The sequence below is a fragment of the Hemibagrus wyckioides genome, linkage group LG07 (genome assembly GCF_019097595.1).
Source record: "Hemibagrus wyckioides isolate EC202008001 linkage group LG07, SWU_Hwy_1.0, whole genome shotgun sequence".
Lineage (NCBI taxonomy): Eukaryota > Metazoa > Chordata > Actinopteri > Siluriformes > Bagridae > Hemibagrus > Hemibagrus wyckioides.
Genome location: NC_080716.1, coordinates 33813045 through 33957223, shown reverse-complemented (window position 1 = coordinate 33957223; position 144179 = coordinate 33813045). Strand labels below are relative to the sequence as shown.

Below are 144179 nucleotides of genomic sequence, written 5' to 3'. Positions count from 1 at the left end.
GAGAGGTCTGAGTAGAATGGCCAGAGTGTTTCTGGCTTGTATATGAGAGTGTGTGTGTGTGTGTGTGTGTGTGTGGATGTGTGTGTGTTTGTGTGTATGTGTGTATGTGTGTTTGTGTGTGTGTGTGTATGTGTGTGTGTGTGTGTGTGTATGTGTGTTTGTGTGGATGTGTGTGTGTGTGTGGATGTGTGTGTGTTTGTGTGTATGTGTGTTTGTGTGTGTGTGTGTGTGTGTGTGTGTGTGTGTGTGTGTGTATCGACTTCTGTATTTCCTGATCTGTGATGCTACAGGAGACCCAGCAGACGGTGCTGTTCTTTTTCTTTTTAGAAGATGTGTGTGAATGTGGAGACAAATAGAGGCTAGCTCAGGTGCCTTTCTTAAATGTAATGCATCTTGTAGTCAGTGGATTAAGATTCACTTGATCAGTACAAATAAAACCAGCATTATTTTATTATTTTAGGGCCAATTAAAATTCTATTCATTAATTTTTTTATGTGCTAACTAAATTCGCATAATTGCCAAATAATTTTTTAGTATTTTTTTTTTTTAAATTATAAGTCTTAATTCATGTGCACTTAAATTTCATTTTTAATACGAAACTTCAGACAATCAGCCCTATTTATTTATTTATTTATTTATTTATTTATTTATTTATTTATTTATTATCATTTTCCATTTTCTTTGTTTTGCTCTGTTGTATTTTGGAATATTAGTCTGCTTGTTCAGATATATGAAAAAGTGTGTTTGAGTGTTTGATGCTGATTAATGATGAATCATAAAATTGCTGCTACAAAATTATTGACCACTGGGTCATACAGAGGATTAGTAACATATGTAGTTATGTTTTAAAGGTTTAGTGAAAATGTCATTTTTATCCATTGGCTTATTGCAGTTTTTGCACTGTAGGTGATATTTTGCGGCTGGTTATGGAAAGTCCATTATAATAACTAAAGTCAGTAACATCACAAAGAGAGAGAATTAAAAGAGTCCATTAGGACAGAGGGCCAATTTATAGGTTGTTTTAGGTTAAGAATCTTGTTTTAGGGATGGTCTGGAGGTATGTTGGACACCAGACAACATGAAGAGTAAACTGTGGACAACAGAACTTTGAGTTATGGACACTGAGGGAAGAATGGACTGAAGGAATCCTAATTCACCTAATTCATCTTAGAAACTTTACTTGAAAGTGAGGTTGGAGCTAATGACAGATGACATTTCTACCTGGATATCAGCACCAAATATACACCTGGGTAAAACAGTGAATGAGGACAGTGACCCAACTCATCACTGACCTTCTAGCTTATAATATCAGACCCCTTTTCCTTTCTCACTTACAGGTGAGTTCTGGATCACCAAAAGACTCCGTAGTGGGAGAAACTGACCAGTGGTTCCCCTCCATACAGAGACAGACAGTGTGGGGTTAGGCTTCAGTTTATGGTTAGGTTTAGGTTAGGTTTATGATACTCATTCATTAGAAGAGAAATATATGAAGTCTCTGGCGATAATAAACAGTCCATCAGGGTCAGCACTCTGCAGCTCATAGCCCCATATATTTCACACAGTGCCTCCTTATCTTTGGCACTTATGGGAATGCACCACAAGCCTCCACTGGATTTCCATATGATCCTCCACATGGTCCTCGAGAGGGAAGAACCAGTAAACTGAATGGGTGAATAATAATTCATATGGTGTATTTTATCCTCAATGCCTATATATACAAGTTATGACTTTAAAGGATTGTCAGTTATGTCAGTGGTATTAAATTTATCCACATTATCAACAGTTAAAAAGTTAAAAGTTATTGATTGCTTTCACACGTCCATCTTCACACCTCCTCCACTTCTTCACAGCTGAATTTGTACCACTGCATTAAAATAGAAAATAAACCACATCCTCAAACTGCTCTCTGCTCTCAGGCCCCTAAGAGTGTCACTGCTCTGTCTGTGGACAGGACTAATGAGAAGTGTTTGTTTCTGCACAATTATTGCCCTTATTTTTAACATGGAGATAATAACTAGTCATGTTTAGTAAATCAGGATTTGTGATTATTTTTTTGAAAATGTGCTGTGCATTAGTTTGGTATTAAAGAGTTAGTGAGGCTGCATGGCGGGGCAGCAGAAGAGAGACAAACAGGCAGGGGCAAGAGCTCCTCTGCCTCCTGGAGATTCAGTGAGAGTATCATGGAGCAGGTGCAGGGCAGAAAGTTCACTCCACTACCCTTAGGCCAAAAGTGCACTGAATAAAAAAACATTGTTTTTGCACTCCACCCAGCCTCCTGCATGCAGCATATCTCAAACAGCCACTCTTTAAGCAGAATCTCAGAATGTACAAAACATGGAACTTTGAGTCAGATAGACCACAACAGCAGAAGATCACTCCTCAAGATTCAAGATTCAAGAAGCTTTATTGTTATTTCAAGCACATATAGCTGACGCAGTACATAGTGAAATGAAACAACATTTCTCCAGGACCTGGTGCTACATAAACATACAACAACAAAGAGTTCAACACAAAACAACAAACACCACAGAGCTAGGACAGAAGTTTGTCTTAGCCACGTAAAGTGCACAGTGTGCAGCTAGGTGCAAACAGAGCATAGACAAGACAGTGCAAAAGACAATAAATGACAAGAAAGACCACACAAAAGAACACAGGACACTTCGCGCCGAAAAAGAAAGAAAAGAACATGTGTAATGGAATGTAAGTGAAATAAAATAAGATAAAATGAAATGATGTAAAAAAAAATATTGTGCAAAAATACAACAGCAAATAGAAATAAACATAAATACAACTATAGCAGCAGATGACAGGTGGAGGTAGTGCAATAAGTAATGAACAATATAAATTATGTGTGTGTGTGTGTGTGTGTGTGTGTGTGTGTGTGTGTGTGTGTGTGTGTGAGAGTGTGTAGAACAGTTCAGTCCTGAGTGTGTGTGTGTGTGTGTGTGTGTGTGTGTGAGAGTGTGTAGAACAGTTCAGTCCTGAGTGTGTGTGTGTGTGTGTGCATCCACACAGTCAAGAAAGAGAGTGATGTGTGTGAGAGACAGAGAGTTGTATACAGTTCAGTCCTGAGTGTGTGTGTGTGTGTGTGTGTGAGAGAGTGTAGAACAGTTCAGTCCTGAGTGTGTGTGTGTGTGTGTGAGAGTATAGAACAGTTCAGTCCTGAGTGTGTGTGTGTGTGTGTGTGTGTGAGAGAGTGTAGAACAGTTCAGTCCTGGGTGTGTGTGTGTGAGAGAGTGTAGAACAGTTCAGTCCTAAGTGTGTGTGTGTGAGAGAGTGTAGAACAGTTCAGTCCTGAGTGTGTGTGTGTGTGTGTGTGAGAGAGTGTAGAACAGTTCAGTCCTGAGTGTGTGTGTGTGAGAGAGTGTAGAACAGTTCAGTCCTAAGTGTGTGTGTGTGAGAGAGTATAGAACAGTTCAGTCCTAAGTGTGTGTGAGAGAGAGAGTATAGAACAGTTCAGTCCTGAGTGTGTGTGTGTGTGTGTGTGTGTGTGTGTGTGTGAGAGAGTGTAGAACAGTTCAGTCCTGGGTGTGTGTGTGTGAGAGAGTGTAGAACAGTTCAGTCCTGAGTGTGTGTGTGTGTGTGTGTGTGTGAGAGAGTGTAGAACAGTTCAGTCCTGAGTGTGTGTGTGTGAGAGAGTGTAGAACAGTTCAGTCCTGAGTGTGTGTGTGTGTGAGAGAGTGTAGAACAGTTCTGTCCTGAGTGTGTGTGTGTGAGAGAGTGTAGAACAGTTCAGTCCTGAGTGTGTGTGTGTGAGAGAGTGTAGAACAGTTCAGTCCTGGGTGTGTGTGTGTGAGAGTGTAGAACAGTTCAGTCCTGGGTTTGTGTGTGTGAGAGTGTAGAACAGTTCAGTCCTGAGTGTGTGTGTGTGTGAGAGTGTAGAACAGTTCAGTCCTGGGTGTTGAGGACCCTGATGGCTTGAGGAAAGAAACTGTTACACAGTCTGGTTGTGAGGGTCCGAATGCTCCGGTACCTCTTTCCAGATGGCAGGAGGGTGAAGAGTGTGTGTGAGGGGTGTGTAAGAGTGTGTGTGAGGGGTGTGTGGGGTGTGTAAGAGTGTGTGTGAGGGGTGTGTGGGGTGTGTAAGAGTGTGTGTGAGGGGTGTGTGGGGTGTGTAAGAGTGTGTGTGAGGGGTGTGTGGGGTGTGTAAGAGTGTGTGTGAGGGGTGTGTGGGGTCAGCCACAATGCTGTTAGCTTTGCAGATGCAGCGTGCAGTGTAAATGTCTGTGATAGAGGGAAGAGAAACTCTTATTATCTTTTCAGCTGTCCTCACTATCTGCTGAAGGGTCTTGCGATCCAAGACGATGCAGTTCCCAAACCAGGCAGTGATGCAGCTGCTCAGGACGCTCTCAAATTGGTGCTCTTGATGATCTCCACCAAGGATCCTGTCAGACAAGGAAAGGAATCCAAGCCCAGAGTGGACACAGACTCACCCAAACTGACAATTTGAAAACTCGACATCTGGTCTAATGCATCTGGATTTTTACTGCATGATGCAGGTGGTAGGCTCCGAATTTATCATAAAAATCTTGAATGCATGCAACATGCAAATATTTTCATCTTGAAAAGTCAGTTAGTGCTTTAACACATGCAGCTTCACACCTCCTCCCCTTCCTCACTGCTGAACAGAGAAAAAAGAAGCTAGACCACAACTGCCAACTTGTTTCTGTCCTCAGGCCTCTAAAACTGTCACTGCCCTGTGTGTGTCAGAGTATAAGGTTAATGAGAAGTGTTTATTTCTACATAATTCTTTGATAAATTTGCCTCAAATTAGTAAATAAAACTAGACAATAGTTTGGTATTAGTGTGAATTAGTGTGAATTAGTTAGTGAGGCTGCAGGACAGGGCGTAAGGAGAGAGCCAATCAGACAGTGGCAAGAGCTCCTCACCCTCCTTGAGCTTCCGGGTGAATATCATGGGGCTCAGCATGTTTGGGACTTCTGCACGTTTAGCATGTTTCACCACTGCATGCTAGCACCTCTGCGCCTCCATTAACCTTCCATCCCTCCACTGTCCTTTACCCTGCACTGAATAAAAGAAGACTTTTTTTCACTCCACCCAGCCTCCTGAATGCAGCATATCTCAAACAGCCAGTCTTTAAGCAGAATCTCAGATTGCTCAAAACTTGGAACTTTGAGGCAGATAGACCACAACAGCAGAAGATCACTCCTGTCAGACAAGAAAAGGAATACAAGCCTAAAGAAGACTTGCCCAAACTGTCCTTTTAAAACCTGGACATCTGGTCTAATGCATCTTGATTTTTACTGCATGATGCAGGTGATAGACTCAGAATTTGTCATCAACAATATTTATGCATGCAACAAGCAAATATTTTCAGCTTGAGAAGTCAGTTATTGCTTTAACACATCCAGCTTCACACCTCCTCCCTTCTTTACTGTTGAACAGATCAAAAAAGAAGCTAAACCACAACCGCCAATCTCTGGCCTCTAAAGCTGTCACTGCCCTGTGTGTGTCAGTATAAAAGGCTAATTAGAAGTGTTTATTCTGCAGAATTCTTTGATAAATTTGACCCAAATAAGTGAATAAAACTAAACAACAGTGTGTATTAGAATGACATTATCACACTGAGGTGCTTCACAGTACAGACCATAATAGTGACAAACATATTACTGTAGGTTATAAAGTATATTCTCCAGTATAAGCTCTAGAGTTCCTGCAACCATAACCAGCATTAAAAGTTTCCTGAAGTGGATCACAGAACAGTGCTATCTTCTCATGTGAGGAACATCACTAGTGTTCCAGAGCAAACCTGATCACCCCAATATATTCTTTTTACAATTTCTTTTTAACACAACCTCTAACACTATCACTGTGTGTACTGTGTGTACAGGACTAATGAGAAGTGCTTGTTTCTGCATAAAAATATTGTTCTTATTTTTCACATGGAAATAATAATTACTGATCATTTGTAATTCATGGCTTGTGATTCATTTTTTAAAAAAATGTTCTGTGCATTAGTTTAGTATTAAGGTGTATTATAGTGAACATCTCTGTACAGACCATAATAGTAACAAAAATGGAAATGTAGGTTATAAGACATTTTCTCTGAATTTTTAGTTAATGTTCACATGGTTTTGTTTAAACCTTTCTATATAGTGAAGGCCGTGCCCACACCGCTGCCCACAAGCAGCAGAAAAATGCTCCTCTCTACTGCATGAGTGCTGAAAGAACAGAACAATTTCAACAGCCTCACTGAGGAAAGCAGGAGTTAGCGAGGCTGCAGGACAGGGTGGCAGAAGAGAGCCAAACAGGCAGCCAGTCAGGCAGCAAGAGCTTCTTCTCCTGTTGGAGCTACAGTGAGAATATCATGGGGCTTATCATGCTCGGGCGGTCAAGTTCTATTTTTGCCTGCATGCTAGCACCTCTGCTCCTCAATGTGCCTTCTATCCCTCCGCTGCCCTTTACCCAAAAGTGCACTGAATAAAAGACCACTTTTTTTGCCTTCCACCCAGCCTCCTGAATGCAGCATATGTCATACAGCCTCTTTAAGAAGAATCTCAGAATGCACAAAACATGGAACTTTGAGGCGATTTGACTACAACAGCAGAAGATCACTCCTGTCAGACAGGAAAAGGAATCCAAGCCCAAAGTGGACACAGGCTCACCCAAACTGACCATTTGAATACTGGACATCTGGTCTAATGCATCTTGATTTTTACTGCATGATGCAGGTGGCAGCCTCAGAATTTGTCATAAACAACTGTGTAGAAGAGGCAATCTGAAAGAGATTAGTGACTGTAAAGTGGTAGTGGGAGAGAGTGTAGCCAGACAGCATAGGATGGTGGTGTGTAGGATGACTTTGATGGTCTGTAAGAAGAAGAGGTCAAAGATAGAGATAGAGAAGAAAACCTAGTGGTGGAAGCTGAAAAAGGAGGAATGTTGTGAGGAATTTAGACAGAAGTTGAGGCAGGCTCTGGGTGGTCAGGTAGTGCTGCCAGATGACTGGGAAACTACAGAAGTGATCAGGGAGACAGGAAGAAAGATGCTGGGTGTGTCATCTGGAAGGAGGAAAGAAGATAAGGAGACTTGGTGGTGGAATGAGGAAGTTCAGGATAGTATTCAGAGGAAGAGAATAGACAGGTATACAAGTTACAGCGCAGAGTGAAGAGGGAGGTGTCTAAGGCCAAGCAGAAGGCGTATGATGAGTTGTACATTAGGTTAGACACTAGAGAAGGAGAGAAGGACTTGTACAGGTTAGCTAGGCAGAAGGATCGAGATGTGAAGGATGTGCAGCAAGTTAGAGTTATTAAGGATAGAGATGGAAAGGTGCTCATAAGTGAGGAGAGTGTACAGAGGAGATGGAAGGAGTACTTTAAGAGCTGATGAATGAGTAAAATGAGATTGAAAAAAGAGTAGAAGGGGTGAACTCTGTGGAACAGAAAGTAGATAAGATTAGAAAGGATGAAGTCAGGAAGGCTTTGAAGAGGATAAAAAGTGGAAAGGCAGTTGGTCCTGACGACATCCAGGTGGAGGTCTGGAAGTGTCTAGGAGAGGCAGCAGTGGAATTGCTAGTGCCAAGCAGGAGGCAAAGAGGAATTCAAAGAGGAGGTATATGGATGTAATAAACGAGGATATAAAGCTAGTGGGTGCAAGTGTTGAGGATGCAGAAGATAGGGATAGGTGGAGAGAGATGATTCGCTGTGGCGACCCCTGAAGGGAAAAGCCGAAAGAAGAAGAACTGGACAAGATGTCATAAACATATTGAATGCATGCAACATGCAAATATTTTCATCTTGAAAAGTCAGTTATTGCTTTAACACATCCAGCTTCACACCTCCTCCCCTTCTTCACTGCTGAACAGAGAAAAAGAAGCTAAACCACAACTGTCACTGCCCTGTGTGTGTCAGTGTAAAAGGCTAATGAGAAGTGTTAATTTTTGAATAATTCTTTGATAAATTTGACCCAAATAAGTGAATAAGACTAGACAATAGTTTGACGTTAGTGTGTATTAGAATGAACTTATTACACTGAGATGCTTCACAGTACAGACCATAACAAAAATGTTACCTTAACCAGTATAAAATGTTTCCTGAAGTTGATCACAGCACAGCACCTTCTTCTCATGTGAGGAACATCACTAGTGGTCCAGAGCAAACCTGAGCACCACAATATATTCTTTTTACACTTTCTTTTTAGAGATAACACAACCTGCTGCACCAGCATTCCCAACTTAAATTCATTCTATAGGCGAGCACTGTAGCTTCTGACCAGGAAAAAGTTTCTGAGGATGATGAATAGCAAAAATGACGAAACCTGAATTTTTAAATAAGAATTATTATTCATATTGTGTATTCTTTTGTAATAGTATCATAGTATCCTTATTGCCCATATATAATATAACCAGTAATGATAATAGTATAGTGTTCCAGTAATAGGATAATAGATAATAATAACCCTAATAAAGTGGCCAGTGAGGGTATGATCAGAAATATTATCACACTAAATAACTGGTTTGTCTCCAGCTGACTCTGCTGTGTCTCTGACTGTAAATGGTGATTTTCAGTGTGTCTTTAAAGATTTCAGTGATGTCAGTGGAGTTAAATTTAAGCACATTATCAGAAGTTAAAAGTTAACGACTGCTTTCACACGTACATCTTCACACTTCACCTCCCTCACCCCCCAGACACCCTTCTTCACAGGTGAATTTGCACCAGTGACCTGCTCTCTGCCCTCTCAGGCCTCCAGTGGTGGGCCGTGCATTTCACACCTAGGCCTTCACTGGTGTCCTTCCTGAATTAATCCACCTCTATACCATCATTATGACGCTACGACAATAGATACTATTCAATCATTAAATAGCAAAGTAAAAAAGAAATTAGGCTACAGTATTTCACACCTCACAAGGAATAGTCCATTTTATTACAGTCTACCTTGAAAATGCATTTGTAAGGATGTCTGTGACCAAATCAATTTCTTCTCCTCTGTCAGCCATACAGATGTGAGTTAAAATATATATACTTTATTTAGTTTGTGCGGTTCACTGCCTCTGACTACTCCAGTTATCCAATCAAAGGACGGGAAATTGCTGATGTAATCGTATGCCTGCTAGATGGCCCCAGTGACGCCAACTCGAAATCTTATTGGTTAATGTAACAATTTCATTGCCACTTATTTTAAGCTCCGGGCGTCTGCACTATTGATTCTGAAGGCCTTAAGGCAGATTTCTTTCACCCTGGCAACACATGATGTCAGCCACTGGCTGAAATATGATCGGATAAATACTCTTATCATAAATATACACTACTGGGAGCAGCACAACGAGAGAAAAGCTATGAAATGTAGAGAATAGAATATCGGGAATAATTTAATACACATTCATGGAAAAATATATTAAATATATTAAAATGCAAGTCAGTGATTCAGATCACTGCTGTTTAGGCCAGTAGAGAAGGCCTTGCTGGCCCTGACGGCCCACCGCAGGCCTCTAACACTATCAATCAATCAGGTGGCAGCAAGCGCTCCTCACCCTCGTGGAGCTCAGGTTGAGTATCATGGGGCATGTTCAGGGCAGTAAGTTAAGTTCTGTCTTTGTCCTTCTGGAACCTTCCGCTTCACTACCACATGCTAGTACCTCTGCTCCTCAAAAGAGCACTGAATAAAAGAATCTCAGAATGCAGAAAATATGGAACTTTGGATAGACCACAACCGCAGAAGATCACTGCTGTCAGACAAGAAAAGGAAGCAAAGCCCAGACTGGACACAGCCTCACACAAATTGACAATTTGAAAACTGGACAATGGGTCTAATGCATCTTAATTTTTACTGCATGATGCAGGTTATAGGCTCAGAAATAAGCATCACATCAACAACTTAAATGCATGCAATGTGCAAATATTTTCATCTTAAAAGGTCACTGAGATGCTTCAAAGTTTCACATGTTAATGTCCCCAGGACAGACTTCAGATTCATTAACCATAAATAAAATGAAATGAACCCTGAAGATTGTTTAATGATTATATGAGTTGATCACAGCACAGCTCGCATGTTTTTAGGTTCTTCTCATTTTGGGGAGCATCACTAGTAGTCCTGAGCAAACCTGAGCACCGCAATATGTTCTTTTTACAATTTTTCTAAAGATAACTTATAAATTCATTATCATTAATTGTATAAACAATATTCCTGGCATAGACGACCACTGTAGCTTCCTATGTGAAAAATTGCTTCACATGATGATGAATAGCAAAAAGTATGAAATCTCCTAACCTTTTAAATAAGAATATTTATTTATATCCCAGTAACAGTGATAGTATAGCGTTCCTAATAAAATGGCCAGTGATGGCATCTTCTTACATCTTATCACTCTGAATAGTTGTTTTGTCTCCAACTGACTGCTTCTGACTTTAAAAGAGTTTGATGATGTCAGTGGAGTTAAATCTATCTGTTATCAACATTTAAAAGTTAGTTGTTGCTTTCACACGTAGGTAGGTTATAACGCATTTTCTCTAGTCTAGTTAAAGCTAACATGGTTTTGTTAAAACCTTTCTGTATACAGCAAACACCAGCAGAAGATGACCATCAGGTACAGATTCCAACAATACACAATACACCTGAGCAGTCATGCTGAAGTACACACAATGTCCTAATCACACAATAAGATCATCACTCAGGACATTCAGACTGCAGATGAACAACTTTATACCCCACCACTCACTCTAATGAAGACACAAAGAGAACATTTACTCACAGAGCATCACAGAGAGTGGACTGAGCTCCATCCTGTCCCTCTAATGACTGACTGACTGACAGAGCAGAAGTGTGAGTTAAAGCTTTAGCACTTTACCACTTCCTGTTTTCTAATAGAGAGAGAGAGAGAGAGAGAGACACACACACACCCACCACAATGTCTGACTATGTCCCCTCTTGAGTGTAGATAATTGGTTTGGTATTTGACTGTCTGGATAGGAGTTTTTTATTTGTTTTTATGTCTAGGGACGAGTACAACAGGTGCATGAATTAGAAATATGAACAATCAATTTATTTCAAATATTGTTATTGTCAGTTGTGGTGTGTGGTTGTCTGTCATAGCATAATGTTCATATTGCTGTTATAGTGTACTGTCCAAGTTGTTTGATTCTTTGACAATTGTTCTTGAATCTTTCAAAAACTAAATTAAAAAATAAAAACCTAGTCAATGCCATCCTCCTATGAAAATGTAATCATAACTATCGAGTTCGTGAAAGTAGAATTGCCGTATATAGCGGTCCCTCGCGCATGCGCAGTTCAGATCAGACGGCGGTTCCCCTCCATGCTCGAGTCTCCTGCTTGTAGTCCATGTGATGTTCTGCTCTTGTCAGGACCGTGTTACAGCAAGACAAAAGTCACAACTCATCCAGATAGTTGAAGACACTTAAGGTAAGATCAACTAAGTTCCGATTATAAATGTACTTAGTGTTAGCTTTATATTGTAGACTTCTGGAAGAAAGTATGTCCGGGGGCGGGGCTAGGGGGAAACAGATCCCCAAACAGAGTTGGACACAACACCGGCATTACTTTTGAAAACTGCCACAGCAGAAGAAAATCCTCACAACTGTAACGTTAGCAGAAGAGACTGAACAAGCTTTGTCTAAATAACTAAGCGCTAGGCAACTAACACGTCGAGCTAGCATTAGGGCTAATGTTAGCTAGCTACAAATGTTGGTGCTAGGTTAGCTAGCTAGCACGTTAGCCGTCCTACATGACGGTCATGTTAAATCAAGCAGAAACGAGCTAACGGCACCGTTACAGTTGGGAATATTTTCTTCTGCTATGGCAGTTTTCTAAAGTAATGCCCGGTTAGCTCCTAACGCTAACTCTGACTGAAACCAGCGTTTAGCTAACGGTAGCTAGTTACCATGATGGGACAAAGCTAGCTGTTGGATAGATGTTTTAATTTTGTCCTCTTTTGGTCAGAGCAGCGTGTCGCAGCAGGTTAGAGTACAGTTGTGTACAAGGGATTCAAACCTTGATATTTTATACTAATATGTGGACTTGGTGTATGAATACAGGTGTCTTTACACATAGAGACTATTTTAACGGTTATTATTGGGTTTACGGAAGTGACGTGTTTGGTGCTTGGAGGTTTCCGGTTAGTTGGTGCGGACTAGCGGTAATAAAAACGATTCTTTTTAAAGACTCGGGTCTCGTTGAGTCACTCACTGAAATGAATCGAATCAGTGATTCAGTGATTCTTTAATAGCCCTCGTTTCCTGTACAAACTCTAATACTGCTGGGAAATATATATAGTGATTGAATGGTGGGATTAATGCAGGTGATTATACACTATAATAATTTAATGAGCACAGAATCAAGACTTACCATACCAGTGCCACACACACACACACACACAAACTTTATCACAAATATAAAAATGAAAAATGTGCAAATCAGTTATATTAACCAAAAGTGAAATATGTTAAAAGTAAAAGTATCCAAATGGAATACAAATAAATATCTTAAATACTGAACAAAAATGCAAAATGTGCAAAAAGTATAACTATAACTTAATATTACCTATTAATCAGCATTTAAGAATCATGCACTTTGGAGGTGCTGAGACTAAACATAAGATTCTCAGCTGAATCAGTCTATAACCCGACTCCATGAGTCCACTAAGAATCAGCTGAATCAGTCTATAACCCGACTCCAGGAGTCCACTGAGAATCAGCTGAATCAGTCTATAACCCGACTCCACGAGTCCACTGAGAATCAGCTGAATCAGTCTATAACCCGACTCCACGAGTCCACTGAGAATCAGCTGAATCAGTGTATAACCCGACTCCAAGAGTCCACTGAGAATCAGCTGAATCAGTCTATAACCCGACTCCACGAGTCCACTGAGAATCAGCTGAATCAGTGTATAACCCGGCTCCATGGGTCCACTGAGAATCAGCTGAATCGGTCTATAACCCGGCTCCACGAGTCCACTGAGAATCAGCTGAATCGGTCTATAACCCGGCTCCACGAGTCCACTGAGAATCAGCTGAATCGGTCTATAACCCGGCTCCACGAGTCCACTGAGAATCAGCTGAACCAGTCGATGAACACGGTAGCAGCCGTCTTCTTAATACGTTAATTTCTTATACTGTTTTTCTCTCTCTCTCTCTCTCTCTCTCTCTCTCTCTTGTTCCCCTGGCAGCACATTTGTTTTTCTTTCTTTCTAACTTCTTTTTTCTCTGATATGTTTAATAACTGTGTTAATGTTAATGTATAATATATAATGTTCTGTATTGTTTCATTAAAAAAAATAAAATAAAATAAAATAAAAATAAAATAAAAAAAGAATCGTGTTAATTTAGACCTCGGACTCATGAATCATGAGTTAATATGCGGAATCGGATCATTTAACTCGGGTGAGTCAGTCAGGACCAGTACTAATTGATATTGATATCCTTTATTTATCATGTGATTAAAAATATCAACATTCAAATTAAGACTGTGTTCTTCAGTGTTTGGATTCTCTCTTAAACCTGGAACTAACTAAGTAAAGTCTTTAGATTTCCAAAAAAAACAAAACCCACAAGGTGACTCCTCAGCAGTGAAGTGAGAAGTCTGGAGATGAATTAGCAGTACATGAATGTATTTACACTGCAATACTACTATTGTTAAATATTGGAAAAAATGCTGTGATACTTTTGACATTAGTATGAAATTAAACCACGTGCCCCAGACAAGCGTTAATGTCCAGCCCTGATATACACGTGTGGATGTATCTGCACTGATCAGCCAAAACATTATGACCACTGCCGGTTTGCCTGTTTCCCATAGTGCATCCTGGTGCCATGTATTCCCCAGGTAAGAGACACACACGCACCTGCCCATCCATGTGATGTAAAAGAAAACGTAATTCATCAGACCAGGACACCTTCTTCCATTGCTCCATGGTCCAGTTCTGATGCTCATTGTTGGATGCTTTCGGTGGTGCACAGGGGTCAGCATAGGCACCTTGACTGGTCTGTGGCCATGCATCCCCATACACAACAAACTGTGATGCACTGTGTATTCTGACCCCTTTCTATCAGAACCAGCATTAACTTCTTCAGCAGTTTGAGCAACAGTAGCTCGTCTGTTGGATCGGATCACACGGGTCAGCCTTCTCTCCCCACGTGCATCAATGAGCCTTGACCGCCCATGACCCTGTCGCCGGTTCACCACTGTTCCTTCCTTGGACCACTTTTGATTTGGGCTGCAGATATCGATTATTTTAGTAATCGAGTATTCTACCGATTATTCCATCGATTAATCGAGTAATTGGATAAGGAGTACTTTTTCTTTATTAAAGAGGAATACTAAATATGTAAGAGAAAATAAGACAGGTCTCTTAAAATGAACAACTAAGTTGTTTCCTGTTTACAAAAATGAAAATAAAATCTAAACCTATTTAGTGCATCTAATTGTCATTCAAAATGCAAATACAAATATATAAATTTAAAAAAAACCCTAATTACTACAAAAGAAGGTAAATTAGTACAATCTAAAACAAAATAATAATAATAATAATAATAATAATAATAATAATAATAATAATAATAATACCTAAACATTGCATTTATGTTGTCCAACTTAATTTTGACGTTTCAGTCTAACTACAGCTCAAGCAGGACATAAGCCTTTACTGTCCTCCTGGAAGACTTTTTTTGTAAGAGGCAAAAATTACTGGACAGGAAGGAAACTTGGAACAAGAACAAGAGTCCATACACATCAAATTACTTAACACATTTTTCTGTAACATGAAATTAGTTATTTGGTGAATAAACCCTCTTAAATGTCTCTCTACATACTGGTGTGTGTTTGTGTGTGAGTTTCAATCCTCGGTGTCGCCTGATGCCGGTGGCCGGGAGAGAGGACGTCGCAAGCGTTGTTCGAGGAAGCGGAAGCGCGGTAAAAGAGCGGGTGTCCGTGCTAGGCTAACAACCAAACCCAACCCTTATTCAAACATTCCCGGCGCGTATCGTGCGGAGCCCCGCCCCCACCTCGGCTACTCAGACCACATCTCTGTTATGTTGATTCCAGCATACAGACCACTCGTCAGACGCTCTAAACCGGTTCTGAAACAGGTTAAGACCTGGCCAGCAGGAGCCATCTCTGCTCTTCAGGACTGTTTTGAGTGCACTGACTGGGACATGTTTAGGGAGGCTGCAACCAAAGGCGACTCTATTGACTTGGAGGAATACACGGCATCAGTGACCAGCTACATCGGGAAATGCATCGATGACGTGACTGTCTCCAAGACCATCACAACACGCTCCAACCAGAAGCCGTGGATGACTGCGAAAGTGCGTGCTCTCCTGATATCGAGAGACTCTGCCTTCAGATCAGGGGATAGGGCGGCCTTAAAAACAGCAAGGGCCAAACTGTCCCGAGCCATCAGAGAGGCGAAGTGTGCACACGCCCAGAGAATCCACGGCCACTTCCAGAACAGCAGAGACTCCCGGCGCATGTGGCAGGGCATTCAGGCGATCACCAACTACAGGACAACTTCACCTTCCTGTGACAGTGATGCCTCCCTTCCAGATGCGCTGAACGACTTCTACGCTCGGTTTGAGGCACAGAACAACACAACAGCGAGGAAGACCATCCCTCCTCTTAATGACCCAGTGCTTTGTCTCACCACGGCTGACTTGAAGAGAACTCTATACAGAGTTAACCCACGGAAGTCCGCTGGACCAGACAACATTCCTGGCAGAGTTCTCAGGGAGTGTGCGGAGCAGCTAGCAGATGTCTTCACTGACATCTTCAACATCTCGCTGAGCAGCTCCATCATCCCTACGTGCCTCAAGACAACGACCATCGTCCCTGTGCCAAAGAAGTCCACGGTTTCCTGCCTCAATGACTACCGTCCCGTTGCACTCACACCAATCGTGATGAAATGCTTCGAGAGGCTCGTCATGAGGCACATCAAGTCACAGCTACCACCCTTGCTGGACCCCTTGCAGTTTGCGTATCGTCCTAACCATTCCACGGAAGACGCCATCACCACAACCCTCCATCTGGCCCTCACACACCTGGACTGCAAAGACTCCTACGTTTGAATGCTGTTCATAGATTTCAGTTCAGCATTCAACACAATCATCCCTCAGCAGCTGATTGAGAAGCTGAGTCTCCTGGGCCTGAACACCTCTCTCTGCAACTGGATCCTGGATTTCCTGACTGGGAGACCTCAGTCAGTCCGGATCGGGAGCAGTATCTCCAGCACCACCACACTGAGTACTGGAGCACCTCAGGGCTGTGTGCTCAGTCCATTGCTGTTCACTCTGCTGACTCACGACTGTGCAGCAATGCACAGCTCCAACCACATCGTCAAGTTCGCTGATGACACGACCGTGGTGGGTCTCATCAGCAAGAACGACGAGTCAGCATACAGAGAGGAGGTGCAACATCTAACAGCCTGGTGCAGAGCCAACAACCTCTCCCTGAACGTCGACAAGACCAAAGAGATGGTTGTTGACTTCAGGAGAGCACAGTGTGACCATTCTCCGCTGTCCATCGATGGCTCCTCTGTGGAGATCGTCAAGAGCATCAAATTCCTTGGTGTCCATCTGGCGGAGAACTTCACCTGGTTACTCAACACCAGCTCCATCACCAAGAAAGCCCAGCAGCGCCTCTACTTCCTGAGGAGGCTGAGTAAAGCCCATCTCCCTCCCCCCATCCTGTCTGTGTTCTACAGAGGGACCATCGAGAGCGTCCTGAGCAGCTGCATCACTGCCTGGTTTGGGAACTGCACCGTCTCAGATCGCAAGACCCTTCAGCGGATAGTGAGGACAGCTGAGAAGATCATCGGAGTCTCTCTCCCCTCTATCACAGACATTTACACCGCACGCTGCATCCGCAAAGCCAACAGCATTGTGGCTGACCCCACACACCCCTCACACACACTCTTCACCCTCCTGCCATCTGGAAAGAGGTACCGGAGCATTCGGGCCCTCACAACCAGACTGTGTAACAGTTTCTTTCCTCAAGCCATCAGGCTCCTCAACACCCGGGACTGAACTGTTCTACACTCACACACACACTCTCACTCTGGACTGAACTGTTCTACACTCTCTCACACACACACACTCTCACTCAGGACTGAACTGTATACTAACTCTCTGTCTCTCACACACAGATACACACACTCTCTCTTGACTGTGTGGACACAAACACACACACACATAATTTATACTGTTCATTACTTACTGCACTACCTCTACCTGTCATCCGCTGCTATAGTTATATTTGTTTATTCTATTTGCACTACCTCAACTGCTGCTGTGTATTTTTGCACAATATTTTTGCACAATACTTTTTTTTCTACATCATTTCACTTTATCTATTTTATTTCACTTACATTCCAGTACACGTTCTTTTATTTCCTTTCAGCGCTAAGTGTCCTGTGTTCTTTTGTGTTGTCTTTATTGTATTTATTGTCTTTTTTGCACTGTCTTGTCTATGCTCTGTTTGCACCTAGCTGCACACTGTGCACTTTACGTGGCTAAGACAAACTTCTGTCCTAGCTCTGTGGTGTTGTTTGTTGTTTTGTATTGTACTAGTAGTTGTATGTTTATGTAGCACCAGGTCCTGGAGAAACGTTGTTTCATTTCACTATGTACTGCATCAGCTATATGTGGTTGAAATGACAATAAAAGCTTCTTGAATCTTGAATCTTGAATCTTGTGTGTGTGTGTGTGACGGAGAGAGTGAGGCTATCAAAATGAATGACGCTTAGGCTTTCACAAAATGTAGCTAAATTAGGGACATCATAACTAGCCACCATACTGATTTATGATCTTAAATAGTCACTACATGTAGCCACAATCCACATACATTTATACCGGCCTTAATTTCAACTAGCAATCATATTGTTAAGCTAAGTGTGAACGTTCATATTGATCTAAGTGAAGTGTGAAGCTTGTGTCTACTCCGTGGACTTAAAGCGGGGACTGTGTGTGAATGAGAGATTAACACGGTGAAGTTAGTTTGATATTCGGACATTAGACAGACATTTGGAAGCAGTATTTTAGGGACCGTCGACAAATTTCTGTACGACTGAAATGTGGTACTTGTTACTTACCTGGCTACGTGCCCCAGTTATTCTAATTTCTTCTTCAATATACATATGCCATGTGTCATTGCATGCTGCTTTTGTTAATTTATTAATAATAATTTAATTAATAGATAGTATTAATTATGCATCATGTGAATTAATTTGTAATTATTTATTTATTTTTTAATTTAAAAAAATCACTATTCCTTCAACTAGTACCAATATGTCTTCACTGATTTTTATTTGTCGACGGTCCCAAAATACGGCTTCCGAATGTCTAATGTCCGAATATCACACTAACTTCCCCGTGTTGAGATGTTGAAGTATGGACCTTGTAGTGCTGTGGTACACCAGTTCAGTCTTACAGTAATCACACTCTACAGAGTTTTCTGTCTGTTTTAGTATGAAATGATCCCAAACTTTGAAAACTTTCTGCCGTTTTCTTTGGCCTGAATCGTCTCTGTGTGTAGTTACAGTAAATGGACTAAACCAAGCTTAGAGGCAACTAATTTACCTCTATGATTTTCAGCCTTACTTTTGATAGATACTGACCACTGCAGACCAGGAACACCCCACAAGAGCTGTAGTTTTGGAGATGCTCTGATCCAGTGGTCTAGCCATCACAATTTGGCCCTTTTGGTCAAACTCGCTCAAATCCTTACTCTTCATTTTTCCTGCTTCTAACATCCACTTTGAGGACAAAATGTTCACTTACTACCTAATATATCCCCCCCACTAACAGGTGCCATGATGAGGAGATCATCAGTCTTATTCACTTCACCTCTCACTGCTCACAATGTTATACCTGATCAGTGTATATACGAGTTTGTGGCTATATCTCTGTGATCTGTACATGGAAAAAGGTTTTGAGAGATCTGTGATTTAAAAATGACGACACTGGAAATGCTTCAGGACCAGACATGTACAGTAGCATTGCAAAATGTTTATTGTTTACATTTATGAAATGGTCTATATATAATTGTTTCTTTTTCCTCTCTTGCAGCTGCAGTAATGAAATGGAGCAAAGACACAGCCGAGGAGACGATCAAACAACATGCTTCAGATCTCCTTAATCATGCAGCAGTGAGAGAGAGAGGGATTGGTGTTTATTTATTAATTGTTATCGACTGTAGTGTGAGTTAATTTTTAATGTTTTCATAATTTTTGGACAATTTTCACTATAACAATAAAACACAATGATCGGTTTTTTCTGTTAACTGTGTATTGTGTTTACATCCACAGCATTTTACTATTGCACTTTATTCATTACAAAACTGTGTAGTGGTCAGTGCTGCACTGTCCCTGGTCAGTTATTGTACTGTACTGTACTGTCTTGCACTGTTTACACACATGCACTTTATGTAGTACTGTGTAGGTCTGTGTAGTGACCTTAGTTCTGTGTTGTCTCCTGTAGTTGTGTGTTTTATGTAGCACCATGGTCCTGGAGGAACGTTGTTTCATGTTACTGTGTACTGTACCAGCTGTATGTGCTTCAAATGACAATAAAAGCTACTTGACTAAACACCAGTGACCTGGAGTCCCAGTTAATGACGTCCGCTCGTAACAACGAGTCTAAAGTCTTTACTTATGGTTTAGTAACTGGATACATGGAAATATTCTCAAAGAAATCCTTATTTTAACTCATTTCAGCACTTTTCAACACTCTACACAGTTCTGGAGCACATTATTCTCACACCAGTCTCTTCCCTACACAAATCTTTTCTGATTGGCTCATAACAGATCCATCATAACAGGAGAAACTTCCTATTGGACAATCAAATAAAAACTGTTACAGCAATTACATTTCACATAACTGAACACGTTCATACTCAATATTAAAATGTCTTTGACTCCCTCTAGTGGTAACTGCTGTATGGTTTTAATCCTGACTAGTAAGGGGTGGATTCTTCAATACATCCAACCAATGATTTGCTCCTTCACATCCTGCACGATAATGCAGTCTTTAAAAAGCAGGAACAATCTGCTGAAGCAGTCATGTGTTTTACACAGTCGAGACTTAAGAGAATAAAATAATGAGTCAGTACATGGAAGTGAAGGAGAATGATTGGATCATGGATGAAACATCACTACATGTGAGAGTTTCCTTAAATCCCTGTAATATACTCAATTTCAGAGTGAAACCCCAGAACTGCCGAACTTTTATTTTGAAAGATGTCCGGAAGTACTAGTTACAGGCTTGTTCCTGCTTGTACTGCTTGTGGTTTCTCTGTTTGGAAGGTGTATATTATTCTCTTTTTTATTATATATTAAGATATTGTGGTGCACTTTGAGACTATTTGTACATCACAGACACTGTAAATAAACATCCTTACTCTGATATTTTATTACAGCTGAGTCATCATTCTTGTACAGAGAGTCTTCACCAACATAACATATCTGTCACTCCTCTACAAAGGTGTAGCAAAGGGCTGTGTCAAAGTCTGGTCTTAAGTATACTGCTGGACAGGTTCAGGAAATCCAGGTTAATCATCCTGGAGAAGTCTGTAATTTGTTCTCCTGCTATCACTGTGTGCACCACTGCTGCCCTCTGCTGGCTGCTGTCGGTGTAGCATGGTCTCAGAGTAACAAACAGGATTTAATGTTAATTAATACAGTAAAATATACAAGAAACTATTTTCATGTTACAGTTTTTCATTAGAAGAAGTGTGTGATGTTCTTCACTGCAGACATCTAGCAACAATTCACCCCAATTCTGTAGACCGTGTTAGTGCTCATATACAACACTGATTTAGGTCTAAGCTTGATTTACAAACCTCTAACCCTGACTGTCTTACTCCCTCTGCCAGGACTGGGAAGAAATGCACTTATGATGATGTTGTCTAGCAGAGTTTTACACTGAAACCAGCTGGGGAAGAATAGTCTGTTTCGGGGGAGGAAGGAAAAAAGAGAAGAAATGAGAGGAAAGAGAAGAAAAGAAGGAAAGGAAGAAAGCAAAGGAGAAATGCTTGTTTCCAGACAAACAATTGCTCTTATTTTTAACACGGAATAATAAGCAGCCAAACGGTGCACATTTAACGTACAGGCAGTGCACATCAGTGCTGGATTTTACAAGATAAGACATGGACTAATACAAGACACGATAAGTAAAAGAGAACTAGATGACCAAGCAATTAACTTTGGAAATGAACTCATTTCATTAATCTTGGATGATTTTGCTAATATTCTGTTTCATTTAGATGTTCAGTCATAACAAGGTAAACTACTGGATTAGGGGTTTCTATTCCTTTTCCTTGTAAGATGCTGGACTTTACAACCTATAGTTAAATGCAGTGTATCTGAAACAGACACACTTTAAGCAGAAACACATTTCAGAATGCACAAAACATGGAACTTTGAAGCAGACAGACCACAACAGCAGAAGATCACTCCTGTCAAACAGGAATTCAAGCCCAGAGTGGACACAGGTTTACCCAAACTGACCATTTGCATCTTGATTTTTTCTGCATGATGCAGGTGGTAGGCTTAGAAATTGAATGAATCAACAAATTAAATGCATGCAACGTGCAAATATTTTCAGCTTCACACTTCCTCCCCTTCTTCACTGCTGAACACACAGCACTGAATTTAAAAAAAAAAAAAGCTAAACCACAACTGCCAACTTGTCTCCGTTCTCACGCCTCTAAAACTGTCTCTGTTCTCACGCCTCTAAAACTGTCACTGCCCTGTGTGTGTCAGTGTACAAGGCTAATGAGAAGTGTGTATTTCTGCATAATTCATGAGGAAGATTTGGCCCAAATAAATAAATAATACTAAACAGTAGTTTGGTGTTAGTGAGTATTAGAATGAACTTATTGCGCTGAGTTGCTTCAGAGTAGTCCGAGTTTTTAAAACCTTTCTGTATACAGGAAACACCACCAGAAGATGACGATCAAACGCAGATTCCACTAAAACAGACCTGTGTTTTAAACTCGCTCTACTTGTACTCTTACCTGTTGAACTATCATAGTTACTGAGAGTAGATACACATCAAACTAAACCCTTCTCATAACAGATATGGAGACACTGATCCACCTGAGCAGTCATGCTGAAGTACACACAATGTCCTAATCACACAATAAGATCATCACTCAGGACATTCAGACTGCAGATGAACAACTTTATACCCCACCACTCACTCTAATGAAGACACAAAGAGAACATTTACTCACAGAGCATCACAGAGAGTGGACTGAGCTCCATCCTGTCCCTCTAATGACTGACTGACTGACAGAGCAGAGGTGTGAGTTAAAGTCTTAATACTATTTTAGTACATGCTGACTCTGTATCTGTTCTTCCTTCCTCTTTCCAGGAAATCTAAATATGCAAACATACAAATGAGGAAACTGACAGTAGAGGAGATTCACTGATCTCATCATTAAGATAAAAAAAAATTCTCTTAGACATCTGCATTAGAGACAAAGAGCTGTGTGTTTTCTCCGCATGCTAAGCAGAAAAACATACAAAATTTAAAGGTAAAACCATGTGTTAGGAAACCCAAGTGAATTTGATGTGATCAGGAGAAAATCTGAGCTCAGGAATGAACCAGGGACACTGGAACTGTGAGACAGCACCGTGACACTCTTATAAAGTCAGTCTTAATCAGTCAGAGCTTTAGTGTTAATGTAATCCCATGGTCATGCTTTCCTGCTCTCTTACTGGTCACTACCATTATTGTGGTTATTATTCTGCTAAAAGCATTTAAGCACAAATGTACATTTAATGCAGACTTTTCTCAGGCAGCGATTTATTTGAACAATTTAGTACGATTTATCACAATAAAATATACATCTCCTAAGCCTAGTGACTAATGTTACTAGGTCAAATCTGTGGCTGCTTTATTAACGCTTAAATTATAATTACTCTCTATTGAGTTTTTTCTTCATTCTGAAAATGTTTGAGCTGTATGATCATTTATGATTCATTAGCAATTCTACAGAAAACCCAAGTGTAACTAATTTCAGTTAAAATATTGTCCTGATGCAGAGAGGACAAGACTGTGATGAATATGGATGAGTACACATGTACATTTGTGATCCTTATCTAATGATAAAAGGTGGAGAGGGTGTAAAGCTGTTCTAAACGAGCTGCTAGATTTATGTTATTGACTTTCAATTGTTCTTTATGCAGTAAATCACTAAACAGTAGATTAAAGCACCAATCAAGTGGTAAAGCATCAAACCAAAAAGTTGAGAGTTAACATTATTAATGTTGCCTTGTCCCACTAAAATCTATGCTTATGAGAACAATGGCCTTAGAGGAGCTCTGAAGAATTTCCCTGTAAACTGCAACAACAACCACAAGTTAAAAAGAAATGTGGGCGTGTCTTCAAACATATGTTGATAGAATTGTAACACCCTCAGTCACACCTCCCCCTCTTCACCATCAGAGGGAAGCCTCACCCAAATACTGACACTTCCAGGTCACTCAGTTCACTTCCTGGTTTTAAGTCATTTAAGCCATGCATATGCTAAGTGTGAAGTTCTCCTGTGTTATCAAGCCTTGTTTCATTGTTCTTGTTTGCTTTCCATGGTTATGACCTAGTTTTTCTGTTTCCTGGTTTTGTGCTTTTTGGATTTCTGTATTGGATTTCTGTCTGCTACGTTAATTGCTGTTTTCTGCTCATTTGAACCCTGCCTGTTTCTGCTTTCTGCCTCTGCCTCCCATATTGGATTATTTGCTAATGTTCTCCATTAAAATCTACACATGGAGTCTTCGATGCCTGTCTTAGTGTATTTGTTACAAGAATAATGTTCTTCCAGCTCATGTACATCGATTTACTTTCAGAGATTTTGTGAATGCATAATATCTCTATTCCACTTCCAATGCTTTATTAAAATAGGTATTGTGCATGCATGAAACTTTAATACAAACATTATTTAAGCTACAAACAAAGTCATATCAGGACATTTATGAACACAGTGAGATGAGTTACAAAGCATCAGGTCATATATATAAAATATAAATAGAGAAAATTTGCAAAAGCAACATGAAAATTTAAAAAGACAAAAAAAAAGGAAATAATTCTTCATCTCAGTTAACTTTACTTTCATCTTAATTCGTTCATCAGTGAAGTTTTGTACATCAACAAGATTAACTTACTTTCTGTTAGAAAACAGTGACGGCCTTACAGACTTCACTCACGTTTCCAAAAACCAACCAAAAGCACTGAAGTGTAAGTATATGAGAAAAATAAAAATAAACATTATTGTTAAAATATGTAAATGAGCCACAAACATAAAGTAATGTACTTTCAGTGGAATTAGTATATGAGTAACAGAAAGATCTGTATTTTAGACTCTCGTTTCTGACCTTATTTTTCTTGTACTTGTATAGCATGTATCCAGGTGAAAGTGCATTAATACAATTATATTTACTATGAATTATATATTTTTAAATGCTTTAAAATATGCCACATGTATATATACAGAATGAGTATAAAAAGAGTAAAAAATTGCATATAGGCTGTACTGCTGTGTACAGGAAGGGGATGAGTAGACTCTACTGCTGTGTACAGGAAGGGGATGAGTAGACTCTACTGCTGTGTACAGGAAGGGGATGAGTAGACTCTACTGCTGTGTACAGGAAGGGGATGAGTAGACTCTACTGCTGTGTACAGGAAGGGGATGAGTAGACTCTACTGCTGTGTACAGGAAGGGGATGAGTAGACTCTACTGCTGTGTACAGGAAGGGGATGAGTATAGTCTACTGCTGTGTACAGGAAGGGGATGAGTATATTCTACTGCTGTGTACAGGAAGGGGATGAGTAGACTCTACTGCTGTGTACAGGAAGGGGATGAGTAGACTCTACTGCTGTGTACAGGAAGGGGATGAGTAGACTCTACTGCTGTGTAGTGGAAGGGGATGCGTAGACTCTACTGCTGTGTACAGGAAGGGGATGAGTAGACTCTACTGCTGTGTACAGGAAGGGGATGAGTAGACTCTACTGCTGTGTACAGGAAGGGGATGAGTAGACTCTACTGCTGTGTACAGGAAGGGGATGAGTCGACTCTACTGCTGTGTATAGGAAGGGGATGAGTAGACTCTACTGCTGTGTACAGGAAGGGGATGAGTGGACTCTACTGCTGTGTACAGGAAGGGGATGAGTAGACTCTACTGCTGTGTACAGGAAGGGGATGAGTGGACTCTACTGCTGTGTACAGGAAGGGGATGAGTAGACTCTACTGCTGTGTACAGGAAGGGGATGAGTAGACTGTACTTTCTGAGGAAGATCAGATGCTTTAATGTTTGCAGTAAGATGTTGGAGATCTTCTACCAGTCTGATGTTGTGAGTGCTGTCTTCTTTGCAGCATTATGCTGGGGAGGCAGCATTAGAGCCGGAGAAGCAAGGAAGCTGAACACACTGATAAAGAAGACTGGCTCTGTACTGGGATGCTCCCTCAACTGTTTTGATGTGATCGTGGAAAAGAAGACACTAAACAAACTAGTGTCCATCCTGGACAATGCATCACATCCCCTCCATGACTTATTGGTCAAACAGCTGCAGCAAGGACCGGTACAGGAGAATAGTTCATCACTGTACCAGGATGTTATTGTGTCTGTTCCTTAAATAAGTGCATTGGGCTTCTGTTGGTGGGATTCTGTTTACTGCACTGCTGCTAATCACTATATAATTACACTGATGCAGATTATTGTGGATGATCATATCTACTTTGCTGTATATCTGTTGTTACTACTTGCGCTGGTGTATACAGTTATATTTATTTTAATTTATAATATTATATAATATTAGAGATTACATTTATTTTATTATTCTTGATTATTTCTTATATTATTAAACATATTCTTTTTCTGCACCTGTAATGTGTACATTTTCCTATCTATCTATCTATCTATCTATCTATCTATCTATCTATCTATCTATCTATCTATCTATCTATCTATCTATCTATCTATCTATCTATCTATTTGATAACTGTAGCTTCATCAGAACAGACACATGGTTCACTGCAGAGAGAAAGAAAGAGACAGTAAATACATTTATAAATATATTGCTGTCACTGATGTTACAAACTAGTTAAATCAGTGACTGAGGCAACAAATCAATTATTCATGTTATTTGCTGTGTCAGTGTTTTTGCATGTTCATAGTTAACTATGTCATAACCGTCTATGTAGACTGAGAGATGGAGAAAGTTATCTAGACAGCTTCCAAATGAACATGGATGAAATCTTACAGATTCTGTGATGCAGGGTTTTGTGTACTGTAACTGCTAGATGGCTTAATTCATGGTGTTTGGTTTGTACTTTAAGAAAGATGCTGTAAATGTCATGAGTCTTACCTCTCTGTTGTGCTTCAGCTCTGAGTAGACAGTATCATCATCTACACTGGCCTTTCCTAGTGGAAACCAGATATAAATTAATCTCCTAAAAATATTACAACTCATCTAAATTATTGAACAGAAAATGATCTAGATATTACATCATATACAATTAAAATACATTAGACCACAGCAGTGTTGAATCCTGAATTCTGATTGGTCAGAAATTGGTGATTAATTTTCTATTAAAGCAGCTCTGACAGAAGTGCAGATGTACATCACAGATTTATATTAAAGAACTAATTTTAATACATTACCATTTCTATAGGGGGATTTGTTGTTATTTATAAAAAAAAAAAAAAACATGCAATTGTTAAAATCGATTTTCCTGTAATTTTTTCCTGTAAATATTCTGACATGGGAAAATCTTCAAGACAGAGGACTTGGTGGTTGGTTACAGGACAGATAGTGGATTTGGTCGACTGTTTATATTTTATGTGCTGTATTATACAGTGTTAAGAGGAATTAACTTTTGCAGAAATCCCAGAAAAATAATGAAACTGCTGTGGTTAAACACTTTGTGATGTGCTGTAATGGGAAAATAATGACCTTCAGTGTAGTAACTCTGAAGCTGTAACTCTGCTTCATCACACCACAGTGTCAGTGATTATTTTCCTATAACAGCACAACAGAGTGTTTTATTCATTACATTAAACAAGAACAGTGTGCAGGTGATCTATGACATGAAATAAAAGATCATTTTGCTCTACCTTTTACTCTCTTTGCTTTTTTTGCTGGTTTTAGTTCAATCTCAGCATAAGTCACATCAGCATCAGCACCTGCAGTAGCAGAGAATAAAATCATTCAATGATCATTAGCTATTTTTATACATGAGTCAAAACTCATCAATATAAACATCAGTCATTAACAGTCTCCTGCCAAAACTACTGTTACAAAGTTGCCAGCCATTTCCCCAACATCCAGCAGAGGGACCCATCAACCGAATTCTGACACTTCTGGGTTCAACACTTTCGGGTGTACAGACATTTAAACATGGATGCCACTGCTTTAGGGCGAAGTATCATTTGTATGTTTTCACTGCGTTCCGAACCTTGTTTTGTCTAATATCTACCTTTTGATCTTGACCTGTTTCTGTCATTTGGATTTACACTGTTTTTTGGATTTCCACAATATATTTTGGTGGCCTTCCCTGGCTACCAATGCGAAGAACTACGTGGAAGCATGCACCACCTGCGCCCAAGTCTGTGTCCCTCGTCAGCTACCTGCAGGCCTCCTCGAACCTCTCCCCCACATGCCCATGGACACATGTGGTGGTAGACTTTGTCACTGATCTCCCCTCCTCACACTGTTTTACTGCCATCCTTATGGCAGAAGATTGCTTCTCAAAAGGATGCAAACTCATCCCCTTGTTCAAACACGTATTCCGTTACTACAGTATTCCAGAGGATATAGTCTATAGTCAAGGAGCTTAATTAACCTCCAAGATATGGAGAGGAATTGGGACATTACCTACGAACCTACTGTAGCAGAGAACAACAATGGTGGAGTGAGTTTCTCCCCTGGGCCAAATATGCACAGAACTCACTCATCCACTCCTCATCCGGCTCCATGCCTTTTCGATGTATACTAGGCTACCAACCCCCCATGTTCCCGAGGTCATGAGAGCCCTCTGGTACAGCTGTGGGCGACTGGTTTCACCGGAGCCAAGAGGTATGAGACAGCACACATGTATGCATCCAATGAGCGGTCTGCTGTCAGCGCATTTAGGCTAACTGAAGGAGATGCCCACATCCACTGCATCAACCAGGACAAATGGTTTGGCTATCAACCAAGAACCTACGTCTCAAACTCTCATATAGTAAGTTGAGTCCCCGCTAAATTGGTCCCTTTAAGATCCTCCAAAAAATCAACCTGATGACTTGCTGCCTCAAACTCCCACCCAGTTATTGAATCTCACCCTCTTTCCACACCTCTTTCCTCAAGCCAGCCATCACGACAATCCCACGCCTCTAAATCCACACTGCCACCCTAGAAATAGACGGAACCACAGTCTTTCTGTTCTGCTCCATCCTTGAGTCCAGGTGAAGGAGAGGCCACTTACAGTATTTGGTAGACTAGGAAGGTTACGGGCCAGAGGAACAGTCATAGGTCAAAGCCAATGGCATACTGGACCCTCCCTGATCGCTGACTTCCACCAGGCATGCCCCAATAGGTCTGTGCCCAGACCTTGAGGTCAACTGAGAAGAAGAAAACCGGGAGGTGTTCTTAGGAGGGGGGATTCTGTTAAAACATTGCCCACCGTGTCCCCCAAGATCTTTAGCACAAAGTATCGTTTGTATGTTTTCACCACGTACCAAGCTTTGTTTTGTCTATTACCTGCCTTTTGATCTTGACCTGTGCTGAAGACTTCGTGTTATTTGCTTATTTTGTTTTTAGATAAATCCATTAAATTTCTATTTAAAATACTCTACCATTGTTCCTGTTTGTCTTCTTTTTCTTCGTGACCTGTGCGTAAGTGGCTTCACTGATCTCAGCTGCAGCTTCACCTGAACACAATGCAGTGTGTTAGTCTCTACAAGACACTTCTGTAATTTACTGTATAGAGTTAATCTACAGTTAAATCTCCTAATGCAAGAGGAAATGTCTGAAATGAAATAAAGCTACCTGTTCCACTCGTATCTGCCTCATGCACAGTGGCATAAATATTAGCACTTCCTACAGAAAACAGAACAAAGTCTCAGAAAAATACTGAGATTCTGAAGAAATTTTTGAAGATCAAATGTAGAAATAAATATTGAGACAGTGTCTGACCAGCCTGAAGTGGTGTGTGTCCTGACTGAGAGCCTTCAGCTGCTGACCTGTTCTGATTCCGATCTGATGTCTGTTTGGTTTTCGGCTGCTTTTCTATAAAGAGAGACAGATTCTAAATCTGAACAGTGTGTTTTACTTTATACAGCCCTTATTACAGCATAAACAAAGTGTGTACAAAAGTTCAGCTGTACAGTAGAAATAGAAACAATTATTAATACATACAATACAATGATACAATAACTATATGTATAGTTTCATATATAGTACGGGTATTTAAATAGTATTCAAATATACTGCTGTCCTAATAGGTTATGCATTATAATATTATTTTCTTTTTTGTTTTCTTGTGATCATGCGTTAATTGTCTTGTGATCTCAATATAAGTTGCTATCTCCTGATCAAGACTCTCCTTTTATTTTGACACAACAAAGTTGTTTGCTCATTATCACAACTTGTTTCTTATGATGTTGACATAAACCAGCTTTCTCAGCACATACTTGTACCACAAGAAAATCTTAAGCCTTGCAAATGTTTGTGGTGTACATCATGATGTCAAATATACAGAAAAAATAAGTTGTGATCACAAATAAAATAAAAACCAAGAAAGAAACTAATTTAATCATGCATGGCCTTTTAAGATGTCTGTTCTTCTACCATAGAATTGTGCTCTAAATATGACTTATTAAATATGTATTATTTAATACAATTAATATTCCTATATTTAGTATGTGTAAATACCTTGTATTATTTGCCCTCAACATTGTAGTTAAAGTGTTTTTGCACTCTAATCAGGATTTCTCTCACCATAATAATGAGTTTCAGTGTCAAATATTCAAAATAAGATCTTTTCATGAAAACCTTTACTTATGCATTCATCAAGTAACATTCAGTTATTTTCCATTATTATGTGATACATCAAAATTTGCTTTATTCTTTTGCAATTCTGGTTGTATACTACATGGCATAGCTAAAGCAGTTAGCAGACCTTTTTTTCTTTTGTGGGACCACAGCAGGATCATTAAGATGAGAAAAGCGATGAACAAAAATCCCAAACCCACAACCAGTCCTAATGTTCCACCACTGGATCTAGGATCTGAGACTGATGAGAGGGAAAATAGCAGAATGTCAGCAATTAATCATAAAAACTCATATTTTTAAAAGGAAATCAAATAAAAATAAAATTTCAAATGATTGCTTAACTCTTTAAACCTGTGGAGTCTGCAAGTATTTAATTCAAGCCTCCAGAAAACTGCCTACACTCTCGCTCATGAGAAAATATTCAACTGAAGTATGGATTAATCAGTACAGATATATATGAATATTGATTCAATTCCATGCTCATTTACTGGAACTAGTAAAACTAGTATCTACTACTAGCATACATGTATTCATACTCAGAACATTTCTCTTTTCCTTTAACATTAAACACACTACATGAAGACTCACCATGCACTGTGATGTTGACAGGATTACTGTTTTCTCCAGATTCAGACTCACACCAGTAAACTCCAGTGTAGGATGTGGAGAGGAAGCTGATGTTACATGTAGATCCTGTAACTGATCCCCAGTGTGAACAATCTAACACTCTCTCACTGTGTGTGTATCGTCTCACTGTCCATCCAGTAGAGTTACTCTGGTCCTCACAGCTCAGTGAGAGAGAGTCATTAGTAAAGTGTTGAATTCTGCTGGGATTGATGATCAGAGAGACTGGAGGAGATTCACCTTAAACACAAAAATGAGCCATGAAAAATAAATCTAAAGAGGAAACATGCAATATTATGAAGCAGAATACAAGAAATTTGCTGTAAATATAATGTTTTCATTTTCCTGTGTGTGAGAAAGAAAAATTAACCAGTGATAAGGGGTGGAGACATCAAAAATACAGGAGAACACAACGAAATCATGACAATAATCCTCTACCAGCACTAAGGACTCTTTAGCTGCCTTATACATATGAATAAATAATAGCTGCATTAATCTGATCTTACATTCACACTTTTCTATTCTACACTTCAACACAACAGTTAATTTTCCTCACCAGTGATCCATAGTGGCTGTGGATTGCTGTACTGTGAGTGAAAGGCTGGTTCTCCTCTCTCTCCTCTGCACATATAAACTCCTGTGTGTTTAAGAGCAGCAGGACTGAGAGTGTAGTTGCCTCCAGATCCTCTGCTGCTGTCTGAGAGGAGCTCCACATACACGCTATAGCCACCATTATTATTTATTCCAGTTAAGCCGTCTCTGTAGGGAACAACTGTGTACCAGCTGAATGTCCAGTCTGTAGAGGAGTCTGTAACCTCACAGCTTAGAGTCACTGAGTCTCCTTCAGTCAGCCAGCTCTGTGGAGATACCCTCAGTACTGCCTGTGGTCTCTCTGTTACACAGGAAATACAAACAATTTTTTTTTTTAGTTTTACTTAAAACACAGTAAGAAGCTTTTCATGAATGTCATGTGTCTCCAGAAATCCTCACACACTCCATATCTAGTTAAACTCTACTGGACAGTGTAGGCTGTAATTCTTTTAGCACTAAGGAATATCATTGCACTTAAGGGTTAAGTAAAAAGAGGTGAGCATGAGGTGATGTTTTGTGTTATTTCCAGTATTATTTGTCAGCAATCATGGTTTCTTACAGAAATACATTTACCACACAGCCCTGTTTACAAAAGCTCAGCTATGAAGTGAGTAATAGTTACAAGCATGATCTATGGATAAAACACTTATAAAGTGTAGTTAGATGAGTGTGACTATAAGTCTAAATTGCATAGCCATATTTTTCCCACATAAAGCCAGTCTTCATTATTAAAAGAGTTTCAGTATGACACACACACAAATTTGTACAAAGTTCCAACAGTTAACTGAAAAGAAAAATTCTAATTAAGATTACAGCATGGGGCAAGATTTGTTCAAAATGATAAAAACTATATTATAAAACTATAAAAAGAGATTTTTTTTAGAAACAAAAACACAACAGAAACAGTTAAAAATATATGTGCTCAGTTGACCTCTAGTGGTCTTGTGGTGACGTGTCCCAAATTCCTGTGACACTTCTCACATTATAAGTTGTTTTCACTAAGCTACTCACACTGTAACAAATTGCTGTAGTTTCTACAGCAAAATTTTACAGAAACTTATTGTAATCACATTTTACAAGTTGTTACTGTAAGATGCAAAGCATTATGGGTCTAACAAAGAATTACAGTTGTTAACAGTATTTTTCAGTATGTCAACTGTAAATGAATATACAGGTTAATTTGTTGTCACTGTAGTTCATGCATTTTCACACTCTTTTAATAAATATATATTTTAAAAAATGCAGCTTTTATGTTACAGGAGAACTGCACAACATAAACTCCATTGTCCTGAAGAGGTTTACATGTCAGAAAACAGAAAGTTATATGGAATAAAATCACTGTCAAAAATAATCAAACATAATTCACACACATAATTGTGTGTAATTTTAATTTAGTCATGCCTAATTTAAAACTGTGGTATGTAATTCTGTGAGTTTCAGATTCCAAAATCTACAGCTACAATAGTTTACAGATAGGAGATTTTCTGTTTTTGTTAGAGTTACAACAGAAAATGTACGACTATGACAATTTACAGACACAACACTTGTTTTCACAACACCTTTGTTACAAACACCACATGAGAATTACGCCCACGAAGAACAGTGTGTGAAACAACTGTCAAAAATACATCATCAAGGTCACAGACATTACTATCGGAGGGAAGATGAAATTCCACGAAGTGCGCATGCGCCCCGCCACCGTTTTAAACCGTTGGCACCCTGAGAGCTAATCTGTTTTTTTTTCTTCAAATTTGGACTAGTTTAAGGGTTAGTTATCACTAATAACAAAGAAGAGTAATATTACAGAGATAACTATAGTATTTAAGATTAGCTCTCAGGGATCACAGTACTTTTTGTAGAAACTATAATATATATTCATTGTTATTACAAGCAATATAACAGGGTATTGAACTGTATTCCAAAGGCCTTTATACTGTTGGTCAGTAATACAGTGCCCAGTGTAACTGAAGCTCTTCATTTACCTTCTTTAATAATAAATGGGCAAGATTTTATTAGGTACAGCCTGCCAAATAAATTAATAAGGATTTTATTGACCCAAGATAAATTTTTAAATCAAGCTAGCCGAAATAATGTGACTTCAACTATTTACTTAAAACTCTAATTTTAAATTAAGAACCATGTCTCTCTCCTTTCCCATACCCCCCAAAGCCAAGGAAGTACCCTATAAAATTTTTAATAATATCTATCCATCCAATAATTGTACCTTTTTTGATGTTGATATTGAGTGACTGTACATTTATTCTTTGACTGTTTATTCAGTAAAGCCTTTTGGTCTGATACATTCGAGTGGCTTAAAGCTTCAATCAAGCTGTCTTCTTCTTCTTCTTCTTCTTCTTCTTTCAGCTTTTCCCTTCAGGGGTCGCCACAGCGAATCATCTCTCTCCACCTATCCCTATCTTCTGCATCCTCAACACTTGCACCCAGTAGCTTCATATCCTCATTTATTACATCCATATACCTCCTCTTTGGCCTTCCTCTTTTCCTCCTGTCTGGCAGCTCCATGTCCAACATTCTCCTACCAATATACTCACTCTCCCTCCTCTGGACATGTCCAAACCATCTTAACCTGGCCTCTCTAACCTTGTACCCCAAACATCCAACATGAGCTGTCCCTCTGATGTACTTGTTCTTAATCCTGTCCAACCGTGTCACTCCCAAAGAGAACCTCAACATCTTCAGCTCTCCTACCTCCAGCTCTGACTCCTGTCTCTTCCTCAGTGACACTGTCTCTAAACCATACAGCATGGATGGTCTCACCACTGTCCTGTACACCTTCCCCTTGATTCTCACTGAAATTTTTCTATCACACAGAACTCCCGACACCTTTTTACACCCATTCCAACCTGCCTGCACTCGCTTCTTTACCTCTTTCCCACACTCTCCATTACTCTGGACTGTTGACCCCAAGTACTTAAACTCCTGTACCTTCTTCACCTCTTCACCCTGTAATCTTACTGTTCCACTTCCCTCCCTGTCATTCACACACATGTACTCAGTCTTACTATGACTGACTTTCATTCCTCTTCTCTCCAGTGCAAACCTCCACCTCTCCAGGTTTTCCTCCACCTGCTCCCTGCTCTCACTACAGATCACAATGTCATCTGCAAACATCATTGTCCAAGAAGACTCCTGTCTGACCTCCTCTGACAACTGGTCCATCACCATAGCAAACAGGAAGGGGCTCAGAGCTGATCCCTGATGCAGTCCCACCTCCACTTTGAACTCCTCTGTCTGCCCTACAGCACAACTCACCACTGTCCTGCTCCTCTCATACATGTCCTGCACCACTCTGACATACTTCTCTGCTACTCCAGACTTCCTCATACCGTACCACAGTTCTTCTCTTGGCACCCTGTCATACGCTTTCTCCAAGTCTACAACACACAGTGCAAGTCTCTCTGACTATCCCTATACTTCTCCATCAACATTCTCAGAGCAAAAATTGCATCTGTTGTGCTCTTTCTGGGCATGAAGCCATACTGCTGCTCAGAAATTTCCACTACCTTCCTTAACCTAGCTTCCACTACTCTTTCCCATAACTACATTGTATGGTTCATCAAATTTAACCCCCTATAGTTACTGCAACTCTGCACATCACCCTTATTCTTAAAGATCGGCACTAATACACTTCTTCTCCATTCCTCAGGCATCTTCTCACTCTGTAAAACCCTGTTAAACAAACTAGTTAAAAATTCCACTGCTGCCTCTCCTAGACACTTCCAGACCTCCACCTGGATGTCATCAGGACCAACTGCCTTTCCACTTTTTATCCTCTTCAAAGCCTTCCTGACTTCATCCTTTCTAATCTTATCTACTTTCTGTTCCACAGAGTTCACCCCTTCTACTCTTTTTCCCTCTCATTTTCCTCATTCATCAGCTCTTCAAAGTACTCCTTCCATCTCCTCTGTACACTCTCCTCACTTGTGAGCACCTTTCCATCTCTATCCTTAATAACTCTAACTGGCTGCACATCCTTCCCATCTTGATCCCTCTGCCTAGCTAACCTGTACAAGTCCTTCTCTCCTTCTCTAGTGTCTAACCTAGTGTACAACTCATCATACGCCTTCTGCTTGGCCTTAGACACCTCCCTCTTCACTCTGCGCTGTAACTCCTTGTATTCCTGTCTATTCTCTTCAGTCCTGTCCATGTCCCACTTCTTCTTGGCTAACCTCTTCCTCTGAATACTATCCTGAACTTCCTCATTCCACCACTAACAACATTCAACATCACCCCTTCAACCTCTAACTTCAGACTCATCACCCTGTCTGACACTCTCATCACCTCCAGAACATTCCTCACAAACTCCTCCTTCAGGACCACACCTACCCCATTTCTCTTACTATCCACACCATAATAAAACAGCTTGAATCCTGCTCCTATACTATGAGCCTTGCTACCCTTCCACCGGGTCTCCTGTACACACAGTATATCCACCTTCCTTTTCTCCATCATATCAGCCAGCTCTCTACTTTTCCCTGTCATAGTACCAACATTCAGTGTTCCTATTCTCAGTCCTACACTCTTACATTTCCTCTTCTCTCTCTGTCTACTCACTCTCCTTCCTCCTCTACTTCTTCGACCAACAGTAGCCCAAATTTCACCAGCGCCCTGTAGGTCAACGGCGCCGATGGCGGTCGTTGTTAACCCGGGCCTCAACCGATCCGGTATGAAATTTAGAGTACTGATGATTCACATGGTTAAATTTGGCAATGTTTTACGCCGGATGCTCTTCCTGACGCAACCCTCTCTATTTATCCGGGCTTGGGACCGGCACAGAAGTCACTGGACTGTGACCCCATGGCTAGATTCAATCAAGCTGTCTTCTCAATTTTCTAAAAATGATATCATTTTTTTAATGGAAGATGTACATACTCAATCTGTATTGAATATTATTTTAATTTTGGGCAAATTTCATACTCATGAATGTAAGTGCCTTAAAACAAAGCCATTGTTTTCTGTTTTTCAAAAGGAATGTTGGATGTATTGTAAATCTGTAAGATTGTTCAAATGTAAAACTGGAAGAAGACTGTTCAGTTTATTACAGAAATTTTACATTTTTTTCTCTTTTTTAGTTTATTTTCATTTTGATTGGTGCTCTGTTCTTAAGGATCTTCTTATGATCTTGTATTGCCTTATTGTATTTGTGTTTTTTGTAATTAAAAAAAAAAAGATTAGCTCTCAGTGTGCCGGTGGTATAAAACAGTGGCGGGGCGCATGCGCACTTCGTGGAATTGATTCATCTTCCCTCCGATAGTAATGCCTGTGACCTTGATGATGTATTTCTGACAGTTGTTTCACACACTGCTCTTCGTGGGCGTAATTTTCATGTGGTGTTTGTAACAGAGCTGTAGTGAAAACAAGTGTTGTGTCTGTAAATTGTCATAGTCGTACATTTTGGAGTTATACTCTAACAAACACAAAAAATCTTGTATCTGTAAACCATCATAGTCGTATATTTTGGAATCCATTTCTGACAAATCACAGAATTACATACAATAGTTTTAAATTACACATGACTAAATTAAAATTACACAAACATTTTTGAATTTCGTATGATTATTTTTGACAGTGATTTTATTCCCTGAAGTTAAAGTTTTACCTCAGTTTTTTTTTTATTTGGTAATTAAAATGTTTTGCATTGGATCTCACCAGCAACAGATGAAAAATACTTTTAAACATATGTATTTCACAATTATTTTAAACATTGTGGAATAACAAGGAATTACAATAATTAAGCAATATTTTCTTTCACCCCTTCTAACGCATGTGATGAAAAGAGAAAAAAAATTATGACATACTGTACCTCTCACTGTAATCTTGACAGAATCACTGAACTGTGTGTAGTAGTTTCTTCTGAATCCCTTACACTTGTACTCTGTTTCTCCTGCATTATCGACTGTCACTTTAAGTGTGTTCTCTTGTTTACTGTTCAGATTCTGTAACAGCTGATTATTTTTGTACCACTGAAACCCCCATCCAGTCCCCTGCTGCAGCTCACAGCTCAGAGTGACGGTGTCTCCAGTGTAGACGGAGCTCTGAGGATTCACTCTCACAGTCGGTTTGGGTTTTGCTGTTGGTATGAAATGATGAAGGAGTCAGAGCTGCTTTTCACTTACAGTAGATTCACTGTGTCTAACAGATGCTTTGTGTCTAAAAAAAAACATTTAACATTTGATATAAGATGTTACAGTTGTATGTTTTCTTACACGGCTGGTATTCAGTATATTTTCTATGAAACAAAATTCATGATTGCATTGAAGTGTAGAAACACTGTATTTACTGATTTTAGATTGTTATTTCATGGATCCTGTACAAATCCTGCACCAACATCTGAACAGATCTGTGTCTTTATGAAAATGAGCAAAGACATGACTTTATAGAGTAAGGTCATTGCAGACAGGTGTTATATAATATTATAAACTACATGCTAATATATTATAAAGTATTCAAATGACCATAGATGTTAATAAGTAGAAATACGTATTCAACAGAACAGACATGAATCAGGGATTATTTCCCCAGCAGTGTTAGTGTGCAAACTTAATATAAAACCCAGATGCTACTGAAAAAGACATGATGATGAATCTTGGTGTCTACTAGAAACAGGGACTCAGTTACTGACAGCTTAATATCTAAACCCTAAAAATAATGTAAACATATTTAATAAGAAATAAAAACACCCACACACTCACCTGATACAGTCAGTGTAACAGCATCACTGGAGTGTGAGGAGCGTGAACCTCCTCTCTCTGCTCCTCTACAGGTGTATTTACCTGTGTGGGTCACTTCAACACCACTGATTCTGTACACCTGTCCACTACTGACAGGACTGTGTGAAGCATCTTTATACCAGCTGTACTGCCAGCTAGAGACACTTTCATCCTGTATTTCACATCTCAGAGTGACGGTCTCTCCACTCAACACCTGATTATCAGGATCTATGGATGCCACTGGTTTAGGTCTTGCTGTAGAAAAATAATAGAGCACATAAATTGCCATGATGAATTAATTCCCATGGTCTATAATGATAATAAAATAGTGTAATAAAGTAATAGTGCAATAGTTAATGCAACAGTTTGCTTTTATTAACACTATCAGCTAATTTACAAACGCATGGATTGGACAAAATAATGTGAACACCCATTGTTATAGGGATTAATATGATTTGTGTATGCTGCTATGAAAAAATAAATGTTGTGATTATCATTCATTTATTTTTAATTACTAGACATTGTCTAGTTTTTATATCAGTATAAAAACAGCTGTGCTCAGCAGTGGTTAATTTAAGACATTGTTGAAATGGTTAACTTTTCAGACTTCTAAAGTGAAAAGATGGTGGGAGCACATTTATCAGGAGCATCTGTAACCTTTACAGCCGAACTCTTTCAAGAGCAACAGTGTCCATGATTATGACTGTAATACAAAGCATGGCAGGACTTTATCAGAGAAGAAGAATAGTGGCTGGAATTTAAAAGTTACTGATAGTGACCGTTGAACACATTGTGTCCAAACAACACAGAACTACAGCAACAAAAGTGAGAGTAGAACTTAATATCCACCTTAAAGACCCTGTTTCCACAAAAACATTCTGCAGAGAAATTCACAAAGCCTTAATCACAGACACCAAGGCAAAAATGCAAAAAAAAGATGATGTCATGATCATAAAACCTGGACAGCTGAAGACAGGAAATGAGTGATATGATCTGATGAATCATCATTTATATTACTCCTAACAGCAGGTCGAGTTTATGTACGAAGAACCACCAAGGAAGCGAACAACTTGGACTGTCTGGTTCCAACTGTCAAACATAGGAGGTGGATCTGTGAAGATTTGGGCAGCCATAATCTTGTTATTCTGCTGGTGCCATCATTAGTCTACATGGTCATGTTACTGCCACCAAGTATTTGGAAATTCTAAGTGATCATCATGCTATGGTCCAAATGTTGTTTCCAACAATTATGCCATTTTTTAAGATGTTTATGTTCCCATACATTCAGCCAAAACAGTTAAGTCTGGGTTTGAGGAGTGCCATTATGAACTTTAACAAATGCCCTGGCCAGCTCAATCACATGACTTGAATATTATCAGAACAGTGTGATAAATTTTGGAGAGAAGCAGGTTCTCTGCTCCAACCTCTCTGCCATGGTTAAAGATCTGGCAGTAGCAGTGTTTGTACAGGAGACGTTGGCCACTCATGGGCTGTCTGGAAGTGCTGGTAATGCAAACAAAGCCACACACACACACACACATCCAGACACACACACACACACATTGGGTTTTCATATTTTATGGGCACATTCCATAGATTCATAGATGCTTGTTTCATCATTGGGACAAAAAAAAAAGTTTCCGAAAGGACAAATTTACAGGTATTACTATACTTGTGTGGACATAACATATAGGGAATACCAGGACCACACACACACCATATGTTAAAACATGGCTGAAGCAAAATAAACACACAGGTGTAAGGACAGTTGCAAGGCAAAGACATGGTGAAACAAAGAGTCTTAAATACACAGACAAATCAAGGCTGAAGTATAATCTAGACACATTAGAGTAACAACCAATGACAGGACAGGAGCAGAGACAAGATATAAATCAGAACAAAAGCCCACATGGCATCCCACCAGGCTCTCTGTTTTCTCACTTGTCTAATAAATAAATTAAAAAAATGCAGCTTGTCATGTTACAGCAAAACTGCAAAACTACTTTGTCATGAAAATTCTTAAATACACTGTTTTTAAACTTTTTTAGCCAAATAAATTTCAACATTTCAAAATTTTAACATTTTCCAGTATTTCAAGATTTTGAACAGTCTGGAATGATAAGTAATTGCAATAATAAAGCAATATTTTTTCTAACCCCTTTAACAAACCTCATCATGACATACCTCTCACTGTAATCTTGACAGGATCACTGGGCTCTGTGTAGTAGTAGCTGTTGTAATAGTAGCTGTAATGTGTGAAGTAGTTTCTCCTGCGTGCGCGACACCAGTACTCTGTTTCTCCTGCATTATCCACTGTCACTTTAAGTGTGTTCTCTTGTTCTCTGTTCAGATTCTGTAACTGATTATTTCTATACCAGTGAAACCCCCATCCAGTCCCCTGCAGCTCACAGCTCAGAGTGACGGTGTCTCCAGTGTAGATGGAGCTCTGAGGATTCACTCTCACAGTCGCTTTGGGTTTTGCTGTTGGTATGAAATGATGAAGGAGTCAGAGCTGCTTTTCACTTTACAACATAAGCAGTGTCTAATATTTTAATACAATATTAAATACATTTAATACAAGATGTTACAGCTGTATCTTACTCGGCTGATATTCAGTGTATTTATATAACAGAATTCCTGACCTGATTGAAGTGTAGAAACACTAATTGCTGATTTTAGATGGTATTTTATGGATCCTGCACAAATCCTGAACCACCATCTGAACATATCTGCATTATTTTTTAATGAGCAAAAACATGACTTCATACAGTAAAGCCATGACAGAGGATTTTTTTCATTTTCCTTAAAGCCACAGAAGAGACTCACACTTGAGAGTTTTTTTTTTTTAAATAAAATGTAAGTAATTCTATAATTATGCTAATCAGTGACTATATGTGTAGCTGAATAGAAGAATAGTTGCAGTCAAAATGTCTCGTGCATTACATCATCATTAAAACAAGGAGGAGTGCTGACACATTTTATAAAAGATGACAGCAGACAAAGTTATAAAATATTTGCATGAGATAATACAAAGACATTAATAACTAGAAATATATCCAACAGGACAGAAGTGAATCAGGGATTATTTCCCCAGTGCTAGTGTGAACAGACATCAGTCAAGTGAAGAGAATATAATGAGGCTCGTATTTAAATGCTGTGAGGGATTTCTACCTCAGATAATTAGACAGACATTGATGTGGATGATGCTGATCATCAAAATCTCTCAGAATCACAGAATACTCTAATAAAACCTTATAATTCCATTGCCTTAAGTAATCTTCAGATAATGGCAGAGCCAACACAAGGTGAGATTTACTGTCTTCATTCTTAATGTTCACTGTGTTCTAATAATCAGACTGATTCACCACAATTTTAATATAAAACATAATATAAAACCCAGATGCTACTGAAAAGGACATAATGATTATTCTTGAAATTGTTGTCTATTCGACAGGGAAGTGAAAGTCAACATTAAAGAAACTGGGACTCAGTTACTGACAGCTCAAAATCAGATCAATAGCATAACTGATCTCTGAGCTCTGAGAGTCTCTCCAGAGTCTTCAACAGACCAGATTCTGAACTCCTGACTTGTGCTGTCTGTGTAGTCTCTCTCCCTTTCATCTATATAGGGTTCATTATTATTTATCTTCCAGCTGTAAGTCCCCTGAGTGTCTCCTCCTCCCTGTATGTAAGTCTACACTACTATCATGTATATTGTGAGTATGAGTACATGTTTTTGTTACTTGTTGATACTGATATGTCTAACCTGCTTAATATTAAGAAATCAGGGGCATCATGGAGCATTTTATTTAGCACTAGTTATGTCAGTTGCTCTCTTGTGCTGCTGTCATTAAACTTGTGCTGTTTTGTATTTAATATGTTAAGACATTTAAGCAGCATGAAACTATTTATTCAAATTTGATGCTGCAGTCGTCCTTTGATTAGAGCTATAAAAACTGCATTAATTAACAAGGATCAAATTAATAAATTGTGCACAAACTTCTCATCATGAAAACTAATTAAAAATGCAGACAATATAAAGGAAAAACTATATATAAATCACCTTGAGCCTGGGACACTGGTATAAGTGAAATCAGCACTAAGAAGGAAACAGAAACAGAACATTATGTAAATATGGAAAATATTCATTCTCTTAACTGCACATTTTAGACACACAGAACCCACAAGATTAAATCTAAACTGCCATCTGTAAGAAAATACATTTTAACCTTTCTAAATGAAAAATAAATTAAAAATACAATAATCTAGACAAAGGTCAGTATTCTGCTCATGAATGCGTTTGTTTCACTTTATTGCAAAAAGTAACCAAGTATGCAGCAGATATTATTATAATTGAAGTCTGAAAATCTTATAGCTGGGACATAAAACTCCAGAGAGAGAGAGAGAGAGAGAGAGAGAGAGAGAGAGAGATTACTACAGGACATTTTAATCCTGACCTTAAATACATTGTAGTAGTTTGAAACAGAACTGTTTAAATTCCTCTCATCACCTATCACTCTGCTCCCATACACTGAGAACAATCTGTACACATCTGTTTTATTTTGATGAAGTTAAAGCAGTGATGGTCTGCTTCATAGAATTTAAAAGAGGCAGGGATTTATTTCTTTACTTTTTTATTGTTCATTGCCCAGACAAAGTGTTTAATTTTATTAAAGGTCTGTAGACTCGTTTAAGAGTAAGAAATTCTGGCCCATTGTCTCATTTAGAAGTGGCTCACCCTCCCTCCACCACCAATTTCTATCCTCTGTTGGTACAGTCCTGTCCACCTGAATTAACTCTCAAATTTTATATAAGATAATCAATTCTAATGTCCCATTTAAACCAGGGGTTCTCAACTGGGGAGCCATGGCCCACTAGAGGGCCTCAGTGATCTTCCAGATGGGCCATGAAAAAAATACTAATTAATTTAAATATATTCCTACATGTAATTCATTTTATTATTAATACGATAATTAAAAAATAACACACTAAAACTATTTTTTAAAAATAAAAAATGAATAATTAATTTAATTTTCTGACTAAAAACCGAAAATGTAGTTAACATGCACTGAGCGCTCAATCAGGCATTTCACCACAGCAAACATAATGAACAAATTTGTAGTTCAACTGTCAGGCGATAAACAGACTCCTACTCAGATAAAAACAGTGACATCAATACGACAACAGTTACCTTAACTATGGGTTTGTGCTGTTTTCAAAAAACAAGGATTTACCTCAGCCACAATGTGTTTTCAGCTCTAAAGTGTTATCATATGAGTGTATGAGACCATCTAAATTGCAAAAAAGCAAAACAACTGTCTAGCGCACAGACTGAAATAAAAACACCTGTGGATAAAAAGCTCCTCAAATGATCCTATATTTTAGCCAATAAAATTGTCAAACAGCACAACAGCACACTCTGTCGAGAAAAACTTTAATTTTGCCATGTTACTGCAATTGTGAAAGAATTTAGATAGCAGAAGTCTAAGAAAGCAGCTGAAATACTGCTTTTAAAAGACACAGTCAAGCTCCACATCTCCTGCATGTCCAAAGACATCAAAGAACAGTGTGCAGCACGGCTTCACAGCAATGACTTCACTATACAGATAGATGAGTCGTGTGAAAAATGTCACAGCTGCTTACATATGCTGGCTATGAATGGAAAAAGGAAGTACATGAGGACTTTTTGTTTTGTAAGGAGCTACGCAGTACTACAACGGCAAAGGATATTTTCAGAGTGATGGATTGTTTGATGACATCGAATGAAATAAACTGGGCTAACTGCATCGGCGTCTGCACAGACGGAGTTGCAGTGATGATGGACAAGCACTCCGGAGTGGTCCAGCAGATAAAAGCCGTTACACATTACTTTTTTCACAGAGATGCTCTTGCTACAAAATATATGGAACCTACTCTTCATCATGTTCTACAGCAGGCTACAATGATTGTTAAATTTGTGAAAGCCAGAGCAACAAACTTCAGAGCCTTCTGCGAAGAGGTGGGTGCTGAAAACCACTGGCTGCTCATGCGAGCTGACATGCCATGGAGAAAGAACCAGGTGTGGGATTTAATGAAGTACTGCTTTATTAACATAAACACAAGTCATGGGGCAGACTAACCTAACACTAGACATGACGTTACTGAAATCAAAACGAAACAGAAATCTAAAACCTAAACATAATCCTGAGCAAAAACAAGAACATGCCATAACCAGATACAGGACAAAACCTCAGCGCAGATGAACAATGACTAAAACACAAGGCTCCCTATTTATAGGGCTAGACATTAAGGTAATTGGGGAACAGGTGATACAACAGGAAGGAGAACAATAGGAAAGGCATGACACAAAATACACACGAAGAAGCAGGCTTCTGAGATTCATCTGCCAGCGCCCTCTCCGGGCCTGTCAGGGAACTGTCCACCTGTTCCTGACAAACTAATAATAAACTAAACAAAAAATCTAAAAGAAAAGAACACAAAATAGTAGGAATTAAAAACTAAATTTTATTTTCCTTGCTTACTTTCTTTACTTTACTTTACTTACTTCTTTCTGCTATTTTTGCTCGTAATTTTCTCTTTATCCAAGCGTCTGTTTTCTGTGCTCTTCTCTGCAAGTTGCTAGTTTGCGATTCCAAATATCCAGAAATCAAGTAGAGTTTTATTCAGATTAGAGGCAGGATAAATGGTCCATTGGTCCACTGCTTCTGACAGCCTTTTTTTTCTCTTTTTGTCTTTTTTTAATCAATTAATTAATTTATTAATTAATTTATTTTTCTGGAGACTAAGCAAAGTTTATCAAATCAAACTTTTTAGAAAATGTCATACACATTATAGATATCAGTTTCCACTTGGTCAAACACTCAATGTGTTTTTTGTGTAACATTAAACAAAATGTCAAGAAACGGAAACTTTAAATAATTTTCATCACAACATGATAGAGTTCTGCTGAGCGCCAAAAGCTTTAAACTGGAACAGAAACATCAAATCTTGATGAAGCTCCAAGAACAGAAGCAACGTTCCACTGGAATAAAGCCCTTAAATTGAAATTGGAAGCAAAACTAAAGACTCGCCCTTGAAGCCTCTATTATAAAGTGTACCATCAAAGTAGTAGCTTCCTGTGTAATATTCAGTATCGAGCTCAATCAGCGGTCTCAGCCAGGTGTTACCTGCTCCAGGAAAACTGGACCGAGACACCAGGGGGCTTCATTTCTCCAGCAGAAATCTTCTCTCCGTACATATGGAGTCCTGCACAGGCGTAAATAGTTTCCTAATAAAGTGGCCAGTGAGGAAATTTTCTGACACCTTCTCAATTTGAATAGTTCTTTTGACTTCAACTAACTGCTTTTGACTTTAAACGAGTTCGATGTTGTGAGTGGATTTAAATTTACCCACATTATCAACAGGTAAAAGTTAGTTATTGCTTTCAAACCTTCATCTTCAAGATTCAAGATTCAAAAAACTTTATTAATCCCTCCTCCTCTTCTTCACAGCTGAAACTGCATCACTAAATGAAAATAGAAAATAAATACTAAATAGAAAATAAACCACATCTGCGACCTGCTGCCTCTAACACATGTACAGGACTAATGAGAAGAGTTTGATAACACAACTAGATGACCAAGCACTCTGCTGAAATTCCCATAACAAAATGTTAGTGATAATTATTTAGTGATTAGATTTAGCATTAGTTTGGTATTAGTGTGTATTAGAGTGATTTTGCTGTACTAATGACTGACTGACAGAGCAGTGGTGTGGGCTAAAGCCTTATCACATCCTGTTTGCTCATGGAGAGAATGAGAGAGAGAGAGAGAGAGAGAGAGAGAGGACAGATACATGTACACTAATCAGCCATAACATGTTCCCCTTTTTCCGCCAAAACAGCTGTGACGGACAACACAACAGTTTAGACATTAATGGCTGTGTGTTGAGTTATTTTGAGGGGACAGTAAATTTACACTGTTATACAGGCTGTACACTCACTACTTTACATTGGAGCAGAGGGTCATTTCTTCAGTGTTGTCACATGAAAAGATATAATAAAATATTTACAAAAATGTGAGGGGTGTACTCACTTTTGTGAGACACTGTTTATGTGTGTATATATGTATGTGTGTGTGTGTGTGTGTGTGTGTGTGTGTGTGTGTGTGTAATATAAGTATATATATACACTATATTGCCAAAAGTATTCGCTCACCTGCCTTGACTCGCATATGAACTTGAGTGACATCGCATTCCTAATCCATAGGGTTCAATATGACGTCGGTCCACCCTTTGCAGCTATAACAGCTTCAACTCTTCTGGGAAGGCTGTCCACAAGGTTTAGGAGTGTGTTTATGGGAATTTTTGACCATTCTTCCAGAAGCACATTTGTGAGGTCACACACTGATGTTGGACGAGAAGGCCTGGCTCTCAGTCTCCACTCTAATTCATCCCAAAGGTGTTCTATCGGGTTGAGGTCAGGACTCTGTGCAGGCCAGTCAAGTTCATCCACACCAGACTCTGTCATCCATGTCTTTATGGACCTTGCTTTGTGCACTGGTGCACAGTCATGTTGGAAGAGGAAGGGGCCAGCTCCAAACTGTTCCCACAAAGTTGGGAGCATGGAATTGTCCAAAATGTCTTGGTATGCTGAAGCATTCAGAGTTTCTTTCACTGGAACTAAGGGGCCAAGCCCAGCTCCTGAAAAACAAACCCAGACTCGTCCATCAGATTGCCAGATGGAGAAGCGCGATTCGTCACTCCAGAGAACGCGTCTCCACTGCTCTAGAGTCCAGTGGCGGCGTGCTTTACACCACTGCATCCGACGCTTTGCATTGCACTTGGTGATGTATGGCTTGGATGCAGCTGCTCGGCCATGGAAACCCATTCCATGAAGCTCTCTGCGCACTGTTCTTGAGCTAATCTGAAGGCCACATGAAGTTTGGAGGTCTGTAGCGATTGACTCTGCAGAAAGTTGGCAACCTCTTCGCACTATGCGCCTCAGCATCCGCTGACCCCGCTCCGTCAGTTTACGTGGCCTACCACTTCGTGGCTGAGTTGCTGTCGTTCCCAAACACTTCCACGTTCTTATAATACAGCTGACAGTTGACTGTGGAATATTTAGGAGCGAGGAAATTTCACGACTGGATTTGTTGCACAGGTGGCATCCTATCACAGTTCCACGCTGGAATTCACTGAGCTCCTGAGAGCGCCCCATTCTTTCACAAATGTTTGTAAAAACAGTCTGCATGCCTAGGTGCTTGATTTTATACATCTACTTTTGGCAATATAGTGTATATGTATATATATATATATATAGTGACGGCGCCGCGCCCGCCGCCGCACGCACACGGAGAAGAACCGCTCCTCGCCCCTCCCTCCTTTCCCGGAAAAACACGCCCAGCGGTGCTTCAGCACCCTGGATAGCGGTACCAGCGCAGAGCAGAAGCAGATCAGCACCACGGCCAGCGCCACTAAATTAGAGCGCAGGGCGGAGTGGGAGAAAGCGCGCCAAAATTCTGGGCCAATCAGAAGCGCCCTTAAAGCCTTCACCCTTCAGCAGAGCAACACAGCAGAGAGGTTGGCTCTGCCGGCCACGCAAGGTCAGGGGAGCCTTCCTACTGGACTAACAGGGACCCTATGTGTTGTTTCTAGGTAGCTCGTCCTGAGAGAAGCCCCGTGTGGAATTGCTGATGCCCAGCCTCCCTCCTGGATCTGCACCAGCCACCTCCTGATGGCCTCAGGCCTGCCCAAGACCCTGCTGCTGCTGCCTGCTTCTTCACTCCGTTTCAGAAAAGGAATTGCTTTAACTGACTCTCCTTTTTTTGTGCTCCTTTTTCCCCTTCTATTCAAGCCCAGCAATCCTCTGTTTCTTCTGTCCTTGCCTTTTTTATTGTTGGTGATTAAAACCTGGCATTGACGTGCTACCTGGCTCTGTGTGTTGTTCTCTGTCCCCGCTCAGCGCGCTACAATATATATATATATATATATATATATATATATATATATATATATATATATATAATAACAATAAAGAACAGTGTGTAATCATGATAAAAAATGACTTGTTTATTTATATAAGAAAGGAGTTAAACAAAAGAAGAAAATAAACAAATGAATAAAAATCAGTGAAGACATTTTTTGTGATACAAAGAGGTGTACCTGTGGGGGTGTCCAAGTAGATTTTTTTTAGTACTAGTTTTGGGTCACAGGGTCACATGACCTAGAAGCTATTGAAGAAAGTTTTTTTTTTTTTTTTTTTAATAAAAATAAAAATAAAAGAAGACATTTTTGGAATAACAAAGAGGTGTACCATTTGGAGGTGTCCAAGTAGATCATTTTAGTACTAGTTTGGGTCACAGGGTCACATGACCTAGAATCTATTGAAGAAATAGTGTATTTTAAAAATAAAAATTAAAATAAAAGAAGAGTTTCTTTGGGATACAAAGAGGTGTACCTTGTGGGGGTGTCCAAGTAAATTATTTTAGTATTAGTTTGGGGTCACAGGGTCACATGACCTAGAAGCTATTGAAGAAATTGTGTTTTTTTAAATAAAAATTAAAATTAAAATAAAAAAGATTTTTGGGGATACAAAGAGGTGTACCTTGTGGAGGTGTTCAAGTAGATCATTTTGGTACTAGATTTGGGTCACAGGGTCACATGACCTAGAAGCTATTGAAGAAATAGTTTTTTTTATTAAAAAATAAATTAATAATAGCAAATTAATTCACATGATACATAATTAATACTATCAATTAATTCAATTTTTATTTATAAATAAACAAATGCTGTTTGCAGTGCCACATGCCATATGTATATTTAAGAAGAAATTAGAATAATTGGGGAACGTAATCAGTTAAGTAACAAGTACCACATTTCAGTCGTACAGAAATTTGTCGACGGTCCCTAAACTACCGCTTCCAAATGTCTGTCTAATGTCCGAATATCAAACTAACTTCACCGCAGTCTGAAACTGCTCTGTGTCTGTCAGTGATTGACAACTTTCATGGTGGTGGCGAAGACACCAACGTGTATGTGCAACAGTCAGATGAAACTGCGCCTAATTTTCCAAAGAAAAAATACGTCATTAGATTCTGATTAAGTTGTGATCACGAGAAAACAACTTTTGTTAACTCAAGATCACGAGAAAATTAAGTCGTGATTACGAAAAAACAAAAGCAAAAATAATAATATGAAATATGAAAAGGCCTGCCTCTAACAGTCACAAACTCCACTATATATGAACAGTAACTAGAAACAAGCACAGAGTTCTTCTTGCACCATTCCGTGTTGATGTAAACACACACACCACCACCTCAAGTCTTACCGTACTGCAGTGTGAGGTAACTTTCAGTTTTCACACACACACACTCTTGCTGAACTGTACATCAATACACTCACTTTACGATTTTCCCACATTTCTTTTTAGACTGCTGCTACAACAATAAAACACAATGATCTGTTTTTCTGTTAACTGTGTATTGTGTTTACATCCACAGCATTTTACTATTGCACTTTATTCATTACAAAACTGTGTAGTGGTCAGTGCTGCACTGTCCCTGGTCAGTTATTGTACTGTACTGTACTGTCTTGCACTGTTTACACACATGTACTTTATGTAGGATTCTTCAATACATCCAACCAATGATTTGCTCCTTCACATCCTGCACGATAATGCAGTCTTTAAAAAGCAGGAACAATCTGCTGAAGCGGTCATGTGTTTTACACAGTCGAGACTTAAGAGAATAAAATAATATGAATCAGTACATGGAAGTGAAGGAGAATGATTGGATCATGGATGAAACATCACTACATGTGAGAGTTTCCTTAAATCCCTGTAATATTTTATTAGACCTGATATCTATCATGTGATTTGTTGTAGAATAGTTTTAAATGTAAGCTGATATAGGGAATAAAACATGAGGAGCTTTAGTTGAGCCCACAAATAGTTTTCTCTCTGAATATCACATTTTCCTTCATAACACACACTAATGATGACTAACAGCCAGCTGTTTTTTTTTCTTTTCCATGAGAAATGAATTATAAAATCTCGTACACAAATGATACTGTAACTACTACATACTGTTTCATTGTGGACTCAATTACAGAGTGAAACCCCAGAACTGCAGAACTTTTATTTTGAAAGTTGTCCGGAAGTACTAGTTACAGGCTTGTTCCTGCTTGTACTGCTTGTGGTTTCTCTGTTTGGAAGGTGTATATTATTCTCTTTTTTATTATATATTAAGATATTGTGGTTTACTTTTGGACTATTTGTACATCACAGACACTGTAAATAAACATCCTTACTCTGATATTTTATTACAGCTGAGTCATCATTCTTGTACAGAGAGTCTTCACCAACATAACATATCTGTCACTCCTCTACAAAGGTGTAGCAAAGGGCTGTGTCAAAGTCTGGTCTTAAGTATACTGCTGGACAGGTTCAGGAAATCCAGGTTCATCATCCTGGAGAAGTCTGTAATTTGTTCTCCTGCTATCACTGTGTGCACCACTGCTGCCCTCTGCTGGCTGCTGTCGGTGTAGCATGGTCTCAGAGTAACAAACAGGATTTAATGTTAATTAATACAGTAAAATATACAAGAAACTATTTTCATGTTACAGTTTTTCATTAGAAGAAGTGTGTGATGTTCTTCACTGCAGACACCTAGCAACAATTCACCCCAATTCTGTAGACTGTGTTAGTGCTCATATACAACACTGATTTAGGTCTAAGCTTGATTTACAAACCTCTAACCCTGACTGTCTTACTCCCTCTGCCAGGACTGGGAAGAAATGCACTTATGATGATGTTGTCTAGCAGAGTTTTACACTGAAACCAGCTGGGGAAGAATAGTCTGTTTCGGGGGAGGAAGGAAGGGAAAAAAATGGGGAAGGAGGAAAAAAAGAGAAAACAAAGAGAAGAAATGAGAGAAAAGAGAAGAAAAGAAAGAAAGGAAGAAAGCAAAGGAGATGTGCTGGGGGGGGTTATTGGTTTGGAAATGAACTCATTTCATTAATCTTGCCTGATTTTGCTATTATTCTGTTTCATTTAGATGTTCAGTCATAACAAGATAAACTACTGGATTAGGGGTTTCTATTACTTTTCCTTGTAAGATGCTGGACTTTACAACCTATAGTTAAATGCAGTGTATCTGAAACAGACACACTTTAAGCAGAAACACATTTCAGAATGCACAAAACATGGAACTTTGAAGCAGACAGACCACAACAGCAGAAGATCACTCCTGTCAAACAGGAAAAGGAATTCAAGCCCAGAGTGGACACAGGTTTATGCAAACTGACCATTTGCATCTTGATTTTTTTCTGCATGATGCAGGTTGTAGGCGTAGAATTTGGCATCAACAAAGTAAATGCATGCAACGTGCAAATATTTTCAGCTTCACAGTTCTGCCCTCCCTGAATGTGGGTGTCCAGTTTGGCAGATAGCTAAACAGATTCCCAATGAGAGACAAACGTAGCTGGTTCAGGCTGTTTATTTGACTTCCACAGAAAACACTGTAAAACTTAAACACACAGAAGAAAAGGATATATGAATCAAACGTATCAAAATTGACAAGTTAACAGCACATTTAAATACCTACAAGAGTATGACATGTTTCTAATCACGGTCAAATGGTATTGAAAACATGCCATGATATGCTGAAACCTAGCATTGTTAGCTCAATGCTAATACACAATGGAATGTCCCATTAACGGTAATTAACATCTCGATCGTGACCAAACTACATTAAAATAATATAACATCTATCGCTATTCAAACTACTAAACAAGTCCTTAAACTGTGTACAACCCAATAATCGTACTTACAGGCATATAATTTCTCTGCTCTGTTACAAAAAATCAAGATGACTTGGCATTCACTGAGGTAATAAAGTGCTACTCCCTTAGCATGGCCGACCTCTGACCGAAAACTACAGCAACCCAACAGAACAAAACACAAAACTCAAAATCACCACATTGTCTATACAGCCACATTATGTGGTATTGCTTCAACATTTAGTGGGCAGCACATTCACACTTCCTCCCCTTCTTCACTGCCGAACACACAGCACTGAATTAAAAAAAGAAGTGAAACCACAACTCCCAAAATGTCTCTGTTCTCACGCCTCTAAAACTGTCACTGCCCTGTGTGTCAGTGTACAAGGCTAATGAGAAGTGTTTATTTCTGCATAATTCATGAGGAAGATTTGACCAAAATAAATAAATAATACTAAACAATAGTTTGGTGTTAGTGAGTATTAGAATGAACTTATTGCACTGAGTTGCTTCAGAGTAGTCAGAGTTTTTAAAACCTTTCTGTATACAGGAAACACCACCAGAAGATGACGATCAAACGCAGATTCCACTAAAACAGACCTGTGTTTTAAACTCGCTCTACTTGTTCTCTTACCTGTTGAACTATCATAGTTACTGAGAGTAGTTACACATCAAACTAAACCCTTCTCATAACAGATACGGAGACACTGATCCACCTGAGCAGTCATGTTGAAGTACACACAATGTCCTAATCACACAATAAGATCATCACTCAGGACATTCAGACTGCAGATGAACAACTTTATACCCCACCACTCACTCTAATGAAGACACAAAGAGAACATTTACTCACAGAGCATCACAGAGAGTGGACTGAGCTCCATCCTGTCCCTCTAATGACTGACTGACTGACTGACAGAGCAGAGGTGTGTGTTACAGTCTAGATACTGTGTGGTTTAACTCCTATTCCTATTCCTTTGGTTAACTCCTACTCTTTCTTCCTCTTTCCAGAAAATCTAAATATGCAAACATACAAAATAGGAAAGTGACAGTAGAGGAGATTCACTGATCTCATCTTTAAGATAAAAAACAAACAAACATCTGTATCATCCATATTGGAGACAAAGAGCTGTGTGCTTTCTCCACATGCTGGAACTGTGAGACAGCACCGTGACACTTATAAAGTCAGTCTTAATCAGTCAGAGCTTTAGTGTTAATGTAATCCCATGGTCATGCTTTCCTGCTCTCTTACTGGTCACTACCATTATTGTGGTTATTATTCTGCTAAAAGCCTTTAAGCACAAATGTACATTTAATGCAGACTTTTCTCAGGCAGCGATTTATTTGAACAATTGAGTACGATTTATCACAATAAAATATACATCTCCTAAGCCTAGTGACTAATGTTACTAGGTCAAATCTGTGGCTGCTTTATTAACGCTTAAATTATAATTACTCTCTATTGAGTTTTTTCTTCATTCTGAAAATGTTTGAGCTGTATGATCATTTATGATTCATTAGCAATTCTACAGAAAACCCAAGTGTAACTAATTTCAGTTAAAATATTGTCCTGATGCAGAGAGGACAAGACTGTGATGAATATGGATGAGTACACATGTACATTTGTGATCCTTATCTAATGATAAAAGGTGGAGAGGGTGTAAAGCGGTTCTAAACGAGCTGCTAGATTTATGTTATTGACTTTCAATTGTTCTTTATGCAGTAAATCACTAAACAGTAGATTAAAGCACCAATCAAGTGGTAAAGCATCAAACCAAAAAGTTGAGAGGTTATGTCATTATTAATGTTGCCTTGTCCCACTAAAATCTATGCTTATGAGAGCAATGGCCTTAGAGGAGCTCTGAAGAATTTCCCTGTAAACTGCAACAACAACCACAAGTTAAAAAGAAATGTGGGCGTGTCTTCAAACATATGTTGATAGAATTGTAACATCTTCAGTCACACCTCCCCCTCTTCACCATCAGAGGGAAGCCTCACCCAAATACTGACACTTCCAGGTCACTCAGTTCACTTCCTGGTTTTAAGTCATTTAAGCCATGCATATGCTAAGTGTGAAGTTCTCCTGTGTTATCAAGCCTTGTTTCATTGTTCTTGTTTGCTTTCCATGGTTATGACCTAGTTTTTCTGTTTCCTGGTTCTGTGCTTTTTGGATTTCTGTATTGGATTTCTGTCTGCTACGTTAATTGCTGTTTTCTGCTCATTTGAACCCTGCCTGTTTCTGCTTTCTGCCTCTGCCTCCCATATTGGATTATTTGTTAATGTTCTCCATTAAAATCTACACCTGGAGTCTTTGATGCCTGTCTCAGTGTATGTGTTACAAGAATAATGTTCTTCCAGCTCATGTACATTGATTTACTTTCAGAGATTTTGTGAATGCATAATATCTCTATTCCACTTCCAATGCTTTATTAAAATAGGTATTGTGCATGCATAAAACTTTAATACAAACATTATTTAAGCTACAAACAAAGTCATATCAGGACATTTATGAACACAGTGAGATGAGTTACAAAGCATCAGGTCATATATATAAAATATAAACAAATTTTGTTTTTGAGCAAATTTTGAGAAAATTTGCAAAAGCAACATGAAATTTAAAAAGACAAAAAAAGGAAATAATTCTTCATCTCAGTTAACTTTACTTTCATCTTAATTCGTTCATCAGTGAAGTTTTGTACATCAACAAGATTAACTTACTTTCTGTTAGAAAACAGTGACGGCCTTACAGACTTCACTCACGTTTCCACAAACCAACCAAAAGCACTGAAGTGTAAGTATATGAGAAAAATAAAAATAAACATTATTGTTAAAATATGTAAATGAGCCACAAACATAAATTAATGTACTTTCAGTGGAATTAGTATATGAGTAACAGAAAAATCTGTATTTTAGACTCTCGTTTCTGACCTTATTTTTCTTGTACTTGTATAGCATGTATCCAGGTGAAAGTGCATTAATACAATTATATTTAGTATGAATTATATATTTTTAAATGTTTTAAAATATGCAAATGTGCCACATGTATATATACAGAAGGAGTATAAAAAGAGTAAAAAATTGCATATAGGCTGTACTGCTGTGTACAGGAAGGGGATGAGTAGACTCTACTGCTGTGTACAGGAAGGGGATGAGTAGACTCTACTGCTGTGTAGAGGAAGGGGATGAGTAGACTCTACTGCTGTGTACAGGAAGGGGATGAGTAGACTCTACTGCTGTGTACAGGAAGGGGATGAGTAGACTCTACTGCTGTGTACAGGAAGGGGATGAGTAGACTCTACTGCTGTGTACAGGAAGGGGATGAGTAGACTCTACTGCTGTGTACAGGAAGGGGATGAGTAGACTCTACTGCTGTGTAGAGGAAGGGGAGGAGTATACTCTACTGCTGTGTAGAGGAAGGGGAGGAGTATACTCTACTGCTGTGTACAGGAAGGGGATGAGTAGACTCTACTGCTGTGTACAGGAAGGGGATGAGTAGACTCTACTGCTGTGTAGAGGAAGGGGAGGAGTATACTCTACTGCTGTGTAGAGGAAGGGGAGGAGTATACTCTACTGCTGTATACAGGAAGGGGATGAGGAGACTCTACTGCTGTGTATAGGAAGGGGATGAGTATACTCTACTGCTGTGTACAGGAAGGGGATGAGTAGACTCTACTGCTGTGTATAGGAAGGGGATGAGGAAACTCTACTGCTGTGTACAGGAAGGGGATGAGTAGACTCTACTGCTGTGTAGAGGAAGGGGAGGAGTATACTCTACTGCTGTGTACAGGAAGGGGATGAGTAGACTCTACTGCTGTGTACAGGAAGGGGATGAGTAGACTCTACTGCTGTGTACAGGAAGGGGATGAGTAGACTCTACTGCTGTGTACAGGAAGGGGATGAGTAGACTCTACTGCTGTGTACAGGAAGGGGATGAGTAGACTCTACTGCTGTGTACAGGAAGGGGATGAGTAGACTCTACTGCTGTGTACAGGAAGGGGATGAGGAGACTCTGCTGCTGTGTACAGGAAGGGGATGAGTAGACTCTACTGCTGTGTACAGGAAGGGGATGAGTAGACTCTACTGCTGTGTACAGGAAGGGGATGAGTAGACTGTACTTTCTGAGGAAGATCAGATGCTTTAATGTTTGCAGTAAGATGTTGGAGATCTTCTACCAGTCTGATGTTGTGAGTGCTGTCTTCTTTGCAGCATTATGCTGGGGAGGCAGCATTAGAGCCGGAGAAGCAAGGAAGCTGAACACACTGATAAAGAAGACTGGCTCTGTACTGGGATGCTCCCTCAACTGTTTTGATGTGATCGTGGAAAAGAAGACACTAAACAAACTAATGTCCATCCTGGACAATGCATCACATCCCCTCCATGACTTATTGGTCAAACAGCTGCAGCAAGGACCGGTACAGGAGAATAGTTCATCACTGTACCAGGATGTTATTGTGTCTGTTCCTTAAATAAGTGCATTGGGCTTCTGTTGGTGGGATTCTGTTTACTGCACTGCTGCTAATCACTATATAATTACACTTATTGTGTATGATCATATCTACTTTGCTGCATATCTGTTATTAATACTTGCACTGGTGTATACAGTTATATTTATTTTATTTATATTAATATTTATAATATTATAGATTGCATTTATTTTATTATTCATAATGATTTCTTACTGCATATGCTATTCTTTTGCTGCTGCTGTAATTTGTGAATTTTCCTTTTAGATTACTATAATGTATTATTATTATTATTATTATTATTATTATTATTATCTATCTATCTATCTATCTATCTATCTATCTATCTATCTATCTATCTATCTATCTATCTATCTATCTATCTATAGGTTTTCCTTCTATCTGTTTGATAACTGTAGCTTTATCTGAACAGACACATGGCTCACTGCAGAGAGAAAGAAAGAGACAATAAATACATTTATAAATCCATTTCTCCTGATATTACTGTCACTGATGTTACAAACTAGTTAACTTGTTAACTGTGGCAATTAAAATGTACAATTCCTCCCTTGAAGTGTTGGACATTTTCATGAGCAATAATTAATAATGGCTGCTATAGTAATTATACACCTTTCATTCATGTTACAATTTTTCCTTTATCTATCAAGTACAATACAAATTTACCATTATCACTTCTTAAAATTATCACCAATTTATAATCCTTGTGTGCAATACTACAGTTCAACACTATCATTTGTACAGTATTTGTATTTATTTATTCTATTTTATGGTTTATATAATGGTGTATATATTTCTTTCTTTCTCTCTTATATTTTTATTAAAGCAACTGTAACATGGCAAAGGAATTTCCCCCTGGGATTAATAAAGTTCTTTGAATCTTGAATCTTGAATCAGTGACCAAGGCAACAAATCAGTTAAGTTATTTCCTTTGTCAGTATTTTGTATGTTCGTAGTTAACTATGCCTTAACTGTTCATGTAGACTGAGATGATGGAAAATGATCTAGACAAATTCCAAATGAACATGGATGAACTCTTACAGATTCTGTGAGGTGGATTTTGTCTACATGGATACTGTAACTGCTAGATAACAAAATCTCCCTAATGCAGCTTTTAAAACCTTTCTTACTTCATGGTGTTTGGTTTGTCTTCTAGAATTCATGCTGTAAATATCATGAGTCTTACCTCCATGTTGTGCTTCACCGCTGAGTAGACAGTATCATCAGTCACACTGGCCTTTTCTAGTGGAAATCAGATATCATGAATTAATTTACTGATATATTTCAATGGATCTAAATTATTAAACAGAAAATGATAAACAATTAAAATACATTAGACTACAGCAGTGTTTAATTCAGAAGGTGTTGATTAATTTTCTATAACAGCAGCTCTGACAGAAGGGCAGCTATAAATCACAGGTCTACATAAATGTGCTCATTCTAATAGCTTACAATTTCTTTAGTGGGATATGTTGTTATTATTCAAAAGCATGTAATATGGACTCTTAAGCATGCAATATGGACTTTTGTGTAATTAGTTTATTTAACATTTAACAAGGACTGTTAGTGTCAGCTCTGTGTTAAGTTTAAGACATTTTCTGACATTTCCAAGACAGAGGACTTTATGCTCTACAACAGGACAGATAGCAGATTTGGTCCTATTCACTTTAAGTAGCTGGTAAGGGAATGACTGTTTATACTGTACATGCTGTAAAATTAAATAAGGAAGCTGCTGTGGTTGAACACTTAGGGATGTGCTGTAATGGGAAATCACCTTCAGTGTAAGAACTCTGAAGCTGTAACTCTGCTTCATCACACCACACTGTCACTGATTATTTTCCTACACCAGCATTCGTTACATAAATCAAGAGAACTGTGCAAGTAATCTCTGACATGAAATACACCTTTTTGCTAATTATGCTTTACCTTTCTTTCTCTTTGCTTTTTTCATTGGTTTTATTTGGATCTCAGCATAAGTCACATCAGCATCAGCTCCTGCAGTAGAAGAGAACAAAACCATCCAATGATCTTTAGCTTTTTTATACATCAGTTATAACTTAACATCAGTCATTATCAGTCTCTAGATTATCACCTCAGATGCTTGGATGCAGTTTGTTAATATAACAAATGATATGCTGAAGACTTCAAGTGTTATTTGCTAACTTTAGTTATTAATAAATTTAACGTTGAATCATTAAAAATACTCTACCATTGTTCCTGTTTGTCTTCTTTTTCTTTTTCACCTGTGCGTAAGTGGCATCATTGCTCTCAGCTGCAGCTTCACCTGAACACAGCACAGTGTGTTAATCTCTACAAGACACTTCTGTACTTTATTGTTTAGAGTTAATCTATTGTTAAATGACATAATTAAGGAGGAAATGTCGGAAATGAAATAAAGCTACCTGTTCTGTTATTATATAATACATAACATAGCTAAAGCAGTTATCTGACCTTTTTTTCTGTTGCAGGAACATAGCAGGATCATTAAGATCAGTAAAGTGATGAACACAAATCCCAAACCCACAACCAGTCCTACTGTTACAACATTGGATCCACCACTGGAACTAGAACCTGAGATGGAGGAGAGAAAAAGAGCAGAATATCAGCAATTAAACATAGAATATATAATATTAAAAACTTATATTCTATTTTATATTATTCTATTTTTAAATAATTTCTCACATCTGACTGAGATCCAGCTTTTGGGTGACTCTCCTCTCTCTGGGTGTTTACAGTGGTAGAAACCTTCATCTGACTTTGAGACAGTTTGGATGATCATCTCTCCTGTAGTCTGGTTCTGGAGAACTGATCCATCTTTATAGAAATCAGCTCGGAGGTTTGAGGGATTTGGGTTGTGATATAAACAGCGTAGAGTCAGAGGATGTCCCTCAGTCACAGGATGGACAGGACTCTCCAGGATCACATCACCATCTAGAACACAGAAAATCACAAAGAAGGAAATCCACACACTATGATAATAAATAAAAGTTCTCGCATTTATCTGTATATAACTTAAAACCCTCTAAACCTGTGGATTCTGTAGATATTTAATTCAAGTCTGTAGAAAACTGCCTACACTAGCTCATGAGAAAACATTTAACTGAATTATGGATTCATCAGTACAGATATACATGATTAATGAGTATTGATTCAATTCCATTTACTGGTACTAGAAAAACTAATGTCTACTACTAACATACATGTATTCATACTCAGAACATTTCCCTTTTCCTTTAACATTAAACACACTACATGAAGACTCACCATGCACTGTGATGTTGACAGGATTACTGTTTTCTCCAGATTCAGACTCACACCAGTAAACTCCAGTGTAGGATGTGGAGAGGAAGCTGATGTTACATGTAGATCCTGTAACTGATCCCCAGTGTGAACAATCTAACACTCTCTCACTGTGTGTGTATCGCCTCACTGTCCATCCAGTAGAGTTACTCTGGTCCTCACAGCTCAGTGAGAGAGAGTCATTAGTAAAGTGTTGAGTTCTGCTGGGATTGATGATCAGAGAGACTGGAGGAGATTCACCTTAAACACAGAAAAGAGCCATGTAAATGACAAATAAAGAGAAAATATGCAATATAATAAGGCAGAACAAAGGAATTGACTGTATATTTAATTTTTGTTTTCTGTTTGTTACCACGAAAAATTAGCCAATGACAAGGGGTGGAGACATCAGAAAAAATACAGGGGAACACGAAGAACATCCTGAAAATAATCCTCTACCAGCACTGAGGACTATTTAACTGATGCATACATAAAATAAATGCTGCATTAATCTGATCCTATATTCACACTTTTCTATTCTACACTTCAACACAACAGTTAATTTTCCTCACCAGTGATCCATAGTGGCTGTGGATTGCTGTACTGTGAGTGAAGGGCTGGTTCTCCTCTCTCTCCTCTGCACATATAAACTCCTGTGTGTTTAAGAGCAGCAGGACTGAGAGTGTATTTGCCTCCAGATCCTCTGCTGCTGTCTGAGAGGAGCTCCACATACACGCTATAGCCACCATTATTATTTATTCCAGTTAAGCCGTCTCTGTAGGGAACAACTGTGTACCAGCTGAATGTCCAGTCTGTAGAGGAGTCTGTAACCTCACAGCTTAGGGTCACTGAGTCTCCTTCAGTCAGCCAGCTCTGTGGAGATACACTCAGTACTGCCTGTGGTCTCTCTGTTAATCAGGAAGTACAAGATGATTTTTTCTAGATTCATTTGATACACAGTAAGAAGCTTTTCATGAATGTCTAATTGGACATTTTCACCTCACACACTCACCTGATACAGTCAGTGTAACAGCATCACTGGAATGTGAGGAGCGTGAACCTCCTCTCTCTGCTCCTCTACAGGTGTATTTACCTGTGTGGGTCACTTCAACACCACTGATACTGTACACCTGTCCACTACTGACAGGACTGTGTGAAGCATCTTTATACCAGCTGTACTGCCAGCTAGAGACACTTTCATCCTGTATGTCACATCTCAGAGTGACAGTCTCTCCACTCAACACCTGATTATCAGGATTTATGGATGCCACTGGTTTAGGTCTTGCTGTAGAAAAATAATACAGCATCTAAATTGTCAAGATGAATTTGTTGTCAGGGTTTACAGTGATAATATAGGAATAGTGGAATAGTTTCTACTTATTAACCCTATCAGCTAATTTACAGATACACTATATTGCCAAAAGTATTCGCTCACCCATCCAAATAATCAGAATCAGGTGTTCCAATCACTTCCATGGCCACAGGTGTATAAAATCAAGCACCTAGGCATGCAGACTGTTTTTACAAACATTTGTGAAAGAATGGGTCGCTCTCAGGAGCTCAGTGAATTCCAGCGTGGAACTGTGATAGGATGCCACCTGTGCAACAAATCCAGTCGTGAAATTTCCTCGCTCCTAAATATTCCACAGTCAACTGTCAGCTGTATTATAAGAACGTGGAAGTGTTTGGGAACGACAGCAACTCAGCCACGAAGTGGTAGGCCACGTAAACTGACGGAGCGGGGTCAGCGGATGCTGAGGCGCATAGTGCGAAGAGGTCGCCAACTTTCTGCAGAGTCAATCACTACAGACCTCCAAACTTCATGTGGCCTTCAGATTAGCTCAAGAACAGTGCGCAGAGAGCTTCATGGAATGGGTTTCCATGGCCGAGCAGCTGCATCCAAGCCATACATCACCAAGTGCAATGCAAAGCGTCGGATGCAGTGGTGTAAAGCACGCCGCCACTGGACTCTAGAGCAGTGGAGACGCGTTCTCTGGAGTGACGAATCGCGCTTCTCCATCTGGCAATCTGATGGACGAGTCTGGGTTTGGCGGTTGCCAGGAGAACGGTACTTGTCTGACTGCATTGTGCCAAGTGTAAAGTTTGGTGGAGGGGGGATTATGGTGTGGGGTTGTTTTTCAGGAGCTGGGCTTGGCCCCTTAGTTCCAGTGAAAGGAACTCTGAATGCTTCAGCATACCAAGACATTTTGGACAATTCCATGCTCCCAACTTTGTGGGAACAGTTTGGAGCTGGCCCCTTCCTCTTCCAACATGACTGTGCACCAGTGCACAAAGCAAGGTCCATAAAGACATGGATGACAGAGTCTGGTGTGGATGAACTTGACTGGCCTGCACAGAGTCCTGACCTCAACCCGATAGAACACCTTTGGGATGAATTAGAGCGGAGACTGAGAGCCAGGCCTTCTCGTCCAACATCAGTGTGTGACCTCACAAATGCGCTTCTGGAAGAATGGTCAAAAATTCCCATAAACACACTCCTAAACCTTGTGGACAGCCTTCCCAGAAGAGTTGAAGCTGTTATAGCTGCAAAGGGTGGACCGACGTCATATTGAATCCTATGGATTAGGAATGGGATGTCACTTAAGTTCATATGCGAGTCAAGGCAGGTGAGCGAATACTTTTGGCAATATAGTGTACGTTTCATCTTCATAAACTGTGAGATCTGTTAACTTTAACTCTTAAATGTTTGATTTAATATTAACACTACATCTAGATCCAGTTAAACTCTACTGGACAGTCTAGGCTGTAATCTTTATGGGACTGATGATTTGCACTTGTAATTATGTCACTGGTAGAAGAAAATAGAACAGGGTTGTGCAGTAAAAAAGAAGCAGCCACAATTGTAGATGAGCATGAGGCATCCTGGTTTCTTACACAAGCACAATTTTACACAGCCCTGTTTAACTACAGAAGCCCAACTATGGATGGAGTAATAGTGACAAATTTTAACTATGGATAAAATATTAATAATGTGTAGTTAGATCAGTGTAACTATAGATCTAAACTGCATAGCCATACTCCCCCACCCCTTAAAAAATAAGGCTTCATTAATAAAACAGTTTCAGTATGACTCACATACGCTATAGTTTATATAGTTCCAACAGGTAAATGAAATCAAAGCTCTGGATAACCGTGTCTGCCAAATGCCAGAAATGTAAATGTAAATGAAATGAAAAATCATTAAACAAATATATATATATATATATATATATATATATATATATATATATATATATATATATATATATATATATATATATATATATATTGCAGCATGGGACAGGTTTGTGTAATATTGTATAATTTTAATTACAGTATATTTGTGCTTAACAGTTTTCACCAACAGTTTGCAGACATAAACAAAATAGTGGTGTTTATACTGTAATGAAGTGAAGATATTTTCTTACATTTCTATCAGATTGATGACTTCTGGTTTTGTATGTACTGTATACTGTGTGATGGGCTGGCTTTATAATGCTGAGTTACTTTTTCGAACCCTGAAGTACAGATTACTTTCCCATAACAGCATGTGCCAATGATTACAATTTAATTTATTAATGAATGACACACTGTACTTTTCATCCATTTATAGTCACATTTACTGTTGTGGAATGTCTGCAAAACAAGTTTACTTCCTGCTCTTGTCACATTATGGGACTGGAGGCAGATACAAATGTAGAAGTTCATTTATTAACCTAGCATAAAGAATCTATATAAGACTGTCACAGAAATGAAGCAAAAAACAAACACTAGATCAGCACTGTGGCAGAATAAACACACAGGGGTAATACAGACAAATCAAGGGTGAAACTGAAAAAAGGTGAGTGTAATCCAGACACATTAGAACAACAACCAATGACGGGTGGAGACGTGTCCCAAATATCTGTTACATTTCTCTCTTAGATAGATAGATAGATAGATAGATAGATAGATAGATAGATAGATAGATAGATAGATAGATAGATAGATAGATAGATAGATAGATAGATAAATCATGGCATACCTCTCGCTTTAATCTTGACAAGATCACTGAGCTCTGTGTAATAGTAGCCGTGCTTTGTGTAGTTTCCTCTGCGTGCCTTACACTTGTACTCTGTTTCTCCTGCATTATCGACTGTCACTTTAAGTGTGTTCTCTTGTTCACTGTTCAGATTCTGTAACCGCTGTTTATTTCTGTACCAGAGAAACCCCCATCCAGTCCCCTGCTGCAGCTCACAGCTCAGAGTGATGGTGTCTCCAGTGTAGACAGAGCTCTGAGGATTCACTCTCACAGTCGCTTTGGGTTTTGCTGTTGGTATGAAATGATGAAGGAGTCAGAGCTGCTTTTTAGAATATCTGTGTCTAACAGATGTTTTGTGTGTAAAACAAACATTAATATTTAACATTTAATTTAAAATGTGTGACGGCAGAGCCTGCACTACTGCATATCAGTGGCATTTTATCGCTCCTTGTGCTACTGCTGCCCAGGTGCTGAAAGGACAGCACTAGTTCAGCACTCTCGATGTTGTGGACAGCTAAGAAGCACATGACCGGTGAGCGGGGCAGCAGAAGCGCGCCAAGAATTTACTGACCAATCAGAACAGAGGCTTCATTTGTACATCCTCCTGGAGAAAGAAAGAGCTGCATGGGTTGCGGTGCTTCCAAGGAAGTAAGGGGTCGACTGGCACACGAACTAACCAGCGTTTATGATTCTCATTTGCAAAACCGCTGAGGTAGATGAAGCTCCTCACCAATCTCCTGAGTACTGCCTCATTACTGGTCCTCACTGCCAAACAGTGCAAATAACTGAGCACTTCACTGACCAAGATAATTGCTGACACTTTATTTTCTCACCTTCACTCAGTATATAAGCTGTATTTATTCAATAAAATTGAAACTTTTTATTCACAATCCTTGTCTCTGGTGTGTCTGTGTTCTGCCCTCACAGCTGAGTCACTATAAATGTTATAGTTGTATGTTTTCTTACACGGCTGGTATTTAGTACATTTTCTATGCAACAAAACTTATAATTGGATTGAAGTGTAGAATCACTGTATTTGCTGACTTTATTTCATGGATCCTGCACAAATCATGCACCACCATTTGAACATATCTGCATTTGCTTAATAATGGGCAAAATTATGATAAATAAAACCATCCCAGAGGACTTTTTCATTTGCCTTAAAGACACAAAAGAGACATAATCTTGCCTTGTTGTGTACTGAGCCATTTTAACACAGCACAAATTTTGGACAGTTAAATAGAAATTGACAAGTCTAATCAATTCAGTTTAGCAGACAAAGTTATACACTGAGATGAAGACATTAATAAATGGAAATATAACCAACAGCACTGAAGTGAATCAGGGATTATTTCCCTAGTGGTGTTTGTGTAAAGAGACATCAGTCAAGTGAAGAGAAGATAATGAGGCTCGTATTTAAATGCTGTGAGGGATTTCTACATCAGGTGATGAGACAGAGACTGATGTGGATGATGCTGATCATCAAAAACTCTCAAAATCTGAAAGATTTTGTAAAAATATTTTCTGAAAATCGCTCAAGATTTTAATATTCCAATTGCCTCAAAGTATCTTATGATAAATCAAATAATGGCAGAGCCAACACAAGGTGAGATTTTCTTTTTTAATGTTCACTTTGTTCTATTAATCAGACTGACTCACCACAATTATACTTCAAACTTAATATAAAACCTAGATGTTACTGAGAAAGACATGATTATGATCATTCTTGTGTTGAAAAAAATTAAAAATAATGTTAAAATATTAAATAAAAATAAAAACACCCACAGACTCACCTGATACAGTCAGTGTAACAGCATCACTGATCTCTGAGCTCTGAAAGATACTCCCATGTCCTCTGCAGGTGTAGGTACCACTGTCAGAGTGTTTAACAGACTGGATTATGAACTCCTGCTTTGTGCTGTCTGTGAAGGCTCTGTTATTATTTTTCTCCCAGCTGTAGGTCCACTGAGTGTCTCCTCCTCCCCGTATGTCACATCTGAGAGTAACAATCTCTCCAATGAACACATGTGTATCAGGCGTTATGGACACCACAGCTTTAGGACTCCCTATAAAACATTCTGTTATTAATAAACCTTACATAAAGTCATTCCCAAGTCTACACTACTAATATCATGTTTAGAGTGAGTATGAGTACATCAGGGGCATCATGGAGCATTTTATTTAGCACTAGTTATGTCAGTTGCTCTCTTGTGCTGCTGTCATTAAACTTGTGCAGTTTTATATTTAATATGTTAAGACATTTAAGCAGTGTAAAATTATGAGTGTAAAACTACAGTATCTATTGACATCTGAGGGTTTGTTGGTCATCCCAGCCTTATCTTAAGGCAAAGTAAATAACTGGGTGAATTTACTAAGAGCAGAAAACTAATCTATATAAAACATAAAATATTAAAAGAGTTCATGTTACTTCCTTTGATTTGAGCTAGAAAAACTGCATTTATAAACAAGGCACAAATTTACACATTTTACACAAACCTCTCAGCTCCAAAACAAATCAGATATGCAGACAATATAAAGGATAAACTATATATAAATCACCTTGAGCCTGGGACACTGGTATAAGTGAAATCAGCACTAAAAAGGAAACAGAAACAGAACATGAAAATATTCAGTCTGTTAATGAAAACAGCACATTTTAGGCACCCATACCCCACAAGATTAAATGTTATTCAGGAAATCTAAACTACCATCTGTAAGAAATACATTTTAATCTCTCTAAATAATAAATAAACAAAAGCTACAATGATTTATACAAAGGTCACTGTTGTGCTCATAAGGTCTTTATTTCACTTTATCAAATAAGCAGCCGATTATTATTATTACTGAAGAGGAATAATATTTGATCTGGGACTGTGGAAGTGGGGGTGTGGTTGAGCACCGTTTTGTGAATGGAGAAATCAGCTGAGGAAGGTAAATGGTTGAGATCATGCACCTGTGGCTTATCCTATTAATAACTTTTACTCTCTTACAGCTCTGGAAAAAAAATAAGAGACCACTGCAAAATAATACTTTTCTTATATTTGTTTCTTACAGGTTCATGTATTGGTGAGATGAACAGTTTTGTTTCATTTTTTGTGAACTGCTGACAATATTTCTCCAAAAAATTCAATATATAACTATTGTTATTTAGAGTGTATATTTAAAGGAAATGACAACACATCAAAATAACCCAAGATCATGCAGTATTTGCAGAGCTTTAATAACTCAAATAAAACAAAATGCAAATAATTTGTAAACAAATTGGGTTAATGCTTCGGCTAAATAACATTAAGAAATCAGTATTTGGTGGAATAACCCCGATTTGCATGTGTTTTGGCTCCATGCTCTCCACCAGTTTCTCACATTGCTGTTGGGTTTATACCACTTTATACCAACTTTATACCACTCTTTTTGCAAAAAAGCAAACAGCTCAGCTTTGCTTGAAGGTTTGTGACCATCCATCTTCCACTTGATGACATTCCAAAGGTTTTCAATAGGGTTCAAATCTGGAGATGTGGCAGTGGTCTCTTATATAGTCAACAACAAAAGTTGGGAGAAGTGAAATCTGAGAGCTGTATGTGTGCTTTGTGTGAAAATCGAAAATAAAACTGAAAAGTTTTAATTAAAAAATTTATACTTTTCGTTGAGCTCATCCAGTCTTCCTCCAGTCTCCTCTTTCCAAACCTGTAAATGTTATAGGTATATAAAACCAGACGATCACACTGGGACTGTGGAAGTGGACTACATTTGTTAAGCTTCTGGGCGGAAAGTAAGATACCCTTCTAACATGCTATCTATCATATCATGAAAGCAAACGACAAGTTATTTAATTTTATCTATCATACAATTTGTGGTTGTCGCTAATTTCTAAATTCTGTAAACATTTTCCTTTTGTGACATTTATATGACTGACTTTAAGAAGTACAGCCATGAATTATGATTCGGTCAATGCCATATGTGTGTCTATAATAAAGAATTATTATAATGTTTTGTTGAAATGTTAAATGAAGTGTTACAATTTTAAATGTATATACCAGTGTGAATGTGTCTGTCCGTAGGAATTGGACTTTCCTATCTGTATGATTTGGACTCATTTGGTCTGCATGAGGTGAATTTGCCTGCCTTTGACTGTTTAGGTAAACTCATCTAAACTCAACACTGAAAAACTGAGGAATATTATGATAGTGGTAGGAATATTAGGAAACTCTAAATTGAGGAATATTATGGCAGTGGGAGTGCTACATTATTACAAATTAATTGGCTGTGCAAAATATGTAGCTTCACAACATTAAAATGGTTGGACATATTGAAACAGTAAATGAGGTAGGTTTGTGTTTAACTTTTGTCTCAAAAGTGCAAACACTCAATTGTAGAACCAAGGCTGGTCATTAAAATGCATCTCCTTACAGTCTCAGAGTATTGAGAAAAAAAGGGATGCAGTGGTCTGCTGTCTCACTGAGGACCTAGGGGAGATCTAACAAGAGCTCTTCCAAGTCTCTCCGGTAAGTTACAAAATGATTGATCTACACAAGGTGTTTATAGACATCATGGACTAACAATTTTCTCATTTACAGCATGTGGTTAGACATTTTTGGAGTCCAGCATTCAACCATGAAGTTGCTTGTGATCCATAATCCCATGGCTGAGGACGATCTGGTAGACGTGACTATTGTGATAGAGGGCATCTTCATAACAAATAGTATTTAGTAGGGTATTTTCCCTATTTATACTGGTTGTGTTGCATTTGTTTTTGTCCTCATTATGTGCCTTATCTGTTTTGTGTTGCTGTTGTTGTGTTTCCTCCCTGTTGTTTTCTGTGTAAGTGTTTATTACGACGAGGACCCAGCAAAACAAAAAGCAAATGCAACACAACCGGTATAAGAATTAATAAGAATTAGGCAGGGCAAACACGTGAAAACACAAAACAAAACAAACTACATGACACAGAAAACACAATGCCAGAAAGCCCCCTAGTGTTCTGACAGGGACATGTACAACCATCCTGACAGTTCTAGTAATATAATATTTCTTACTAAATAGGGATGCTCTGATCTATCAGCCACAGATCGGTGGTGGCTCAAGTGGTTAAGGCTCTGGGTCATTGACTGGAAGATGGAGGGTTCAAGCCCCAGCACCACCAAGTTGCCCCTGTTGGGCCCTTGAGCAAGGCCCTTAACCCTCTCTGCTCCAGGGGCACTGTATCATGGCTGACCCTGCACTCTGACCCCAACCTCCAAAGATATGCGAAGAAAGAATTTCACTGTGCTGTAATGTATATGTGACAAATAAAGGCTATTTCTTTTCTAAAAGATCACAAGTTGATTACGTAACATGTAAGGATGTACATATGATGATATCAAAGTTTAGTGGCACAGTCAGATCAACACCAGGAGTTGCTATGACCTCTCGAGAAACAAGGGAAAATTTTCCATTTGCCGTCTAAAAAGACATATCACATGGATAAATGTTGGCCAAAGGATTTAATACGAAAAACCTGATTCTGCACAAGCCTGTCACATTTCACCTCACCCTGTCCTGTTGTGGCAAGCACTTCCAGGTCATCTGCCAGCTTGGATCATGCACTTCCAGGTCAGATGCTTTCTTCTTAAACTCTTTTATGCTATTTAAGGATGCTCCCATCTCTCGCTCACTGCCAGATGGTCTCAACAGTTTCTCTGAGTCTCTGTGAGTCATCCCGCCGTATTTCACTCTAGCCTTTTTCCTTGTTTTTGATCCATGCCTGTTTTCCTGGTTTTGCCACTCTGATTTATCTTCTTTGGATATTTTCCCCATGGATGTTCTGTATATTTTTGCCTGGTATGTTTCTTGAATTTAGCTCATAAACCTTGCTACATTGTTTCCCCCGAATTGTGGATACTTTTCCGAGCTAATCTTCCAGATGACGTTTGACTGTTTTCCAGTTTTTGCTTCTCCGATTTTGCCCATTTGGATTTTTGCCCTCTGTATGTTCCATATATCTCTTGCCTGGTATGGTTGCCACTAGCATGGATTATAGCCAATAAACTTTGCTACTTGGTTTCACTGCATACTGTGGATTTTTCTGAACTCTTCCGAATGCAAATATTTGTGTATGTACTTTGGATGTTTGCCCCACATGTGGAATACTGTGTGTAAATTCAGCTACTTCTATGGATTTAGGACTTCTGTGCAAGTATTGGAGATTCAGCTACTTTGTGCACCTTTTGCTCTCTGGGATATTGTGTTTATATGCTGCCTGCCACCCACTGCTAGCTGGAACTGTGTTTCCCCTTTTGCCCTTATTAAACTTCCTTACCTAACTCCTGTCTGGCGTCCTGCACTTGAGTCTGTTCTTGTGGTCTACCTGAGAGAGCCACCGCAAGACATATGGTGAATGCTAAAAACAACCAATGGCTACTAGCTCTCAGATTAGCCATCAATTACAGCTATGCTAAAAAAAAAAACACCAAACAATAAAAAACACACTGTGTAAAGTTTCTTGATCCAGTTTTGACTCCCCATCTGTGGCATTACTTTGTATGGAAAAAAGAGGTTAAGTCTAACAGTCAAAAAAAGCTTACATTTAATTTATAGAAAGCCTGAACATCAGGGTAGATATCAGCCGAACGCAATGACAAAGAATCTGTAGATGATATCGGCTGGAAAAATCTGGAGTGGAGCATTCCTATTAATGAAGTGGCCAGTGAGGGTATGCTCTGAAATCTTATCATACTGAATAATTTGTTTGTCTCCGACTGGCTGTGGAGACTCTAGCTTCAAATGGTCATTTTCAGTTTGGACAGTTTTTGGCTGTAACGAGTTCAATGATGTCAGTGTATTTAAATTTACCCACATTATCAGCAGTTTAAAAGTTAGTTATTGCACATCCATCTTCACACCTCCTCCACTTTTTTTACAGCTGAATTTCTACCACTACATGAAAATAGATAATAAACCACATCTGTGACCTGCTCTTTGCTCTCAGGCCTCTAACATGGTCACTGCTCTGTGTGTACAGGACTAATGAGAAGTGTTTGTTTCTGCACAATTATTGATCTTATTTTTAGCACTGAAAGAATAATTAATGGTAATTGGTAAATATTGATCCCTGATTGCACTTGGTATTAGTGTGTATTAGACTGAACCTGCTGTATTGAGATGTTTCCAGGCACAGACCATAATAGTATCAAAAGTATTTCTGGAAATTATAAGGCTTTTGAGTTTATTAAAACATTTCTGTATACAGAAAACACTGGGTGAAGATCCCAACAATACAGACTCTTAATCTTATAAGATGATTTAAACCCTGTGTTTTAAACGCGCTCTACTTGTACTCTTACCTGTTGAACTATCATAGTTACTGAGAGTAGATACACATCAAACTAAACCCTTCTCATAACAGATATGGAGACACTGATCCACCTGAGCAGTCATGCTGAAGTACACACAATGTCCTAATCACACAATAAGCTCATCACTCAGGACATTCAGACTGCAGATGAACAACTTTATACCCCACCACTCACTCTAATGAAGACACAAAGAGAACATTTACTCACAGAGCATCACAGAGAGTGGACTGAGCTCCATCCTGTCCCTCTAATGACTGACTGACTGACACAGCAGAGGCGTGTGTTAAAGCCTTACCACTTTACCACTTCCTGTGTTCTCACAGAGAGAGAGAGAGCAAAAGAGAAAAAGAGGAAGGATGGAGATTTGTAAACTAATCAGCCATAACCACCTGCCTAATATTGTGTGTATCCCCCTTGTGGCAGTAAAGCTCTGAACCCTCAAAGCATGAACTCCACAAGACCTATGAAGGTGTTTTGTGGTATCTGGCATCAAGACATTTGCAGCAGATACCAGCAAGTCATATGAGGTCAGGCCTGCATCCAAGAAAACATGAGACATCTATTAAACATGTAGAATGAACTGGCAACTCAAATAGGATCATTACACAAATAATGGACAAATAATGGACTAATCCATTTTTTGAAGGGGGTTATTGGTTTGGAAATGAAAACTTATTTTATCAATGTTGCATGGTTTTGCTAAAATTTTGTTTCACTGAGTGTAATTTAATGTATTACACATATAGGAATTCAGTCATAAGAAGAGGCCTTTAAACTACAGGAAATGGGTTTCTATTGCTTTTCCTGATAAGAGGCTGGACGTTACAACATAGTAAAATGCAGACACACTTTAAGCAGAAATGCATCTCAGAATGGACAAAACATAGAACTTTGAAGTGAATAAACCACAACAGCAGATCGCTCCTGTCAGACAAGAAAAGGAATTCAAGCCCAGATTGGACACAAGCTCATCCAAAGTGACCATTTTAAAATTGGACATCTGGTCAAAGGCACCTTGATTTTTACTACATGATGCATATGGTAGCCACAGAATTTAGCATCAACAACTTAAATGCATGCAACAAGCAAATATGTACAGCTTCACACCTCCTCCCCTTCTTCACTGCTGAACACACAGCACTGAATTAAAAAAAAAGACAACACGAGCTAAACCACAACTGTCACCTTGTCTTGTTCTCACTCTTCTAAATCTGTCATTGCTCTGTGTATCAGTGTACAAGACTAATGAGAAGAGTTTATTTCTGTAGATTTGACACAAATAAGTAAATAATATTAGACAAATTTGATGTTAATGTGTATTAGAATGAATATTGCACTGAGATTCTTCACAGTAAAGACCATAATAGTAACAATAATGTTACTGTGGTTATAAAGTATTTTCTCTGTTTGAAGTTTCACATTTCTTCCTGAATGTGGATGGCCTTGATGTGCTCCTGGGTGTCTCCAGGACAAGGCTTCAGATTCACAACAACCATAACTAGAATAAAGTGTTTCCTGTAGATGGATTAATGATTCTGTGAGTCCATCACAACACAGCTCCTATATTTTTAGGTTTTTCTCACATGAATAAAATCACTTGTGATCCTGAGCACCTCAATATATTCTTGTTAAATTTTTTTGAAGAGATAACACAATCTGCTTCATGAGCATTCCCCACTCATAACTTCATTTTATTTAATTAAATCAATTCAAGTCAAGATGCTTTTATTGTCATTTCAACCACATATAGCTGACGCAGTACATAGTGAAATGAAACAACGTTTCTCCAGTACCCTGGTGCTACATACAGTAGACAATAAACAACATATAGTTACTAACAGAAACAACAATACAGAGCTAGGACAGAAGTTTGTCCTGGCTACATAAAGTGCAACATGTGCAATCAGGTGCAAACAGTGCAAAGACAAGACGTGCAAAAAACAGGAAGTACAAAAAAAAAACCCAGCAACACAAGGCAGGACACATAACGCTGAAAAAATATGCGCAATGAAACAAAGGGGAACAAAGGTGACATGCAAAATGAGAAACTGTAAAAACCATGTATCTAATTACATATATGTTTGTTAACATATATATAGCAACATGACAATGTGGATTGTGCAAAAATGCAGTAGCAGCAGTTGAAGTAGTGCAGATAAGAAGTAAACTTAGCAGCGGTTGAAACATTATAACAGCGGGTGAAGTAGTGCAAATAAGTTGTAAAACTAAAAAAGTAGTAAAACCATTATGCCTCATATGGACAGTATTCCTGGCATGTGTGACCACTGCAGCTTGTGACCATGAAAATGTTGCTGTGGATGATGAATTATTACTCATACAGTGAATCATGGATTACTATTCAAATGGTGTATTTTATTCTCAATGTGAATAAATAATCCAAACAGTAATAGTATTCCTAATGTATTCCTAATAAAATGGCCAGTGAAGGTATGTTCTAAAATCTTATCAGTCTGAATCGTTGTTTTGTCTCTAACTGACTTAGCTGTGGAGACTCTAGCTTCAAATGCTGATGGAGTTCAATTGATCCCCTTATCAACAGTTAAAAAATAAAAAGTTTGTTGTTGTTATCACACATCTATCTTCACCCCCCCTCCCCCTTTAACAACTAAATTTCCACCACTACATGAAAATAAACCACATCCGCGACCTGCTCTCTGTTCTCAGGCCTCTAACACAGTCACTGCTCTGTGTGTGCAGGACTAACTGTTTGTTTCTACACAATTGTTACTCTTATTTTTAACATGGAAATAAAACTTATTAATAATTAGTTTAAAGTTATTGTGTGATTATTATTTGTTTTAATGTGCTGTGTGTTAGTTTTGTATTAATGTGTATTAGAGTGAACATATTTCCCTGTACAGACCATAATAATAACAAAAATGGAAATGTAGGTTATAAGTCATTTTCTCAGTAAGTCTTGTTGATGCTAACAATGTTTTGTAAAAAGCTTTCTGTATACAGGAAACAACACCAGAAAACGACCATCAGGTACAGATTTCAATTTAACCCTGTGTTTTAATCTACTTGTACTCTTACCTGTTGAACTATCATAGTTACTGAGAGTAGTTACACATCAAACTAAACCCTTCTCATAACAGATACGGAGACACTGATCCACCTGAGCAGTCATGCTGAAGTACACACAATGTCCTAATCACACAATAAGATCATCACTCAGGACATTCAGACTGCAGATGAACAACTTTATACCCCACCACTCACTCTAATGAAGACACAAAGAGAACATTTACTCACAGAGCATCACAGAGAGTGGACTGAGCTCCATCCTGTCCCTCTAATGACTGACTGACTGACAGAGCAGAGGTGTGTGTTAAAGCCTTACCACTTTACCACTTCCTGTGATCTAGGAGAGAGAGAGAGAGAGAGAGAGAGAGAGAGAGAGAGAGAGAGAGAGAGAGACAGAGACACAGACAGAGACACAGACAGAGACACAGACAGAGACACAGACAGAGACAGAGACAGAGACAGAGACAGAGACAGAGACACAGACAGAGAGACAGAGACAGAGAGACCCACCACGATGTCTGGCTATAACCCCTCTTGTATGTAGATATGCAGTTCAATATTCAAACATCTGGGCAGGAGTTTTTTGAATGTCTGGGGATGTGTAAGACAGGGGCAGGAATTTAACATGTGAACAGTCAATTTAGTTCCATAGATGCCATATGGTTATATTGCTGTTACTGGGTACTGGGCAAATAGTTTGATGCTATGGCAATTATTCACAAAACGTTTATTCACTGAATTTGGGAGGAAATAAATAGGCAGCAAATGTAAACATACCTAAAAAAAAATTTTCTACCACTTAGCGAGTTTGTTCAAGCGGAATTGCCATACCTAGCTGACAAAAATGGCGCATGCGCAGTTCAGATCAGGCGGCGGTTCCCCTCCATGCTCGAGTCTCCTGCTTGTAGTCCATGTGATGTTCTGCTCTTGTCAGGACCGTGTTACAGCAAGACAAAAGTCACAACTCATCCAGATAGTTGAAGACACTTAAGGTAAGATCAACTAAGTTCCGATTATAAATGTACTTAGTGTTAGCTTTATATTGTAGACTTCTGGAAGAAAGTATGTCCGGGGGCGGGGCTAGGGGGAAACAGATCCCCAAACAGAGTTGGACACAACACCGGCATTACTTTTGAAAACTGCCACAGCAGAAGAAAATCCTCACAACTGTAACGTTAGCAGAAGAGACTGAACAAGCTTTGTCTAAATAACTAAGCGCTAGGCAACTAACACGTCGAGCTAACAGGTTAGCTAGCTAGCACGTTACAAGCAGGTTAGCTGATGTTATGCTATAAATTTAGTTTCGGTTTCACTTCATAAATATCAAATGTAAACACAAAGTCTACCGCTAACAAAATTAGCTCGCAGGTAAGCTAACAACGGTATTAAGTTAATGTTCGGGGTGAAATGGTGTGCCTTTTTGCTCTACATGAACAGAAAAGTGGAAAATATGTCCTTTTCTCCACAAAAATAAAAAGAATGATGAGGCAGTGCTTGATGATCCAGATGTCAAGAAAGAAGCATCAGAAAAGGAAGAGAAACAGCAAGAGAAAGTGGACGGAAAGCCAGAGGATTTGTTAGTGGAAGGTTATTAAAGTAAGGGCACAGAACAGGAAGTAAAGTCAGAAGCACCTGACAGTGAGGCTGAAGAGGACACAGGTGAGGAGGAGGACATCCACAAGCAGTAGACCATCAGGTGTGTGATGTTGGAAACATGTTTGTCTGTGTGTAAAGCAGTGTAATTACTGTTCATATGGTGGGAGTGTGTAGTCTTATGATTTACATTACTCATAAACTCATGTCATGTCATTGCTCTATCAAGATAAATATTCCTTTAGTGTTTCTTCATCACTACATGTGCTCTATATTGGTTTGTCTTTATCCACAGAGATCAGCTAGTGTAGAGACTCATCAATTCAGAATCTGAAGTTTTCAAGGACCTTGATGAAGGACAGGAGAAGAATCTTTACTGCAGTCTGGTACGACATTCACCCTTTGGCTTGAATATTTAAGATTACTGGACTATTCAGTTCTAATACTATTCTCACACACACACACACACACTCCATCATTTTCTACCAATTCACTTTGTAATTAAATAAACATTAAATAAACATTAAGATTTTCTGAACATTAGTTTTTGTCTCTTTTGTTCTGAGTTGAATGTGCTCCTCTGACAAAACACAGATTTTGTGTAAATATTTATACACTATTAGTCAAAAGTTTGAACACACCTTGTTCAATGTTTATTTTCCTCTTCATTGTATTCAGCATTGTATATTTATCCTGAAGATACTGAAATTTACACTACAAATATGGAACTATGTAGTCAACAAAAATGTGTTAAATAACCCAGAATATGTTTTAATATTTTTGATTCTTTAAAGTAGCCACTGTGGGAGATAATTTTGTAAATGAGAATATATGTATAAGGTATGTGTGAAATAATCAGGGGGACAGCAGGAGTGAGTTCTCAGGTAAAGTTTATTCGTTAGATCGTTTGAGCTTAAGAACAATATAAGGTTTAACACGGCATGTTGGCCTGTCACGGGCCTTGCACACAGGCTGCAAGGGCTTTGAAGAACAAGTAGTTGTACCAATGATGTCAGTCTGGCAGGCTTTCTCTGCGGTACTAGGCTTTCCAAACTTGGACCAATCAATGGCAGAGACGCACCCTAGATTGTTGTGGTCAATCTTCGCTCCATTGGTACCTTGAGCGGTAGTGAGCTCATCATGAAGTAAACGCAGTGCGTGTTGGATGGCAATGGTGGTACCAGGCGAAATATCTAGAGAACATACGTGGAAGACAGCGGATAAATCAGAAAATCTGTGAGGTGTAAAAAGTTAATAAAAGAAAGGGGTGTTGGCCCCTGAAGAACTGAGAACTTACCCATGTTGTCTCCTGAAGAAGAATGAGGTATTGGCGAGAGTGAGGCCAAAGACAATCCCACTGGTGGGGGCGGAAATGCCCAATTTTTAATATAATGATTCAGGAAAGTTTAATTATAATGGTATTCGAAAAGTTGTAAATCCAAAGATAATGGTGTAAAAAAAGAATCTAAAAGGTCAAAAAAAAAAGAAAGATGGGTGGGATTGTCTAGGCAAAGAACCAGTGACGTGTTGCATTGGGAAGATAAGGGAAATGTATATAAAGGCTGTAGTTGGAGTTCCCCGGGTAGAGGTTGTTGGGACGTTCATGCGTGAGCATCTCAATTCTTGTATCAGCGCTGATTACAAAATAAAATCTCTTATCTGTATTCATCTAGTCTGCTTGATTGGCTTATTTAGTTTTGAGGCCTTACTAACTATGAGTCTCACTCAGACTGAGCTGTCGGGTCAGTGTGGAGCTGGAGTCAGATTTCAGTAGTGAGTACAGTAGATTTTTATTCCACACCACCTTTTGCTTTGATTGCAGCTTTGCACTTTCTTGGCATTCTCTCAGCCAGACTCAGGTAGTCTCCTGGATTGGTTTTCCAACAATCTTGAAGGAATTCTCAGAGGTGTTGAGGACTTGTTGCTGCCCTTCCTTCACTCTCTGGTCCAACTCATCACAAACCACCTCAGTTGGGTTTAGATCAGGTGAGTGTGGAGCTCAGGTCATCTGATGCAGCACTTCATCCCTCCCTTTCTTGGACAAATACCTCTTATCTAGTGGTATGTTTGTTGTTATTGTCCTACTGAAAAACAAATGATGGCCTCACTAAAAGCAAACCAGATGGGATGGCATGTCACTGCAAAATGCTGTGGTAGCCATGCTGGTTAATTGTGCCCTCAATTTTGACTAAGTCACCAACAGTGTCACCAGCAAATCACCCCCACACCATCACACCTCCTCCCCCATGCTTCACATATTCAGGAATTGTCTGTTCACCCTCTCTACGTCTAACAAAGATATGGTGGTTAGAACCAAAAATCTCAAACTTGGACTCATCAGTCACTGGAGTCACTCCCATTTCTTCTGCAGGTGTAGGTACCACTGTCAGAGTCTTTAACAGACCAGATTTTGAACTCCTGCATTGTGCTGTCTGTGGAAAATCTCTCTCTGGCCAAACCCAACCCCTGAAAAACAATCCCATGCCATAATTCCTCCTCCACCAAACTTTACACTTGGCACAATACAGGCAAGTACAGTTCTCTTGGCAACCACCAAACCCAGACTCACTGCTGTAGAGCCCAGTAGCGGTGTGCTTTACACCACTGCATCCAACGTTTGCATTGCACTTGGTTATGTAAGGCAGCTGCTCTGCCATGAAAACCCATTCCATAAAGCTCTCTATGCACTGTTCTTGATCTAATCTGAAAGCCACAAAAAGTTTAAAGGTCTGTAGCTATTGACTCTGCAAGAGGTTGGTGACGTCTGTGCACTGTGTGCCTCAGTATGCGCTGACCTTGCTCTGTGGTTTTACTTGTCCTTCCACTTTGTGGCTGAGTTGCTCTTGTTCCCAATTGCTTACACTTTGTTATAAATCCACTACTAGTTGAACAAGGAATATTTAGTAATGAGGAGAACATTTCTTGAATAGACTTATTGTACAGTTGGAAACCTATCGCTGTAACAGATCCTGAGAGCAACCAATTCTTTCAGAAATGTGTATAGAAGCAGCCTGCATGCCTAAATGCTTGATTTTATACACCTGTGGCCATGGAAGTGATTGAAACACCTGAATTCAGTGATTTAGAGGGGTGTCCTAAAACTTTCAGCAATATAGTGTATGTCAATTACTCTCCTCTCTCTTCTGCTGCTGTCAGTAATCTTGTCATTAAATGTGTTGTTTTTTTATTTAACATGTTTAACATTTATTCAAATCTGATGTTGCAGCCATCCTTTGATTTGAGCTATAAAACCTGCATTAATAAACAAGGAACTAATTAATAATTTGTGTGTAACATTCTTGGCACCAAAACAAATCATATATGCAGACAATATAAAGGATAAACTATATATAAATCACCTTGAGCCTGGAACACTGGTATAAGTGAAACCAGCACTAAAAAGGGAACAGAAACAGAGCATTGTGTAATTATGGAAAGTATTCAGTCTATTCCTGAAATCAGCACATTTTAGACACAAAGAACCCACAAGATTAAATCTTATTCAGAAAATCTAAACTACCATCTTTACAAAATACATTTTATTAGAATGATTAAACCCTGTTTTTAACATCCTCTTGAATGTTGAATTATTAGTTACTGAGAGTCGTTACACTACTAAATTAAGCCATATAATTCTAATCTAATTAAACCCTCATGACAGACATGGAGACACTGATCCACCTGAGCAGTCATGCTGAAGTACACACAATGTCCTAATCACACAATAAGATCATCACTCAGGACATTCAGACTGCAGATGAACAACTTTATACCCCACCACTCACTCTAATGAAGACACAAAGAGAACATTTACTCACAGAGCATCACAGAGAGTGGACTGAGCTCCATCCTGTCCCTCTAATGACTGACAGAGCAATGGGTGTGTTAAAGCTTTAATACTGTGCTGTCCTGTTTTACTACATGCTGATTATCTGCTCTTCCTTCCTCTTTCCAGAAAATCTTAAAATACTTTCTGTTTCTCTTTAAAACCCACAAAAGAGGACATACAACTGAGGACAGTGACAGTAGAGGAAATTCACTGATCTCATAGACATCTACATTGGGGATAGTGAACACCATTTCTGTGTGTTTTCTCCACATGCAAGGAAAAAAGAATACAATATTTGAATGTAAAACCATGTCTTTATTGCAATATGTGACTGGAGGAAAGCCAAGTGAATAGGTGATCAGGAGAAAATCCACACAGATAGTTATCCGTCCTCAGGACTGAACCAGGGTCACTGGAACTGTGAGACAGCACTGTGACACGCTTATAAAGTCAGTCTTAATCAGTCAGAGCTTTAGTGTTAATGTAATCCCATGGTCATGCTTTCCTGCTTTCTTACTGGTCACTACCATTATTGTGGTTATTGATCTGCTAAAAGCCTTTAAGCACAAATGCACATTTAATAAACACTTTTCTCAGGCAGAGATTTATTTGAACTGTTAAATGTGATTTATCATAATATTTAAATATACATCTTCAAAGCATTTTCATTCATGTTAATAGGATCAAATCTGTGGCTGTGTTATTTTTGATTAAATTATAATTATCCTCTATTGAACTGCATGCTCATTTATAATACATTAGCAATTCTACAGACAACCCAAATGTAACAAATTTCAGTCAAGATATTGTCCTGATGCAGAGTGGACAAGAGTATGATGAATATGATTGAGTACACATGTACATTTGTGATCCTTTTCAAATGAGTAAAGGCGGAGAGGGTGTAAGGCTGTTCTAAACGAGCTGCAAGGCTGGATGACTTTATCTAGGTGACTTTTAATTGTTCATTATGCAGTAAATCGCTAAATAGTAGATTAAAGCACAAATTAAATGTTAAAGCATCAAACAAAAAGTTGAGAGGTTATTTGATTATTAATGTTGTCTTATCCTACTAAAATCTATGCTCATGAGAGCAATGGCCTTATAGGAGCACTCAAGAATGTCCCTGTGAACTGCAACAACAACCAAGAGTTAAGAAGAACTGTGGGCGTGTCTTCAGCTATTTAATGATAGTTAGATTTGTAACATCTTCAGTCACACCTCCCCCTCTTCACCACCCAAGGGAACCCTCACCAGAATACTAACATTTACTGAATACTAAGTCACTCAGTTCACTTCCTGTGCTTTAACCATTTAAGCCATGCTCATGCTAAGCTTAGTGTGAAGTATTGTCAGTTCTCCTTAGTTACCAAGCCTTGTTTTATTGTTCTTGTTTGCTTTTAATGGTTATGACCTAGGTTTTCTGTTTCCTTTTTGGATTTCTGTATTGGATTTGTCGGCCAAGAGTTTTGCTGTTTTCTGGTTATTTGATGCCTGCCTGTTTCTGATTTTTGCCTCTGCCTGATGTATTGGATTATATCCTGTTGTTCTCTGTTAAATTCTGCACATGGATTCATATACTCAGTATATATACTCTGTCTCAGTATATGGATTGTAAGAATAATGTTTTTGCAGTTCATGAACCCAGATTTACTTTCAGAGATTTGCACAATAAATGTAATAATATTTGCACAATAAATGCACAATATCTGGATTCTGTTCCCAATGCTTTATTAAAATAGGTATTGTGCATGCATAAAACTTTAATACAAACATTATTTAATCTACAAAAAGTCATATCAGGACATTTATGAACACAGTGAGATGAGTTACAAAGCATCAGGTCATTTGTAAAGACAAAAATATGAACAATAAAAATGTTTATAAAAATATAGAAAAAGCAACATATATTTAAAAAGCACTATTTACGTTCATCTTAATTCATTCATCAGTGAAGTTTTGTACATCAACAAAATTAACTTACTTTCTGTTAGAAAACAGGAAGGGGATGAGTAGACTGTACTGCTGTGTAAAGGAAGGGGATGAGTAGACTCTACTGCTGTGCACAGGAAGGGGATGAGTAGACTACTGCTGTGTAAAGGAAGGGGATGAGTAGACTGTACTGCTGTGTAAAGGAAGGGGATGAGTAGACTCTACTGCTGTGTAAAGGAAGGGGATGAGTAGACTCTACTGCTGTGCACAGGAAGGGGATGAGTAGACTCTACTGCTGTGTAAAGGAAGGGGATGAGTAGACTGTACTGCTGTGTAAAGGAAGGGGATGAGTAGACTCTACTGCTGTGCACAGGAAGGGGATGAGTAGACTCTACTGCTGTGTACAGGAAGGGGATGAGTAGACTCTACTGCTGTGTACAGGAAGCAGATGAGTAGACTCTACTGCTGTGTAAAGGAAGGGGATGAGTAGACTCTACTTCTGTGCACAGGAAGGGGATGAGTAGACTCTACTGCTGTGTACAGGAAGGGGATGAGTAGACTCTACTGCTGTGTACAGGAAGGGAATGAGTAGACTCTACTGCTGTGTACAGGAAGGGGATGAGTAGACTCTAATGCTGTGTACAGGAAGGGGATGAGTAGACTCTACTGCTGTGCACAGGAAGGGGATGAGTAGACTCTACTGCTATGTACAGGAAGGGGATGAGTAGACTGTACTGCTGTGTAAAGGAAGGGGATGAGTAGACTCTACTGCTGTGCACAGGAAGGGGATGAGTAGACTCTACTGCTGTGTACAGGAAGGGGATGAGTAGACTCTACTGCTGTGTACAGGAAGGGGATGAGTAGACTCTACTGCTGTGTACAGGAAGCAGATGAGTAGACTCTACTGCTGTGTAAAGGAAGGGGATGAGTAGACTCTACTTCTGTGCACAGGAAGGGGATGAGTAGACTCTACTGCTGTGTACAGGAAGGGGATGAGTAGACTCTACTGCTGTGTACAGGAAGGGGATGAGTAGACTCTACTGCTGTGTACAGGAAGGGAATGAGTAGACTCTACTGCTGTGTACAGGAAGGGGATGAGTAGACTCTAATGCTGTGTACAGGAAGGGGATGAGTAGACTCTACTGCTGTGCACAGGAAGGGGATGAGTAGACTCTACTGCTGTGTACAGGAAGGGGATGAGTAGACTCTACTGCTGTGTACAGGAAGGGGATGAGTAGACTCTACTTTCTGAGGAAGATCAGATGCTTTAATGTTTGCAGTAAGATGTTGGAGATCTTCTACCAGTCTGATGTTGTGAGTGCTGTCTTCTTTGCAGCATTATGCTGGGGAGGCAGCATTAGAGTCGGAGAAGCAAGGAAGCTGAACACACTGATAAAGAAGACTGGCTCTGTACTGGGATGCTCCCTCAACTGTTATGATGTAGTTGTGAAAAAGAAGACACTAACAAACTAGTGTCCATCCTGGATAATGCATCACATCCCCTCCATGACTTATTGGTCAAACAGCTGCAGCAAGGACCGGTACAGGAGAATAGTTCATCACTGTACCAGGATGTTATTGTGTCTGTTCCTTAAATAAGTGCATTGGGCTTCTGTTGGTGGGATTCTGTTTACTGCACTGCTGCTAATCATTATATAATTACACTGATGCAGCTTATTGTGGATGATCATATCTGCTGCATATCTCTTGTTAATACTTGCACTGGTGTATACAGTTATATTTATTTCATTTTAATGAATACTTATTAGAAATTACATTTATTTTATTACTCTTGATTATTTCTTACTGCATATGCTATCATTTGCTGTAATTTGTGAATTTTCCTTTGATATTTAAGTTCTATCTATCTATCTATCTATCTGTCTATCTGTCTGTCTGTCTGTCTGTCTGTCTGTCTGTCTGTCTGTCTATCTATCTATCTATCTATCTATCTATCTATCTATCTATCTATCTATCTATCTATCTATCTGATAGCTGTAGCTTAATCAGAATAGACACATGGCTCACTGCAGAGAGAAAGAAAGAGACAATAAATACATTTCTCCTGTTATTGCTGTCACTGGTGTCACAAACTAGTTAACTTGTTGAATCAGTGACTGAGGCAACAAATCAGTTAAGTTATTTGCTTTGTCAGTATTATGTATGTTCTTAGTTAATTATTTCATAATTGTCCAAGTAGACTGAGATGATGGAAAGTTATCTATCCAAATGAACATGGATGAACTCTTACAGATTCTGTGAGGTGGGGTTTTGTGTACATAGATACTATAACTGCTAAATCTCTTTAATGCACCTTTTTAAATCTTTCTTCATGGTGTTTGGTTTGTCTTTTAAGATACATGTCATGAGTCTTACCTCCATGTTGTGCTTTATCTCTGAATAGACAGTATCATCAGCCACACTGGCCTTTTCTAGTGGAAATCAGATAACATGAATGAATCTCCTGAACTATTACAGATCATCTTATTTATTACAAAGAATATGATCTAGATATTAAGTCATACACAATTAAAATACTTTAGACCACAGCAGTGTTGACTTCTGGATTCTGATTGGTCAGAAGGTGTTGATTAATTGACAGAAGTGCAGCTGCAAAACACAGGTTTATATTAATGTGCTCATTCTAATCCCTTAAACTTTATTTGGGGGATGTGATGTTATTATTCAAAAGTATGTAATATGGACTTTTAAACATGTAAAACATGTTAATATGGACTTTTGTGTAAGAAGTTTATTTAATATTTATGGAAGGAGTCTGACATTATTGTGTCAGCATGGTGTTAAATTTAGGACATTTTCTATCATAAGAAATCAAGACAGAGGACTTTATGCTTTGTAACAGGATAGATAGCAGATTTTGTCTTATTCACTTCAAGAGGCTGATAAGAGAATGACTGTTTATACTGTACATGCTGCTGTAATGGGTGAATAATCACCTTCAGTATAGAAACTCTGAAGCTGTAACTCTGCTTCATCACACCACACTGTCACTGATTATTTTCCTATAACAGCACAACAGAGTGTTTTATTCATTTTGCTCTACCTTTTATTCTCTTTGCTTTTTTCGCTGTTTTTAATTCGATCTCAGCATAAATCACACCAGCATCAGCGCCTGCAGTATCTGAGAACAAAACCATCCCAATGATCTTTAGCTTTTTTATACATCAGTCATAACATCAGTCATTATCAGTCTCTAGATTATGACCTCAGACACCTGGATGTTAATATAACAAATGATTGAATGTGCTGAAGACTTCGTTATCTGCTAACTTTGTTTTTAAATAAATCCATTTAATGTCCCAGCATTGAAAATCCTCTACCATTGATCATATTTGCATTATTTTTCTTCAAGACGTGTCCAAAAGTCGCTTCATTGCTCTCAGCTGCAGCTTCACCTGTACACAGTGCAGTGTGTTAGTTTCTACAAGACACTTCTGTACTTTACTATATAGAGTTAATCTATAGTTAAATCTCCTAATGCAAGAGGAAATGTCTGAATGTTTGAACTCTGCTTTGGCCTCTGCCGTTCTTCTTTTCTTGTCACTTCTCGGCTGGATTTCGGACAGTTTTGCTCATGCTGTGTTTGGATTACACTGTTCAGATTTGTTGCCTTGGACTCTTTCTTTGCAAGGACCTTTTGCTGTTTAGCTAGCTCTCCTCGGTTTCTGTCCCTGGTAACTATTGGTTCAGACTTCTCCTTGTTCTGTGATGTTTTGCTGCTTTGTGCTTCGCCTTATCTCTGTTTTTTTGCAGGAGTTTGTCAGGTGGTTGTTATTGGCAGCACCCCTGCGCTTTCTTTTCACGATGCCTCTACCCCTCCTAGCAGAACTATGGCATCGGCGAGCGTGAGCTTTTTCGGGCGGTTCAACTTCACTCTGCACTACTGCCTAGGCTGCAAAGAGGAACAGGTTGTGGAACATGTCCTCTCATCCTCCGTCATGGTCAGGGTTAGGGTTAGGTCAACGCTCTCCACCTTGATCTCGAGAGGAGGGTGCAACCTTCCTCCAAACTTCCAGGTCCTGACGGCTGTCCGGGGGGAAGGCTGTTAATGACCGATCACCTCCATTCCCAAATCCTACAGTGGTGCCATGATTCTTGCCTGTTCTGCCATCCCGGCATTTCCCAAACCTGGTTCATCCTTCAACAGTGTTTCTGGTGGCCTTCGGTTAGAAAGGACATCTGGGACTTCATGCCTGCATGTCCCACCTGCGCCCAGCATGTCACAAGTCTCCCAAGGCCCCTCCAGCTGGGTTCCTCTGTCCTCTCCCTGTTCCCATGGATCCTGTGATCTCCATGGACTTTGTCAGTGGCCTCCTTCCATCCACCGGTCACATCGCCATTCTCTGTTGTCGACCAATTTTCCAAGATGGCCCACTTCATCGCCCTACCCAAGTTACCGTCATCCAAGGAGACTGCCCAACCCATGATCCAGCATGTTTTTCACCTTCATGGCCTCCGCGTCTTGGACCGGGGACCACAGTGTGGCTCCAATTTTTGGAATGAATTCTGACAGCACCTGGGGGTTACCATCAGCTTGTCATCCAAATTCCACCCACAATCCAATGGTCATCCTGAGTGGCTGAATCAAGAACTGGAGGTAGGGCTCCGCACCCTGTGTGCTGAGGAACCAGTGTCTTGGTCATCCAACTTGGAGTGGGTTGAATATGCCCACAATTCCCTACCTTTGACTGCCACTGGCTTCACACCCTTCCAAGCCTCCTACGGTTACCAACCGCCGCTGTTCTCTACCCAGGGACTGGTCAGGCGAGGTTGATGCATCTGGAGAAAGGCTTATTTAGCCTTGCTCAAGTCTTCCAGAAGCTTTGCTCAGTGGGCCAACCGCAAGCACCATCCAGCACCTTCTTACCAGGTCGGCCAGAGGGTCTGGCTGTCGACCAGAGACCTGCCCCTGAAGGTCATCTGCCGAAAGCTTGCAACACGCTTCGTTGGTCCATTCCCCATTTCCAAGGTGCTCAACCCTGTGGCGGTATGGCTGAAGCTCTGCAGGGTCTTGTGCATTCATCCTATGTTCCACATCTCCAGACTCAAGCCCGTCCAAGCCTGTTCTTTGGTGACTATATTAAAGTTTGTTGTGTGTTTATAATAATATTAATGTGTAATCTAACTATGTAGTATTTACAACATTACACTTAATATTTCTAGATTTAATATATGCAAATATGTTTTTTCTTTTATAATATACACTGAAACGGTTTCTTGCACTGTATCAGGATGATATTTAGCAAAATAATTTTGAAATAATTTCCTTTAATTAATTATAATAATAATTAAATATTCCAAATAAGATCTTTTCATCAACACTTTTAGTTATGCATTCATGAAGTAACCTTTAGTTATTTTCTATGACCATGTGATACATCAAAATGTGCTTTATTCTTTAGAAATTATGTTTTACATAATTAGCCAAAGCAGTTATCAGACCTTTTTTCCTTTTGCAGAACCACAACAGGATCATTAAGATCAGAAAAGCGATGAACAAAAATCCCAAAACCACAACCAGTCCTAATGTTAAACCACTGGATCGAGGACCTGAGACTGAGGAGAAAAAAATGCATTTTGGCATTTAAAAAAGAAACTGTATTAATAAAAAGATAATCAAATAAAATGATTTCTCAAAAGGTTTCTCACATCTGACTGAGATCCAGCTTTTGGGTGACTCTCCTCTCTCTGGGTGTTTACAGTGGTAGAAACCTTCATCTGACTTTGAGACAATTTGGATGATCATCTCTCCTGTAGTCTGGTTCTGGAGAACTGATCCATCTTTATAGAAATCAGCTCGGAGGTTTGAGGGGTTTGGGTTGTGATATAAACAGCGTAGAGTCAGAGGATGTCCCTCAGTCACAGGATGGACAGGACTCTCCAGGATCACATCACCATCTAGAACACAGAAAATCACAAACAAGGAAATCCACACATTATGATGTGTCTGTAGATAATAAATAAAAGTTCTCTAATTTATCTGTATATAACTTAAAGCCCTCTAAACCTGTGGAGTCTGCAGGTATTTAATTCAAAACTGTAGAAAACTGCCTACACTAGCTCATGAGAAAACATTCAACTGAATTATGAATGCATCAGTACAGAATTATATGAATACTGAATATTGATTCAATTCCATGATCATTTACTGGTACCAGTAAAACTAATATCTACTACTAGCATACATGTATTCATACTCAGAACATTTTTCTTTTCCTTTAACATTAAACACACTACATGAAGACTCACCATGCACTGTGATGTTGACAGGATTACTGTTTTCTCCAGATTCAGACTCACACCAGTAAACTCCAGTGTAGGATGTGGAGAGGAAGCTGATGTTACATGTAGATCCTGTAACTGATCCCCAGTGTGAACAATCTAACACTCTCTCACTGTGTGTGTATCGTCTCACTGTCCATCCAGTAGAGTTACTCTGGTCCTCACAGCTCAGTGAGAGAGAGTCATTAGTAAAGTGTTGAATTCTGCTGGGATTGATGATCAGAGAGACTGGAGGAGATTCACCTTAAACACAGAAAAGAGCCATGTAAAATAAAAATTAAAGATGGAAATGTGTAAAATATTGAGGCAGAACACAAGGAATTTGCTGTAAAGTTATTATTTTTATTTTCCTGTATGTTACCAAGAAAAATTAGCCAATGACAAGTGTTGGAGAAATCAGAAAAATACAGAGAAATACAAGGAAAATCATGACAATGATCCTCTACCAGCACTTAGGACTATTCAGATTCAAGATTCAAAGAACTTAAGTACTAGGGAGAATCAATTACTTTATTAATCTCAGGGGGAAACTGCTTAATATTAAATTATTAAATTGCGATATGTATATATTTGAAAAAATAAATGCTGCATTAATCTGATCTTACTTTCAGACTTTTCTATTCTACACCTCAACACAACAGTTAATTTTCCTCACCAGTGATCCATAGTGGCTGTGGATTGCTGTACTGTGAGTGAAAGGCTGGTTCTCCTTCAGTCAGCCAGCTCTGTGGAGATACCCTCAGTACTGCCTGTGGTCTCTCTGTTACACAGGAAATATGAGATGATTCCTTTTCTAGATTTATTTAATACACAGTAAGAAACTTTTCATGAATGTCATTTTACACATTTTCATGTGTCTCCATCTTTATACCAGCTGTACTGCCAGCTAGAGACACTTTCATCCTGTATGCCATATGTCAGATTGACGGTCTCTCCACTGAACACCTGATTATCAGGATTTATAGATGCCACTGGTTTAGGTCTTACTGTAGATACATAATGTGTCAAGATGAATTTGTGTAAAATGATGACATAGGTATAGTGGAATAGTAAATGCAACAGTTTGTTTTTTATTAACTCTATCAGCTAATTTATAGATACTTTTTTTTCTTCATAAACTGTGAGATCTGATCAAATTGATTCTTAAAAATATGTTTTTAAACAACACACTGTAAGCTGGATGTAGCTGTAGAGACTGGTGATTATCATTGCACATATAATTGCATAGACATAGTAAAAAAACACACTGTCTAACACTATTATAGAAAAATACTGAGTGATGTGGTGGGATTGTGAAACAATGATGACAGACATGCTAAAACAAAGGGGCTAAAATACACAGACTAATGAACCCTTTCAGACCCTGCATCCATTGAATGGACATCACATGTTTTCTCTGTAAACCAATAAAAATGTATCTTTTCAGATTTTGAAAAATGCAAGGTCACTGATTGGCCCCTAATCAACCAATTGCGATCAACTTATGACCCCTAACTTAATATGAGCAAGCTTCATGAGTCACACAACACAGCCATGGCTCACCTACTGAACAAGAGTTGGAGTTAGCACACTTTTCACCTTTAAAATTATTTTGTATATCCATGGTAGCTTTATCAATTTGCACTGTTTATAATTTTAACAGTATCAAGTGATAATATTTAAAGTCAATTTGAAAACAATTCAAAGTTGTAGAGCACAGGATTTTTTTTAAAGTTTAATGTCCATCTCAGTGGACATCAGGTCTTAAGAGTATCATAAGGGATATCATTGTTTTGTATTAGTATGGCATGGTTGGGACATTTGTGGACATATTTTATAGCTAAAATTTGATCTGAAAATATGTTTGTCATTTTTAAATAGCTAATATTAATTTACTATGCAGTAAATGAATTAGAGTATACATCAAATACTGATGAACCTCTTATAAACCATCTGATTAGAACTGCTTGGATTCAGGAGATGATGAGACAAAAGGTAAGATAGGTGAGATACAATTTTGCTTAGCAATCACAGCATGTTCAGACAAATGCTGCATTAAATATATTGTATAATGAGATGAAAAATGTTTGTTCAGCAGGGTATAGATATATAAGTAATTTTTATTATCCAATTCAGGGGACATCAGGGATGAGGCAGTACCACTAATAGGGCAAGAAGTTGTTGTTGAGACATGAAAATGAAAAAAAGATTATCAAAAATAGACCAGAATTCCTTAACTGCAGTTAAAAATGTAGTAGTGCAACATAAGGTTTAGTTTTAAAACTTTTAAAAGAGTTCTAAAAAATTTTTTATTTTTAAATACAACAACTAAATGAATCAGCTGGCGACCACTTGTTCTCCTGGGATAACTGTTAAATATTATTGTTTGATTGTTAAATATGATTGTTGGTAAGTAATCACATAAAAAGCCTGACATCTTGCAATAGCGTTTTTACCTTAAGTTTATGCTCCAGAAATAAAAAAAAAAAAACAAAAAAAAACAAATTCTGTTCAAATGGCATTATTTTACATCTGTTATGACCCACCGTCCACTGCAGTGGACATTTTAAAAAGCAATTATAAACATTTTATATTTTAATTTTTTTTTCTGACTCTTGTTTTTAGGTGTATTCCAGGTAGGAAAATAACATTCTTTTATTTTTTTCATCATTGGAACATAATTCAGGTCTGAAAGGGTTAAAGGAAAAACTGAAAACAGGTGAGTATAAACAAGACATTTTAGAACAACAACCAATGACAGCAAAGGGGCAGAGACAAGACATGAATCAAAACAAAAACCCATGTGGCAACGTGTTCCAAATATCCCTGACAATTACTTACATTATAAATTATTCACAGTTTTAATGAATATACATATATATAAACCATGTAGCTTTTCATGTTCCAGCAAAACTGTAAAACATAAACTCCTCTGTCCTGAACACTTGTAAATGTCAAAAAAATATACAGTTATAGCTTAACCTCAATTTTTTTATTTGTTAAATAAAACTGAATCTCATCAGCCACAAATGAGAAATATTTTTAAACATATGTATTTCAAAATTTTAAACATTCTGGAATAACAACAAATAATAATAATAATTAAGCAATATTTTTTCTAACCCCTTCTAACAAACCTGTGATGAAAAGAGGAAAAAAATCATGACATACCTCTTACTGTAATCTTTACAGGATCACTGAACTCTGTGTAGTAGTAGTAGTAGTCAGTGTTATAGTAGCTGTAGTAGTTTCTCCTGTATGCTCTACATTTATACTCTGTTTCTCCTGCATTATTAACTGTTATGTCAAGGGTTTTCTCTTGTTCACTGTTCAGATTCTGTAACCACTGATTATTTTTGTACCAATGAAACCTCCATCCAGTCCCCTGCTGCAGCTCACAGCTCAGAGTGACGGTGTCTCCAGTGTAGACGGAGCTCTGAGGATTCACTCTCACAGTCGGTGTGGGTTTTGCTGTTGGTATGAAATGATGAAGGAGTCAGAGCTGCTTTTCACTTTACAACATAAGCAGTAGATTCACTGTGTCTAACAGATGCTTTGTGTCTAAAACAAACATTTATATTTAACATTTGATACAAGATGTTACAGTTGCATGTTTTCTTACACTGCTGATATTCAGTATTTTCTATGTAATAAAATTCATGATTGGATTGAAGTGTAGAAACACTGTATTTACTGATTTTAGATTGTTTTTTGATTTTTGATTTTTATGGATCCTGCACAAATCCTAACCAACATCTGAACATATCTGTAATGAGCAAAACATGACTTCCTACAGTAAAGCCATGGCAGAATATTTAATATTATAAAAGTAAAATATGGTAAAGTATTTGAATCACCATACTGTCATGGTGTTCACAGGTCCAGACCACCAGAGGGAGCCAACACCCAAATATTGACTGTGTTCATGTTGTTTTAGATTTTCAGGGCTTTTAAGCAGCATGCTCCCTCTGGCCCAGTGCAAAAAATCATTTCCCTGAGTCTCGTGCCAAACCTTGCTGTTACTATATTCTTCTGATTGATATATATGTGAATGATCCTTGCCTGTTTTCCTGATTCTATGATTCTTGGTTTCTGTTTTGGTTTTTGTCCTTCGCCGGACATGAGTCCAACGGCTCTGTGGCAACAGCGTGTCCTCATCCAAGCCTACCAAACAGAAGTGGATTCGCTGAGAGCTGCCAACCAACAACTCCAGCTACAGCCAGCTAGCCAATCTACTGAAGCCACGCCAGCCTTGAGTTCTTGCCACCCCGTGGCAAGTGCTACCCCACTTCGCTCTTCTGGAGAAAAGAGATGGCTCATTTGACAAATGCCGAGGGTTTCTGCGCAAGTGTGACAACTTCTTCAGCCAACAACCAGAAGCCTATGGCAGAGAATCTACAAGGTGTGCTTTTATACTCTCGCTACTCATGGGCAAAGCACTGGATTAGGCGTCGGCTGTCTGAGTTTCCGAATCCCAAGTTAAAACGTCAGCGAACTATTTCGCCAACCTAATTAAGGAAGTGTTCGAATACCCAGCGTGGGGGAAAGACATTTCAGTTCAACTACTGGACTTGTGCCAACGGCGGATTATGCAATCAAGTTTCGCACATTGGCGGCACAATCGGGGTGGAACGCGCCTTCATTCTTGGCTTTTTTTCATGAAGGACTTAACGTGGAACTGAAAGCTAACATGGCGTGCTGAGATACTAACGTCTCTCTGTCTCAGTATATCACCACCACCATTCGCCTCGATAATCTGCGCCGCCAGCATCAGCCTGCTTGCACCAAAGCCCGCCACACATTAGAAAGCCACAAGACAGATTTCTTCAGACCCATGCAACTCTGACGGGCTTGAGTCTCCGCTGAGAAACGAGAATGCTGCGTCCAGCATCAGCTTTGCTTCTACTGTGGGAAACCAGGCCACAGAGTGTATGAATGCAGCCAAGGTAGAGACTCATATATCCCTCACTGACACGTTTCCATGCCACAGCGCTAATCGACTCTGGGTCCGCCGTTAACATCATTGATCATCACCTGGTTCAGCGGTTCAACATTCCCGTCATTCCGTGCACACCTCTATTTAAAGTCACTGCTATCAACAACCAGCCCATAGGGGAAGGCCTAATTCGCCATCAGACAATCTCCATTGATCTACAGATTGGATTATTCCATCATGAGACCATCGCCTTCTATGTTATCACGTCTCCATCCAATCCTATCGTTCTAGGCCTTCCTTGGCTACAGCTCCATGATCCAACTATCTCCTGCAGGGAAGGAGACATCTTGAAGTGGTCTTCTCACTGCCACAATAACTCCATCTTCTACGTCCATGTTGTTCTACGTACATCAAAAGCCCCATCGCCATGACCACCACCACTCTTCCCAGGGAATATCACAACCTCAAGGAGGTATTCAGCAAAGAGAGAGCAGCCAAGCTTCTCCAACATCAGCCATGGGACTGCGCCATTGAGCTTCTACCTCATGCCATACCACCTAAGAGTAAATTTTACCCTCTCTCCATTCAAGAAAAGTAAGCTATGGAGGAATATATACAAGAAGCTCTCGCTGCAGTATATATCCAGCCATCTATGTCCCCCACCACAGCAGGCTTCTTCGTCATTGAAAAGAAGGATGGTGGCCTCCGGCCATGTATTGATTATTGGGGACTGAATGCCATCACAGTTCTCTACCCCTATCCTCTGCCACTCGTGCCTACAGCCCTCAAACAGCTCCAATGGGCCAAGATATTCACCAAATTAGATCTATGCAATGCCTACAATCTGATCACTATGAGTACCAGGTTATGCCTTATGGCCTCACGAATGCTCCTGCTGTATTCTAGTCTCTGATTAACAAGGTCTTCAGAGATATGCTGAACCACTATGTCATCGCATACATCGACAACATCCTCATCTACTCCCCCGACCATGAAAAGCACATCAAACACGTTCGAGTCCACCTCCGTCGTCTTGCAGAACATCATCTGTATGCCAAGCTGGAGAAGTGTGAGTTTTACCAGACATCCATGACTTTTCTGGGTTATGTCATTTCTCACCGGGGGTGGACATGGTGCAGTGTAAAGTGTCGGTGATCACAGCCTGGCCAGAGCCTGCCACTGTCAATGACCTGCAATGTTTTCTGGGTTTTGCCAACTTATACCACCGTTTCAACAGCGTCAGCCTGAGTTCTGGTTACCACCCACAGTCCAATGGCCAAGTAGAACGTCTCAACCAAGAACTGGGGAGATTCCTTTGGACCTACTGCAGCCGCGAACAGCAAGGGTGGAGTGAGTTCCTGCCCTGGGCCGAATATGCCCAGAATTCTTTACGTCATTCATCCACTGGGCTGACTCCATTTCAGTGTATTCTAGGCTATCAGCCTCCACTATTCCCCTGGTCTGGAAAACATACTTGTGTCCCAAGTGTGGAGGACTGGTCTAGAAGGAGTCAGGAGGTCTGGGAACGGGCCCATGTGAGACTCCTGAGTGCGGTGAGGAGAGAGGAGATCCAGGCGAACTGCCGGCGATGCCCTCAGCACAAATACCAAGTGGGCCAGAAGGTATGGTTATCCACTGAGAACCTTAGACTCATGTTGCCATGTAAGAAGCTCAGTCCCCGATTCATCGGCCCATTCAAGATTGTCCAGCAAATTAACCCAGTCTCCTACCGCCTAGAGCTACCCCCAGCCTACCGCATCTCTCCTACTTTCCACGTGTCCCTGCTCAAATTCTATCACGAGCCCACCGGCTCCACCACTTCACCTCTGGATCCGCCCCTGGACATTGATGGCACGTTAGCCTACCAGGTTTGTGCGCTATTGAACTCACGCCGCCACGCTGGACAGCTACAGTATCTAGTTGACTGGGAGGGGTATGGCCCGGAGAAGCGCTGCTGGGTGAATGCTTCAGATATCCTGGACCCTTCTCTCACCGAAGAGTTCCACCTTAACTTCCCTAATAGGCCCACTCCTCGTCCCAGGGGTCGCCCCCCGGCGTAGAACACCTGAAGGTGTTCCTAGAGGGAGTTCTGATTGATATTGATGTGTATGATCCTTGCCTGTTTTTCTGATTCTCGAATTCTGTTTTGGTTTTGTTCACCTAGTTATTGCTTTTCCGGTTTTGACCTTTTTGCCTGCCTTGCCGTTTACGATTCTGCCTGTTGATTTCAATAAAGATCCGCACATGGATTCTAACTCTCCTGCATCCAGCGAGTCCTTACAGATACATATTAATAACTAGAAATATAGCCAACAGAAGTGAATCACGATCAGGTGAAGATAATGAGGCTTGTATTTAAATGTCATGAGAGGCATCACCCTTAGGTGATGTTACTTTCTTCTTTCTTAATGTTCACTGTGTTCTATTAATCAGACTGACAATTATACTGAAAACTTAATATAAAACCCAGATACTACTGAAAAAGACATGATAATGATTCTTGTAAAAGAAATTGGTGTCTACTAGACAGGGAAGTGAAAGTCAACATTAAAGAAACAGGGACTCAGTTACTGACAGCTCAAAATCTGAACCCGAAAAAATAATGTTAACATAAGAATTAAAAATCCTCACACACTCACCTGATACAGTCAGTGTAACAGGATTACTGGAGTGTGAGGAGCGTGAACCTCCTCTCTCTGCTCCTCTACAGGTGTATTTACCTGTGTGGGTCACTTCAACACCACTGATTCTGTACACCTGTCCACTACTGACAGGACTGTGTGAAGCATCTTTATACCAGCTGTACTGCCGACTAGAGACACTTTTATCCTGTATGTCACATCTCAGAGTGATGGTCTCTCCACTGAACACGTGATTATCAGGATTAATGGATGCCACTGGTTTAGGTATTGCTGTAGAAAAATAATAGAGCATCTAAATAGTCAGATTTGTGATGAATTTGTCATCATGGTGTATTGATATTGATGATATAGGAATAGAGAAATAATGAAGAGTTTGCATTTTTTTTTAACTCTATCAGTTAATATACAGATACATTTCTTCTATATAAACCATGAGATCTGTTAATATTAACTCTGAAATGTTTGTTTTTAATGTAAACACCACATCTATACATTCCTATAATTGCATGTCCTCATGTGTTTTATTCCATCTAAACCACTGCAATGTTCCAGTGATTACAGTGTAATGTATTAATGAATGACACACTGTATTTTTCATGCAATTATAGTTATAGTTACTGTTGTGTAATGTCTGCAAAATAAGTTAGTTCCTGTTCTTGTCACATTATGGGGCTGGAGGCAGATACAAGTGTAGAAGTTATTTACATAGAAAACTATAAAACTGTGACATAGAAACAAAGCAAAAACAAACACTATCATCAGAGCCATGGCATAATAAACACACAGAGGTAACAACAGCTGCAAGACAAAGACACAATGTGACAAAGGGGCTTAAAATCCAGACACTTTAGAGCAACAATGATAGGACAGTGGCAGAGACAAGACATGAATCAGAACAAAAACCCACATGGCAATGTAAACAAAAACATAACAGCAACAGTTCAAAATATATGTGTAGAGTTGTCTTCTGGTGGTCTGGTGGGGACATGTCCCAAATATATTATATTATAACTGCTTTCTCACCAGTGTCTCTTTTTATTCACACTTTTAATCAATAAATATATAAATATATGTTACAATAAAACTACAAAACATAAACTCCTTTGTCCTGAAGACTTTTACATGTTGGAAGACATAAAGTTATAGCAGTTGCATTGGATCTCCCCAGCCACAAAGAACAAAAACTTTTAAAGATGTGTATTTGAAGATTATTTTGACATTCTGGGATGAAAAAGGAATGAAAATCATATTATTCTTATCCCTTCTAACAAACCTGTGATGAAAAGAGGAAACAATCATGTTATACCTCTCACTGTAATCTTGACAGGATCACTGAGGTCTGTGTAGGAGTAGTGGTCATGGTTTCTCCTGCGTGCTTGACACTTGTACTCTGTTTCTCCTGCATTATCGACCGTCACTTTAAGTGTGTTCTCTTGTTTATTGTTCAGATTCTGTAACCACTGTTTATTTTTGTACCAGAGAAACTCCCATTGAGTCTCCTGCTGCAGCTCACAGCTCAGAGTGACGGTGTCTCCAGTGTAGATGGAGCTCTGAGGATTCACTCTCACAGTCAGTTTGGGTTTTGCTGTTGGTATGAAATGAAGGAGTCAGAGCTGCTTTTCGCTTTACTACATAAGCAGTAGATTCACTGTGTCTAACAGATGCTTTGTGTCTAAAACAGACATTTATATATAAAATTTGATACAAGATGTTACAGTTGTATGTTTTCTTACACGGCTGGTATTCAGTTTATTATCTATGTAACAAAATTTTCAAAATTCATGAGAGAGAACATTTTCATTCACCTTAAAGACACAGTTAACACACATTTGAGGGTCACTACACATTTCAATCTAACTTTTGGCTTTTTGAAAAATGTAAGTAAAAATTCTATAAATATTCTAATTAATGAATATATGTAAGGCAAACTAGAAAAAATGTATTAGGAGTATCTACAGCTAGATTTCAAAGAACTGTAAATGGATAGTGGCGGTCAGCATGTCTGCAATGCTTACACATTTTATACAGATGACAGCAGAACAAGTTTTAAATGTTTTAAATATTTAAATGACCGAATACAAAGACAATAATAACTAGAAATATAGCCAACAGAACAGAAGTGAATCAGGGATTATTTTCCCAGCTGTGTTCGTGTGTACAGACATCAGTCAAGTGAAGAGAAGATAATGAGGCTTGTTTATATTGCTTAATATTAAGAAATCAGGGGCATCATGGAGCATATTATTTAGCACTAGTTATGGCAGTTGTTCTCTTGTGTGGCTGTCAATAAAATTACATATAAAATTGTTTTAGATTTAATGTGTTAAGACATTTAAGCAGCATAAAACTATTTGAGCTTATTATTCAAATCTAATGTTGCAGCCATACTTCGATTAGAACCATGAAAACTGTATTAATAAACCAGGAACAAATTAACAAATTGTGCACAACCTTTTCAACTTCAAAATAAAACAAATAAAACATGGAGACAATATAAAGGGTAAACTATATATAAATCACCTTGAGCCTGGGCCACTGGTATAAGTGAAATCAGCACTAAAAAGGAAACAGAAACAGAACATGACATAAATATGTAAAATATTCAGTCTGCTAATGAAAACAGAACATTTTAGACACACAGAACCCACAAGATTAAATCATATTCAGGAAATTTAAACTACCATCTGTAAAAAAAATACATTTTAACCTCTCTAAATAATAAATATGCAATAACTTGATTCATATGATTTAAACAAAGGTCACTTTTCTGCTCATGAAAGTGTTTAATTTAGATTATTGCACAAAGTAACCAAATATATACTTTGCTTTTATTTTTATTTTATCTTATTTTATTTTATTTTATTTTATTTTATTTTATTTTATTTTTATTTTACTTTACTTTACTTTTGCTATTCTTTAGATTTTAATAGGTCATTGACCAGGCTCTTTTAAATATAAAGTTTCATTTTATTAAAGGTTTGTACACACTTGCTGGAGTAAAAGATTCTGGTCCATTTTCTCATTTAAAAGTGGTTCCACTCCCTTGCTTCTCAACTCTGTTGGTAGACTCCACATGAAATTACCGAATGAATTAATTGTATTATTTTATATCCAATGTTGTTTTTGTTCTTTTGGTTGCTCCCTGTTCAGAGTCGCCACAGCAGATCATCTTTCCAACATTGATTTTAGCATAGGTATTACACCAGATGCCCTCCCTGACACACTGGCTTTTTAGTTGCTGGGCTAGCTCCTGTAGGATCATTTTTCAGGTCTATATGAATTTACTCTTGAGGTGACATCATGAGTAGTTTTGAAGACCTTTTATATTATTGGTTTATTTTCCTCTCCAAGATACATATCAATATGTGCCATGATGAGGAGATAATCAGTGTTATTCACTGCACGTATGCCTGATTGGTGTATACACTATATTGCCAAAAGTATTCGCTCACCTGCCTTGACTCGCATATGAACTTAAGTGACATCCCATTCCGAATCACATCCCACTGGCACAATGCAGTCAGACAAGTACCGTTCTCCTGGCAACCGCCAAACCCAGACTCATCCATCAGATTGCCAGATGGAGAAGCGCGATTCGTCACTCCAGAGAACGCGTCTCCACTGCTCTAGAGTCCAGTGGCGGCATGCTTTACACCACTGCATCCGACGCTTTGCATTGCACTTGGTGATGTATGGCTTGGATGCAGCTGCTTGGCCATGGAAACCCATTCCATGAAGCTCTCTGCGCACTGTTCTTGAGCTAATCTGAAGGCCACATGAAGTTTGGAGGTCTGTAGCGATTGACTCTGCAGAAAGTTGGCGACCTCTTCGGAATATGCGCCTCAGCATCCGCTGACCCCGCTCCGTCAGTTTACGTGGCCTACCACTTCGTGGCTGAGTTGCTGTTGTTCCCAAACACTTCCACGTTCTTATAATACAGCTGACAGTTGACTGTGGAATATTTAGGAGCGAGGAAATTTCACGACTGGATTTGTTGCACAGGTGGCATCCTATCACAGTTCCACGCTGGAATTCACTGAGCTCCTGAGAGCGACCCATTCTTTCACAAATGTTTGTAAAAACAGTCTGCATGCCTAGGTGCTTGATTTTATACACCTGTGGCCATGGAAGTGATTGGAACACCTGATTCTGATTATTTGGATGGGTGAGCGAATACTTTTGGCAATATAGTGTATATGTAAGTATATCCACTTCAGCATGTAATATTCTAAACATGTCTTCACCACTGCCCATTGTTTGTAAATACATATTTAGACCCCATACAGTATATCACTATTTATAATACCTGCTGAACTTCCTTTTCAAAAGATATCCATTCCTCTGTACACATCACCTCCTCATAGCTTTATATATTTATTTGTAATTTATTGTAAATATACCACTTAAGCACTTCTGGTTAGATGCTAACTGCATTTCCCTGGCTTTGTATGTGTACTATGCACAATGACAAAGCTGATTCTAATCAAATGCATCTCTACTTCTACTTCTGACTTCAGGAGAACACGGAGTGACCACTCTCCACTGAACAATGACAGGTCCAATGTGGAGATTGTCAAGAGCGCCAAATTTCTTGGTGTTCACCTGGCAGAGGACCTTCCCTGGTCACTCAACACCAGCTCCATCACCAAGAAAGCCCAGCAGCATCTCTATTTCCTGCAAAGGCTGAGGAAGGCTCATCGTCCACCTCCCATTCTGGCTACCTTCTACAGAGGGACCATTGAGAGTGTCCTGAGCAGCTGCATCACTGCCTGGTTTGGGAACTGCACCATCTCGGATCACAAGACCCTGCAGCGGATAGTGAGGACAGCTGAGAAGATCATCAGAGTCTCTCTTCCCTCTATTATGGACATTTACTCCACACGCTGCATCCGTAAAGCTAACAGCATTGTGGATGACCCCACACACCCCTCACACACACTCTTACACACCCCACACACCCCTCACACACACTCTTCACCCTTCTGGTAGGTACCGAAGCATTCGGACCCGCACAACTAGACTGTTGAACAGCTTCTTTCCTCAGGTAATCAGGTATCTCAACAGAGATCTGAACTGAGTTGGACACACACACACACACATATGCACACACGCACCCATGCACACACACACACACAACCGAGAACTGTTCTCAACAGAGAACTGAACTGTGCTGGACATGATGTTGTACACACACACACACAACAGAGAGCTCGTCTCAACAATAGAACTGAACCGAGCTGGACACACACACACAAAATTTGTCCTGTTTACATGCACACATCACTTACATTGATCTTGTTTACACTTTGAATATTTTATAAATACTTTAAATATTTTAAACTGTTCACTTAGTCGCTTTAATTACATGTATCTGTTTTAACTTAATTACTTCTGTTACTTCTACTGATATATTCACTGTCCTAACCTGTTTCTATACGTCTGTGCATCCACTGTTAACACTGTTTTTTGCACAATAGTCAGCATTATATGTCTTGTCTGTCTGCACTGTTTTGTCTTGTCATCTGTCTTGTGCACTTATGTTGTATGTTTAGTTTCTAGAGAATGCTCCTAGTAGGAATAGTATAGCTCTATGTTTGTCTGCATCACCTGTACTTTGTTTTTGTTCTGTGTAGCACCTCTGGTCCAGGAGGAACGTTCTTTCACTTCACACTGTGTACTGCATCAGCTATATATGGTTGAAGTGACAATAAAGCTTCTTTGACTTTGACTTTGACTTTGACTCTATTGTTTTGTGCATGATTCAGGTGTGAGGCTCAGAATTTGGAATCAAACCCTGAATGCAAGCAACAAGCAAACATTTTCAGTCTGATCAACTTTTGGCTTTAAAACAACACAATAAGTGTCAGTTTGGTGACCTTTATCCACCTAGAGTTTACAGTTGAAAGGTTTTAAGTCAGTTGTTGCTTTGACACATCAAGCTTCACACCTCCTCCCCTTCTTCACTGCTGAACAACCCTGAATTAAAAAAAGAAGCTAAACCACAACTGGAAGACACTTCTCTGTTCTCACACCTCAGAAACTGTCACTGCACTCTGTGTGTCACTGTACAAGGCTAACAAGAAGTGTTTCTTTCTGCATAATTCTTTGATAGATTTGACACAAATTAGTAAATTAGTAAAAAAAATAACTAGACAATAGTTTGGTGTTAGTGTGTATTACACTGAACTTATCGCACTAAGATGCTTAACAGTACAGACCATAATAGTAACAAAATGTTACTGTAGGTTATACAATATTTTCTCTTTTTGAAGATGTCCTGGCTTTACCATAGTTCAATAAGTGTCAGTGGAGTTAAATTTATCCACATTAAAACATTAAAAAGTTGAAATAAAAGAGAGCTATTGCTTTCACATGCACATTTTCACCCCTGCACATATTTTTCACACCTTCATTTCTTCACACCTGAATGTTTACCAGCGAGCTGCTCTCTGTTCTCAGGTCTGTAACACTGTCACTGCTCTGTGTGTACAGGACTAAGGAAAAGTGTTTGTTTTTGCACATGCATTGCTATTATTTTTAAAATAGAAATAATAATTAGTAATTATTAATAAATAATGATTTGTGATCTTTTTAAAGGCTGTGCATTAGTTTGGTATTAATCTGTATTAGAGGGAACAAGTATCCCTGAACAGACCATAATAGTAACAAAAATGGCAACGTTATTAGGTATTTTCTCAGAAGTTCTTGTTAATGCTAAAATGCTTTTGTTAAAACTTTTAGCACATCCAGAAGACTCTGGTTCCACCATGTGATTAATGGGTCAGGGCTGTTTTGGCAGCAAACGGGAGAGCAACACAATAATTAGGCAGATGGTCATAATGTTGATCGGTTATACACTGATCATAAGGCTGATCAGTGTATAACCGGTTGTTGTTCCTAATAAACCAGTTGTTCCTAATAAAATGGCCAGTGAGGATATGTTCTGAAATCTTATCACTCTGAATAGTTGTTTTGTCTCCTGTTTGGCTTTAAAAGAGTTCAATGAGTGTCAGAAGAGTTAAATTTACCCTCATTATCAACAGTTAAAAAAGAAAAAGCTAGTTGTTGCTATAACACATCCATCTTCACACCCCCTCCCCTTTTACTGTTCACAGCTAAATTTCCACCACTACATGAAAATAGAAAAAGAAACCACATCTGCACACTGCTCTCTGTTCTCAGGCCTCTAACACTGTCACTGCTCTGTGTGTACAGGACTAATGAGAAGTGTTTGAAGAATGATGAATGTGAGAAGTGTATTTTAAAAATGTGATGTACATTAGTTTGGTATTAGTGTGTATTAGAGTGCACATGTTTCCCTGTACAGTCCATAATAGAAACAAAAACGGAAATGTAGACTATACAGGAAACACCACCAGAAGGAGACCATCAGATACAAATTCCAACAATAAAGACTCATTTACTCTCATTAGATTAAACCCTGTGTTTTAAACTCGCTCTACTTGTACTCTTACCTGTTGAACTATCATAGTTACTGAGAGTAGATACACATCAAACTAAACCCTTCTCATAACAGATATGGAGACACTGATCCACCTGAGCAGTCATGCTGAAGTACACACAATGTCCTAATCACACAATAAGATCATCACTCAGGACATTCAGACTGCAGATGAACAACTTTATACCCCACCACTCACTCTAATGAAGACACAAAGAGAACATTTACTCACAGAGCATCACAGAGAGTGGACTGAGCTCCATCCTGTCCCTCTAATGACTGACTGACTGACAGAGCAGAGGTGTGTGTTAAAGCTTTACCACTTCCTGTGTTGTAACAGAGTGAGCGAGTGGGAGAGAGAGAGAGAGAGAGAAAGAGATAGATAGAGAGAGAGAGATACCCACCACAATGTCTGATTATGACTCGTCTTGTATGTAGATTCTGACACATGAACGTTCAGTTCAGTGTAAAAGTTGTCAATGTCAGTTGTGGTGTCTGGATCCCTGTCATAGCATAATGTTCTAGTGTTGCTGGGTTGTTGTTTTTTTTTGGCAAATTGTTTGATGCTTTTGCAATTGTTTTCATTGTAATCATAAGTTTGTATACACCTTTTTATTCAATGTTTTTTGCTCTCCTTTGTATTCAACTTTGTATATTAATACTGAAGATGTTGAAATTGACAGTATAAAATATGGAATTATGTAGCCCACAAAAACATGTTAAATAACCCAGAATATAATTTTGATTCTTTAAAGTAGCCACCTTTTGCTCAGAGATGTTGAGTACTTGTTAGCTGCTCTTCACTCACTTTCCAGTCCAAATCATCACAATCCACCTCAATGGGATTTAGATCAGGTGAGTGTGGAACTCAGGTCATCTGATGCAGCACTACATCACTCTCTTTCTTGAACATATAACTCTTATATGTTTGTGGTTATTGTCCTGTTGGAAAACAAATGATGGCCTCAACAGGTACAAACTAGATGGGATGGCATGTTGCTGCAAAATGCTGTGGTAGCCATGCTGGTTAATTGTGCTCTCAATTTTGACACCAACAGTGTTACCAGCAAATCACCCCAACACCATCACACCTCCTCCTCCATGCTTCACACATTCAGGAATGTCCATTCCTTGTGTTTCTTGGTCCAACCAAGTCTCTTCTGAAGTAATGGTTTCTTTGCCACAATTTGACCATAAAGGCCTGACTCACACAGGCTCCTATGAACAGTGGAAAATGTCTGCCGTATGAGAGGAGCAGGACAGTGGTGAGGTGTGCTGTAGGTCAGACAGTGGAGTTCAAAGTGGAGGTGGGACTGCATCAGGGATCGGCTCTGAGCCCCTTCCTGTTTGCTATGGTGATGGACCAGTTGTCAAAGGAGGCCAGACAGGAGTCTCCTTGGACAATAATGTTTGCAGATGACATTGTGATCTGTAGTCAGAGTTATTGCTTTAACACATCCAGCTTCATACCTCCTCCCCTTCTTCACTGCTGAACAGACAAAAAAAAGAAGCTAAACCACAACTGCCAACTTCTCTCTGTCCTCAGGCCTCTAAAACTGTCACTACCATGTGTGTGTCAGTGTACAAGTCTAATGAGTTTTTTTTTGCATAATTCTTTGATAAATTTGACCCAAATAAGTGAATAAGACTAGACAATAGTTTGACATTAGTGTGTATTAGAATGAACTTATTACACTGAGATGATTCACAGTACAGACCATAATAGTAACAAAAATGTTACCTTAACCAGTATAAAATGTTTTCTGAAGTTGATCACAGCACAGCGCCTTCTTCTCATGTGAGGAACATCACTAGTGGTCCAGAGCAAACCTGAGCACCACAATATATTCTTTTTACACTTTCTTTTTAGAGATAACACAACCTGCTGCACCAGCATTCCCAACTTAAATTCATTCTATAGGCGAGTACTGCAGCTTCTGACCAGGAAAATGTTTCTGAGGATGATGAATAGCAAAAATTATGAAACCTGAATTTTTAAATAAGAATTATTATTCATATAGTGTATTCTATTATAATAGTATCATAGTATTGTAAGGCATGGGATTTAGCTGCCTGTGGATTGATCTGAATAAAGACGATGGACTTGAAAATATGGACGGCTGGTAACTTTTATTGAGCAAAAGGCCTAGAACTGGGAGGAGAGCACTCTCCCTTTCTTTGTTCCCATGTTTCCCTTCCCATTACATCACCCTCCATCACGGAGGACACAATACCAAAATAAAAGTCCTTAGAGAACACATGGAGAAATACAGTAGAATACAAAAAACATTAAACAACTTCACAATATCATCAATGCCCATATATAATATAACCAGTAATGATAATAGTATAGTGTTCCAGTAACAAGATAATAGGTAATAATAATAATAATAATAATAATAATAATAATAATAAATAACCCTAATAAATTGGCCAGTGAGGGTATGACCAGCTGACGCTGCTGTGTTTCTGACTATAAACGGTGATTTTCCGTGTGTCTTTAAAAGATTTCAGTGATGTCAGTGGAGTTTACCCATTTACCCACATTATCAGAAGTTAAAAGTTAGTCACTGCTTTCACAAGTACATCTTCACACTTCACCTCCCTCACCCCCCAGAAATAATATGTGTTTTACACAGTCAGGTGTTTGTTTTTGCTGTAATGAATCCTCACTACAAATTCAGTTCCTCTGACAGAGGAGGTCGATTATGGACAGGCTTCCTGTCAGAGAATCAGGAGCTGGAGAAGAGATTCTTTACAGAGATCCATTTATTAAACAGTCTCTGTCTCTGCACTACACTGAAACTGGAACGTATGGAAACAACATTAGTTCCTATGACAGGCTTTCTGACAGTTTTAATGTGTATGTTTGTATAAGGCTAGAGTTTTAACTTCACCATATTGATGTGTTGAAATGTGTTATATTCACCTGCTCTCAGTGTGTGTCTCGTCCCTGCAGCAGATTATAACTTCTTTTTATTAATGGTGTGTAAATAAGTAAAATGTTAAATGTACCTGTTAAGTTCCTACATAAATGTGCACAGCGCCCTCTATCTGTTGAATGATGGTATATTGGAGTGAAATCCGGGGTTTCTCACAGCAGGTTTAATGGGACATGCTGTGGGTAAGCTGTGTGCTTTGAGTGGTTCAGAGATTTATCAGGAAAAGTGAATAAAACAAAAATTACTCTTTGCTATCAAGTATTTCTGTAATGAACACTTTATGGCCATGTGATCTACTAATGATTATTGTGTGTGCAGCTACAAACCCTACAAGTGTTTATAATAAACCTCTCAACAATCAGGACAAAAAATAAGGAACACCCTAACAAGTTTCTTTAAACTAGTTATTGTGTATTGTTTATTCTAAGCCATGAGTTTATAGTGTGCTGGAAATAAATGATTATAGAAATAAATTCAATGTAGAATTGGTTCCTTTGTCTGAGAGCAAACAGGGCAAATAGTTTCTAATGCTAATAATACCACAGAGATTAAATCAGTTATCAGTCATAAGTCAGTATCAGGAAGGAGATAAATCCTATATACAGCTGTGCTTTCCTGAAATAATATTTCATGCTTGACCACACAAAATACCAACCATTAAAATTACTCAGTTCTGATCGATATATTTAACTTTAATAATCACATAACTTTCATTTAAATCAGATGATACTTTATGTTCAAATCTGATTTATGTTGATGTTTAGAATAATAAATAAATGTTCTCTCTTCTTTACTTTAAACATCAATAGTAACACACTGTAAACACAGTTCCAGACATCCACCGATCTCTCTATTACAAAGACATGTCTCAGGTTTTCTGTATCTATAGACCAGCAGGTGGAAAAGGAATATTTTATCAAACTTATTTAAATAGCTGAGATGTTAATGTTGTCCCGCACACAGCCGCTAGATGGAGCCGGGAGCTCGTGCAGTGCTGCCGGAAGTGACACGTGCATGAAAGCAACGTATTTATGAATACAGTGTTTTGTTCAGTAATTGTTTAAGGATATTTCATGTTTTCAGTCTTTATACAGTCCATAAAGCAGCTGGGATTACTATCCAGTATCCACTCATCCACTGCTTATACAGTTGGGACTCCACAGAGGCCTCAGTCACTGTTTTTTCCCTTCTTCCACCCAGCAGTCTAAAACTGAAATATTCCCAAATTGTTGGATTCCTGGTTTAATCACAGCAAACTCTTCTGTGTTGATATCAGGATAAACTGAGGTCTAAGAACACCAGAGGAAATTCATCAAATAAATGTGTTCCCTCTTGCTGTTTTTTGTTTGTCATTACTTAAAAACATGGAAACACTATTACGATATACAGTGATGTACAATAAAGAAGTACAAGAAGGAGCAGAATCTCCCCCAAATCCACCAAAACACTCAGCCTCAGAGCAACAGCATTAGAGGATCACTCAAGAATTTCCCAGAGAACTACAAGGACAATAACAAGTTAAGATAAAAACCTGTTCTTCATACCATATATGGAAATGTGGGTGTGTCTTCAAATCCATATATTGATAGTTAGAATAATGTTCTTCCAGCTCATGTACACTGATTTACTTTCAGAGATTTTGTGAATGCATAATATCTATATTCCTCTTCCAATGCTTTATTAAAATAGGTATTGTGCATGCATAAAACTTTAATACAAACATTATTTAAGCTACAAACAAAGTCATATCAGGACATTTATGAACACAGTGAGATGAGTTACAAAGCATCAGGTCATTTGTAAAGACAAAAATATGAACTATAAAAATCTCTATAAACATTTAGAAAGAGAAAATTTTCAAAAGCAACATGTATTTAAAAAGCACTATTTACTTTCATCATAATTCGTTCATCAGTGAAGTTTTGTACATCAACAAGATTCTAACTTTCTGTTAGAAAACAGTGACGGCCTTACAGACTTCACTCACGTTTCCAAAAACCAACCAAAAGCACTGAAGTGTAAGTATATGAGAAAAAGAAAAATAAACATTTTCATTAAAATATGTAAATGAGCCACAAACATAAATTAATGTACTTTCAGTGGAATTAGTATATGAGTAACAGAAAAATCTGTATTTTAGACTCTCGTTTCTGACCTTATTTTTCTTGTACTTGTATAGCATGTATCCAGTTAAAAGTGCATTAATACAATTATATTTATTATGAATTATCTATTTTTAAATGCTTTAAAATATGCAAATGTGCCACATGTATATATACAGAATGTGTACAAAAAGAGTAAAAAAAAAAATTAAGTAAAAACTTAATAAGAAATGTTCCTGTATATAGACTGTACTGCTGTGTACAGGAAGGGGAAAAGAAGACACTAAACAAACTAATGTCCATCCTGGACAATGCATCACATCCCCTCCATGACTTATTGGTCAAACAGCTGCAGCAAGGACCGGTACAGGAGAATAGTTCATCACTGTACCAGGATGTTATTGTGTCTGTTCCTTAAATAAGTGCATTGGGCTTCTGTTGGTGGGATTCTGTTTACTGCACTGCTGCTAATCACTATATAATTACACTGATGCAGATTATTGTGGATGATCATATCTACTGTGCTGCATATCAATTGTTAATACTTGCTGTATGTATATAGTTATTCATTTTATTTTTTATTAATAAGAGATTATTTATTATATTACTCTTATTATTATTATTATTATTATTATTATTGTTATTATTATTATTCAATAGGTTTTCCTTCTATCTGTTTGATAACTGTAGCATCATCAGAACAGACACATGGCTCACTGCAGAGAGAAAGAAAGAGACAATAAATACATTTATAAATACATTTCTCCTGATATTGCTGTCACTGATGTTATAAACTAGTTAACTTGTTGAATCAGTGACTGAGGAAACAAATCAGTTATTCAAGTAATTTGCTGTGTCAGTATTTTGTATTTTCATAGTTAACTATGCCATAGACCTGTCCAGGGTGTACCCCTGCCTTTCACCCTATGTGCGCTGGGATAGGCTCCAGCAGACCCCCGTGACCCTAGGAATCCTAGGAATAAGTGGGTATAAACAATGAATGAATGAATGAATGAACTCTGCCATAACTGTCCATGTAGACTGAGATGATGGAAAGTTATCTAGACAGCTTCCAAACAAACATGGATGAATTCTTACATTTTCTGTGAGGTGGGGTTTTGTGTACATGGATACTGTAATTGCTAGATAACAAAATCTCTCTAATGCAGCTTTTTAAAATCTTTCTAACTTCATGGTGTTTGGTTTGTACAGGGTGGGGCACAGAAACTTCCTTTTCCTGAAGGCGCATTGTGAAGGGTGGTTAGGGCATAGAAAAGTGGGGATGGGCGTGGCCCAAGCTTCGATGCCAGTTTTGAGAGCAATGTTCCCCGGATGGCTCATCTCGATTCGAGCAGCGCGCTTGCCCGATCTAATGCCCTGTGATTTTTTTTATGGGGATCCCTCAAGGCAGAGGTTTTTAAACATCGCCCCACAAACCTGCTTCAGCTGAAGAATGTTATTCGGCAGGAAATAGCTCGAATTCCGGTGGACATGTTGGAAGAGGGAAACATCAGAAATCAGTTGCATCAGTGCCTAGAGAACGTTGGCCACCACCTTCAAGATATTTTGTTTAAAACAGCATGATTCGAAATTTGAAATTATGTTCTTTCATTATCAAAAAATAAATTTTGTTCATCAGCAACAATTTTTCTTTCATTCGCCTTCAAAAAAGGAAGTTTTTGCGCCCCACCCTGTATTTTAAGATTTATGCTGTAAAAGTCATGAGTCTTACCTCCATGTTGTTCTTCAGCTCTGAGTAGACGGTATCATCAGTCACACTGGCCTTTCCAAGTAGAAATCAGATATCATGAATTAATTTTCTGAAATATTTTAACTTCAGTCCAATTTAAATTATCACACAGAAAATTATCTAGATATGAAATCACACATAACTAAAATACATTAATTTAACTCTTAGGTAAGGAGTCCCCAATGTTAGCATTGTGACATTTTCTGACATCTTATTAAATCTTCATGACTTGGTAACAGGACAGATAGCAGATTTATAGCAGAGAAAAAAGTCTGGTGAGGGAATGACTGTTTATATTGTATGTACTGTAACACAAGTGATAACAGGATCTAAATTTGCAGATAGGAAAGCTGCTGTGGTAAAACACTATGTGCAGTAATAGGAAAATAATCACCTTCAGTGTATGAACTCTGAAGCTGTTTCATCACCCCACACTGTTACTGATTATTTTCCTATAACAGCACAACAACGTGTTTTATGCATTACATTAAACAAGAGTAGTGTGCAGGTGATCTATGAAACATGAAATAAAACTTCATTTTGCTCTACCTTTTATTCTCTTTGCTGTGTTTGTTGGAATTATTTCAATCTCAGAATAAATTGCATCAGCATCAGCACCTGCAGTAGCTGAAAACAAAACCATCCCATTTATCTTTATCTTTTCTATACATCGGTCATTATCAGTCACCTGCCAAAACTACACTGACCCCTAGCTGCTTTTTTTTTTAGAGTAGATCTTTAAATTCTGGCATTTATTTGCTTCATTTATCATTCAGCATGTGGCATTTTAACAGTGTGATAAGTTTTAAATGATTAGTGCTAGAATACATCACTGACTTTTTAATAGGGTCTGTGATGGTACTGACCTGTCTGATCTAAAGTGTAGCTTACCAGATGCTTGGATGCAGATTGTTAATTTAACAAATGATTAAATGTGCTGAAGACTGCAAGTGTTATTTGCTTATTTTGTTTTTAAATAAATCCATGAAATGTCCCAGCATTAAAAACACTATACCATTGTTCCTGTTTGGCTCCTTTTTCTTCATTCCTACAAGACACTTCTGTACTTTACTGTATAGAGTTAATCTAAAGTTAAATCTCCTAATGCAAGAGGAAATGTCTGAAATTAAATAAAGCTACCTGCTTCACTCATGTGTAACTCATCCACAGTGGCATAGATAGTCACATCATCCACAGTGGCATAGATAGTCACATCATCCATATTGGCATAGATAGCACTTTCTACAGAAAAAAAAGAACAAGACCTAAGAAAAATACAAAAAAAATTCTAAAAAGATCTTCGAAGAACAAATGTAGATATAAACAGTCATTGAGACAGTGTCTGACCAGCCTGAAGTGGTGTGTGTCCTGACTGAGAGTCTTCAGCTCCTGACCGGATCTGATTCCGATCTGATGTGTGATTGGTTTTCTGCTGCATTTCTATAGAGAGAGATTCTAGATCAGAACAGTGTGTACATAGTGACCAAAACATTTTATATTTCTATTTTACACAGGCCTGATTACAGTATAATAAACAGAGTGTGTACAAAAGGTCACATATACAATAGAAATAAAAAAAAATACAAATTATGAATGTAATAACAATATGTATAACATTATATATAGTCTTTGGATTTATATAGTATTCAAAAGTATTCTTTTTTTATTAGAAGTTTAGATTTTCATTACAGTGAATTTGCTCTTAACTTGCATTAGCACTTCTGTCATATTATTCTGCTTTTTCTTAAAATAGAATTTTGCTCTAAATATGACTTTATAGCATGTTATGGGTTAATAATAATATTGATGTGTAATATGACTATAAAGTATTACAGGTAATATTTCTATATTTAATGTGTGAAAATACATTTAATTTACTTCTACACTGTATTTAAACTGTTTCTTGCACTGTAATGAGGATGATATCTCACAGAATAATATTGACTTTATTCCTTTATAATAATGAAATATTCCAAATGAGATCTTTTCATCAACACTTTTATTTATGCTTAGCTTTAATCCTTTAGAAATTCTGGTTATACTCTATATAACATAGCTAAAGCAGTTTTCAGACCTTTTTTTCTTTTGCAGAACCACAGCAGGATCATTAAGATCAGAATAGCGATGAACAAAAATCCCAAACCCACAACCAGTCCTACTGTTAAACCACTGGAACCTGAAACTGAAACAGAGGAGAGAAAAGAGCAGCAATTAAACACAGAAACTCTGATATTAAAAAGTGAATTCAAATAAAAATAAAATCGGAAAAGGTTTCTCACATCTGACTGAGATCCAGCTTTTGGGTGACTCTCCTCTCTCTGGGTGTTTACAGTGGTAGAAACCTTCATCTGACTTTGAGACAGTTTGGATGATCATCTCTCCTGTAGTCTGGTTCTGGAGAACTGATCCATCTTTATAGAAATCAGCTCGGAGGTTTGAGGGATTTGGGTTGTGATATAAACAGCGTAGAGTCAGAGGATGTCCCTCAGTCACAGGATGGACAGGACTCTCCAGGATCACATCACCATCTAGAACACAGAAAATCACAAACAAGGAAATCCACACACTATGATGTGTCTGTAGATAATAAATAAAAGTTCTCTAATTTATCTGTATATAACTTAAAGCCCTCTAAACCTGTGGAGTCTGCAGGTATTTAATTCAAGTCTGCAGAAAACTGCCTACACTAGCTCATGAGAAAACATTCAACTGAATTATGGATTCATCAGTACAGATGTATACTAATATAGAATATTGATTTGATTTCATGCTCATGTACTGATCCTAGTAAAACTAGTATCTACTACTAGCATACATGTATTCATACTCAGAACATTTCTCTTTTCCTTTAACATTAAACACACTACATGAAGACTCACCATGCACTGTGATGTTGACAGGATTACTGTTTTCTCCAGATTCAGACTCACACCAGTAAACTCCAGTGTAGGATGTGGAGAGGAAGCTGATGTTACATGTAGATCCTGTAACTGATCCCCAGTGTGAACAATCTAACACACTCTCACTGTGTGTGTATCGTCTCACTGTCCATCCAGTAGAGTTACTCTGGTCCTCACAGCTCAGTGAGAGAGAGTCTTTAGTAAAGTGTTGAGTTCTGCTGGGATTGATGATCAGAGAAACTGGAGGAGATTCACCTTAAAAACAGAAAAGAGCCATGTAATAAAAGACAAAAGAGGAAACATGCAATATAATGAAGCAGAACATGAAGAACTTAATTTCTTTTATTTTCCTATATGTTACCAAAAATATTTAACCAGTGACAAGGAGTGGAGAAATCACAAAATACAGGAGAACACAAGGAAAATCATGACAATGATCCTCTACCAGCACTTAGGACTCTTTAACTGCCTTATACATATGAATAAATAAATGCTGCATTAATCTGATCTTACATTCACACTTTTCTATTCTACACTTCAACACAACAGTTAATTTTCCTCACCAGTGATCCATAGTGGCTGTGGATTGCTGTACTGTGAGTGAAGGGCTGGTTCTCCTCTCTCTCCTCTGCACATATAAACTCCTGTGTGTTTAAGAGCAGCAGGACTGAGAGTGTAGTTGCCTCCAGATCCTCTGCTGCTGTCTGAGAGGAGCTCCACATACACGCTATAGCCACCATTATTATTTATTCCAGTTAAGCCGTCTCTGTAGGGAACAACTGTGTACCAGCTGAATGTCCAGTCTGTAGAGGAGTCTGTAACCTCACAGCTTAGAGTCACTGAGTCTCCTTCAGTCAGCCAGCTCTGTAGAGATACATTCAGTACTGCCCGTGGTCTTTCTGATATGCAGGAAAAACAAAATATTTCTTTTCTAGAGTTATTTAATACACAGTAAGAAGCTTTTCATGAATGTCTAACTGCATTTTCATGTGTCTCCAGAAATCCTCACACACTCACCTGATACAGTCAGTGTAACTATCATCTGTCAGCAGTCATGATATCTTACAGAAACACTTTACAATTTTATACAGACCTGTTTAACTACAAAGACCAACTAAGAACTAAGTAATAATTACAAATACTAATTATGCTGAGTTACTGTACTTTCTATCCATTTAAAGTTACATTTATTGTTGAGGAATGTCTGCAAAAGCAGTTCTTGTTCTCACTTACATTATAGCATCTATAAACAGTCATATCATCAACAACCTATTTTTCTTTAATGCATCAATATATTTGTTGTTTGTTTGTTTGTTTTTGTTTATAAAATAAAATGTTTTTAAAATGTTGCAGTTAATGTAAATATATATTATATAATAAATATATATTATAAAGCAATATTTACAATTATTACAATATCATTAAGCAATATGTAAAAGCATTACGCCTCTAACAATCATGTAATCAACATAGAGGAAAAAGTCATGACATACCTCTCACTGTAATCTTGACAGGATCACTGAACTCTGTGAAGTAGTAGTAGTTGTTGTTTATCCTGTTTGCCCGACACCGGTACTCTGTTTCTCCTGCATTATCGACTGTCACTTTAAGTGTGTTCTCTTGTTCACTGTTCAGATTCTGTAACAGCTGATTATTTCTGTACCAGTGAAACTCCCATCCAGTCTCCTGCTGCAGCTCACAGCTCAGAGTGACGGTGTCTCCAGTGTAGACGGAGCTCTGAGGATTCACTCTCACAGTCGGTTTGGGTTTTGCTGTTGATCCCAAATGAAAAATTATTTGTACAGAAAATAAACATCTATCAAAATAATTTGTACAAATTTCCAGGAGTTTCCAGCTGAAATTAAAAATTATAATTATAATCACAGCATAGGGCAGGTTTTTTTTAATTACAGTGAAGTTGTATTCAACCCTTAACACTTTATGACAGTTTGTGAAAATAATTTCTTACATGTCTCACACATTCACTTCTGGTTTTTGATGTACTGTATATTATGTATTTTTTTCTTCTTTTAACATAGTTTAAGTAATAAAACACTCTGTCTAACACTGTTATAGACTTACTGTTTCCAGATTATTTTTAACAGCATGTGCCAATGATTACAGTTTAATTATTTATTGAATGACACAGTGTACATTTCATACATTTATATTAACAGTTACTGCTGTGAAATGCCTGCAAAACAAGTTAGTTCCTGTTTTTGTCACATTATGGGGCTGGAGGCAGATACAAGTGTAAAAGTTCATTTATTTACAGAGAAAAATAAACTATAAAAATGTGACAGAAACAAAGCAAAAACAAACACTAGATCAGGGATGTGGAAGAATAAACACACATGGATAATATCAGTAATTTCTCTCCCCATAACACCCAGTTATGGAATTGTAGATATGCATTAAATAAGAACAAATATTTATTTTACCAAAGTAAATGCACTTTTTAGATAAAACTGGAAATATCTTATGAATATTTGTGTTATCAAAACAATCCTACAATCTAGTTTTCAAATGCCATACAATTAATATCATAGTAATGTTCCTCCTCCTCAAATTTTCACAATGGTATAATTATGAAGGCCTATGTCAAAGAGCTATACACTTTTTGAAACAACAGATGAGTTATTCTGGTGTAGATTTGCCTGTACACTTTCAGAAGATTAGCATTACTGGTTATTTCCTAAATTTAGAAATCTCTGTGCTTTTGCAAAAAAAAAAAAATTGACTGTTGGCATTATTGTAAAAGATGACATAGCAATCAGTGTAATTATTATTCTTTGAAGGTTTTTTGGGTAATTTTTTTTACACAGGAACATTTATTTTCTTCTTTTTGTAATAACACTAATAATAATAGTAATAATAGTATTACTAAAAACTAATAAAAGTATTACTAGTATTACTAAAACTAATAAAAATAGTAATAATATGTATGGCTGTGAGTAGGAACTAGTTATAGAGTATATGAATTCAGTAGTACTCATTTATTACATCCATATACCTCCTTTTTGGCCTTCCTCTTTGCCTCCTGCCTGGCAGCTCCATGTCCAACATTCCCCTACCAATATACTCACTCTCCCTCTTAATCTGGCCTCCCTAACTTTTTCCCTCAAACGTCCAACATGAGCTGTCCCTCTGATGTACTCGTTCCTAATCCTGTCCAACCGTCTCACTCCCAAAGAGAACCTCAACATCTTCAGCTCTGCTTCCTCCAGGTCTGACTCCTGTCTCTTCCTCAGTGACACTGTCTCTAAACCAAACAACAAGAACAGTTTTACCACTGTCTTGTACATCTTCCCCTTGATTCTTGCTGAAATTTTTCTATCACACAGAACTCCCAACACCTTTCTCCACCCATTCCAAAATGGACAAATTTTCAAATGTTAACTGAAATGAACAATTTTAATTTTTGGTTTGTGTAATATTTTATATTTTCAATTACAGTAAATTCATGTTTAACACTTAAAACTGTTCTCACTTACATTACAGCAGATCTCAAATGAGAAATACTTTAAAAACATATGTTTTTCAAGATTATTGTAAACAAACTGGAATAGCAAGGAATTACAATAATTAAGCAATATTTTTTCTTAACAAACCTATGATGAAAAGACAAAAAGTCATGACATACCTCTCACTGTAATCTTGACAGGATCACTGAGCTCTGTGTCATAGCTGTTGTGGTAATTTCTCCTGTTTGCCCAACACTTGTACTCTGTTTCTCCTACATTATCAACGGTCACTTTAAGTGTTTTCCTGTATTCACTGTTTAGATTCTCCAACTGTGTGTTATTTTTGTACCATTGAAACTTCCATCCAGTCTCCTGCTGCAGCTCACAGCTCAGAGTGACGGTGTCTCCAGTGTAGACGGAGCTCTGAGGATTCACTCTCACAGTCAGTTTGGGTTTTGCTGTTGGTATAAAATGATGAAGGAGTCAGAGCTGCTTTTCACTTTACAACATATGTTTAAGGAACTACTGGGACAATTCCCTGCCAGACCACCAGAGGGGATGCTAGCAGGTGGTTTGCTATTCCTTGTTGTATGCCTTGGATCTTTTTTTTGTTTAAAATCCCTGGCGCATATTGTGCAGAGCCCCGCCCCACCTCAGCTACTTAGACCACATCTCTGTAATGTTAATTCCAGCATACACATCGCTCATCAGATGCTCTAAACCAGTTCTGAAACAGGTGAAAACCTGGCCAGCAGGAGACACCTCTGCTCTTCCGGACTGTTTTGAGTGCTCTGACTAGCATATGTTCAGGGAGGCTGCAACCAATGGTGAATCAATCAACTTGAAGGAGTACATGGCATCAGTGACCAGCTACATTGGCAAGTGCAGTAATGATATGACCAGCTCCAAGACCATCATCACACGCTCCAACCAGAAGCTGTAAATGACCACAAAGGTGTGTGCGCTACTGAACTCTAGAGACTCCGCCTTCAGATCAGGGGACAAGATGGCATTAAAAACAGCCTCGGCCAAACTGCCCAAAGCCATCAGAGAGTCAAAGTGTGCACACACCCAGAGAATCCATGGCCACTTCCCGGCACTTGTGGCAGGGCACCCAGGCGATCACGAACTACAAGACAGTGACGCCTCCCTCCCAGGAGCGCTGAATGACTTCTATGCTGGGTTCGAGGTACACAACAATGTAGCCATGAGGAAGACCATCCCTCCTCCCAATGACCAGGTGCTCTGCCTATCCATGGATGATGGGAGAACTCTATGCAGAGTTAAACCATGGAATTCTGCAAGACCAGACAACATTTCTGGTAGAGTGCTCAGGGAATATGTTGAACAGCCAGCGGATGTCTTCACTGACATCTTTATTTTCTTGAGCAGTGCCTATGTGCCTCAGGATCATCTTCCCCGTGCTGAAGAAGAAGAATGAAATCCTTTGAGAGGTTCGTCACGTGGCACATTGAGACCTAGATACTACCCTTACTGGAACCCCATGCAGTTTGCGTATAACCCAAACTGCTCCACGGACGATGCTATCAACACAACCCTCCTGTCGGAACTCAGAGCCCCCTCCGAGTGGACATATCACAGGGTGGAATTTTGTTTGTATCTATTACTCTTAGCTTTCCCAATAACCTCCACAATCTATAAAACTTAGCCGAAATAAAAGAGATCTCGGTCAACAGATGAGAAGAAGCAGGTTTCTTTATTCAGTCATGCAGTCAACAACATGCATATCTGAAGAGAGCAGCTGGTCTCAAAAACCCCGAAAAAGTCCCCTCTACTTATACCCCAGGCGCCCCGGGGCGCCTCCTTTTCTCTAATTTAAATATTTCCAGCAATTTCCCATTATATTCAGTGTATGGCTACTTTAGTCCCTCCTTCCTTAGTTTACATACGTTTTCCCAGTTCCCATTATTTTCGCATTTGTCCCGATACCGCCCCTAAATTGATACCATCCTCCCCTCGATGACGTCAATTTTCCTCCTCACCAGTTCCCCTTATTTTTAGGCTAAGTCAACCATTTTTATAAAAATTGGCGCTTACTTATAGGCGCCACTTCCTTATTGACTTCATTTGACCATCACCTCTTAAAGGTGCTTCCTCGGCTCATCCTGACCTCGCGCATTGCCCCCCACAACAATGTGTAAGTACCTTGCTCTCTTCCTCTATGTCACGATGACTTTTCTCTCTACCTACTTGATCTAAGTTTTGTTTTACTAATTTTAAACTAAGCTGTGCCATTAAGCTGCCTCATATCCTTTCCTCTTTTCATCACTGTTGGTTGCTAGTATTCCAATGCTATTGTCTCCTCTACCTGCCTATCACTGTCATGTCACAGTGACCTGGCCTACTTCCCACACTGTGTTCCTCCTGCCTTGGTACACGCTCTCTTTTGCTGACTACATAGTCACGCAATATGCACTTCACTCATCTTTACTCATTTCCCATTATTTTTTCTAGCTCAGTCAGCCCGCCGCGCTATCTTCCGGAGAAGTCCCAGGGGTGCTCTGCGACGCTATCGCCAGTATCAGCTATCCTGTTTGGCCATTGAACTTACTGGTTTCCTGGAGCACCTATCTGAATCCTCTATTCCTGAGTCTCCTTACCTCGCTCACCATATCGTGAGAGATACCATCTGTCTTGATCAGAGCACCCAATTTCACCCCACAACCTGTGATCAGTCTACTCAGACCTTCTACTGGCATTGGACACGCACCACCTCTCAAGGTGTCCAGACTGAGGATTTCCCTGTTGAGATTTCCTCTAATGATTCTTCCTCTGACTCCTCTTCATTTCCTAATTCCCCTGACCTTCCCCAACTTTCTCCTGAATTTGTGCCTATGCCTTACAGTGTTCATGATATTCCTCAGTCTTCTCCTGACTATTCGCCCCCAACTTCTCCCACTGATTATTCTCCAACTTCTCCTCAGGATCCCGAGATTCCGTCTTCTACAACTGACCCTCCGGTCCCACTGATCCCATTGGATAGGCTGGCTGACTGAGTTGTAACTCCTAATGTTTCAATAAATCTCTCCTCTTTTCTGTCCCTTCAGTCCCAGTGTGGTTATTACGCTAGCATGCTGCCATTAATAATTCTGCATGTTTATTATGAAGACTATGAGGCTATATCTGATTATTATAGCTATTTTTAATCAGAGTTAACTACTTACTACGTAATAAATGGCTAAATTATTCTTGATAGATACACACTACTCTTTAGGCAGAATATTGCCAAGTCAGAGCTTAGAGCATTGAGTACATTAGCACTTAAGCTACTTTTAAGGCTAGGTATATAATTCAAAGCTGGGTATATTATGTTTTCTCCGACACTCCATCTGCCCCTCACCAACCTGGACAATAGGAAGACATATGTACAAATGATGTTCATAGATTTTAGTTCAGCATTCAGTACAATCATCCCTCAGCACCTAATTGGGAAGCTGAGCCTGCTGGGCCTGAACACTTCCTTCTGCAACTGGATCCTGGACTTCCTAGCTGGGAGACCTCAGTCAGTCGAGATTGGGAACAGCATCTCCAGCACCACCACACTGAGCAGTGGGGCCCCTTAGTGTACACCAACTGCTATTCACTCTGCTTACTCAAGACTGTGCAGCAATGCACAGCTCCAACCACATCAAGTATACTGATGACATAGCCGTAGTGGGTCTCATCAGCAAGAATGACAAGTCAGCATATAGAGAGGAGGTGCAACAACTAACAGCCTGGTGTAAAACCAACAACCTGTCTCTGAAGATTGACAAAACAAAAGAGATGGTTGTTGCCTTTAGGAGAGCACAAAGTGGCCATTCTCTTCTGTACATCAACAGAGCCTCTGTGGAGATCACCAAGAGTGCCAAATTCCATGGTGTTCATCTGGTGGAGAACTTCACCTGGTCACTCAACACCAGCTCCATCAGTCCCCCTTCTACAGAGGGACTATCAAGAGCATCCTGAGCAGCTGCATCACTGCCTGGTTCGGTTATTGCACCTCTCGTATCCTGGATCGCAAAACCCTGCAGCGGATAGTGAGGACAGCTGAAAAGATCATTGGATTCTCTCTTTCCTCTGTCACAGACATTAACACCACACACTGCCTGCAAAGCCAACAGCATTGTGGATGAACCCACACACCCCTCACACACACACTTCACCCTCCTGCCATCTGGAAAGAGGTACCGGAGCATTCAGGCCCTCACAACCAGACTGTGTAACAGTTTCTTTCCTCAAGCCATCAGGCTCTTCAACACCCAAGACTGAACTGTACCAAACTCTCTCTCTCTTACACACACACACACACATTCAACTGTGTGAACTGACCTGTTCCAAATTCAGGAATTAACACATACATCTATAACTCCACCCATATTATAACTGTTCACATGCTAGTATTTGCACAGTATTTAGTTGCTGCTGTTGTTATTTTTGCACATTTCAAACTGTCACCAACCGCTGCTATACGTATATGTTTACAAGCATATATGCTTATAAGAACACACTTGTTTACAGTTCTTCTATTTTGCACATTTTGCATTCTGTTTTGTGTTGTTTGTCTTGCACTGTTTGCACCAGGTTTTACACAGGTGTTGCACTTTATGTACTATAGCTAGGACAACTACATCTACTCTGTCTTTAGTGCGGTGTTATTGTTTTGTTTTGTAAATATATGTTGTTATGTTGATTTATGTTCAAATTCAAAATTTAAATTCAAATTCAAATTTTATTTGTCACATACATAATAGCACATAGTATGATATGCAGTGAAATGCTTACACGAATATTTGCTTCGACCGTTGAAAAGGAAAAGGAATAAGGACAGAAAAGACAGGGATAAAAATGTAAAATATAAAATACATAATAAAAAATATAAAAAAAACTACAATTATAAAATATAGAAAACTACAATTCACAGTAGGTAAATAAAAATAGAATATAATATCAATAAAATAAAAATATGAATATAAATAAACTAAGGTAGGGTATCTGTGTATACAGAATATGTATATAAAATATAGAATATATATAAGAAATGTAAGATATGTAAAATGTAAACAACTGTATTACACTGTATTATACAGAACTATATAAAAATGTGAAATGTAAATAACTGTATTATACAGAACTATTTAAAGTGAATGTGTGCAATAATGTGCAAGGTGCAGACAGCAGCAGTACGAGGTGGTCAATTAGTGAAATAAGGTGATGAGATGATGAGAGCAGTGGTATGGTCCATCCTAAAGCACAGATGTGCACAAGTCCTCTTTGTGTATAAATGGGACCAGAATGTCCCATATATTTGCCATATATGTTTATGTTTTATGTATTGTGTGTCACAGTCCTGTAATGTGCAAATGTACGGTACGGTTTGGTTCCAACACATGTGTATAAGCATTGCAAGTCCAATCAATTGAGTCCTATGTGGAGTTCTGGTTGAGAGACCATACAGCCTGCGGGAAGAAGCTTCTCCTCAGTCTCTCTGTGTTAGCTTTCAGGGATCAGAAGCGCTTCTCTGACCTCAACAGCGAGAAAAGTCCATTGTTGGGGTGACTGAGGTCCTTCACGATCTTCCTAGCCTTGGTCCAGCACCGCTTGTTGTAGATTGAGTGCAGGTCAGGGAGCATGGTATGGATGATGCGCTCAGCTGATCGCACCACCCTCTGAAAAGCTTGTCTGTCCTGCATGGTGCTGTTCCCAAACCAGGTGGTGATGTTTCCCATCAGGATGCTCACTATGGTGCAGGAGTAAAAGTTCCTAAGCACCTTAGCAGGCACTCTAAAGTCTCTCAAGCATCTGAGATCAAAGAGTCGATGCCAGGCCTTCTTCATCACGGTGTTGATGTGCCAGGACCATGACAGGTCCTGATTGATGTAAACACCGAGGTATCTGAAGCTGTCCACTCTCTCCACTAGGCTTTTGTTGATCACAGGGATCTGGTAGTTCCTCTCCTGCTTTCTGCTGAAGTCCACTATCAGCTCCTTAGTCTTGCCTACGTTAAGGTCGAGGTTGTTCCTCTGGCACCAGTTCTCCAGAGTCCTAATCTCCTCCAGGTAGGCCATCTCATTGTTGTTGGAGGTCAAACCGACCACAACATTGTCATACTTGATGATGTTGGTGGAGTTGGTAGTGGCCATGCAGGCATATGTGTACAAAGAGTACAGCAGGGGGCTCAGAACACAACCCTGGGGGGCTCCAGTGCTGAGGGTGAGTGAGGCTGAGACATGTCTGCCCATCCTTACTGACTGTGGTCTGCCAGTTAGGAAATTGGAGATCCACTGACAAAGAGATGGGCTGAGTCCCAGGTGCTCCAGCTTGGTGGTGAGTGTGGAGGGGATTATAGTGTTAAACGCTGAACTGTAGTCAACAAACAGCATTCTAACATAATTCCCCTTTCTAGTGTCCAGGTGAGTGAGTGAAGTGTGAAGGAGGTGGGAAATGGCATCGTCGGTTGAGCGCTTGGGGCGGTAGGCGAACTGTAATGGATCCAGGGTGTCTGGAAGTGAAGTGATGATGAAGTCTCTGACCAGCCATTCAAAGCACTTCATCACTACTGAGGTCATGGCTACAGGGTGGTAGTCATAGAGGGAAAGAGGATGGGGCTTCTTCAGGACAGGAACAATGATGGGCTCTTTGAAGCATGTGGGGATCGCCGACTGGGTTAAGGAGAGGTTGAATATGTCTGTGAACACAGGTGCTAGCTGGTCAGTGCAGGCTCTGAGGATTCGACCTGAGATTCCATCTGGTCCTGCTGCTTTCCTGGTGTTCACTCTCCTGAAGGCTCTCCTCACGTCATGCTCAGAGATGATGAACGCATTGGTGTTGGCATTCTCTTCCTGTCTACAGCCATTAGCATTAGCTGTAGCATTAGCTTTAACATCGTTAGCTGCAGCCTCAAAGCAAGCGTAGAAGGTGTTCAGCTGGAACTTCCTGCTTAAGCCTCTGTTTATATTTTGGCATGAGGAAGATGGCGGCGTGGTCAGACTTCCCAAACGGTGGGCAAGATTGTGCTTTGTAGCCGTCTTTAACTGTAGTGTAGCAGTGGTCCAGTGTCCTTTCACCCCTGGTGGGACAGCTGGTAGGGACAGATGTGCTGGTAAAAGTTTGGCGTCCCGATGTTGTGTCTGGTGTTGTATGAGTGCTTCATGCAGCTTGCATAAAGCAGTGTCCGTGTCCGCCTGAGGTGGAATATAAACAGCGCTGACTATGACCGATGTAAGATAATAGATAAAAGATAATCTTCCTCCCGAGGAAGATAAAAAGGACGACATTTGATGGTCAGTATTTCCAGGTTGGGTGCGCAGGAACATGCAAGAGGAACAATGCTCGCGCTGTTGCACCAGCTACTGTTCACCATTAAACACACGCCGCCTCCCCTTGACTTCCCCGATTCCAATGTTCTGTCCATGCGGTAAACCGAGAAGAACTCGGCTGGCTGGATGGTTTTGTCAAGTACTGCTGGGTTCAGCCATGTCTCGGTGAAGCAGAGGAGATTGCAGTCCCAAATGTCTCTCTGGAACTTTACCCTGACGCTGAGGTCATCGAGCTTGTTCTCCAGCGACTGGACATTGGCGAGCAGGATGCTAGGCAGAGGTGTGCGGTGTGCACGGGCTCTCAGCCTGTTCCTGACGCGGGCTCATGTCCCCCGGGGCCGCTGCTTCGGGTCGCGTCCTTTGTTCTCCCTCAGGATCTCACTCGGCCAGCTTGGATCTGGGGTCAAAAACGTCTAATTGTGGGTACATTGTATACCAATAGAAATAAGAGTATCTCTATCATACTCAATGCACTCCATATGGAAGAAATTGCTGGTTTAAAAGTACTGTAGACAAAAACAAAAAAAGAGGGGTCGGAGAAGTCATGATGGCAGCTGACCTCACCGGCGCCATCTTGGAGAGGCGCCTGTGAGGTCGGCGGATGGTCACGGATGGTCTTATCCACCCATGGCTTCTGATTGGGAAACGTTCTGATGGAGGTTTTCTGCATAGTATCATCTGCAAGTGTCCCAATGAATCCCACAACTGCTTCTCTAAACACACTGATGTCATCAGAGCTGCACCAGAACATGTCCCAGTCTGCGTCATCCAGAGCGTCCTGTAGAGTGGCCACCGATTGGTCCGTCCAGCGGGCGACCTCCCTCTGAGCTGGAACATCCTGCTTGAGCCTTTTAAATTTAAATTTTAAATTTAAATTTTTTTTAAATTTTGGCATGAGGAAGATGGTGGCGTGGTCGGATTTCCCAAACAGTGGGCGAGATTGTGCCTTGTAGCCATCTCTGACTGTTGTGTAACAGTGGTCCAGTGTCCTTTCACCCCTGGTGGGGCAGCTGATGTGCTGATAAAAGTTTGGCGCTGCACGTTTGAGGTTGGCACTGTTAAAGTCCCCTGCCACAATAAGCACAGCGTCCCGGTGTTGTGTCTGGTGCTGAGTGAGAGCTTCATGCAACTCGCATAAAGCAGTGTCCATGTCCGCCTGAGGTGGAATATAAACGGCGCTGACTATGACTGATGAAAACTCCCGAGGAAGGTAAAAAGGACAACATTTGATGGTCAATAGTTCCAGGTTGGGTGTGCAGGAGCATGTGAGAGGAACAATGCTCATGCTGTTGCACCAGCTGCTGTTCACCATTAAACACACTCCGCCTCCCCTTGACTTCCCCGATTCCCCGATTCCATGGTTCTGTCCATGCGGTGAACCGGGAAGAACTTGGCTGGCTGGATGGCGTGGTCCAGTACTGCTGGGTTCAGCCATGTCTTGGTGAAGCAGAGGAGATTGCAGTCCTGAATGTCTCTCTGGAACTTTTCCCTGGCCCTGGTCCTTTGTTCTCCCTCAGGATCTCACTCGGCCAGCTTGGATCCGGGGTTAAAAACATGGACTTGTGAGTACATTGTATACCAATAGAAATAAGGGTATCTCTATCATACCTAATGCACTCTATTGTGTAGAATTTGCCGGTCCTACTGTACTGAAAGTTAACTTAAAAAACAAAAACAAAGAAAAAGGGGTTGGAGCAGTCATGACGGCAGCCGACCTCACCGGCGCCATCTTGGAAATAGCACCAGGGTCCTGGAGAAACGTTGTCTCATTTTACTATGTACTGCATCAATTATATAGTTCAAAATACAATAAAAGCTTCTTGACTTGATTTGAAATGCTTTGTGTCTAAAATGTTTATTTTTAACATTTGATACAAGATGTTACAGTTGTATGTTTTCTTACATGGCTGGAATTCAGAATATTTTCTATTTAACAAAATTCATGATTGGATTGAAGTGTTAAAAACTGTATTTGCTGTATTTGTTATTTTATGGATCAATTTTATTTTTATTTAATTTATTTTATTTTATGCACAAATCCTCATCACTATCAATCTCTCTCTCTCTCTCTCTCTCTCTATATATATATATATATATATATATATATCTGCATTTTCCTAAAAATGAGCAAAAACATGACTTCTTACAGTAAATGACAGAGGACTTTTTTCAAAAATCTACAGGCATTCTGCAGCTGAACATAATCATCTAGCTGAGAAACATTAATCATCATTTGTCAGTCTAACCATCAAAGTAGTAAAAGTCTGGGGTTTTAGTGAAGACAAATGTGATTTATATAGATGTCAATTCAAGAACTTAAAATATATTCCATTATTTTATATTCAACCTGACTTTTGTCTTTTTAAATCCAAAATATGAAATTTACTGAATATGTGAGGCAGCCCCGGAACAAATGATTAGATTTTGCTAAAACTGGAATCAGAAAACAGCCAAACATTATAAATAATCAAGGTTTGACCAAATATTCATTTTTACTATCCTTTAAAAATTACATCACTACTACTACTACTACTACTAATAATAATGATAATAATAATCGGCTATTAAAGGGACTAATCGGAAGCTAAAGATTTAAAGGTGTCTATTAAAGAAGCTGCCCACAGAGAAAGATGCTCAAAGAGCGACACCACATGATAACTGAGTTTTTTTAAGAGTGAAAGTACAAGATTTATTGAAAAAAAAACCTAATATAAAACCCAAATGCTACTGAAAAAGACATGATTCTTGTGAAAGAAATTGGTGTCTATTAGACAGGGAAGTGAAAGTCAACATTAAACAAACTCAGGGACTCAGTTACTGACAGCTCAAAATCTGCACCCTAAAAAATAATGTTAACATTAAATAAGAAATAAAAACACCCACAGACTCACCTGATACAGTCAGTGTAACAGCATCACTGATCTCTGAGGTCTGAGAGTCACTCCCATTTCCTCTGCAGGTGTAGGTACCACTGTCAGAGTCTTTAACAGACCAAATTATGAACTCCTGCATTGTGTTGTCTTTGTATGAGTCTTTGTGTCCTGTAAGTCCGTTATTATTTTTTTTCCAGCTGTAAGTCCACTGAGTGTCTCCTCCTCCCTGGATGTTACATCTGAGAGCAACAGTCTCTCTAATGAACACATGTGTATCAGGCGTTATGGACACCACAGCTTTAGGACTCCCTATAAAACATTCTGTTGTTAATAAACCTTACATAAAGTCATTCCCAAGTCTACACTACTAATATCATGTTTAGAGTGAGTATGAGTACATGTTTTTGTTACTTGTTGATACTGATATGTGTAACCTACTTAATATTAAGAAATCAGGGGCACCATGGAGCATTTTATTTAACACTAGTTATGTCAGTTACTCTCTTGTGCTGCTGTCATTAAACTTGTGCTGTTTTATATTTAATATGTTAAGACATTTAAGCAGCATAAAACTATTTGAGTGTTAAGTCATTCATATATAGCATAAAGCATAAACTATTTGTTCGAGTGTAAAACAAAACAAATCAAATCTGCAGACAATATAAAGAATAAACTGTATATAAATCACCTTCAGCCTGGGCCACTGGTATAAGTGAAATCAGCACTAAAAAGGGAACAGAAACAGAACATGACATAAATATGGAAAACTTTCAGTCTATTAATGAAAACAGCAGAATTTAGACACACAGAACACACAAGATTAAATCTTATTCAGGAAATCTAAACTACCATCTGTAAGAAATACATTTTAAATAAAATTTAAAATATTTAAATTGAAATATTTTCTAAATAATAAATAAATAAAAATACTGTCACTGTTCTGTGTGTACAGGACTAAATAGAAGAGCTTGTTTCCACACAAACAATTTCTCTTATTTTTAACATTTTTTTTATATCTCATTTTGGAATACTTTTTATACTTCTGTATACAATTGTATATTTAGATAATTTAATTTATTTTTAATTATCTTATCTTATCTTATCTTATCTTATCTTATCTTATCTTATCTTATCTTATCTTATCTTATCTTATCTTATCTTATACACAAAAGACAACTACATGCCCAAGCAAAATAGGAGCATTCTGCTGTAATTGCCATGTGTGGCAATCTTCAAAATTTTTGTGACAGTTACTTGGTGATACTAAATAAAGATTAGTGCTCTGCATTAGTTTGGTATTTGGTATTAGTGCATATCAGAATGAATTTTCTGTGTTAATGACTGACTGATTAACAGAGCAGTGGTTAGGGTAAAAGCTTTACCGCTTCCTGTTTGCTCATGGAGAGAGAGAGAGAGAGAGACAGAGAGAGAGAGAGAGAGAGAGAGAGAGGATAGATACATGTACTCTAATCAGCCATAACATTAAATAACCTGTGTAATACTGTGTATGTCCCCCTTGTGCCACCAAAATAGTCAAGGCACACAACTGGGACCTCCTCCTTCCATACATCCTTTTTGCTGTCCGAGAGACACCTCAAGCCTCCACTGAATTTACACATGATCCTCCACATGGTCCTCGAGTAACCAGTAAACTGAATGGGTGAATAATAATTCATATAGTGTATTTTATCCTCAATGTCTGTGTCTTTCACACGTCCATCTTCACACCTCCTCTGTTTCTTCACAGCTGAATTTGCACCACAACATACCATAACAGACCATAATAGTAACAAAAATGGAAATGTAGGTTGTAAGACATTTTCTCTGAATTTCTAGTTAATGTTCACATGGTTTTATTAAAACCTTACTATATTGTGATGGTGGTGCCCACACTGCTGCCCACAAGCAGCAGAAAAACGCTCTCTCTCAACTACCCCATGGGTGCTGAGTGAACGGAGCAATTTCAACAACCTCACTGAGGAAAGCAGGAGTTAGCGAGGCTTCAGGGCTGGGCGGCAGAAGAGAGCCAAACAGGCAGCCAGTCAGGTGACAGCAAGAGCTCCTCATCCTCATGGAGCTTTAGGTAGAGTATCATGGGGCATGTTCAGGGCAGTAAGTTAAGTTCAGTTTTGTCCTTCTGAAACCTCCAGCTTCACTAACGCATGCTAGTACCTCTGCTCCTCCATACACCAACTATCCCTCCACTGCCCTTTACCCAGTACCCTGAATAAAAGAACACTCTTTGCACTTCACCCAGCCTCCTGAATGCAGCATATCTCAAACAGATACTCTTGAACTGGACACAGCCTCACCCAAACTGACAATCTGAAAACTGGACATCGGGTCTAATGCATCTTAATTTTTACTGCATGGTGCAGGTGGTAGGCTCAGATATCAGCATCACATCAACAACTTAAATGCATGCAACATGCAAATATTTTCATCTTGTAAAGTCAGTTATTGCTTTAACACAACCATCTTCACACCTCGTCCCCTTTATCACCACTGAACACACAACACTGAGTTAAAAAAAGAAGCAACTGCTAACTTGAGTCTTTCCTCTGGCCTATTAAACTGTCATTGCCCTGTGTGTGTCAAGGCTAATGAGAAGTCTTTATTTCTGCAAACTTCTTTGATAGATTTCACCCAAATAAGTAAATGAAATTAGACAATAGATTGATGTTGGTGTGTATTAACATGAACTTATGGCACTGAGATGCTTCACATGTTAATGTCCTGGATGTGCTTCTGGGTGTCCCCAGGAAAGGCTCCAGATTCATTAACCCTAAATAGCATAAAGTGTTTCCTGAAGATGGAGTAATGACTCTGACTCTGCTGTGTCTCTGACTTTAAATGGTGATTTTCAGTGTGGCTTTAAAAGATTTCAGTGATGTCAGTGGAGTTAAATTTAACTTAAATTTAAAGTTAACTTTAATCGCTTATCCGATCTATCCTCAGGTCATGGGGAGCCTGTGGTATCTCAGGCGTCACCGGGCATCAAGGCAGGATACACCCTGGCTGGAGTGCCAACCCATCGCAGGGCACACACACACTCATTCACTCATGTAATCACACACTATGGACAATTTAGAGACTTATTTTTTACATGAAATAATAATATGCCTTAGTAATAATAAAAACATGGCCTTAGTTACAAGTGCACATGTATGGAAACACTGATACTGTAAACTTCATTATAATACAGTTCTAAAGGCCTCTTCTTTCTTTCATGCAAGTCTTATTTTTTTTTTGGTGGTGCACCTATTGAGAAGTTTAAGAAAGAAAGCAATACAGAATAAAATTAATAATTCTCCAAATTATTAGACTCTTGCTTTTTTATTCATTTACTTCTACTTTTACTTTCCATACTTAAATACATTCATGAAAATACTACTTTTGATGGTTAAGTACAGTTTATTTAAGATACTTTAAGACTTTTACTCAAGTAGAATTATAATGGTTGACTTTAACTTTTACTTGAGTCATTTTCTAACAAAATACCTGTACTTTTACTCAAGTATGGCTGTTGGGTACTTTATACAACACTGCTTAAATACATTGTAGTAGTTTTAAACAGAACTGTTTATATTCCTCTCATCACATTTTAGTCTGCTCCAATACACTGAGAACAATCTGTACACATCTGTTTTATTTTGATGAAGTTGATGCTCTGCTTCATAGAATTTAAAAGAGGCAGGGATTTATTTCTTTACTTTTTTTTTGGTTTTTATTGTTCATTGCCCAGGCAAAATGTTTAATTTTATTAAAGGTCTGTACACTTGTTTTAGAGTAAGAAATTCTGGTCCATTGTCTCATTTAGAAGTGGCCTATTTCTATCCTCTGTTGGTACAGTCCTGTCCACCTGAATTAACTCTCAAATTGTATATAAGATAATCAATTCTAATGTCCCAATTGAACCAGGGGTTCTCAACTGGGGAGCCATGGCCCACTAGAGGGCCTCAGTGATCTTCCAGGTGGGCCATGAAAAAAATACTAATTAATTTAAATATATGCCTACATGTAATTAATTTTATTATTAATACATTAAATTAAAAAAATAACACGCTAAAACTATTTTTTAAAAATAAGAAATTAATAATTAATTTAATTTTCTGACTGAAACCTGAAAATGTAGTTAACATGCACAGAGCGCTCAGTCAGGCATTTCACCACAGCAAACATAATGAACAAATTTATAGTTCAACTGTCAGTCCATAAACAGACTCCTACTCAGATAAAAAGTGACATCAATACGACAACAGTTACCTTAACTATGGGTTTGTGCTGTTTTTTGAAAAGCAAGGATTTACCTCAGCCACAATGCGTTGTTTGCTCTAAAGTGTTATCAAATGAGTGTATGAGACCATCTAAATTGATCAGACATTTGCATGTAAATCACGTGCAATACAAAGACAAAAACAAGTCATTTTTTAAACAAAAAGCAAAACAACTGGCTAGCGCACAGACTGAAATAAAAACACATCTCCTGCATGTCCAAAGACATCAAAGAACAGTGTGCAGCACGGCTTTACAGCAATGACTTCACTATACAGATAGATGAGTCGTGTGAAAAATGTCACAACTGCTTGCATATGCTCGCTATGAATAGAAAAGGAAGTACATGAGGACTTTTTGTTTTGTAAGGAGCTACGCACTACTGCAATGGCAAAGGATATTTTCGGATTGATGGATTGTTTGATGACACTGAATGAAATAAACTGGGCTAACTGCATTGCCGTCTGTACAGACAGAGTTGCAGTGATGATGGGCAAGCACTCCAGAGTGGTCCAGCAGATAAAAGCCGTTACACATTGCTTTTTGCACAGAGATGCTATTGCTACAAAAGATATGGAACCTACTCTTCTGTGCAGGGCGTGAACCCAGACCTCCATGGTGGTGGCATGCACTGACACGCCATGGAGAAAGACCCAGGTGCGGGATTTAATGAAGTACTGCTTTATTAACAAAAACACAAGACATGGGGCAGACTAACCTAACACTACACATGACATTACTGACATCAAAAACAAGAACATGCCATAACCAGATGCAGGACAAAGCCACAGAGCAGATGAACAATTACAGACAAGGACAAGAACGCAAGGGTCCCTATTTATAGGGCTAGACATTAAGTTAAATGGGGAACAGGTGATACAACAGGAAGGAGAACAATAGGAAAGGCATGACACAAAATACACACGAAGAAGCAGGCTTCTGAGATTCACTGTCCACCTGTTCCTGACAAATATAATAAACTAAACAAAGGAAAGAACACAAAATAGTAAATTTTATTTTCCTTGCTTACTTTCTTTACTTTACTTTAATTTCCTTTACTCACTTGTTCATTCTGCTATTTTTGCTCGTAATTTTCTCGTTATTCAGGCTTCCGATTTCTGAGCTCTTCTCTCCAAGTTTGCGATTCCAAATATCCAGAAATCAAGTAGAGTTTTATTCAGATTAGAGGCAGGATAAATGTGTCCATTGGTCCACTGCTTCTGACAGCCTTTTTTTTCCTCTATTTGTTTTAATTAATTAATTTATTTATTTTTCTGGAGACTAAGCAAAGTTTATCAAATAAAATTTTAAGAAAATGTCATACACATTATAGATATCAGTTTCCACTTGGTCAAAAAAAACTTTTTTTTTCGTGTAACATTAATCAGAAGGTCAAGAAAGTGAAACTTTAAATAACCTTCATTGCAACATTAAGCATGATAGAGAAGAGAAGCAACATCTCTCTGGAATGAAGCCCTTAAATTGAAATTAGGAAGGAAAACTAAATACTCGCCCTTGAAGTCTCTATTATAAAGTGTACCATCAAAGTAGTAGCTTCCTGTGTAATATTCAGTATCGAGCTCAATCAGCGGTCTCAGCCAGGTGTTACCTGCTCCAGGAAAACTGGACAGAGACACCAGGGGCTTGATTTCTCTGACAGGAATCTTCTCTCCGTACATATGGAGTCCTGCACAGGAGTAAATAGTTTCCTAATAAAGTGGCCAGTGAGGGCATTTAGTGACACCTTCTCACTTTGAATAGTTCTTTTGTCTTCATCTGACTGCTTTTGACTTTAAACGAGTTGAAAGTCTGTGAATGATGTCCGTGGATTTAAATTTACCCACATTATCAAAAGTTAGTTAAAAGTTAGTTATTGCTTTCAAGCCTTCATCTTCACAGCTCCTCCTCTTCTTCACAGCTGAAATTGCATCACTAAATAAAAATAGAAAATAAACCACATCTGTTACCTGCTGTCTGTTCTCAGGCCTTGAACACGGTCCCTGCTCTGTGTGTGTACAGGACTAATGAGAAGAGTTTGATAACTAGATGACCAAGCAAAATAGGAGCACTCTGCTGAAATTCCCATAACAAAATGTTAGTGATAATTATTTAGTGATTAGATTTAGCATTAGTTAGGTATTAGTGTGTATTTGAGTGATTTTGCTGTATTATTGAGTGACTGACAGAGCAGTGGTGTGGGATAAAGCCTTACCACTTCCTGTTTGCTCATGGAGAGAGAGAGAGAGAGAGATAGATAGAGAGAGAGAGGATAGATACATGTACACTAATCAGCCATATCATGTCCCCCTTTTTCCGCCAAAACAGCTGTGACGGACAAGGCATGAACTCTACAAGGCCTCTGAAGGTGTGATGTGGTATCCTGTCCTGTATGCTGTGAGATCAGGCCTCCATTCCAGAAAACAGGACAAATTATGTAAATGTGTAGATCATGTCTATATTGAGTCGGTCCAGGAGGTCCAGGACCATATCCATATATCTGAACAACATCCAAATCAGGTTCAGTATCTGGACGTCTGACTATGACCACACTCAGACATGCAGCTCAATATTCAGAGGTCTGGATGGGAGTTTTGTGGGTGTGGAAAAGAGATATGCAGAAAAACTGACATGTGACATCAGTAAGCACAGCCTGTACAATGAACATGCTACAAAAAAATTCAGTTACATTCTAATGAATTAATCTTCTGGGCCACACTTCACTATACCTTATTACTTTTCTTCTGCTATTTCAAAATTTTAGATTTACCTCATGTATTTTTGCCAATTTTTTCTTGGAATATGTCAAAACAGACCAGAACAGCAGAAGATCACTCCTGTCAGACAAGAAAAGGAAGCTGACCATTTGAAAACGGGAGATCTGGTCTAACGCATCTTGATTTTTACTGCATGATGCATGTGGCAAATATTTTCAACTTCACACCTCCTCCCCTTCTTCACTGCTGAACACACAGCACTGAATTAAAAAAAGAAGAAGATAAACCACAACTGCCAACTTGTCTCTGTCCTCACGCCTCTAAAAGAGTCACTGCCCTGTGTGTGTCAGTGTACAAGGCTAATGAGAAGTGTTTATTTCTGCATAATTTTTTGACAGATTTGACACAATAAGTAAATAAAACTAGACAATAATTTGGTGTATTTTCCTTGTCTGAAGTTTCACATTTTCTTCCTGAATGAGGATGTCCAGGAAGTTTTTGGGTGTCTCCAGGATAAGCTTCAGATTCACTGCAACCATAACGTGTTAAAGTGTATAAACGGCGTTTCCTCAAGATGTGTTAATGATTCTGTGAGTTGACCACAGCAGAGTTCCTTTGTTTTTAGGTTCTTCTAATGTAATCAATATCAATAGTGGTCTTGAGCAAGCCTAAGCACCCCAATATATTCTTGTCACGATGTTTACTAGAGATAACAACCTGCTGCACCAGCATCCCCACTTGTAAATTCATAACAATTAATTATGCCTCTTATGGACAATATTCTTAGCATAGATGACAACTGAATCTTCTGACCAGAAAAAAACCTTCTGAAGATCATGAATATCAAAAATTATGAAAGTTCTAAGAATAATTATACATTTAGTGATGGTATTTTGTCCATATATAATATACCCAGTAATAGTGATGGTATAGTGTTCCTGATAAAGTGGCCAGTGAGGGTATATTCTGAAATCTTATCAATCTGAATAGCTTCAAATGATTGTCTTCAGTTTGGACAACTTTTAAATTAAAAAGAGTTCAATAATATCAGCTGAGTTAAATTTATCTGTTATCAACAGTTAAAAGTTAGCTGTTTGTTTCACACATCCATCTTCAAACCTCCTCCTCTTTTTTGCAGCTCAACTTGCATCACTAAATGAAAATAGAAAATAAACCACATCCGTGACATGCTCTCTGTCCTTAGGCCTCTAACACGGTCACTGCTCTGTGTGTACAGGACTAATGAGAAGTGTTTGTTTCTGCACAAAAAAATGCTCTTATTTGTATAACATGAAATAATAATGAGTGAAAATTAGTACATAATGATTTGTGATTATTTTATAAATGCAGTGTATTCATTTGTTATTAGTGTGTATTAAAGTGAACATTTTTCCTACAATAATAACTAAACTGGAAATATAGGTTATGAGGTATTTTCTCAGAAAATCTAGATAATAGTTTTGTTAAAATCATGTTACATTTAATATTGTTTTTAACACAAATCATGTTTCTGTATACAGGAAACAACAGAAGATGATCATCAGGTACAGATTCCAACAATTTACTCTCATTAGATGATTTAAACCTTGTGTTTTAAACTCGCTCTGCCTGTACTCTTACCTGTTGAACTATCATAGTTACTGAGAGTAGTTACACATCAAACTAAACCCTTCTCATAACAGATATGGAGACACTGATCCACCTGAGCAGTCATGCTGAAGTACACACAATGTCCTAATCACACAATAAGATCATCACTCAGGACATTCAGACTGCAGATGAACAACTTTATACCCCACCACTCACTCTAATGAAGACACAAAGAGAACATTTACTCACAGAGCATCACAGAGAGTGGACTGAGCTCCATCCTGTCCCTCTAATGACTGACTGACTGACAGAGCAGAGGTGTGAGTTAAAGCCTTACCACTTTACCACTTCCTGTGTTCTAATAGAGACACAGAGAGAGAGAGTGTGCGACCACAATGTCTGACTATGACCCATTATGACCCACTATGACTTCTATGTAGATATGCAGTTCAATATTCAAACATCTGGATAGGAGTTTTGGATGTCTGGGGATGTGTAAGACAGGTGCAGGAATTTGATATCTGAACGTTCAATGAATGTTCAAATTCTCTAATCTTTTTGGACAAATTTGATGCTTTGGCAATTGTTTTTGAAACTTTCATAAACTGAACTAAAAATCGCTGTTTCGCTTAAGCAAATGTGCTCATAACTAGGGAAAAAACGTTTTTCTGCAGGTCAACGAGTTTGTCCAAGAGGGGTTGCTGTACCTAGCTGACCAAAAATGCTTGCGCATGCGCAGTTAAGATCAGACAGCCTCCACGCTCGAGTCTCCTGCTTGTAGTCCATGTGATGTTCTGCTCTTGTCAGGACCGTGTTACAGCAAGACAAAAGTCACAACTCATCCAGATAGTTGAAGACACTTAAGGTAAGATCAACTAAGTTCCGATTATAAATGTACTTAGTGTTAGCTTTATATTGTAGACTTCTGGAAGAAAGTATGTCCGGGGGCGGGGCTAGGGGGAAACAGATCCCCAAACAGAGTTGGACACAACACCGGCATTACTTTTGAAAACTGCCACAGCAGAAGAAAATCCTCACAACTGTAACGTTAGCAGAAGAGACTGAACAAGCTTTGTCTAAATAACTAAGCGCTAGGCAACTAACACGTCGAGCTAGCATTAGGGCTAATGTTAGCTAGCTAGAAATGTTGGTGCCAGGTTAGCTAGCTAGCACGTTAGCCGTCCTACATGACGGTCATGTTAAATCAAGCAGAAACGAGCTAACGGCACCGTTACAGTTGGGAATATTTTCTTCTGCTATGGCAGTTTTCTAAAGTAATGCCCGGTTAGCTCCTAACGCTAACTCTGACTGAAACCAGCGTTTAGCTAACGGTAGCTAGTTACCATGATGGGACAAAGCTAGCTGTTGGATAGATGTGTATCTGCTGCCTTTATATTGTTTATACAGTTTATATATTTTGTTTACATTTTTTGTAAAACCACTTTTGTAATTGAAGTTAAGCTGTGTTTGTTATTTGTACCTTTATAGATTGTTTTGTTTGTTGTATGTTGCGGGACTTTTATTTTGAAGCCTCGATTCCGGGTCTCGTGCAGATGCTGATTTAGCGGGAGGGTTTTTAGTGAAGAAAGTTAGCGGTAAGCACGGACATTATGGATGCTCTGATAAAAGTTTATTCTAGTCATAAAAAGAACTTAAACTATCATAAAGAAGATTTAAAGACTATTTCCCTTTCTCACAGCATGCAGCCAACGAGGTTGCTTCTGTTCCTCACGTTTTCACTGTGTGTCAAGATAATGTGTTTGTTGTGTTTTGTTGTTACTGTGTTTAGTTTTCACGGTGGATTTGAGGAAAAGTCTTCAAATAAACCAGTAACAGGAGAACCACTTGTTACACAGGTGAGTGTGTGTGTGTGTGTGTGTGTTCAGTACAGTTCAGTTGTGGGTGTTGAGGAGTCACAGACAGGTGATGTTGTCTTGTAGTTGATGATCACCTGTATGTCCTGCCACATGTGCTGGGTATCTCCACTGTCCTTATAGTGGTCATGGATTCTCTATACATGCGCTCTTTGCCTCTTTTGTGACTCGGGACAGTTTGGCCCTTGCTGTTTTTAAGGCCGTCTTGTCCCCTGATCTGAAGGTGGAGTCTCTAGACTTCAGCAGTACCTTTGCGGTCATCCACGGCTTCTGGTTGGAGTGTGTGGTGATGGTCTTGGAGACGGTCATGTCATCAATACACTTGTCGATGTAGCCGGTCACTGATTCTGTTCTCCTCCAAGTTGATAGAGTCTCCGTTGGTTGCAGCCTCCCTGAACATATTCCAGTCAGTGAACTCAAAACAGTCCTGAAGAGCAGAGGTGTCTCCTGCTGACCAGGTTTTCTACTGTTTCAGAACCGGTTTAGAGCGTCTGACCAGCGGTCTGTATGCTGGAATTAACATAACAGAGATGTGGCCGAGGTGGGGGTGGGGCTTTGTGTGGGACGTGCCAGAAATGTTTGTGTAAACAAGATCCAGCGTGTTAAGTCCACATGTCCATAGAATTTAGAGAGTACTGATTTGAGACTTCTCCGGCGATAATAAACAGACCGTCGGGGTCAGCATTCTGCAGATCGCTAATAGCCCCATAGAGTTCACAGCAACATGGCAACAAACTTCACCTCACCTTCAGAGACATTTCTGAACAGAGAAAATAATTACGTTTGAAATAGGTGAATGTGCCGTTATTATGTGTTTGTTATTGTTTACATTTATGAAATGGTCTATATAGAATTGTTTCTTTTTCCTCTCTTGCAGCTGCAGTAATGAAATGGAGCAAAGACACAGCCGAGGAGACGATCAAACAACATGCTTCAGATCTCCTTAATCATGCAGCAGTGAGAGAGAGAGGGATTGGTGTTTATTTATTAATTGTTATTCACTGCAGTGTGAGGTAACTTTCAGTTTTCACACACACACTCACACACACACACACACACTCTCACACACACACACTTGCTGAACTGTACATCATTACACTCCCTTCACAATTTTCCCACATTTCTTTTTAGACTGCTGCTACAACAATTAAACACAATGATCTGTTTTTCTGTTAACTGTGTATTGTGTTTACATCCACAGCATTTTACTATTGCACTTTATTCATTACAAAACTGTGTAGTGGTCAGTGCTGCACTGTCCCTGGTCAGTTATTGTACTGTACTGTACTGTCTTGCACTGTTTACACACATGCACTTTATGTAGTACTGTGTAGGTCTGTGTAGTGAACTTAGTTCTGTGTTGTCTCCTGTAGTTGTGTGTTGTATGTAGCACCATGGTCCTGGAGGAACGTTGTTTCATGTTACTGTGTACTGTACCAGCTGTATGTGCTTCAAATGACAATAAAAGCTACTTGACTAAACACCAGTGACCTGGAGTCCCAGTTAATGACGTCCGCTCGTAACAACGAGTCTAAAGTCTTTACTTATGGTTTAGTAACTGGATACATGGAAATATTCTCAAAGAAATCCTTATTTTAACTCATTTCAGCACTTTTCAACACTCTACACAGTTCTGGAGCACATTATTCTCACACCAGTCTCTTCACTACACAAATCTTTTCTGATTGGCTCATAACAGATCCATCATAACAGGAGAAACTTCCTATTGGACAATCAAATAAAAACTGTTACAGCAATTACATTTCACATAACTGAACACGTTCATACTCAATATATCCTTCTTACTATATTATATTTATTTATGTATAGTTTCATAATAAGACACAAACATGTAATGCTTTACTTTATTAGGATTACAATCATTTATATTAAAGAATATCACACTGAGAGTGTAATATCTAAATGTACATTAATTTCTTACTGTCTACTTTATTATTGTATACTAATTGGTGCAGTTATCAAAATCTACTAATCATGTAGCAGCAGCACAATGCATACACTCATGCAGTAACACACACACACACACACCAGTCTATATAGATTACACAAACAACAGAAAGCTTTGTTGGTGAGAGAGGTCAGAGGAGAATGGTCAGACTGCTTGGAGCTGACAGGAAGGATACAGTAACTCAGTATGTGGGGGTCAGTGATTGAAAAGTGAAACTAAAATGTCTTTGACTCCCTCTAGTGGTAACTGCTGTATGGTTTTAATCCTGACTAGTAAGGGGTGGATTCTTCAATACATCCAACCAATGATTTGCTCCTTCACATCCTGCACGATAATGCAGTCTTTAAAAAGCAGGAACAATCTGCTGAAGCAGTCATGTGTTTTACACAGTCGGGTGTTTGTTTTTGCTGTAATGAATCCTCACTACAAATTCAGTTCCTCTGACAGAGGAGGTCGATTATGGACAGGCTTCCTCTCAGAGAATCAGCAGCTGGAGAAGAGATTCTTTACAGAGATCCATTTATTAAACAGTCTCTGTCTCTGCACTACACTGAAACTGGAACGTATGGAAACAACATTAGTTCCTATGACAGGCTTTCTGACAGTTTTAATGTGTATGTTTGTATAAGGCTAGAGTTTTAACTTCACCATATTGATGTGTTGAAATGTGTTATATTCACCTGCTCTCAGTGTGTGTCTCGTCCCTGCAGCAGATTATAACTTATTTTTTATTAACGGTGTGTAAATAAGTAAAATGTTAAATGTACCTGTTAAGTTCCTACATAAATGTGCACAGCGCCCTCTATCTGTTGAATGATGGTATATTGGAGTGAAATCCAGGGTTTCTCACAGCAGGTTTAATGGGACATGCTGTGGGTAAGCTGTGTGCTTTGAGTGGTTCAGAGATTTATCAGGAAAAGTGAATAAAACACAAAAGTTACTCTTTGCTATCAAGTATTTTTGTAATGAACATTTTATGGTCATTTGACCTACTAATGATTAATGTGTGTGCAGACACAAACCCTACAAGTGTTTATAATAAACCTCTCAACAATCAGGACAAAAAATAAGGAACACCCTAACAAGTTTCTTTAAACTACTTATTGTTTATTGTTTATTCTAAGCCATGCGTTTATAGTGTGCTGGAAATAAATGATTATAGAAATAAATATGAGGGCAAACAGGGCAAATAGTTTCTAATGCTAATAATACCACAGAGATTAAATCAGTTATCAGTCATAAGTCAGTATCAGGAAGGAGATAAATCCTATATACAGCTGTGCTTTCCTGAAATAATATTTCATGCTTGACCACACAAAATACCAACCATTAAAATTACTCAGTTCTGATCGATATATTTAACTTTAATAATCACATAACTTTCATTTAAATCAGATGACACTTTATGTTCAAATCTGATTTATGTTGATGTTTAGAATAATAAATAAATGTTCTCTCTTCTTTACTTTAAACATCAATAGTAACACACTGTAAACACAGTTCCAGACATCCACCGATCTCTCTATTACAAAGACATGTCTCAGGTTTTCTGTATCTATAGACCAGCAGGTGGAAAAGGAATATTTTATCAAACTTATTTAAATAGCTGAGATGTTAATGTTGTCCCGCACACAGCCGCTAGATGGCGCCGGGAGCTCGTGCAGTGCTGCCGGAAGTGACACGTGCATGAAAGCAACGTATTTATGAATACAGTGTTTTGTTCAGTAATTGTTTAAGGACATTTCATGTTTTCAGTCTTTATACAGTCCATAAAGCAGCTGGGATTACTATCCAGTATCCACTCATCCACTACTTATACAGTTGGGACTCCACAGAGGCCTCAGTCACTGTTTTTTCCCTTCTTCCACCCAGCAGTCTAAAACTGAAATATTCCCAAATTGTTGGATTCCTGGTTTAATCACAGCAAACTCTTCTGTGTTGATATCAGGATAAACTGAGGTCTAAGAACACCAGAGGAAATTCATCAAATAAATTTGTTCCCTCTTGCTGTTTTTTGTTTGTCATTACTGAAAAACATAGAAACACTATTACGATATACAGTGATGTACAATAAAGAAGTACAAGAAGGAGCAGAATCTCCCCCAAATCCACCAAAACACTCAGCCTCAGAGCAACAGCATGAGAGGATCGCTCAGAGAACTGTGTTCAGGGAGGGGATGAGTAGACTCTACTTCTGTGTACAAGAAGGGGATGAGTAGACTCTATTGCTGTGTACAGGAAGGGGATGAGTAGACTCTACTGCTGTGTACAGGTAGGGGATGAGTAGACTCTACTGCTGTGTACAGGTAGGGGATGAGTAGACTCTACTGCTGTGTACAGGTAGGGGATGAGTAGACTCTACTGCTGTGTACAGGTAGGGGATGAGTAGACTACTTTCTGAGGAAGCTCAGATGCTTTAATGTTTGCAGTAAGATGTTGAAGATCTTCTACGTCTGATGTTGCGAGTGCTGTCTTCTTTCCATCTCAACAAACTGATAAAGAAGACTGGCTCTGTACTGGGATGCTCCCTCAACTGTTTTGATGTGGTTGTGGGAAAGAAGACACTAAACAAACTAATGTCCATCCTGGACAATACATTTAACATATTTATTTTATTACTCTTGATAATTTCTTACTGCATATGCTATTCTTTTGATGCTGCTGTAATGTGTGAATTTTCCCTTGAGATTATTAAAGTGATCTATCTATCTATCTATCTATCTATCTATCTATCTATCTATCTATCTATCTATCTATCTATCTATCTATCTATCTATCTATCTATCTATCTATCTATCTATCTATCTGTCTATAGGTTTTCCTTCCATCTGTTGGATAACTGGAGTTTCATCAGAACAGACACATGGCTCACTGCAGAGAGAAAGAAAGAGACAATAAACACATGTATAAATACATTTCTCCTGATATTGCTGTCATTGATGTTATAAACTAGTTAACTTGTTAAATCAGTGACAGAGGAAACAAATCAGTTATTCAAGTTATTTTGTATATCCATAGTTAATTCTGTCATAATGGTCCATGTTGACTGGGATGATGGAACGTTATCTAGACAGCTTCCAAATGAACATGGATGAACTCTTACAGATTCTGTGAGGTGGGTTTTGTGTACATGGATACTGTAACTGGTTGATGATAAAATCTCCATAATGCACCTTTCTTACTTCATGGTGTTTAGTTTTTTTAAGAATGATGCTGTAAATGTCATGAGTTTTACCTCCATGTTGTGCTTCACCGCTGAATAGACAGTATCATCAGCCACACTGGCCTTTTCTAGTGGAAATCAGATATCATGTGATCTAAATTATTAAGCAGAAAATTTTCTGGATATTTAATCATGCACAATTAAAATACATTAGACCACAGCAGTGTTTAATTCTGAATTCTGATTGGTCAGAAGGTGTTGATTAATTTTCTATAACAGCAGCTCTGACAGAAGAGCAGCTATAAATCACAGGTTTATATTAATGTGCTCATTGTAATCCCTTAAAATTTCTCTAGGGGGGTTATGGGGATGTGTTATTCAAAAAACATATAATATGAAGTTTTGTATAAGAAGTTTATTTCACATTTATGGAAGGAGTCTCCAGTATTAGCACTGTATTCATTTTAGGACGTTTTCTGACTGGGAAATCAAGACAGCTGACTTTATTCTCGGTAACAGGACAGATAGATTTTGTAACATTCACTTCAAGAGGCTGGTAAGAGAATTAATATTTATTCTGTACATGCTGTAAAATTAAATAGGGAAGCTGCTGTAGTTAAACACTTTGGGATGTGCTGTAATGGGAAAATAGTCACCTTCAATGTAAGAACTTTGAAGCTGTAACTCTGCTTCATCACACCACACTGTGACTGATTATTTTCCTATAACAGCACAACAGAGTGTTTTATTCATTACATAAAACAAGAGTGCATGGGATCATTTTGGTCTACCTTTTATTCTCTTTGCTTTTTTTGTTGGTTTTAGTTCAATCTCAGCATAAGTCACATCAGCATCAGCACCTGCAGTAGCTGAGAACAAAACCATCCAATGATCTTTAGCTTTTTTATACATCAGTCATAACTCATCAATATAAACATCAGTCATTATCAGTCTCCTGCAGAAAAAACTACACTGACATCTAGCTGCTTTTTTAGAGTAGATCTATAAACTCTGGGTTTAATTTTAGCTTCTTTTATCATTCAGCATTTGAAAATGTAGAGAGTGCACACTCTAAAACTAGCTCACTGAAAGGTATAATGAACAGGTATCGCAGTTGCGGCATGGTCAGCGATGAAACGACAGAAGCAGCAACAGATGACTTTAATGTCATCATGGATAAAAAAAAATCAAAATGCAACACTCTTTAATATTTCTGGTTATATTCTACATAGCATAGCTAAATCAGTTCTCAGACCTTTTTTTCTTTTGCAGAACCACAGCAGGATCATTAAGATCAGAAAAGCGATAAACAAAAATCCCAAACCCACAACCAGTCCTACTGTTAAACCACTGGATGTAGAACCTGAGACTGAGGAGAGAAAAGGAGCAGCAATCAAACACAGAAACTCTGATATTCAAAGGGAAAAATCAAATAAAAAATCAAATATCAAATGATTTCTCACATCTGAATAAGAGCCAGCTTTTCAGTGATTCTCCTCTCTCTGGGTGTTTACAATGGTAGAAACCTTCATCTGACTTTGAGACAGTTTGGATGATCATCTCTCCTGTAGTCTGGTTCTGGAGAACTGATCCATCTTTATAGAAATCAGCTCGGAGGTTTGAGGGGTTTGGGTTGTGATATAAACAGCGTAGAGTCAGAGGATGTCCCTCAGTCACAGGATGGACAGGACTCTCCAGGATCACATCACCATCTAGAACACAGAAAATCACAAAGAAGGAAATCCAGACACTATGATGTGTCTGTAGATAATAAATAAAAGTTCTCTTATTTATCTGTATATAACTTAAAACTCTCTAAGCCTGTAGAGTCTGCAGATATTTAATTCAAGTCTGCAGAAAACTGCCTACACTAGCTCATGAGAAAACATTCAAATGAATTATGGATACATCAGTACAGATATATATGTATATGAATAGCGAATATTAATTTGATCCCACGTTCATTTACTGGTACTAGTAAAACTAGTGCTATTACTAGCAAGCATGCGTGTATTCATACTCAGCATTATAGAAATTACAGGTAATGTTCTGAGAGAAAGATTGCTGTGTTTTTCCACAATTGTAAACTTGGAGTTCTCAATATTCTGTAATGAAACATTTCCCTTTTAAACACACTCCATGAAGACTCACCATGCACTGTGATGTTGACAGGATTACTGTTTTCTCCAGATTCAGACTCACACCAGTAAACTCCAGTGTAGGATGTGGAGAGGAAGCCGATGTTACATGTAGATCCTGTAACTGATCCCCAGTGTGAACAATCTAACACTCTCTCACTGTGTGTGTATCGTCTCACTGTCCATCCAGTAGAGTTACTCTGGTCCTCACAGCTCAGTGAGAGAGAGTCATTAGTAAAGTGTTGAGTTCTGCTGGGATTGATGATCAGAGAGACTGGAGAAGATTCATCTTATACACAGAAAAGAGCCATGTTAATAGAAAACTAAAGAGGAAACATGCAATATAATGAGCAGGACATTACTATAATATAACCTAATCTTGTGGTGTTTATTTTGCAGCAAAAACTCTTTTTACAGGATTATACTGTAAATGATTAGGCAGTTAAAGCAGTGAAATGAGACGGTGTACTGCATTATGATTTATTTCATAATATGAATATATTTACAGCTATTTTGCTTTTTTACAGAATTAACAGGAGTGTATTGTCATGGCTTCAGTTTTTGACTGCCACAGACTCCAAC

The 144179-nt window shown here is 38.8% G+C and overlaps 1 protein-coding gene and 1 long non-coding RNA gene across 2 annotated transcripts; both read right to left on the bottom strand.

Moving 5' to 3' along the window:
* Positions 1-26149: 26149 nt before the first annotated feature.
* Positions 26150-134733, bottom strand: LOC131356321 (Fc receptor-like protein 5). The gene is made up of 18 exons (XM_058395225.1): positions 134703-134733; positions 126563-126598; positions 125893-126183; positions 112782-113117; positions 112198-112473; positions 111598-111846; positions 97583-97618; positions 65266-65538; positions 59437-59712; positions 58855-59103; positions 47643-47660; positions 30118-30231; positions 29133-29225; positions 28986-29036; positions 28793-28867; positions 27071-27139; positions 26322-26377; positions 26150-26158 (listed from the first exon to the last, which is right to left on the bottom strand). Exons 1-18 carry the CDS (start codon positions 134731-134733, stop codon positions 26150-26152), a joined length of 2538 nt encoding a protein of 845 aa, XP_058251208.1.
* A 7157-nt stretch (positions 134734-141890) lies between these two features.
* On the bottom strand, positions 141891-143105 carry LOC131356839 (uncharacterized). Its single transcript, XR_009205090.1, has 3 exons — positions 142923-143105; positions 142715-142828; positions 141891-142328 (listed from the first exon to the last, which is right to left on the bottom strand). It is a non-coding gene; the product is annotated as an uncharacterized LOC131356839 (long non-coding RNA).
* Positions 143106-144179: the final 1074 nt, after the last annotated feature.

What these genes read in the sequence shown, in the direction of transcription:
- LOC131356321 (XM_058395225.1), bottom strand. Translation starts at nt 134,733, where the DNA reads ATGGAGCTCAGTCCACTCTCTGTGATGCTCT. An exon ending in ACACACACCACTTCAGGCTG is followed by an intron (nt 29,037 to 29,132) that starts GTCAGACACTGT and finishes TGTTTTCTGTAG; the next exon opens with GAAGTGCTAATATTTATGCC. An exon ending in GAAGACAAACAGGAACAATG is followed by an intron (nt 27,140 to 28,792) that starts GTAGAGTATTTT and finishes CTGCTACTGCAG; the next exon opens with GTGCTGATGCTGATGTGACT.